General features: G+C 41.8%; 2 protein-coding genes across 2 annotated transcripts in view; one reads left to right on the top strand and one right to left on the bottom strand.

Annotated features, from left to right (window-relative positions):
• Fgf9 (fibroblast growth factor 9) overlaps window positions 1-2,250 on the bottom strand; it is a 37,908-nt gene extending 35,658 nt beyond the window's left edge. Inside the window, exon 1 of the mRNA XM_027390446.2 lies at window positions 1,974-2,250. Coding sequence (XP_027246247.1) covers window positions 1,974-2,250 — 277 coding nt within the window. The remainder of the gene's footprint in view (window positions 1-1,973) is intronic.
• Window positions 2,251-63,776: 61,526 nt separating this feature from the next.
• On the top strand, window positions 63,777-143,609 carry Micu2 (mitochondrial calcium uptake 2). The gene is made up of 12 exons (XM_027390447.1): window positions 63,777-64,001; window positions 96,972-97,110; window positions 106,546-106,577; window positions 106,673-106,748; window positions 115,820-115,867; window positions 116,551-116,633; window positions 128,879-128,944; window positions 132,381-132,478; window positions 136,174-136,345; window positions 139,667-139,775; window positions 140,155-140,312; window positions 142,133-143,609. The coding sequence occupies exons 1-12, from the start codon at window positions 63,792-63,794 to the stop codon at window positions 142,235-142,237; spliced, it is 1,296 nt and encodes a 431-aa protein (XP_027246248.1). The 5' UTR covers window positions 63,777-63,791; the 3' UTR covers window positions 142,238-143,609.
• Window positions 143,610-144,179: the final 570 nt, after the last annotated feature.

Raw genomic sequence — 144,179 nt, 5'->3', positions numbered from 1 at the left:
CAGTTCCGACCTCTAGTCTGTCCTCAGTCCCCGCCACCAACTCTCCGGCTGCGGTGCGCGCCTCCGGCGGTTCCCATACCGCACACCACCACCTCGCTGCCTCGGGCGGCGGCTGTCAGCGCCACCAGACCCGCACTCACACACAAAGAGAAAGCTAAGGGACTGAACACGGGCAAAAAGGAAAAGTCGAACACCCTTCACGCGGCCTTAAGGGTGTCGGTCCCTGTCCTCCCTCCCTTAGACCCAAGCGGTCCCCGCAGCACCGAGGGGCGCACTGGAGCAGGGTGGAAAGGGAGGTAGAACCCGAGCGCTCTTAGGACCGCGCGGAGCGAAAGCACCGCGGGGCCGGGGGTTGAGCCCGCACCTGCCAGCTCTAAGCGCGGGAGGACCCGACTCCCGCTGCCCCGAGCATCAGGCGGACTGCCCGGCGCCCTGGGACACTCAATCCCCGCCACCACCCGCCTCCTGCTGCCTGTCTTGCTCCAAAAACTGGGCTTGGTAGCTAGACAAGCACTCCAGTAAAGTTTAGTCTTCCCTCTGCGACAGCCAGCAGCGACGTTTACACTTCTAGGGTGGTGAGAAGATAGTTAGGTTTCAAAGGAAAAACCGTGGCGATGAGCTACACTTTCTGCTTTTAAGCAGCGAGGGGACACAAGTCATTTGGAGAAATTGAGTAGGTTCAGTTTTGAGCCCAGTCTCAGTAGTGAGCCAAGGGGAAAACCCTGGGCCTGGAGAATCTGAACTATACCCATCAAGGCCTGAACCCTCATCACCTTGGGACAACATCCACAGTCCACAAAGCTAAGCACGTAGTTTAGAATGAGTCCAACATCTGGCATTAAAGCATGAGGAAGAAAAATCACCACAGGACTTGGTTTTTACGACCTAGTCTAAGTGTCGTCAGGTGGGTTCACTCAGGAGTTAACTCCTTCCAACAGTCTGGTTGCCCAAACTGTCGATTTTTTTTTTTTTTTTTTTTTTGTGAATAAGGGGGGAACCTAGATTCCACACGCCCCGCCCCCTCCCCAGCCCCAGGCACAACTGTGTTCGCTGACTTAGCACTGCACCACTGAAGGTGCCCCGCCAGGCACGTGTGTGAAGGCATGAAAGTGGGCAGAGTCCCCACCTGAGTCTGCAGCCTTCGATGCTGAGTCACAAGTACTCTGCTCCGAGCATGAAATCTTCGGAATGGCCTTTAAAATGAGCCTGCAGCTTTTGCAAGCGCACGCAAACACTCACGCCAGAAAGCCACTCAGGAAACCCACACAAGGCTGCACACTGTGGAAATTAAAGGGCAGCGGTAGAAAGAGCCTGTGGCTGGAAGATCCAGCACCCCTAGTGGGATTCCGGCCCCTTCTCAGGTCACCCCCCCCCCCCAGCGCTCCTGCCCTGGACACTTCAGATCTAAAACCCGACTTCAGTGCTCCCGCACAGAACAGCCAGCAATCTCCGCCGGCATGGCTTTCAGACCAGCCCCAGGAAAAACCAACACGCTTAATTTACAATTCAAGCAGAACAGTTATTAGAGAAAAAGGGAAGAGGAAAAAACTTAATCGGAGTAAGACTCCGACTACCTACAGCAAACTGGGTACATTTTAAAGTTTTTAGTGATTAAAGCTTTAAACTCGTGGAATAGGTCCATTAAAAGAAACTTCTTAAACCTGATCTTCTCGCGTATCTGACGAAAAAAACTTGGGATTGGGTTATATTCATAAGTCACCCCCCCCTCAAAAAGAAAAAGAATAAGAAAGGCCTTTCAGTGTAGACTTGCACCAGTGCCAGCCACGGATCTGCAATTCCGGAGGCTTTTTCCCTCCCTGGGCTGGCAAGACACGCACAGAGACCGGGCGGGGAGGGGGTATGAATATGAGAGCATATCCCTTCCAGCATGACCGCCTAGCCACCGCCTTCCTAGTAGTTAACAATCTGAACAGGTCACCTCATGGACATGGAAGGGTTAAAGGCATACCTACCGAATCGGCTGTGGTCTTTCCTGGTTCCCTGGATAGTACCGTTGGGGAAGATTTCTAAGTGAAATCCAGTCCTGCAGTACAGCTGCCTCCGCCTGAGAATCCCCTTTAAATGGTCCAAGTCCGTGACTGCGGGTCCCCGAGGCAGCCCCCCTGCTTCAGACTGACCCAGGTGGTCACTTAGCAACACCGGACTGTCCACCGGCAACACCGGTACGTTCCCGAACGGTACCGCGTCCTGCACACCGAAATAGCTCCCAACTTCACCTAAGGGAGCCATCAGAGGACTCGGCTTTTAAGCACAAGAATAAACAATAATGATGGTATCAACCAGGAGACACTAGGCGAGGTATATCCAACTCCCCTCCCCTGCTGTAGTTGCAGAGAGAAAGAGGAAAAAAAAGGTTCTTTTCTTCAATCCATCCAATGCATAAATAAAAGTAATCTGCTGTTTTTCTGGCACAGGTTCAAGGTCAAACCACTGATAGTCTAAGAAGCCACCACTTTATACTCACACACTGACACTGATCAACACAGCTATGCATCGCTACATATGGAGCCTCGGCTCTCAGCAGGCAGAAAGGTCTTCACCCCATCCGACCGTAATAAGGGAAAAAAATCCGTAGTTTCTCCATTTGCTTAGAGATCAGAATGACCATAGCAACGTAAGTGCTTGAGCGATATTACAGGGATTTTTAAGATGCTCGGGCTACGTCAGAATTTACGGATCCTGACTCCAGAAAGGCATGCGCTGTTTTTACTCTCTAACCGACTCTGCAGACATCAGCATGAATCCTTCAAGGGGGAGAGAGGGAAAAAAATCTCACGTTGGCGGCGGCGACAATTCTCTCCTCCCAGTCCCTCCTCCAAAAAAAAAAAAAAAAAAAAAAAAAAAAAAAAAAAAAAATTAAGGATAATATAACAAAAAGAAGAAAAAACTTTCCGCGTCCAAAGCTAGTATCCAGAACGCTGCAGAGGCTCTGCGGAGGTCCAGCGGCTTGCTAGGAGGCGAGCGGCAAGCGGCGGGCGAGGACCGCGTCCCGGAGCTCGCGTGCTGCCCGGGCTGCCGCGAACAGGTGTCGCCGCGCGGGCCGCGCAGCGCCGTGGCCGCGGAGCGCTCCTCCTGCGCAGCCCCCGCCGGCGCGCAGAGTGGCGCAGGCGGCGGCATTGGGCCGGGTTTAAGGTAGCGCGGCGGCCGCCCCGCTCCGCCCGGTCCTAGCGCCCGCCCTGACGCCCGAGCCGCTCTGCCGCAGGCCGGGCACTGGCGGGCAGAGCGCGGGACTTCTCCGGGCGGACGACCTACGAAACCCGGCTTTCGAGACGAGAAAGCCGGAGACGCGGTGCCAGAGGAGGGAAGCAGCAGCCGGGACATGTTCGGTTACATGAAATCTAGCTCGCTAGAGACGCAGAGGGCAGAGAGAAACTGGGAAAGCAGTTTTCGCGTGGACTCTGTAACCTTGAGTCGCCTTATAAAATAGACTTGGAGTGAAGGGTTGGTGGAGGGAGCTTGGTTGGACAGGGCAGTTTCTCTTTCATTCTTCAGGCAGACTCAGAGAAGCGCAAACTATATTGCAGGTAAGACAGTTGGGTGTGGAGTCAGATTCTCTCTCTCTCTCTCTCTCTCTCTCTCTCTCTCTCTCTCTCTCTCTCTCACACACACACACACACACACACACACACACACACACACACTGGTGGACCACACACTCGGGTTTGTTCGGGGCGTTCAGACTGGCATTTCGGGTTGTTTAGGTTCTGCCTGTACCTCCCAAGTTCCCGCGGCTAAGAGCAAAGGGCTCTCGGGGCTCCTCTGTCCTTGAGTTCGACTCACGCCCCAGATCTGAGTGTGCGTCTTCGGGGAGAAGGGTCCACTGAGTTCCCTCTCGCCCCCAAGCCAAGCAACTCAGGATGGTCTTTGCCAGCCTTAGCTCTACTTTGCCTGGGAGAAGCGAAAGGCACGAGTTCCAGGGTTTCCCTCCGAAGCTCTCCGCATAGCCTGAGAGCAGGGCGGGAGCCGCCGGCTGGGTACCCGCGCTGCTCGCTGCTCAGTGCTCGCCCTCTGCGGCCGGTGTACTTGGAAGCCGGAGCTCTGGTTCCAGGCCAGAGCTTTTGCTCCTGGCCAGCGGCCTTCGAGCCCAGCCCCAGGCAGGGACAAAGAAACGCACTGCCCGGGGCGGCCAGGGGCAGGGCCCGCCGGTGGCGCTGTCCGCGTCCTGCCACCCACCAGCGCCCGGGTCCGCGAGCGCGGCGTCCCCAACACAAGCACTGCCCCCGCAGCCCGCCCAAAGGCCGGGTCTCTTCTCCCCCTGCTCCTCTTTGTTCACATTGTCTTAGACTCTCGGGTCAAGATGGTGAAAGTTGCTAAGACTTAAGAGCAGCTCCTGAAGGCGTGCGAGAGAAAAGCAAAGTCCAAAGACCGGAACCCTGCGGTAGGGAAGCAAATAAAAGGGATTTTCTGTGAGAGAAGTCAGCCTAAGGCAGCGAAGCCCTGGGGCTGGCCCTACTGGGACCAGAGTGTTTCGCCCCAAAGACGAAGGAAGCAATGAATTTGCAGATTTCGCGGATGCTGGAGGCGCTCGTCTCTAAAGCGACCTTCCCCTGCCCCCAGGGCTAGAAGGCGTGCTCCGCAGGGCCCCCAAGGGAGAAAAGAGGGGGGCCAGGTGACCCTCCCCTCTGTCCATTCCCACACCTCTTTGCCGCAGTCCGGGGTCATCCGGAGTCCCCACACTGGCTTCGTGCATCTGGCTTACAAGTTTCCACTGCAGAAGAAGCCTGCCGTGTGGTATTTACAACAGTCTCATCCCGGGTGTTAGAGAGCTGACTGTAACGTTAACTGCTCGGTGGCAGATAGAAGAAGCTGGGAGGAAGTGACACTTCCCATAAACCATTAGAGTAGCTTGCGTTAAACACTCCAGGTTGCCAACAGCCTTGGGCTAAACAGGGACGCTTCTAGACCCCTTGGGTACAAGTGCCAAGTTGATTAAAAATTAAAAAAATAAAAATAAAAATAAAAACTGCTAGAAGAACTCGAGAGAATGAAATTCAGGGAGGTTCTGCGTAAAGGGCTGGAGAACAGGCGCAGACGTTTCCAAAGAACTGGACTGGGGCTGTTTTCCACCAGCTGTCTCCAACCACGTTCTTTAGGTCTGAATTTAGCCTGCTGGCCTATGAGCAAAGACCATTTCCGCCTCTGGATCCTGGAGCATCCTGTCCCTTTAAAAGTGATGCAGCAGTGAGAAAGAGTAAAGTAGCTGACACAGCACTTTTGCAGGTAGAAGCAGCAGTATGCTCTTCCTTCTCCTTCCCACTGCAGTCAGTTTAGTTCCCCTTTCATCTGCATCCCTGGCTGCAAGTCCCCTTCTTGACTCTGCCTCTTCAGGTTTCTCTGCTGCTTACATTTGGTACTTTTCCTGCATAGTAAGAGAAACAATGACCTTGATATCTCCCTGACCTTACCACGTTTTTCCAGGCACTCACCCCCTCCTGTGGCTAACCTCTTCAAGGTTGCTGCAGAGTTACACCATAACTACAAACTCCTATACCCAGGTTCTATAATGTTTTACCAGTACTCCAACCATTACAAAAAGATGGTGGTGGCTTTGCTTTCTAGGCACACATGTTATAACTAACTGGCTTAATAACACCTGCTTGGGTGACTGACCTGACCTGAGAGAACTCACATAAAGCAGGCACAGACAATAGATACTCAAGACAGATGCCCTCATGATACTCCTCATATAGCCCTCCATGCATTTCTGCACATGAGGCATTCAGTAAATTCTAGTTAGTCCTAATTCCCAAACTCTCTGATGCACTCTCTCCTCCAACTGCCACAATCCCTCTTGTCTGTGCCTTTTCCCCCTTACCTGTATATTCTATCAGGTTTAGCATTTGTCTTTCCTGCTACCACTGTCGTGCATGGGCTCAGAATGGAATAAGTGATGAGAAGTCAAGAGAACTATGACAAGGAATGAACATCCCAAGAACCCACAGATCTGTAACATGGCATCCAACATTCTACCTACTCTCACTGTTGCTGTGCACCCTGGTTTAGATACATGCATGTAAGCATGGCCTATATGCTATTAACATATGTAACATATATTAACATTTATAACACACATTTGAAGGGACTATTTGTTCTCCTCACCTGCTCTTGTTTTGTTCATTAATTTGTAAGTCCTTTGTTTTGTGCACACACACACACAGAGAGAGAGAGAGAGAGAGAGAGAGAGAGAGAGAGAGAGAGAGAGAGAGCACTGAATCCTTCCATTCCCTTCCAGTAACAATGACAGCATAAGCAGGCTACAACCCTTCACTTTCTATTTCCACCATTCTCCCATCCCCAGCCTACAACCCTGCAATCTACTCATGGCATGGGGTGAAAGGCAGGTGGTTTGGGTTCCCAGACTGACCTCATGGAAAAGTTTGTACTTGGTAGGGCCACCATTGCAACAAGCACTGGCTTGCTTCCAGTGTGGCAAACACTCCAAGTGCTTTTGTGCTTTAGCCATTTAGCTCTCAAAACTGACTTTGTGAGTGAATATTATTTTGTCACTTTTTGGGGGGATTGGTTCTTTTTAGACAGGGTTTTTCTGTGAAACAGTCCTAGCTGTTCTAAAACCCTAGCTATTGTAGACCAGGCTAGCCTAAAATTCACAAAAATCTGCCTGCCTCTGCTTCCCAGGAGCTAGGATTAAAGACGTATTCCACCATGCCCAGCTTTGCTGAATTTTTTTCTAAGGAAGAGATTGTAGTTCATGAAGATTAAATAACACATCTCTCACCCCATTGTTAAAAAATGGTAAAGCCAAATTCAGACATCTCAGAGCCCATGCACAACAATACCATGAATCATAAGAGAGATGACTTACTGGGCATAATGGTGCATACCTATAATTCCAGCACTCAGGAGGCTGAGACTAGAGCATTGTGAGTTCAAAGCCATCCTGTACTATCTGGCAAAACCTGTCTCAAAAATAAACCTTGTGAGTATGTTTTAACAAAATAAATATACATGTATAAATAATGAGTATATGTACTTAACAACCTGTTATTCTGAGTGGACGTAACACACTTAGATAAAATATAAAGAACCCAGTTTGTGAGAATGAAGCCAGTGTGGTGGCATTCACCTTTAATCCCAGCACCCAAGAGGCAGAGGCAGGAGGATCTCTGTGAATTCCAGGGCTACACAGAGGGGAAAAAAAGTTACAACAGGAGGGAAAGGATAAGGTAGAGAAGCGGCCCAGAAACAACTTTTAAAAAAAAAGTGCAGGAACCATTTGAAGAAATGTTTTTAAATCTCCCTATGGATACAAAATACTTGAACAAATAAAAAGGCATGTGGTATTTCTAAGCAGAAAAAAAATCTCAATTTTGAAAATATATAATCCTTCCTAGGTTAAACTAAAAGCTTACTATGATCATAATAAAAGTACCAACAAATTGTTTTATTAACCACATTAATGTCAAAAATTTCGACAAGAAAAAAAATGAGAGGTTAACTAGCCATACAATAATTTCAAGTATTTCTAAATTACAGTAAACAAAATGCAGTATTATCATACAAACAACTGGATAGAGCAGTAATAGTGAATAAATTACTTAAATATCTGAGTACATATTAGAATTTAATATAAGATAATTAATGAAGAAAATAAACTAGTTAGTAACTGGTCTAAAAGAACTGAAGCGGCAACAGGGAGAAAGAGAGTTTTCCTTCACACTGGAAATGAGGTTAGAGCTCGGGAGCAAAGCTTAAGTGTGAATTTAAATTGTAACAAGTGCTAAAAGAAACAATGGAGAAATTCCTTTACACTCTTGAGGGGTAAAAGCCTTTCTAATTGGATTGCAGAATTCAAATGCCTGATAAAGAATGTTGAAAAATGCAACCACACACAAAATATAGCTGCACAGGAGGGAACCAAATTCAGTAGTTAAAAGGTAGAGTATAACAAACTGTGCATGTCAAGTTGAAGGACTAACTTTTCTGTCTATGAACAACCTATAAATGATGAAGAAGTATACAGCCTCTGCTGGGCACAGTGGCTCATGTCTGGAATCCCAGCACTCCTGAGGTGGATGTAGGTGGATCAGGAGTTCAAGACTGGACATAGCCAGTTCAAGACCAGCTGGCCGGATGAGACCCTTTCTTTAAAAGCCAAACTAATAATAGTAGCAGTGATGACAGTGGTGTTGGTAATGTAACAATAGCAATAATGGTCTGGTGTCTGGCCTGATATGTGAGTCTGGAAGTCATCACTCCCATTCACAGAGAAAAATGATGAACAGACTGAAAAATCAGGAATTCATCTTAAATCCTCAGAGAACTGAGGTCATGAGACAAAGTGCTGGGGAACCAGGCAGACATGAAGTCACTGCTTCCAAAGCGGAAGAGAGGGGAAGCAGCCTACACCTGGAGCCAAGGTAAGTATAGTTACTTCAAACTGTAATTCCCTAAGGCTCAGGATGAATAAGCATGAGAGTTAAAAGGTCCAAGGGGCCATAGTCTCAGAGGGCCCTCCCCCTTCCTTATTTCCAGACTCTCTCGGGTTCCCACTGTGAAGATCTGAAAAAGAACCCTTCCTTCTGGCCTTGGAGGAGAGAGGGCCCGCTTTGGAATACACTCATTTTCCTGACCCTGGGAAAACTGTTTTACCCCAGCATACCTCAAATGGGAAGGGAGACACCCAACTCTAACATCCCCTGCCCTCAAAAATCCCCATGTCAAGCTCATTAGCAGACAGGCCTCACCATAGTAATGTTGAACACATCCCTCCAATACCTGTGATGGTTAGTTTTAACTATCAGTTTGACACAATCTAGAATAGATTGGCCAGCCTGCCAGGATTGTCTTGATTACATTAATCGATGTGGGAAACTCCAACCTAAAAGTGGAAGACCATTCCCTGTGTTTCCGTGGGTTCCCAGCCGTATAAAAAAAAGAGAAAGCAAGCTGAGTACTGTCATGCATGCACCCCCTCTCTGCTAAGCACTGTAATGCATGCACCCCCTCTCTGCTCCTGACTCTGCAAGTAAGTAATTGCTTCAAATGCCATCAGCCTTGGCTGTCCTGCTGTGAAGAGACTGGAACCTGGAACTGGAGCTAAAAAAGCCTTTCTCCCCTAAGTAGCCTTTGTCAGAGTGTTCAAAGGCAGCAAGAGAAATGAAACTAGGACAGTGCTTTTCCACCTCATCGACGAGTACTGGAGCAGAAATACTGCAAGATTCAGATCCTACACTAAGTGATTTCTAGAGAATATGTATAATAACTTTGAAGACATAAAAAGAAACCTGCAGTCTTCACAGTGCAGTTACTTCACTAAAACCCAGCAAACACTGAGCAGTATTTGAAAACAACTGTGGAGCCCTCTGTCTGAAAGTTAAGCAACTCGTTAGAATAATAGATTTTTTTTTTCCATTCCAATGGCTTTCTTCCAGTAGCTGCCCTTCTCAAAGAATATTCCTCTTCCCTGTTTCCTGCATTCTCACTCTTCCCCAACTGAACATTAATCTCCTCTCAGGCCCCACTGATGTATTTAATAGTATTTTCTTCATTTGTTTCCAATTCTGAGTGTTGTTAGCACTGTTAATGAAGTCCCAAGTTTAATGACACTTCAGTCTGAATCTGAAATGTCCCCTCTACACAGGGATGTGTTTCCCAGCTGGAAGTGCTGTTGTGGGGAAGCCATGAGATGTTAAAGAGGCAGGATCTGGGCAGGAGAAGCATGATGGCAGGGGCAGTCTTTGAAGGTCCTATGTTGGTCCTATGTATGTCTTGGCTTTCTGATCCTCGACTTTGTGATGAAGGGACCAGAGCCTCACCCAGCCCCCTGCTTTAGCAGCCATGACAGGCTGCAGAAAAGACCTAGCAAGACAAAGGCCCCTGACTCAGTTTAGTTTCTGGCCTTCTCGCCTTGCTGGACCTGCCCCAGTCACTAGGAGGTCAGATACCCTCCATGTGGCAAGGAACCAATCAGAAGTTAGCTGACAGGGTCTGGGCATGCTTACAGTAAAAGTGACATAACGGTGACTTGCAGAGCGTAGCAACTGCCCTATAGGCCATAATAACCAGTTGACCAATCAACACAGCACAGGTCACCCAAGCCCGGAAGTGAACCAATCCTGAGTCTGTTGCCTACCCCTAAACACTCCCCTTGCTCTGCCCAATAAATCCCCTGCCTTGCAGCCCCTTGGGGGTCCTTCTCACACCACCTGCTGTGATGAACTGACAAAGGGCCTGGAGTTAAAATAACTCGTTAAACAATAAAAGACTCTTTGCTTTTGCATTGGAATGGATCTCTTGGTGATTTGGGGGTTCAGAATTTGGACACAACAATGAACACAAGCACAGTCACAGCCCAGCGTCACCCCCACATTTCTGTATATTAAGACCTTACAAAGTTCTTGAAACTAGGAGGTATAACTTTATGGTAGAGGGCTTCCCCAGCATGCACATGGCCCTCAGTTCTATCACCAGAATGATGACAAAAAGTCTTTCTTGTAGCTTTTCCAAATGTGTTGTGTACTGTTGTCCTCATAGCCAGCCTACTCCGCCATTTTACATGGGATTTAAAGGGCTTGCACTTTTTTCTCTTTGAATCTGTTCCATGCCCTGCAAGTGGTTTGGGTGAACTGGGGCACCTGAATCGGCAGAGACTCCCTGACACCACATCATCTGAACATGATGCGCTCTGAGAGCAGGGAGGGCCCTTCTGAGTTCTCCCAGGGCCTGATGTGTCTCTATGCTCCCCTAGTTTAAAGACAGAAAAATAAGTAGGAAATTACTCATCAGGCCAGATAACACAGGCTTTAGCACACTTGCACTCACTGGCCTTAAAGTAGAGAAACGCATGAATGTGGATCCACGTTGAGACTGAAAGTTACAGTGGGATAACCACTTTAGATTGTGACAAATTCACAACACCTCAAGCACCATTTTGTACTGGGTGACTGCTTAGAGAAAGCATATAATCGAAATGAGCATTTCAAATTTTGTAGGACTAACTTCTGCAGGTTTCAAATATTACAATAGCCAATGGCCAAGCCAAAGCCCCAAACTCCATGACCTTTTCCTCATCAAAAATTGTCATCTGAAATAATGTAAAGATGTACCTAAGGAGGAAAAAATAAAAAGACATGCTTCACTGTGCTGAGCTGAAGAAAAACACTAACGAAAGATCCTGTAGCTGAGAATGGTGGAGCACACCTGTAACTCTAACCCTTTTGAGGCTGAAGCAGAAGACCAGCCTAGGCTTTATAGTGAAATCAGGTCTCAAAAGAAAACAAACAACAGAATGATTGAGGAAAAAGAGGAGAAAGAGAAGGAAGAGGGAGAACAGAGGAAGATAAAGGAAGGAAGGGAGGTAAATAAGTAAAAAGAGGACAGCAACTAGATCACATTCTTCAGAGCCTCCCATCAGACAGCCTGGGCTAGCTCCATAGGAATGGGAACCAAGCCTAGGGTAGAGACATGATCAAAGCCTGAGCTTCATCCCCAGCACTGCAAAAATGTAAACAAATGGAAACAGTCCCTCCTGTATAATGGGTTGTTTCCAGGATTAAAAATAAATAAATAAAATGTATAGCCCCAATTTTTTCCAAAAAAAGAGCTTTGTGAAGATACAATATATCATTAGGCATACATTAATTTTACCAAAATAATAAACTATTTTTAATAGAAAAAGATAAGGAATGGCATTTATGAAGATGAAATAATAACGGGAAAGAAAATAGAGAAGTAGTTTAAATACAGCATAAATAATCCAAATTCCCCTGAAGCCTGGAGTACATACAGTTCAGGAGATAAACCCAAAGGAGACATCAAAATGCAGACACGAGGATTATGAATTAATTGATGAATTTGTCCCCTATCTCCTAGATTCTCAATAGGGCAATAACAAGTTTTCAGAAACTAAAAGGTGCCTTTTTCATAATAATTTACCCACTTCCTAGCAGAAAAATACTGTTTCATATCCTCTAGAGCTGTTTGTAATGACCACAAACAATGATTTTATTCAACTCATCATTTATCGAGAGCCATGTGCCAGCCTCCAGAAGGAAAACAAAATAAATGAGAGGGTCCTGCCCTCATTATGTCCTGTGACAATAACAGTGGTGGACATGCTCCCATTGTAAGCCCCTTTGAATATTTAGGGTGACAGTATCAGGACTTCTACCAGGGTAGCAGGGATGGGGCAAGGGAGGGGCAAGTGGGAGAGATCTGCTCAAGGAAGGCCTGGCTAGGTAAATCTGATATTCAGAGGGTCAGCCTGCTGGTTGGCAACTGGAGACAGGAGCCTATCCTGCCATCCACAGGCAGAAATTCTCCTTCCTCAGAAAATCTTCCATTCTTGTTTGAACACAGACTGTCCCCCAACCATTTATCAATTAAAGGCTTGCTCCTCAGCTGGTGACACTATTACAGGTGATGAAAGTTGTTATTTGTTGCTTTTCTATTACTATTGTAAAATACCATGACCAAGACAACTTATAACCAGGGAGTCATAGAAAAAGGAGTCTATTTTCAGTGTAAGTGCCCAGAGGGCCAAGAGTCCATCATGAAGGAAAGCATGGCAGCAAGCAGGAGACATAACAACCAGAGCAGGATGCCTGGAGTTCACAGCTCAACCAAGGGTGGTAACAGAAAGAACTGAAAGTTGTCCCCAGGTTTTAACTCTCAAAGCCCACCCCTAGTGACATAACTCTTGCAGCAAGGCCACATCACCTACACCTCCCCAAACAGCACCAAAAACTGGGGACCATGTGTTCAAAATATGTCAGCCTGTGGGGGACATTCTTATTAAACACCATAGAAGTCTAATTGAAAGACCACTGAAGGCATGCCCTTGAAAGGGAATAGCGGGCTATCAGGATTCCAGCCCACCCTTCCCTGGCCCTAAGATAACCAGCTTTGTTTGAGTGTTTGCTCTCTGCTGCTATGTTCTGCCTCACCATAGGCTCAGAAACAAGTTAGCCCAATGACCATGAACAGAAAACTCTGAAGCCATGAGCCAGAAATAAATATTTCTTACTTGAAGCTGTTCATCTTAGATATTTTGTGTCCATGAAGGAAAGCTAAGCAGAATATTTGTCAACTGAGTGGATATACCCAAAAGATTATCTAGAACAATGACTCTCAACCTGTAGATGGCAACAACCCCTTTAGGGAGGGATCAAATGACCCTTTCCCAAGGGTCATCTAAGACCACCAGAAAAACAGATATTTATATTACCATTCATAACAGTAGCAAAATTATAGTTTTAAGGCAGCAATGAAAATAATTTTATGGTTGGAGGTCACCACAACATGAAGAACTGTATTAAAGAGTCGAAGCATTAGGAATTTTGGGAACCACTGACCAGCATAATCTACCTTACTAAAAGCCAACTGGTTATCTGTGTTGATCGCACACACCTAAGCATGAGTTTGATTGGATTACTGGGGCTCTCATTTTGCTGGGAGACACATCAAATAGAACCTCATAGTCACTCAAGGTCTCGCCAATCCTATTTCCTGGTTTATCTAAAGTCAGAAATGGTAGCATAAACCTTCAAGCCTAGTACTCATGAGGCTGAGGCAAGTGTATGGTGAATTGGGGTCAGCCAGGGTTACATAGCAAGACTCAAAAGGTCATAAAACATCAATGGAAGCCACTGATGGCTCACCTCATTTCTGACCCCACTGAATACAGTCCTCTCAGGAAATATGCCATGCTTACCCATGCTTTTCTTCCTCCCCAAGGTCAGCCTGACACAATGCTCTATCATTAAAAAACAACAAAACCTCTGTTGACAGAGAGCACCTTAAAGAGGACAGTATTCCTTATTGGAGCAGGCTTTTGCTTTAATCCTGGTTCTACAAAGACAGACTCCATGATAAAAAGATGCTGGAAAAGATGACAATGAGGACAAACTTTGCATCTTGTTGACTGTAACCTCAAAAGGGAGGAGGTAAATGTGGAGAGTGACCTTGATTTTTCACACTGTGGATTCCAAATCCATTGTGATTGACGCCCTTTGTCAACCCTTGTTTTCATTGATCAATCTCTTGTTTAAAGTTATTTTATCTACAGCCCCTCCTAATTTACATAACTGACCTCATTTGTGCCATAGGCTGTTTGCCAGTGTTCTTAACCAAGGCTATTTTACCCTCGAGGAAGTCCAGCCACTGTCCAGAAGGCACATTGTGTCATCAGAACTGGGGGCATCATGAGGCTAGAGGCCAGGGGTGACACCAAACATCCTCCAGTATACAGGACAAGCCACTGTTCTCTAAAATGTCTGTAGTGCTGATCCTGAGGCACTCTGATGAAGATCATACTACTGCGACATCTGTCACAAATTTTAATCTACTTTCTTAAAATCTAGATCTATGAAGGAAATAATAAAAAAGAAAGGCTGGAAATATAATCAACATCATGGGTTTTTTTTTACCTATTACTCATTGAATTTTTACATGAATAGAATCAATAAGATATATATCTAATATATATCTTATAAGATATATATATGCAATATAAGATACATATTATATATGCAAAACTATGAAGAGGGAGAGATTTACTACAAGGAACAGGCCTACAATCACAGAAGTTGATAAATCTAAGATCGACAGATCAGGGTCCCAGTTCAAGGCTTAGGCAAGAAGCAATTGTAGAGCCAGGGAGAGTCTGAGTCCCACTCCAAAGGTCACAAGGCAGGAAAATTTGCTCCTACCTCAGGTCAGTCTTTTATTGCCATATTTTTAGGAAAGACAATGGTTGGGTCCTGTAAAATAGGCTTTCCTTCTCTTCAGTTGATTGGCTAAAACTCACATTCAAGAAAACAATCTGAAGTTCTCAGTCTGTAGCTTAAATTTTAATTTCAACCAAAAATTCTCTCAGAAATACCCAGAGTAATATTTGACCAAATATCTGGGCACCTCATGAAACAGTCAAGTTGAACATAAAATTAAGCACCACACACCTGAGGACAGTAGGAAATATCAGAAAGGTAAGGAGTTTATGTTTAATCCAGGAATGGTGGCAAATGCCCATAATCCTAGCACTTCAGAGACAAAGTTTAAGGCCTGCCTGAGCTACATAGCAAGTGCCAGGTCAACCAGGGCTGTATAGCATGACCCTGCCTCAATTCTTTTAAATGTTTAATAACGAAGCAATACAAAGACTGATATACCCTAACATTATTATTTTATCATGGAAGGTCAATGAGCACTACAGGAAGGTTTCTGGCCAAGATTCTGGAATCACATGCATGAATTCTCTCAGAACCTTGAACTACAACACACCTCACATCAGAATGCAGAATCACTTAGGGCTCTCCAACCCTTCCTTGGCAGAGCCATGAAGCCGAATCATGTGTTTGGAAGTAACCTTCGTGACTGTAACAACTAAAGACCCTAAGAATGAAAACTTAGACAGGGCTGGGGATGGAGCTCAGTGGTAGAATATTTATTTGCCTAGCATGCATGAGCCCATGGGTTTGAGCTCCATCACTAGGGGGAAAATCAACTTGCGAAATTCACCATTGCAAACTGTATATCCTCTGGGAAAAAATATGACAATGATCTATATTTTTCTGAAATTATTGAAGAAACCTTCATTGTATTTAGACAATCAAAATACTGAGCAATTAAACAGAAAACTAGGATTTCACATTAAGCACTAAAAGAAATGGAGAAAGTCCAAACCTATGGCAGTAAAATGATGTTCTGCTTCTGCTGAACTTGACTGAAAGTCAAGTGCCTGGGAAAGACTGATCCATTGACATCTCATTGTCACTGTCAAATGGAACCCTGGGAAGAAGGGTTGGTCCTGGCTGGACTTCAGGATTATACATAGACTGACATAATAAGAGAGAGAGAGAGAGAGAGAGAGAGAGAGAGAGAGAGAGAGAGAGAGAGATCCTGCCCCACTCCACCTTCCGGTCATGTAGGTTCCTGAAGCCACCCCCAAAGGGTTGTGGCCGCTAACACAAATACACTGGCAAGGCTAGATGCCACTACACCCTGGTTCAATTTCCAGCACCTACATGGCGGCTAACAACCATCTGCAACTTCAGTTCTGGGGAACCCAACACCCTCTTCTGGCCTCTGTGGGTACCAGGCACACACATGGGGCACAGACATATATGCAGGCAAAAATACCCATACACATAATATTGAAATAAACAATAATGTCAAAAATTATATAGTTTATAAAGAACTAGAAGAGTGTGAAGGTCCCTGACACAAATGATGTACGAGGCAACATTTTACAATTATGCCATTATTTCACTGTCTGATCAGGGGTTATCTTCTCTTCTTAACCTAGGGGGTTTTAAATTTTCCTGGGCTTGACTTATCTGGTAACCAGACCCTATTCTCAAAGATACTGTGTAGACTGGTTCAGGGTCAACCTACCTTCCCAGGGGACCACTGGTTTAAGTCAGCTTTAGTGTCCTCCTGTCCACTCCACTACCTCACTACCACCTTTGGAACCCATGCCAGAATTCCAACTTCAGAGGATAATGAGGTCATAGAGATTAAGAACTTTAGTGCTAAGCAGAAAAAAGTCCTTCTGAACTAAAGCCTCTTTATCCTGGACTAGATCACAGGGAAGCTCTTTGGGAAAACTATCCTTACTCCCTTTGCTGGTTTGAATAAAAATGACCCCCATAGGCCCATAGGGGGTGGCAAAATTAGGAGGTGTGGCCTTGTTGGAGTGGGTGTGGCTTTATTGGAGAAGGTGTATCACTAGGGGGTGGTCTCAGAAGCTCAAGTCTGGCAAGTATATCACTGCCACTTCATACAGCCTGAGGATCCAGATATTGAACTCCCAGCTGCCTCTCCAGCACCATATCTGCCTACATGCTGCCATGTTTCCTAACATGACAATCATGGACTAACCCTCTGAACTGTAAGCCAGTCCCAATTAAATGTTTTCCTTTATAAGAGTTGTCATGGTCTTGACATCTATTCACAGCAATAGAAACCCTAACTTAGATGCTCCCCGAAAGAATAATTCAAGCTGGATGCAATGAAGGGCTTTCAGTCACAGAACATGTGTTTTTCCCACTAAGGAGGGGCTGGCTGACTCATAAGAAATGCTTTGCTTTAGTAAGCCAACACTACATAAATAGAAAATAAATTCATAGCCTCTAAATATGTAATAAATGTACTTGTTACTTTTCTTTGGGTGTGACAAAGTGCCTTCAAGGAAGGGTTTGTTTGGGCTGGCTGTTTAGGAGTGAGTGCAATCCATCCTGGGAAGGAAGACAGGGAGACAGAAGTGTAAGGTGGCCTGTCACATTGTAGCTGCATTCAAGAAGCAGAAAGTGGACAGGAAGGAGCTCCGGGCTGTAGGAAACAAGTGCTTAAACACATTCTACTCCTGGCCCCCAGAAGGTCACAGCCCCCTTACAATGCAAAATGTATTCATTCCAACTTCAAAAGTTCCCATGTTTTTTTATCAGTTCCAACACCGTTTAGAAGTCCAAAGTCTTTTCTGAAGATCAAGGCAACATCTCAGTCATGAATCCCTGATAAAGTAAAAAACACAAATAAAAAGAGCAAGACACAGTTATAAGTTTGCAATATACAATGCTGAATAGTAAACATTTCTATTCCAAAAGGGAAGACTGAAGGTATAGCAAGGAATCATTAAGCTAAAGCAAGACTAGAACACAGCAGGGCAAATACCTGTTGCAATTGTTTTCTCTTGTCCTACCAGGTCCCACCACCCCCTCTTTTTCAGCCCCAAATAAACACACCAACACTATATTAATTATTAAACTGTTGGCCGATGGCTAGGTCTTCTTATTGGCTAGTTCTGTCTTAATTATTAACCAATAACTACTAATCCATGTATTTCTACATGGTCTTATCTTACCAGAGAATGTCTGGTGCGTCCTATCTTCCCAGTCCCTGCATGGCACCTCTCTGCCTACCTTTCCCAGAATTCTCCTTGTCTCTTAGCCCCACCTATCTTCCTGCCTCTATCAGCCAAAGAGTGTTTTATTCATCAACAAATAAGAGAAACATATATAGAAGGACATCCGCCATCAAATACCAACTTCTATAGCTCTGTGTCCAGCATCTGAAACACATGGCGAAACTTCTGGGCTTGGATGGTACCACTCTGCTTTTTTCCAGTTGCAACATAAGTAGACTTTCTCTTGGGATATCTCTACAGTTTTCTTCAGTCTGCAGTTTTCTTCAGTAAATGCCTAGTGGTCCAGGCATTGCCAACAGTCCAGGGCCTACATTACAACTTAAGCTTCACCTTCCCATTTTAATGCAATAACCTATCAAGGCCTTCTTTCAGAAAATCCAGCCTTGCCACACATTGCCTGTCCTCCAGAGCTCCACACACCATGATCCATTCACCCTTGTATCTTTCATGACTGAAAAACCAGCACCCCATAGACAATATTGAAAAGTTCTCCTGAGTGCTTGAAATGTCACCTGAGCCCTGTGGAACAGCTGCAAGGGCCCTGTGTGCTTTTGAGTTTGATCCTAGGGAAATATTTCTCTAGGTGTTTTCTCAAAGAGGATCTATCCCCTTTGTCAGCATTCTCAGTTCAGGCTCTCTTTCCTTCCAGTGAATATGCATTTTTACAAGCAGAATTTTTCAAGGGTGGGACCTTACCCTCAAAGAACCTTTTCCATTGTTTCAATCAGATCAAGATATTTATTTTTAAAAGTGGTAGTCTGTAACAATTGCAGGTCTTTTAAACACGTTCATGTTTCTTTCTTCACCAAGATACTATTTTCCCTATGTTTCTGCTCTAGTTGTTAGTACTTCTCATTGGATAAGAGCAGGAAATAGTAATCATGCCACAGAATTAATACTATCCTATATTGAAATCTCCTTTGCCAAACAAATTAGTCTATTACTTTTAGTTTGTCTTCAAGCAAGTTCTCAGGACACAAGCAGAATGAAATTAGGCTTCCAGTCAGAATATAACATAAATAACCTCCAAACCAGTTCCCAAAAGAGTTCTTGATCCTTTCTGAAACTACTATCCATGTTTCACTGAGTATTATAGTCTTCCAAACTCCCACCGGAATGACACTCTAGGCTCTACTGATGTCATTCTAGAATTTCTCAAGCTTGCAGCCCCAGACTATTCTGCCAAATTCCTCTGCCAAAAGGAGTCAAAAGTCCATGAACCACACATGGCCAGGCTCATTACAGCTCCACTCTTCAGGGCTGACTGTGTTACTTTTCTTTTGCTGTGACCAAATATCTGCCAAGAAGCAATATAAAGACGAAGGGTCTATTTCTGTTGACACTTTGAGGGGCTATGGGTCATCATCGGAAGGAAAGGCTTAGGAGCAGATGGCAGGAGTGTGCAACTGGTCCTCTTAACCTTCTAACACCTTGGTAGATCAGAAAGCAGGAAGCACAAATATGTGATGAATCCAAGGTGTTTCAGTGAGTGATCACCTGTGCATGCAAATTTGATTTCATCTTTACTAAGTAGTAAAGTTGTATGATTGTCAAAAAAAAGTGACACACTGGAAAACAAATGTCACACAATTTCAATTTTATGTATAACTTAGAAATGATGAACTTATGGGAGCAGAGAGCAGAATTGTGGCTATTAGGCTTCAATGTGGGTCTTTTAACAATGGGAAAATGATTGGTTTAAGGATATAAAACTGCAGTTGGACAAGAGGCATGGACTCTGTGATGTCTTGAGGTCTACTGAGAGCATGATAAATATGGTTGAAAACAATATGCTATATTTTAAAAGTTGTGAGATAGTATACTTTAAGTGTTCTCAAAATAAAAATGATGAATATGTGTGATATAACATGTTAATTGGTTTAATTTAGCCATGCCATTGTGAACATACTGTATTATGTATCATGATTGTGCATGACTTTATTTATGAGCTAAATAAATGAATGGAAAAAAAAGAAAGCAGGAAGCAGACAGGAAGTAGGGCTACTCTATAACACCTTATTGCCTGTTTGCAGTGGCCTATTTCCTCCATCATGGCTCCACCTCCAAAAGGTTCCATAACCTTCCAAAACAGTACAAATGGCTGGAGCCCAAGTGTTCAAACATATGGGCCTATGCAGTATATTTAATATTTAAACTACATGAATGTTTGAGATTCTCTTTTCTTTATATTGACCATTACCAAATGCTCAGGTGACATTTCAAGCACTCAGGAGAACTTTTCAATATTGTCTATGGGGTGCTGGTTTTTCAGTCATGAAAGATACAAGGGTGAATGGATCATGGTGTGTGGAGCTCTGGAGGACAGGCAATGTGTGGCAAGGCTGGATTTTCTGAAAGAAGGCCTTGATAGGTTATTGCATTAAAATGGGAATATATTGACCATTTTACTTGAACCGGAACAGTTCTTATAATGAAAAGGAACTACTCTTTTTTAAATTAACACACACACACACACACACACATATACACACACACATGCACGCATGCGCACACACGCGCGCAAAATATTTTTGAAAAGCAATGCAAGCTTATTGTACAACACCCCAAAATCAGAAAAGTAAGAGCTGCATTTTTAAAAATCAGCACTCCATCCCAGAGACTCTTCTCTGTCCGGGATGCCATGCTTCACTCTTTGTAAGACCACTTTGTGCCTGTAGTACAAATGCACTGCACCATACTTTCTCAAATTTCTCCTCAATTACCAACTGCTTTTCACTGTTCTAAACAATGCCAGGATAAACACCCTTCCACTGAGCTCAGTCCCCTCCCCTAGTCAGTACCCTTTGCACAACTGCAGGTCGCAGAGCACAGGGATGAAAGGTCGAGAGCGGGTAGGTTGTCATACTTTTTGTGGAGCTGTGGCTCCCACCATTTGTGTTAGTTATTGTCCCAGATTCTGACTTGGTGATCAAAGACCTAGAAAAACAACTTAAGAAAGGAAGGGTTTGTTTGGGTTCACAGTCTGAGTGTGGTCCATTGTGGCAGAGAAGGCATAACAGGCAGCTGGTCACATTGAGACCAATTTCAGGAAACAAAGTGACAAATACTGTTACTGATGATGATTTCTATGTAGATTTCACATTCTCCTTGTTATGCATTCTGGGACCCATACTATGAAATGGTGATGCTCACATTCAAGGAAGGTCTTGACTACCCAACTGGACCTTTCCAGAAAACCTCCCATAGGCACACCCAGAAGTATATGTCTGTGATGATTCTAAATCAGCCACCTTGACAATGAAGGCTGGTCACAACATCATTCTGCATAAGGAGACATTTCTTACCTGCTTATAATACTCAGTTCAGACAAAAAAGGTAAACCCACAGATGAGGTTTCTATTCAGTGCTCAGCCAGAGGGACTCAATGCTGCCTGTACAGTCACTGCCCTCAGCTTGCTCACGCTAACATTATATGGCAGGGATCAACCATCACTAAAAGTGAAAAGTGTGGCTTCAGGGGGTGGAATGCCTCTCCAAGCCCTGCAGTGGGCCTATGCTTCCACTTTCACCAGCTTTGTTCCTAACCAACATGGCTGTTCTCTCAATACCTGCCTAACTTTTAAAAGATAAAATAACTCTAAGATATTCAAGAGCAGTTCTTCTGGGAAAATGCATTGGCTATATATCTGGAAAGTACTGTAATTATACACATACGTGTGTGTGTGTGTGTGTGTGTGTGTGTGTGTGTGTGTGTGTGTGTGTGTGTGTGTGTGTGTGCTAAATCAATTAACATCAGACAACAAGAAAATTCCTTCCATATACCCCCCATTGACCTGCAAGTCAGATAAATGCATTTGTTTCCTAGATACCCAAGGGTATGGGCTATTCTACATGTATCTCACTAAGACGATGGCTTACTATTTACTTATGGTAAATACACTTATGGCTGCCTCAAGTTTTAAAGATACTCTCCATAACTATGATGATGATTTCTATGTAGTAAGTTGACTGAGCAGTGAAGTGCCTAGATATTTGGTCAGACACTGTTCCTACGTATGTTTTAAGGGTGTTTTTGGATAAGATTGACATTTTAATTGGTGTTCAGAAGAAAACAGATTGCCCTCCCTAACGTGGGTGGGCTTCATCTATTGAAGGAAGGCCTAGACAGAACAAAAAGCTGAGAAAGAAAGAATTCCCTCTGGCTGACTGACTACCAGGCTTTGAGTTGGCGTTGCTCTCCTGCCTGGGAACTCAGATGTGAGAATCAGTCCTCCTGGTCCTCAGGGCTGTGGCTCATGCTGGAACCGTGACACCAGCTCCCTCAAACCACTACCCCACATGCAAGTGTTCAGACTGCTCCAGCTGCATAATCATACAAGCCAATGGTATACAGCAAAGCATATGTTGTAAAGGGTGGGGAAGTAAGCATTCCTCATCTGAAAACCTAAAATCCAAGGTGTCCCAAAATCTGAAATGTTCTGACCCCAAAACGGTGCCCAGTTAGAAATCCTACACTGTGAAACCTTATTTTCTGCATAAAATTGTTTTAATACTGTTTTTAGATGACCTTCAAGATATTTGTACAAGATATTTATGAAACATAGATGAATTTAGTGTTTATACTTGGGTACAACCTCCAAGATATATAGACAGGTATTCTATACATATTAAATACATACTATACATAATATATAAATACTATATTATGTGAATATATATTTACACTTATGTATGAATATATTAAAGTACTATATATAAAAAATATCTAGCCAGGCGTTGGTGGTGCACGCCTTTAATCCCAGCACTCGGGAGGCAGAGGCAGGCAGATCTCTGTGAGTTCGAGTCCAGCCTGGTCTCCAGAGCAAGTGCCAGGATAGGCTCCAAAGCTACACAGAGAAACCCTGTCTCAAAAAACCAAAATAAAATAAAATATCTATACTATATTAACATATATACGATGTATTATATATACTACATATGAAACATTTCATATATATATGAAACATAAACTATATACCATATAAGTTATATATATATGTTATATATATATAAGTTTTGTATATATATATATATATATATGTGTATATATATATATTACAAAATCTATAACATTTCTGCCCCCCAAATTTCAGGTATAGGGAACACTGACATTATTGACTGTCAGCTTGACAGGATTTCATATCAAGAAGAAGGCAAGCTTCTGGGGATGCCAGTGAAGGATGTTCTAGGTCCAGTTAACTGAGGTGGGAAGACCCATTCTAGGTGTAGACCATATGCAGGAGAAAGCAACTGAGCACAGGTATCCATTGCTCTCTGTGTGACCACATGGTCACCTGGTACCGTGACTGCCCTGCCATGGTGGGCAGTACCCTTTAAGTATGAGCCCAAATAAGCCCTTCTTCTCTGAGGCTGCATTTGTCAAGCGTTCTGTCCTGGCAGTGAGAAGAGTAACCGACATAAGCACTAACCCTGCACTTCAGTTGTCTGGGGAAGACAGCCCTCTGCCATTTTCAAGCAAGACAATAATTTGTCTGCTTTTTCCCCAATCAGCATTGCATTCTAGTTCCCATAGGTACCCTGCCACCTATTTCAACTTAGATTCTTCCCCTCATCCCAACCCTTATTTGGCTTGGTTTATTTTATACTTTCCTCAAGTGGATAAGAACTCTTCAAACACTTGAGGGTCATCAATGAGTCTCATTTCAACTGTCTCCCCAAGCAGAGTGACATAGATCTCCTTGTTTCAGCTTCATTTTCTTCACCTTTCAACCTTAACCATCTTGCAGATTTCCTGTGACGTTACATGTACTCCTCAACAAGACTGAAATGTTAGTGCTGCCAGGACCAAGCTTTTCCTGCTCACTGATGCGTCCAAGTCTCTAGAGAGGATCCGCTCCTGTTAAGCTCTCAGTGAGGATTTATCGATAGACTAAATGAATGTCCTCTTACCGCCCTTTGATGTTTCAAATCAGATTACCTAACAAGTGTACCAATTAAGGTGAACAGCCAGAAAATGAATCACAATTTCAATGGCTATCAGGATGTGTGACTGTACCTCATAGTTTTCTGTTGAAGTACAAGGAGAAAAACTTCAAGTTCTATAAAACAATTTGCGTGGCTACTTTCCAAATTTTTCTCACTCTCAAGACATTTTATATTCATGAGCCTTGATGTTATGGCAATAACTCTGCCTTCAACCACATTTCATTTCTGGTTTCTAAAAAGCTAGGCACTGCTTTTTGTGCCAAGTCCCAGCTGGGCTATTATTGATGAGTAAGCGTACTATTTGGCTTCATAGGTCAATGACTATTAAGTCTTGGATCAGAGACCAATTTTTGAACTAAAGGCTAAGCTAACGTTTTTATTTTTCATTGTGAGTGGTTATCTTCTGCTCAGCTTTGTTATACAGCACTGCGATCTCTAGAAGAATGTCCTTGGCTTGGAGACACTAGCATAGATTGACTCTCAGATAAGATAAATGTCACCTCTTCCATTTTCTCTGGATTCTGGGTAGGTTTGCCATTGTTCTTTAAATTATGCAAAAATGAGAGAAACCTAAAAGAGAAATCTGAACAACTATGAAGGCTCCATTAGACTTTGGCAGAGGCCCAAAGAGACCACCAAGCTTGCTCATAAATGTGTGATGTCTAATAAAAATGTGATGGTTATTATTATTATACATTTATTGAGTAGCAAAAATGCACTAAATTAAAAAATGTATACTCTCTGGTTTTCATATCTCCTGGTGGGGGTATAGAAACTCTGGCTATTTGTTTGTCCCAGGAACTGGCACAATGTTCTCATAGATGGAGACTGCCAGGAGTCACTATCCAATTCAAATGCTGAAGCTTCCAATGGACCATGGTCCACACTTCCCTGAATCATTTCACATAGGTGCCATTAAATTACAGATCAGTCCTATTCTCTGAGTGGAGGTGGGTTAGGAATTTTTACCAAATCCACTGAGTTTTCCTGTATTTTTTCCAAAAGAGAGGTTTCCATTTAAGGTTTCAAAGTAAGCAATCTGCTTCATTTTAAGAATATTTATTTTTATTTATGTTTATGCATATGAGTGTTTTGCACGAGGTATGTGCAACTGGTCTTTGGAGGCCAGAAGAGGACTTCAGATTCCTTAGAACTGAGTTACAGACAGCTGTAAGTTGTCATGTGGATGCTGGGAACCATACCCAGGTTCCCTGAAAGAGCAGCCAGTGTTCTTATCCACTGAGCCATCTCTGAAGTCCCACATTTGCTTTTTGTTGTTGCTGTTATTTGGGGGGTTTTGTTTGTTTTTGGAGACAGGGTTTCTCATTAGCTATAGAATCAGTCCTAGAACTCACTCTGTAGACCAGGCTGGCCTCAAACTCACAGAGATCCGCCTACCTCTGCCTCCTGAGTGCTGGGATTAGAGGCGTGTGCCACAATTTGCTTCTTGACCTAGAAATCACGCAAAAGGACAGCCTTGGCTCCCTTCATCTACTTGTGATTGATGTATTACCAAAGGCATCCTCAAGCATCTTAAGAAAATGCTCATTCAAGTTGAGAAAGAAACAAAAAAATTAGTTACACACACACACACACACACACACACACACACACACACACACACACACACACACACACACACACAATTAACTCCCTAAACAAGCATTTCCCAACTCTTAGGCAATGGGTCTTAAAAACACACACAGCACATGAGCAGGAAATTAGAACCCACATGTGACACCTGGAGTGGTTACCTCAGGAACTGCTTGCTGTCTCTAAATGAAGCCACAAGAGTAACACACCATCAGGGGAGAGCTCTTCCTAGAAATAAGGTGAGGCTGTTGTTGTCCTTTCCTCCTCTTAGAGCTCCACACTGAGTGAGGGCAGCCAAAGCAGAGGGCAAATGCGACAGGAGCCAACTTGACTGGGCACTGTTAGCCCAGCATACCTAAGGCAGCTGCTGAGAAGGGAGACTCCCTTTTTACACCTGCAATTATTTCCATGCACTAATAATATACATTAAATTGGTCATTTGTGAGCTGGATTCAGCCCTGGCTCCTCATTTTGACCGAATAAGGGATCATTTTCTAGGGAAATTATATTTTACAAGCAATTTCTATGTCTGCATACCTTAGCTGAGAGAAATGCTTTATGCAACAAATGACAGCAAAAGCTTTCTTTAACACACCGGACAGGAGGATCAAGACTGAAGCCAGGCATCAAGGACATACAAAGCCTGAGGATGGACCCTTGCACTTGGACAAGCAAAGCAAATCAAGGACATTAAATGCATTGGATTCCTCCCCTTCCATTTTTAATCTTTACTCTCCTAAGACCATAAAACAACACCAATCATACAAATATAGAATCTAAACAGATTTGCTTGTTTCCTCTGCCAATACCACATCACCCGAGTCAACCAATTATTCTCAAAGAAAAGCACTATCATGATGAACAAGACTTAGTTTACCCTCATCAAAGAAGCTCCTCTCCGCCACAGAGGTTCTCACGGAGATTCACAACTGCTGGAAACGAAGAAAATAAATGGCCATGGGGTTCCCAGCTCCACCTGGTACATCTGCACGGCAACCCCAACATCTAAGGCTCTGAGAGCATCACAGAGGGAGTCGAAAGATTGGAAGAACCAGAGGGATGCCTGTGGTATTAAGAGTCTTCTGTATACAGCAGGAATGCTACACCTATGAAAGCTTCACAATACGGTTACGTCGACGTGCCGGCATAGATTCAGGGAAATTTCACACAAATCCCCACCCCTAGATGACAAGCCACAGGCAATCAGTTGGTGCAGAGAGAAAGAGAATCCGTCCTCTCCTGGGATGAGCCCCTGATAAACTGTCCATTCCCAATTGGTCAGCCCTAAACACATGTGCATACAAGTAACACTAAGTTATCTCAGTAGGTGCGCTATAATAATAATTACAGAAGAAGAGATAATGGAAGAATTTGGAAGTGAGCTGGGGAAGACACAGGAGGAGTTGAAGACGGGAGAATGAGGACTGGAAATGATGTAAATACAGTATGAAGTTGTCAAAACTAAAAACAATAAAATAAAGGCAGCTTATATTTGATTCCATCTAATTGTTTTTGTTGTTGTTGTTGCTGTTTGTTTTTTGTTTTTGTTTTTTTTTTTTTTTTTTTTTTTTGAGCAGGGTTTCTCTGTGTAGCTTTTTAGATCAGGCTGGCCTCGAACTCACAGAAATCTGTCTGTCTCTGCCTCCTGAGTGCTGGGATTAAAGGCATGCATCACCACCGCCTGGCTCCCTCTAATTTTCTTAACAGTTTTACACTCAGAAATATTTCCGATGCAGTTTTACACTCAGAAATATTTTGCATGCCTGGGTGCTCAGTCGTAGGACACTTGTTGGCATTCAGAAGACCCTTGGATCTGGCACACAGGAAGAAAAAAAATACACACATACACACATTCACACAGATAAATATGCTAGAATGTTTTGCAACTCATTCATCACCTCTATCTTTCCACACAGAAGACAGCTATGAGTCCATATTATGCCAAATTTAGTAGTGTATTAAATTCAGTGAAAAGTAATTTAAATACATCATTAAGGAAATGATTCTGGTGGAAAGATAATGCAAGATTATTCTCAGTGTCAAGACTAGGATGAGGTAAGTGAAGTGTCAAGGTGAAAAATCTAAGAGTTCCCCTCCCAGAGACTCCCCATGTGCATATACCCCCCTAAGAGACTCCCCATGTGCATATACCCCCCTAAGAGAGCCCCACACACTTTGCACGTGAATTGCCTCTCCAGTCACCTGAGTCATGCCTTCTGAGGTCCAGTCACTGTTGCCTTCATGAACAGGGCTAATCATTCTAACACATGAAATAAAATCAAGTCATACAGCTTGGGTCACCAGGAGCTCCCCTGTGCCTTTAAAGTAAGAAGACTTCCTAGGCAAGGGCTAACCACACCCACATTGTTAAAAGTGTGCTGAAACCCATGGTGATAAACTGGTTATTATTTTTCAAATATTTTTATTTTTAATTGGTTCCTAATAATTGTGCATAGTCATAAGATACAGTATGACATTTCAATGCACGAATACAATGTATAAGGATCAGATCAAGGTAATTGGCCTATCCATCACTTCCTCAAGATATCTTTAATCTCATTTTATTTTTATAGTACTGGGAATAGAATCTGGGGCATTGGGCATGCTGGCAAACACTCTAACACTGAGATACACCTCCAGACCCAAGAATTGTGTTTAAATCTTACTCACCAACTTTCCATGGGTTCTCAACTCTCCGATGTTATGTCCTTTGTCCCCTTGTGTTTCCTCCTCACATCTTTGCAGATTGTAAATGGGAAGTCAGAAGCCCCAGAGGACATGGCTGTCCTGGGCTGTCTGCTGTCATTCACTTGCCATCCCAAACTTGCTTTCTGCAGCCAGGCCCAGCAGCCCATCTCCCTCTGCATCTTTCTGCTTCCACGAGATGTACAAACTACATGCAGCCAGCCACGCTGAGGGGCTGGTCACTCAATGGACATTACTGGGAGACCGGTCGTTGCTCAAATGAGATTAGTCCCTAACTGATGCACACGGGTCTCACTGAAAGGGCCATTCTGTAATTGTTGCCATTAGTGCAGTGACCATGAGGTGGTCACAGAACCTTCCTGGAGGGACTGGGAAGCTCCAGAGGCCAGGTCACTCATGTAGAACAGCAGGCACTGTGCTAATTTCCAAGCTCCCGGCCATTAGGGAACAGAAGCAGCTCGTTAGAGGTCCTACCCTCTCAACGCCAATTACCCCGGGATAATGACCCAACGTGGAGCGCCCTGGGAACTCTTGGGACTTCACACATCCCTCTCATTCATGATCTCTGCCAATGACAGCTACAGACATAAATAAACCAGGCCCTCACATCTTCTCACAGCCAGGTTGGGTGACACAGTCGGTCATGTGAACATGGGGTCATGTTAATTTAAAGACTGAGCATTTTGAGTTACCTGTGTCTTAGAGAAAATGCTTACACTTCACATAAGAGGGGAGCCTAGAACTCTGTTCTGGTGTGCTTTTCCACTACCCAATTCTTATTCCTCTGATGAGGAAAGTGATTTTGCAGCAAGGCAAGGCAAAAATTATTAGTGTTTGAAGTGCTAATGTCCCGAATCTTCCTTTCTTTGTGTGTATGTGTATGTGTGTATATGGACACGTTCAAACATGCATTTGCATGTGTGCTCATGTGTGTGCGTTTAGAACCCAGAATTCTTCACTTTGCTTTTCCAGACAGGATACCTCACTGAACCTGGAGTTCACTGGTTCTGCCAGATTGGCTAGCCAGAGAACTGCAGAAATCTCCCAGTCTCTGCACTGGGATTTCAGGCATGTACTGCTGTGCCTGGATTTTCTTGTGCATACTGAAAGTCAGAACTTGCCTCCTCACACGTATGTCCTCGTGCCTTACCAACTGAGCCATCCTCTCAGAACCTAGTATCTCTGATCTTTACAGGAAACTATACAGAACTGGGAAACTAACCTGGATACCCCCTCAGGCCATGACATATTTATTTGAGAGAAAAGGTTGTGGTGGGTGAGAGTTTGATAGTAAAAAATGGAATTTTCTAGAAAGGCAGAGAATGAAAAACAAAACAAAACAAAAACGGTTGCTTTGTGCACCAGTTTTCCTTCACCATCAAGCATCACAGAGCCCTGACCTCAGGGCCTGACTTTTGGTAACTTTAATCCAACGTCATTAAAGTTTCTCCTCTTTTTGCTCTCTTCTGCCTAGTCCATTATTTATTTTGCAATTTTTCGACAAACCCAGAAGCCACAGTTTTGGGGAGTTTCCACTTACTCCTTCCACTCTTACCTGTTGCATACCCACCCGAACCCCACGTGGGCCCTCCTTTCGGACAGACAGCACCTTTCTTACTCCCAAGTGACATCTGAAAAAAGGAGCCAAGTTCCTCAGGTCCCAGCTTGTTGCCTGCGAGGTCTCCAAAGTGCTGTAATAAGAAAACGCCCCACACAATTGTTTCACGACTTTAAATGAATCAACGGGCTGTTTTCTGTGTTATGTAAATATTCTTTCAAATATGCAGAGGCATATTTTGGAGACGATTTCACTGACAGATCTTTTTCGTAGGCACTAATGAAGAAGATGTTTCTGCAGATAATCCAAATAGCATCAGGCTCATAAAAGGAGGCTGTTAGCAGGAACACCGCCCATGTTTTTGTAGTGTCTTAAGCTGGCATCCCAAAATCCCAAAGGAAAAAGATGTAACTGTTTGGAACGTTGTAGAACTATCAAAACTACATGAAATAAACCCTGAAATGATAAAACAGAAGTCACACATGTTTAATTTGTGGCAGGATAAAAACACAAATTGTGTTCTCAGACAGAAAACATAAACGAGGATCTAGGCTCCCTCGTGTGGAGGGAGCCGGCACTACCTATCCTAAATTGCCATCTTTCTGTGAACTGGTGTCCCAAATCCTGTGAATATGTTTAATGTCGTTATTGCTCAAGCAAGTCTATGTCCTTCTAGATAATAGCGTAATAATTTCTTTCAGCCTACAGTCAGAGGTCGTTTCTCCAAATTTCAAGTTCTTGGGTTAGCTAGGCAGACCCATCTGCAGGTTACCGCTGTAGAAACTTCCTATCTCGGAACTATCGTGGGTTATAGAGATGCCAAGTCAGCTCCCTTTGGGACCTGCCCCTTTGGAAAGACACTAAAGTCATCATTGCTTATTCATCCACGTCTAATGAATTATTTCTTCCCCTTTTCAACACTACATGAATGTTAGCTTACGGGAAAGTAAGTCTGTGACCATGGTGATCCTTCGAGCAGCCATACTGCTGTTCTTAAGTCTTGAGGCGTGCCAGGGCAAGAACTCCACGCAATCAGTGCGATGCTTTTGATTGCTTTTCCTCATCTGAGCCTTCTTCCACTCTCAGTGCTATGAGGCTGGGGACCGACCTTTCACTTGTGGCATCTTGCAGTTTCTGACACAAAAGGCAGGCTTCATAACAAGGGGTTGCATACATGTTAGCTCTACCCACACATATGACTTGCCAGAAGTAACAACCGTGATAGACATACAAGTATTAACATGTATATTGGAGCAGCAAGTGGCAAAATTGTGGCTATGGTGGTAAAAGCAGCTCCCTTTTGCCATCTGGGTGATAGCAGAGGACAAAGAGAGGGAAGGTCAGGGCAACCAAACCTCTTAGGCACAGAATGGCCATTTGCCAAATACAGCTTCACCCAATCTTCAGGAGGTAACAGACTTACCAGGGGTACTGTTAAACGCTGGTTTATGGGATCTACTGTGGAGACTCTGAACGAGTGGCTCTGTAGCCTTGGACAGGCACCTCTCCCGTGCCACCAAGCAATGTTGAGGCTGTTGGTCTGAGGATCACACTTTAGATGCAGTTGATGTAAATCGAGGGTTTAGTCAGATCTGGTGGCACCAACTTGCAATTCCAGCTGCTAGGGAGGCTGAGGAAAGAGAATTCAAGGCCAGCCTGGGCTACAGAGTGAGTGCAAAAACAGCCTGGGTAACTTAGCAAATCCCTGTTTCAAAATAAAAAGTAAAAAGAAACAGTTAGTGAGATAGCTCAGTGGATTATAGTGTTTGCCGGGTAACCCTGCCAACCTGAGCTGGACCCTGGACGGAAGGATGAAAGGAAAGACTCCCAAAAGTTATCATCTGACCTCCATCCTGCATCACTGCACTGTGGTACATGTACACTCATACATACATGCATCATCGTCATCATCATCATAATTAATAATAATAATAATAATAATAATAATTTAAATAAAGGCACTTTTTAAAGTAAAATGAGAGTAGGGACTATAGTTTAGTGATAGAGTACTTGAATACCAAGTGTGAGGCCTTCAGTTCCACTCTTAGAACTACAAAGGAAGAGATGGGGGTGGGTTGACAGGGGCCAATAGCAAGTGCAGGGAGAGGAAACAGCCAGAAAGATGTCTTAGTGGTTAAGAGCACTTGCTGCTCTTTCAAGGGACCTGAGTTCAATTTCCAGCACCTACTTGGAGGCCCACAACCACTTGTAACTCCAATTTCAGGAGATCCAACATTCTCATCCAGTCTCCACAGGCACATGGTACACAGACTTACATGAAGGCAAAACATACATACATGTAAAAAATTAATAAAATAAAAGATTTTAAAAATAAAATCTTGGGCTGGAGAAATGGCTCAGAGGATAAGAGCACTGCCTGCTATTCCAGAGATCTGAGTTCAATTCCCAGTAACCACATGGTGGCTCACAACCATCTATAATGAGATCTGGTGCCCTCTCTGGCCTTCAGGAGGTATACATGTAGGCAGAACACTGTATACATAATAAATCAATCAATCAATCTTTTAAAAATAAATAAATAAATAAAATCTTTAGCCGGGCTTTGGTGGCGCACACCTTTAATCCCAGCACTCGGGAGGCAGAGGCAGACGGATCTCTGTGAGTTAGAGGCCAGCCTGGTCTCCAGAGCGAGTGCAAGGATAGGCTCCAAAGCTACACAGAGAAACCCAGTCTCGAAAGAACAAAAAAAATTAAAATAAAATAAAATCTTTAGAAGAAAATACTTCACTCAGTTCTCCTGCTGGATTCAACACAAGTCTCTAAATTTGTTTTATTTCCTTCTTAAAATCAGAGTTAGTAAATAACTTTAATGATTTCTCCAGACCTACAATCATAAAGATTTTTTTTTTCTGGAAAGAAACTGAGCTGAAAAAGAAATTACAAATTGTGTACCTTATCCCACTGAAAATTCATTAGTTGGGTTTGGGGGTCTGGCTTTATTTATTTATTTATTTATTTTATTATTTGGTTTTTCGAGGCAAGGTTTCTCTGTATGTAGCCCTGGCTATCCTGGAACTCACTCCATAGATCTGGCTGGCCACAAACTCACAGAGATCCACCTGTCTCTGCCTCCCAAGTGCTGGGATTAAAGGCGTGCACCACCACTGCCCAACTGGAGTCTGGCTTTTTAACAGAGACATAGACTAAAATATGACTGTGACTCTCTCTCCCTGAGAAGCAACAACACTGTGATCAAAAACTGGGGCTGGGATTCGAGTCCATGGAAGAGTGGCTAGCTAGTATAAATGATGCCCTGATTTCCACCCTCACCCCCCAGCAACACACACACACACACACACACTTGTGTATACGTAAGCAAGCATGAGCACACACAGCAACATACACGTGTGTATCATTGGAATACCATTTACAAAACTTTTCTGAACCCCTGTAATTAAACAAGATGACTTCCTGGCTCCGATGTTGAGGAGACTGAATGAGCCCTGTGCATTGCACACTGTAAGTACCAGTGCTGGGCATGTGTGTGGCATCCCTTAAGTTAGCTCTTCTATTTTTGTAACATAGTTAAGTGCTAAGGGGAAAAAGAAACTTTTTCTTTTTCTTGGTCAGTATTTCAGAACTTTGCAGGATACCATGCCAAAATTTATCACTGAAAATGTATTTTAAAATTCTGAGGTCAACTAAATAGTCATTTAAAAATAAAACGAACTTCTACAGAAGGCAAAGATTGCTACTGAGGCACAAGATAGGCAAACAGCCTTTCTTACTTGCTTGTTACTATTGCAAGTGTTAGAATAACAATGGCAATCCTCTACTCAGGTAACACTGCTCCAAACGGTTTGGTTGTATTTTCTTTTCAGAGCTATTTTCTTTAACTATCTTGGCTAGAGGAAATAATCCCAGTTAAAATAAGTTGTGTTTTGTAGGAAATAATAATTATGATGTTTTTTTTTACAGCCTGAAACTTCATTGAGGGGAAAAGAATGATATACACTCTGTCATCTTCAATATTATTTTTAAAAGTATCACATTTTAGAACAGGCTTTCTTATTAATTATTATTATTAACAATAATAACACTAATTATAGCCATCAACCACTGGCAGCTGCTCAGACAGGGGAATGAGAGGCTCAGGAAGCCTCTTCAAGTTCAAGGTTTTCATGCAACATATAATTTTAAAATCCTGAAAATAGATTTAAACACAAGTAATTCTATATTTGTTTCCTTAATAGTGTTGTGACGTAAAAGATTCCTTCCTATTGAACCTGTTCCTTCCAGCTGCATAGGTAACAGCTGTTCACACCCCTGTAACTCACATTCAACAGAGACAGAAACCATGATAAACTTCACTGGGGTATAGAGTAAAACAACTGATGACTTTTTTTTTTTTTTTGGTTTTTTGAGACAGGGTTTCTCTGTGGCTTTGGAAGCTGTCCTGGAACTAGCTCTTGTAGACCAGACTGGTCTCGAACTCACAGAGATCCACCTGCCTCTCTGATGACTTTCTTAATCTTGAGCTGGCAAGGTGACTGGGTAAATGTGCTTGCTGCCAAGCCTGGAAACTGAGTTTGATCCCCAGGACTCACACAGTGTAAGGAGAGAACTGACTCCCCTAAGTTTTCCTCTGACCGCCACAAGTGCACTATTACAAGTGTGAGTGTTAACAAACAATAAGTAAATGTAACTGGAATTTCAAAACCAATAAAACAAGTAAAAAAAAGAAAGAAAGAAAGAAAGAAAGAAAGAAAGAAAGAAAGAAAGAAAGAAAGAAAGAAAGAAAAAACCAAAACACCTGTTTTAGTCAGAACTTAGGAGAGCTAATGCCACTGCTGTTATACATCCTAAATTATCCAGAGGTAATAGCGCCATCTGAGCATCACCATGGATATTTATCAGAAAAGAACCTGAGGAAGTTCAGCTACTTGGAAGGACAAGTGGTGAGTGACAATGGGTATGTTTATGAAATTTCCCTAGCACTGTTCCCGCTCGTCCCCAATCTCATCTGACCCCATTGCTCTCAAACAGCTTCCCTTGTGTCTATGTGCACTGCGGTGTGCTGTGTCTACTCATATCCACTCTATTCTAGTTCATTAAACTTCAAGAAAGTAAAAACCCTTACGTATTATCTCCTTACTCCCAGGAGAGCATAAAAATTAGTAGCTTGAGTTTTTAAGGACCTAGAGCAGCATGAGTGATAATTATTGTGTCTCAAATCCCGGTGTAATATTGGGAAGTTATCTGGAATCTTCTGGTGCAGCACTGGAACTGGGCTTTCGGTAGTTAGCTATGTTGGGCATTAATTACTAGGACTCACCAAAACCAGCTTCTCCTCTCCTTCCTGAGAATACAGAATACTGAACGTCCCAGCTATCCCTCAACTGCAGAGGTCCAGAGTACTTCTGACCAGTGAGTACAGGATGACAAGGATCATGCTTGTGTGGTGAGGGTAAGGACTGTATGTGCATTCCACCACTCTAGTAAAAATTGACATACTAGAAGCTTAACCGTAGATGGACTGCTGCATCGTGTAGGTGCTGTGGCCTATAGCAAGGCCTTGTTCAGATTGAGATTCCAACACACTATTTTAAACCACTTAGACTAAAATCGTGGGACTTAGCCTATTCTAATTGGTTCATGATGGAAACCTACGAGGAGGAAAAATAAGCAGTGAGCTATAAGTGTAGGTGAGGAGGGGAGGCATCGCTCTGGAGATAAATGCTAATTAATTTCAGTCTTGCCATGACTGAGGAATAGGTGGTAAGCTAAGAAGCAATAACTTCACCATTGTATAACTTTACTTTCTTTGTCAAAAATCAGGTGTTCGTAGGTGTGTGGGTTAATATCAGGGTCTTCAATTCGATTCCATTGGTCTACCTGTCTACTTTTGTGCCAATAACAAGCTGTTTTCAGGACTATGACTTTATAATAGAGCTTGAAGTCAGGGATTGTGATGCCTCCAGAAGTTCCTTTATTGTACAGGGTTGTTTTGGCTATCCTGGGCTTTTTGTTTTTCCATATAAAGTTGAGTATTGTTCTTTCAAGGTCTGTGAAGAATTGTGCTGGGATTTTGATGGGGATTGCATTGAATCTGTAGATTGCTTTTGGCAAGATTGCCATTTGTACCTATCCAAGAGCATGGGAGATCTTTCCATTTTCTGGTATCTTCTTTAATTTCTTTAAAGACTCAAAGTTCTTACTATACAGATCTTTCACTTGTTTGGTTAGAGTTACCCCAAGATATTTTATGGTCTTTGTGACTATTTTAAAGGGTGATGTTTCCCTGATTTCTTTCTCAGCCCATTTATCATCTGTATATAGTGGGGATACTTTTTTTTTAGTTAATTCTGTATCCTGCCACTTTGCTGAAGGTGTTTATCAGCTGTAGGAGTTCCCTGGTAGAGTTTTTTGGGTCACTTATGTAAACTATCATATCATCTGCAAATAGTGAAAGTTTGACTTCTTTCTTTCCAATTTGTATCCCCTTGATCTCCTTTTGTTGTCTTATTGCTCTAGCTAGGACTTCGAGTACAATATTGAATAAATATGGAGAGAGTGGAGAGCCTTGTCTTGTTCCTGATTTTAGAGGAATCACATTGAGCTTCTCTCCATTTAGTTCGATGTTGGCTGTTGGTTTGCTGTATATTGTTTTTATTATGTTAGGTATGTTCCTTGTATCCCTGATCTCTCTAAGACCTTTATCATGAAGGGGTGCTGGATTTTGTCAAAGGCTTTTTCAGCATCTAGTGAGATGATCGTGTGGTTTTTCTTTTGCAGTCTGTTTATACGGTGGATTACATTGCTAGATATTCGTATGATGAACCATCCCTGCATCCCTGGGATGAAGCCTACTTGATCACAGTGGATGATTTTTCCGATGTGTTCTTGGATTCGATTTGCCAGTATTTTGTTGAGTATTTTTGCATCAATGTTCATGAGGGATAATGGTCTGTAGTTTTCTTTCTTAGTTGTGTCTTTGTGTGGCTTGGGTACCAAGGTAATTGTAGCCTCGTAAAAAGAGTTTGGCAATGTCCTTCTGCTTCTATTGTGTGGAACAATTTGGGGAGTATTGGTATTAGCTTTTCTTTGAATTTCTGGTAGAATTCTGCACTGAAACCATCTGGCCCTGGGCTTTTGTTGGTTGGAAGACTTTTGATGACTGCTTCTATTTCATTAGGGGTTATAGGTCTATTTAAGTTACTTATCTGTTCTTGACTTAATTTTGGTAAGTGATATCTATCCAGAAAATTGTCCATTTCCTTTGGATTTTCGAATTTTGTGAAGTACAGGTTTTCAAAGTATGAACTGATGATTCTCTGGATTTCCTATGATGGTCTCCCACAGAAGGCCTCACTATCCCTGGGAAGTGTGTGAGGGGTGGTTTGGGGGATCGGTAGGGAGCATGGGGGAATGAGAGGGCAAGGGAACGGGAGGATTAATATGTAAATAAGAATGTTTCTAAAATTAAAAAAATATTTTAAAAAAAGAATTTCACCAAAGACTACAAAATTTCAGTGAAAGCTACAGCTTCCTACATCAGCAAATATCTGTAGTTTAATAGTTCTCCAAATTTTTCAGACATTAAGATCAACCAAATATATGGTTCCAATCATATACAAAATCGAACTTACAAAATCGAAAAAGAAAACTCACTGTGAGCAAGAGTCAACAGAAACAAATAAAACTGGACACAAATTTTTTCAGATACCTAAATTTCTGCCTACAGACTACAAAATACTAGCATATAATGTATAAACTGAATCACAAAAATTAGCAATCAACAGGAAATTATCAAAAGTGAAACACTCATAGTCTACAAATGAAAAGTAGTAATTGTTAAATTAAAAGTCAAAGATTAAAATCAGAAAACAGAGATTAAAATTAAAATCAGCAAATTGGAGGCCTGGTCTGAGGAAATTATTTAATATTCAGAAGAAAGGGACAAGAAGTGAAAACTGAAAGGGACAAGAAAAGAGTAACTGATAAATACAATACAGTGGAAAGTACAACTCCTAATAATAGGCCAAGTGCTTTAATCCCATCACTCAACAGTAGAGAGGAAATTAAAAGGAATGCCTTTAAAACAGTAAGATAGTTATAATTCAAGGTGTTTGCAATTCTTTAAACATAAAACAATAGAGGGATATTTTGAATATTCTACCTTTTACATTTTTGTAAACAAGGTGAAGGAGACTCAGTGATATTAAATTAATTCATTAATTGAGATTTTCCCTTTTTGTCCATCTATGGGCATATGCCTGTGCATGCAAGAACACATGGGTATGCAAACAGAGGTCAGAGGACAATGCTGGGTCCTGGTGCTTGCTCTCTGTCTGTTTGAGACAGGGTTTCCAGTTGCTTTCCGGTGTGCAGTAGACTAGCCTGCCAGCACACTCTAGGGTACTCTCTTGTCTCCACCTCCTGTCTCCCAGTTGGAACACCTCGGTTACAGGTGTACTCAGCTTTATGCGGGTCCTATCTGAACTCAGTTCCTGTTGCTTACACAGCAAATGCTTTACCCACTGAGCCATTTCTTCAGCCTTCTGCTCTTGTAGTAAAGATTTCTAGTTTAAAGAGAACACTTAACAGCAATTAGGTTTTTATATGGTGGTATAAAATTAAACTTGGCTTGTTTAGAAAGAAGTCTTTGTTTGATCATAATTGGCACCAATCTGGGGACAAACACGCACTTTGCAATGCTCCCTAAATAGAATTTAATGAGAGTCACTTTCCACCTGTGCAAGCTTTGCAGACTCGGAGCTGTGAGTGAGGACCGGTGTCATATGGTACTGCCTGCCATCCGTTCTAACTCTTTATGGGTGCTGTTCTCCCCAGAGGTGAACACCCCACCTTTTACACTTCTTAGAAAGAAATGAGCAGGAAGTGTCAGGCACCTTTTCCTGATGTTTCAAATGTCCAAGACATTCAATTATTATCCTAACCCCCATCCTATTCCTTCCCCACACTTCCACATCGCCTTCTGCCAGGGGATTGCGGTGGACTTCACAGGCACAATCTAGCATTCTTTTACTGTTAACTGCAACAAGCTATGTTGTGTACCTTAGTAGTGTGAGTACATGGATTGAAGTGTCTTCTTGCCCCCAAACAACCTCATGTCACATAGCTCCCCAACACACCTATGCATCAGAACAAATTCCCTGAGTTCAAGCCCCCTGAGTCTCTGACACCTCCCTGCCCCCTGGGAGCAACTGCTGATGGATCCAGAGGTATGAGATGCTGTGTGCTAGCTCCACCTGTTGTCGAAAAGCTGACATGACTATGACTTGAGGCTACATATTGGACTGGAGTTGGCTTTAAGACTATAAAATGTCATTTTAGGGGAAGGGCATTTAGGTTATCCTCTCCGTCATTGCCTAGATTGTCAGTTCGTGTCATCCTTGTAGGTCTCTGGAAATCTCCCTAGTGCCAGATCTCTCCTCGGACCTGTAATGGCTCCCTCTAATATGGTATCTCTCATCCTGCTCTCCTCTACTCTTCCCCCAACTCAACATTTCTGCTCCTCCATTTCCTCCTCTCCTTTCCTCTTCTCCTCCTCTCATTGGGGCAGCTCCCTCTCCCCTACCCTCATGCTCCCAATTAGCTCAAGAGTTCCTGCCCCTTCCCATTCCTGGGATCCATGCATTTTTCCCTTAGAGTCCTTCTTGTTTCCTAGTCTCTTTGGTGAAGGGGATTGTAGGCTGGTAATCCTTTGCTCTATGTCTAAAATTCATATATGAGTGAGTACATACCATGTTTGTCTTTTTGTGACTGGGTTACCTCACTCAGGATAGTTCCATCCATTTGCCTGCGAATTTCAAGATTCCATTGCTTTTTTCTGCTGAGTAGTACTCCATTCCAGACCCCTGAACATGGATGTCAATGAGGAGGCCTCCACGCTCTAGGGGGCCCCTGGTAGTGGATTAGTATTTTTCCCTGGTGTAAGAAGGGACTTTGAGAGCAAAGGGCCTAAGCCTGGCACAGGATGATGTGGTGGACTTTGGAGAGCCCCTGAGGAGGGCCCTACCCTGCCTGAGGAGTGGAGGGTGGGTGGGGTGGGAGCAGGTCAGGAGTGGGGGAGGAGGGGTAGGGATGAGGGGAAGGAGAGGGAGAAGGGATTGATATGTGAAACAAGCTTGTTCCTAATTTGAATTAATAAAAAATAGTATTCAAAAAAAGACTATAAAATGATGGAACTCCCACTTTGTTTTAATCTATGGCAGAAGCACCAGGGCTTTAAAAGCATGCCAAGCGGTTGTACTTTTCCTTCAATTTCATTTTTGATTTACACAAAGACTATTTTCACTTTTGTGCTATTCCACTGGACAAATTTTATGGGGGGTGAGCATAAAGACATATTCCAAACACATAAAGAGACTGACATTCAAATATTAAAGGGACGTTAAATAATGAATTGTATCAAAATATACACAAAATTGTCAGTTTTGTCATTTAAAAAATTTAGGATATAAAGTTGAGTGTGGTCATGCACACCTGCAATCCCAGCCCTTGGGTGGTGGAGGCAGAAGGATCAAGAGTTCAAGGTCACCCTCAGCTACACAATAAGTTAAAGAAGAGCCTGGACAATAAGAGCCCCTATCTCAAAGCACACACAAAATGAGGATGCATATGTATACATATGGAAGCATTACACGGTACCCGTTGATATGTGCATGTTTGGTGCTTTTATGATTCGGTTGAAAATAAACTTTTAAATTATTGTATTTTATATACCTAGTCTTCAACTATGGTAACATAAACATAGTTTAAGAAGTTTGTCATTGCAAATAAAAATTTAAAGGTCTAATTTCTAAGTAAAACTCTCCACAATTCACTTCAAAATTCAAACATTATATCCATTTTTTTATTTCCCCCACCCAAAAGCTAGAAATGTTATGTTTGGAAAATTAGAATCAGGGGGAAAGATGAGCATCACTGAGGTTTCTCACCATCTCCCATAATCCTTTAGACCTTGAGTTCTCAGAGAGCTGACTACAGGATGACCCTGAGAACTAGAGGACCATAATGATCCTCAGCACAAAGTACTGCAAGGTCTCGTCTCTGTGAGGAATCCAAAAGAGCCAAGCTCCCAGAATCAGTCAGAATGGTGGGAGATGAGAGAAATGGAAAGATGTTGGTCAAAGAGTATAAAGTTTAATTATGATGAATAACTTATACCAGTGGTTCTCGACCTTCCTAATGCTGGGACCCTTTAAAATAGTTCCTCATGTTGTGGGGACCCCCAGTAATAAAATTATTTTTGTTGCTACTTCATAACTGTAATTTTGCTACTGTTAGGAATCATAAATATCTGTGTTCCCATGATCTTAGATGACGCCCCCCAAGGGGTCACAACTCAAAGGTTGAGAACCTGATTCCAATATTGATCATTAATAATTTTTGTATTGTGTGTGTATACACGTGTGTGTACACATGGAGGTCAGAAGACAACTTGATGGAGTCTGTTTCATCCTTCCACATGTTTGTGAGCTCTAGGGATAGAACTCAGGTTGTCAGTCTTTGTGGGCAGGCACTTGACCTGTCTGCCCTGTTGTTGGTCATTTATAACTGCTGTGAAAATCATCTTCAATTTTTAAAAAGGATTTAATTTTTGGTGTGTAGGGGCCTACAGAAGCCAAAAGGGCACTGGATCTCCTGAAGCTGGAGTTACAGGCACTTGTGAACAGCAGATATAGGTGCTAGGACCAAACTTCAGTTCTCTAGAAGAGCAGAAGGCTCCCCTAACTGCTGAGCCATCTCTACAGCCTTGTCAAACATCAAACAAACATAGCTGTCCCTCTGTATCCACAATGGATTGCTTCCAAGACACACACATCTCCCAATCCTTGGATTCTAAAACCTCTGGATACTCCAGTTCCCTCAGGTACCTTTAAATGACAGAATACCTAATATAGTGTAAATGCTATGTAGGCAGCTATCTGTATTGCTGGGAATCATGACAGGGTGAGCCTGTGAGCTTTCAGTTCTGACACAGTAATTTTCAAGCAGTTTTGATTCACTAATGGGGAGTCCACTGATATAGAAAGCAGTGCAACTTTAAATCAGCTCTAAGGGAGACATGTTCTCCTCTTCCTAGAATACTTAAGCCTTTTCTTAACCTACTGTTCTTTCTGTTTATACACAGTTACATTTAGAAAATGATGCTTTTGTGTCTAGTCAGTCATGGTGCATTTACTTTAATAGTGGACAATATATTGTTTCTATTACATGGAAAGGGGTGAGTGTCCTTTTCTCTCTTGAATTCACACTGTGGTTAATAATCTTCACCTCTAAGTTCTGAGCTCAATAACCTAGGCCTGCCTATTCTCCAGTTCTATACATGTTTCTCTACTTTCTGCTGGACTGTAGAGACCACAAACCCCATTCTGCCCTCCATCTCCCCTCCCTGCATGAATCTCCTCCTTGGTCTGCCCTGCCCTTTCCATGATGATGTCAAGATTTTAGTTGCTCCCTGCTCAGCATCAGCAGCAATCTCTCATTTGCCAGATTCTTTTGAATATACCTTTATTTGAACTTCAGACCCCCTGTCTCTCTGCTTTTTTATTCTGTTTCCTAAGTCTTGGGCCATTTCAAGAGCTTTTGAACTAGCCTTCTGCTGGTCCTACTGATGACTCTCCCATTAAATACAAGAGGAAGATCAAACATTCCACCTAGAATCTGAAGTGAACCCCATTATTCTTAGGTTCATAAGCTTTTCAGCCTCATTTTTCACCATATTCCCCATGTCCTGCCCACGTGGGTGTTCTTCCCAAATGTGCCCCACTGTATCAAATGACAATATATTTATTTGTTCAAGTACCTGAACGGTGGTGAGTCCTTCACAGGAAAGCTGCTAGTGAGTATAGTTTCCATTCCTGAATTTCCAGAACTGGTCTACCTTTTTAAACAACACTCCCATCACGACTCCTCCTCCACTAAACACAGTAAACCTCTTATGGGGCATTTGTATCATATATCATAGTTACTTGTATACAGTCTTTCTCCCCCTGAATTATAAACTTCTCAAAAGCAAGGACTATGAGTCTGAATCATTTCCACATATTCTAGCAAGACCCTTCATTCCCAGTGGGCACTTTATAAATATCTGCAATAGAAATGACCAAATGCTTCCTTGAAATCAGAGTAGGTTACCCCATGGTGTGAGAAAACTCTTTAGGATCCTGAGATCAGTCCTGCTCTCCTCATTTGCTTTTTGTCTCTTGCTGACAAAAACATGTTGGACATTCTACTATGTGCTATGGAGATGAATGCGACAGGGTGGAAGGATCTGAGGACATTGAACAGAAGGGACACTTTGCAGACCCTGCTCCTCGGCTAGTGCTCAGAGTGCTGCATGGATGTTGTCCTGATCGTGAACAATAACATTTCATAAAGTGCTGATAACCTAATGGGGACACGCCAATGTCCTTTGGAAGTCCTTTGATCACATTAATATATTTCTTCCTTGCTTGGGACTCAGAGAATGAGGATGACAGAGAAGAAGCAAGTGGCAGAAAAGAGTGGTTCACAAAAAATGAAAGGTCTAAGGAGCAAGTTAAAAGGGCCAGCGGTGATTGATAACCTTCTGGGTATCTGACTGGCACCTCACTCTGTCCGTGGCCCCTGCTGGTCTTTGATCTTCCTCTCAGCTCATCCCATCTGCCTCCTGGTTGGAAGGACCAAGAGCAGGGATGCTGCTACTTCTTCCTTGGCTGAACTACAGGCTCCATCTGCAGTTTTGCTTCCTTGCAGCCTGAGTGGACATACACATATATCTAGATTTGAAGGGACTCAGCTAGGGCTATTGTTCAATGGCAGAGCACTTGCCTAGCATGAACAAAGGCCCCTGGCTCTAGACTATATTGGACTGGCATTATCATGGGTCAAATTATGTTACCCCAAATTATATGTTTGAATAATGGCCCCCAGATACCAATAAATGTGGCCCTATATGAAAATGGGTCAGATATCCTTGAGTTTGCATAAGTGAACATAAGGGCATACTGAATTAAACAGGACCCGATCCCACAGTACCTTTAAAAGGAAAGGGAGATGATTACAGCATAAAACACACACGTGTGCGCGCGCACATGCATGCACACATGCACCCACGTGCCAACAGCAGCTATGAATAGAAACAGGGACCAGAACAATGCAGCTCTAAGCCATGGAACAGGGACATCAGTCCCCACCAGGAACAAGAGAAGGTGAGGAGGGATTCTCCCCAGGGCCTTCACAATAGGCAGAGCTCTGCTGGTGCTTTCAAGACTTCACACCTGTGAGAGAACGCACTTCCAGTCTGTGGGCATGTGCACAACACCCCTATGAAACTGATACAGGGACTAAGGATATTTAGTAATCTGAGACCTAAGAAGACAGCTATGAAAGTTCTCCCCTCCCAAGGCAAAAGCTAAGCCATTGTCACTAAACAATGTGGTCCACACTACTTAGACAATATTCTGTAGCATTAAGTTCTGGCAGGGCAATTTCACTTTAGTAAGGTTTGAAATCTCATCTGGAACAAAGAAGCTGCCTCTGAAGAGAAGAAAACATGGGAGTCAGGCGATTCTTGGCATCCAGTAGCTGTTTAATAAATACTTGCTGAATTAATACATGGAAATGGGACCATCAGAAAATACCATAGAACATAAAAGTAGAACTTCTAATCTTGAGCCCCAGAAGATGGAACTCTCATGGTCTGAGCTGAGAAACTCAAGAGCCACAGGAGAGCCCCAAAATTCAAGAGTGAGCCTGTCATAAAATGTGTACAAAGCAATATGCTAAAGCATTGCAGAAAGAGCTGTACAATCAGGCAAACAGAACGGATGGATTCTAGGATGGATCTGAGAGGTAATGGAGCATGTACTCATGGCTCATAAAACATGTAGTGAGGTGAAATAATTGGTCATGATGCAAGAAAAGAATGCTTCATCTTCCTTTGTTAGCAGTTTCCTCCTCAGCATCTACTTATTGTCTATTGCAGAAAATAGGAACAGTTGTCAAAGGGCTCTATGTGAGATACTGGGCACATTCCCCCTCCCTAACAGTCCATGGGAATCTCTCCTTCCCCAGAACCCAAAGACCCATACCACCCCAGCTGCATGTGAATCCTGCATCCCTTTTCCTTCACCTTAAATGCAGTCCTCAGAGCAATGGCTCCATCTGGAAGACTTCCAGACATCCCAGGAATCAAGCTTTCATTTGCTCTGTGTTCTTTGAGTGGCACTGCCCAAATGAATTTCTGAAATGGTGAAGTAGTCTAGCTGCCCAGACATCTACTTACGTCAACTGTAGTGGCTGTAACTGGCTTTGAACTTTTGACTTAATTTAAATTTAAACAGTTGTTCATGATTGGTACCTACTATACTGACAAGCCAGCATTACACAGTTTTTAAGGAAACTAACCATTTTCATTGCATCTCTCTTCTTCTGCCTCGTAAGCCCTGACTCTAAGTGACAAGAGCCAACTCATGAGCATCCTGCCCCTCTTCTGCTTGTGGTGTAACAAAAATTTAGGGAACTGGTGAAGTTGCAAAGAACCCCATCATCCAGCCATTTGGATTATCCATCACTGAAAGGAATTTTATCACAAGAATGAATTAACCTAGCTCCACTTGGATTTTCATCTAATAGGTAAGTGACATATACATCAGTCATTCAGCATTTCTTAACAACCATTGTGTACAGAGTAACTTTCTAGATTGCTACAAGTAAAACTGTAACAAGTGACTTTCCAGACTGACAAGTCAGATTGTAACAAGTGACTTTATTATAGACTGTCACAAGTAAGACTGTAACAAGTGACTTTCTAAACTGTCATAGTAAGACTGTAACAAGTGACTTTCTAGACTGTAACACTGCTCAGGCGGGGCTTCCCTCTGACTGGGGCAAGCTCATCATGCATAATGAAATAAAATCATATTAAAATTAGATGTTTAGGAAATATATGTCTGTTGTCTAACTTTTGCTTATGTATTTCATGTCCTGATGCAAAGTGGATGGTTTTTTTTTTTGAAAGATTCCTTTTTTTTATTTTGTATATTTGAATGTTTTGCCCACCCTTGGAGACCAAAGGATGATCTGCCATGAGGGTACTAGAAACTGAACCCCAATCCTCTGCAAAAACAAGTGTTCTTAACAACTAAGCCATCTTTCCAGCCTCAAACTCTAGGCTTCTTACAGGAAGACACTGTGCCTTTTCTAGGGCACAAAGACTCTTCGATCTCAGTCTGAACTCTAGCTACTTAATGTGGTTCTCACTGAATTACATCAGGGACTCTGGAAATCTTAGAAACAGCCCCACCTAGTTCCTACCAAACGTGAACTTGCCTTTGAACAAGCTTTCTGGGACGGGTGTTTACATGCTCATAGTGTTGAAAAGCACTAATCTAAACAGTTGTCCATACTGACTTCAGTGACAGATATAATAGACTGATCTTGGATATTATATTTTATGGGATATTTAGATTATTTACAGAAAGCTCACCAATCATTAACTGTTAGAGTATGCAAGAAGCAAAGGAATTAGAAGTATTGTGAGAGGAGTCTACTCAAATCTTTCATATGCTAACATTTCAGGAAGCCTTCTTCAAATTGCTTATCACTGCTTGGTGAGATTATGAGCCAGGAGAGCAGTTTGCAGCCCTAAACTGGCCACAAATCTAAAGGGTAAACTTATAACAGTAAATACAATTATCTATGTTTTCCTGGTCCAAAGCTAACAAAAAGTAAGCTCGCAGTATTGTGATAATAATGTCCATCTTGGGTTTGGAAGCCACACAAAACAGGGAGACTACAAAGTTAAAAACCATCAGACATTAACAGAGTTAGTTCTTTTTTTTTTTTTTCCCTCAGTTGGCCCAAGGAGACAAAGGACAGGCTTGTGCCCAGGCTCATATCATCCCAAGCAAAATGCAATTTTCACTCCAGCTTTAATAAAAACTTTAATAGACAGATTCCACTAGCCTAGTTTTTTGTTTGTTTGTTGCAGGTTTGCCCACCTTTCCCCTTTCTCAAGGAGAGGAATCCATGATGTTAGGCTGCCTCCTTAGAGGACCAGTGACTTTCCAGTTCTCCAGTGGTTTAAATTTAAGAAATTCTTTAGTATTGTAGAAAGACATTGAAGATATATATATGCATTTTCTACTATTTCAACCTGATACTACTGATAAAACTTTGGGCAACCCATTGATTTTGGTTTGGGACTGTTTTGTTTTTATTTTTCATATTGCTATTCATTTAAATATCTCAAATGAGGGATTTCCACCAGTTTCTCCCAAACTGGAGCTCTTTAAAATCTCACAAAAAGACCTGGGTGGTAGCATAAGCCTTCAATCCCAGCACTCAGGAGGCAGGCAGGGTTATCTCTGTGAGTTCTAAGCCAGCCTGGTCTATAGCGTGAGTTCCAAGAGTTCAAATAGCCGGGCGTTGGTGGCGCACGCCTTTAATCCCAGCACTCGGGAGGCAGAGGCAGGCGGATCTCTGTGAGTTTGAGACCAGCCTGGTCTACAAGAGCTAGTTCCAGGACAACCTCCAAAGCCACAGAGAAACCCTGTCTCAAAAAAACAAAAGAAAAAAGAAAAAAAAAAAGAGTTCAAATAATTGTTCTATTTCTTTAAGCTTAACATCAGAATTATCCACTTAACCACAAAAATACTACTCAGAATGTTCTCTTCATCGTTGAGGGTTAAACTTTCTCAAGCATGGAGAAAGTCTCTTATAACTTCCAGAATTAACATGGAACCGATATTTAGCCGTCCTGACTGCAAATGAACCTAAATCCTCGGTCTTTAGGCTGTAGTTAGAGCCTAAGTCCTCCTAGTCTGGGGGTTTGGGGGCAGCAAGTCATCCTTTTCTGAAAAGAGATTTGTCTGTAGACTCACTGGAGATTGGCAGGCAAAGTTGCCCCAGGAATGTGCCGGCAGGGGGATGGAGTAGAAGGAAACATAATTTCACAGGTGATCCATCTCTCAGCCTGGAGCCAAAGGCCTTTCTGGTCAGAGGCAGAAAAAGGGTGGCTCCTGGCGTGCATTTCTGTTCAGCTTCTTTCTTTGGGACTGCTCAGAAGATAACGCTTGCCTTCTTTTCAATTCTGGAAACCAAACCCTGGGTCTTAAGCTTGGCCCTGTATCACCCCATCCCCCAGCTTCCTCTTCTATTAGCCTGAGAGACTTCAGACAGTCACTGCTTTGTAAAACTCAAGAGCAGATCTTTCCTTATGAGGGACACCTGAGAATTTTCCAGTCTCTGAACATCCTGGGGACTTAGTAAAGACGATTTAAATGCCACACCATGTCTTAGAGAAAATCTGATTCCTCTTTAAGAGCTTGTCCCACGTCCACCGCTCACACCAAACATACTTTTGGGTATCATGAAAGCTCTACGAGGCATGGAAGCAGACCTGGCTGCAATTAGCCCAGGAGACAATCTGTACAAGAAAATGGGGTCTTTGGTTAATGCGCAAATATGAAATCCATCAAAGAAAATGACAAGATACAATTTGCGTTAGCACTTACTGATTTCTGTTTTAACCATGAACTTACTGTATTTTAATACACTTTTGGTGTTACAAATGGCAACTCCAGCGAAGCCTGTAAAAATGACTTGAAATCCCCATGGCAAGTGGAGCTTGAAGATTTGGTTTCATTTTCAAAACTGCTCCTTGGAGACATAGGCCCTACAAAGCAATCTCATTTTACTCCATTATAACTCCAACAGCTGTGGGATGAATTATAAAATGTATTTAACGCAATCTGAAATTTAGAATTTTGATCTCTGAAGAAAGCATTTGGAAAGTATAATATTTTGGAAGAATCTCACACCTGCTTAAAAGGGATGGGGGGATTTAAAACTTTGATAAAACTTCAACAAACAAGAAACATGCCGACATTTTAACAAAGGCCTACCTCCCACAAGAATGCTTTAGATCTACAGTGTGCAATCTACTTTGCATATCTATATGGATTAGTAGCATTTTCTTCCTACATCCTCCCAGGCACATCATATTACCACAGACAAAACGAAACCTTATACAGACTTGGTTTTTCACGTATAAGGAAATATTACACAAATCTATATACTTGGTTATATAAATTTCTGTTTTGTGACTATCCGCCCATAATAGCCAGGTTTTGTAAACTCGGTGTGTCTTTCTTAAGTAACATCCACCCCTTTGATGTATTAGCTAACCAGGACCCAGTGCCACAGTGATTTTTAAAAGTCCATTCCATCACAAGTATCCAAAGGAATATGCAAATAGTCCATTCTGTGGGGCTGCATGTCTGTACTGATAGCCCATGTGATCAAAGAAGAGCTAATACCAATACTCCTCAAATTGTTCCACACAATAGAAACAGAAGGAACATTGCCAAACTCTTTTTAAGAGGCTACAGTTACCCTGATATCCAAACCACACAAAAATTCATATACAAAAGAGAATTACAGACTAATGTCTTTCTTGAACATTGATGGAAAAATACTCAATAAAATATTGGGGAATTGAATCCAAGAACACATCAGGAAAATCATCCACCATGATCAATTAGGCCTCATCCTGGAACTGCAGGGCTGGTTCAACATATGAAAACCTATCAATGTAATTTGCCATATAAACAAACTGAAAGAAAAAAAATGAATGAACATCTCATTAGATGCTGAAAAAGCCTTTGACAAAATCCAACACCCCTTCATGATAAAGGTCTTAGAGAGATCAGGGATACAAGGAACATTCTTAAACATAACAAAGGCAATATATAGCAAGCCAACATCCAATATCAAACTAAATGGAGAGAATTCAAAGTGATTCCATTAAAATCAGGAACAAGACAAGGCTGTCCACTCTCTCCATATCTATTCAATATAGTACTCAAAGTTCTAGTTAGAGTAATAAGACCACAAAAAGAGATGACGGGGATACAAATTGGAAAGGAAGAAGTCAATCTTTCACTATTTGCTGATGATATGATAGTATACATAAGTGACCCAAAAAATTCTACCAGGGAACTCCTACAGCTGATAAACACCTTCAGCAAAGTGGCAGGATACAAGATTAACTCAAAAAAAAAAATCAGTAGTCCTCATATATACAGATGATAAATGGGCTGAGAAAGAAATCAGAGACACAACACTCTTCACAATAGACACAAACAACATAAAATATCTTGGGATAACTCTAACCAAACAAGTGAAAGACTTGTATGACAAGAACTTAAGTCTTTGAAGAACAAAATTGAAGAGTATATCAGAAAATGGAAAGATCTCCCATACTCTTGGATAGGTAGGATTAACATAGTAAAAATGGCAATCTTACCAAAAGCAATCTATAGCTTCAATGCAATCCCCATCAAAAATCCCAGCGTAATTTTTCACAGATATCAAAAGAATAATACTCAACTACATATGGAAAAACAAGAGGCCCAGGATAGCCAAAACAACCCTGTACAATAATGGAACTACTGTAGGCATCACCATTCCTGACTTCAAGCTCTATTATAGAGCTACAGCAGTGAAAACAGTTCGGTATTGTCATAAAAACTGACAGGGAGGCCAATGGAATCGAATTGAAGACCCTGATATTAATCCACACACCTATAACACCTAATTTTTGACAAAAAAGTTAAAATTATACAATGGGAAAAAGAAAGCATCTTCAACAAATGGTGCTGGTATAACTGTAAGCCGACATGTAGAAGAATGCAAATAGATCCATATCTGTCACCATTCACAAAACTCAAGTCCAAATGGATCAAAGACCGCAACATAAAGCCAACCACACTGAACCTCACAGAAGAGAAAGTGGGAAGTAGCCTTGAATGAATTGGCACAGGAGACCACTTTCTAAATATAACATGGGTAGTTCAGACACTGAGATTGACAATTAATAAATGGGACCTCCTGAAACTGAGAAACTTTTGTAAGGCAAAGGACACAGTCAATAAGACAAAACAGCAGCCCACAGAATGGGAAAAGATATTTACCAACCCCACATCTGACAGAGGGTTGATCTCCAAAATATACAAAGAACTCAAGAAACTAGACACAAAAATACCAAATAGTCCAATTTTAAAAATGGGCACAGATCTCAAAAAGAGTTTTCAACAGAAGAAACTCAAATGGCTGAAAGGCATTTAATGAATTACTCAACATCCTTAGCCACAAAAGGAAATGCAAATAAAAACAACTCTGAGATACCACCTTACACCTGTCAGAAATGGCTAAGATCAAAAACACTGATGACAGCTTATGCTGGAGAGGATGTGGAGTAAGGGGAACACTCCTCCATTGCTGGTTGGAGTACAATCTAGTAGGGTTGTTTTGGAAATCAGTATGGAGGTTTCTCAGAAAATTAGGAATCAATCTACCTCAAGATATTATTTTGGGGCATATACCCAAAAGATACACACTCATACCACAAAGACATTTGCTCAACTATGTTCATAGCAGCATTATTCATAATAGCCAGAACATGGAAACAAACTAGATGCCCCTCAACTGAAAAATGGATAATGAAAATGTGGCACACTTACACAATGGAGTACTACTCAGCAATATAAACAATGACATCTTGAAATTTGCAGGCAAATGGATGAAACTAGAAAAAAAAAGAAACATCCTGAGTAACCCAGACCCAGAAAGAAAAATATGGTATGTACTCACTCATAAGTGATATTAGATATAATGCAAATTATAACCAACTTACAATCTACAACTACAAAGAAGTTAGGTAACAAAGAAGTGTCTAAGAGAGACACACATGGATCTGCCTACAAATGGAAAATAGACAATGTCTCTTTATCAAATTGAGAGCATGGGAGAGAGGGGGGTAGAAGGGAAGAGAAGAGGAGGGAAAGGGAATGGGGGGAGAACAAGAGGGAACAAGATGGTCAGGTTGGAGGAGGGACAGAGAGGGAGAGTAAGGAAAGAACCATCTTGATAGAAGGAGCTATTGTGGGATTATCAAGAAACCTGGCACTAGGGAAATTCTCAGGAATACACAAGGAAGACCCCAGATGCAACTCTAAGCAATAATGGAGAGGGTGCCTGAACTGGCCTTCCCCTATAGTCAGATTGAGGACTTCTGTAATTGTCATCATAGAACCTTCATCCAGTAACTGATGGAAGCAGAGATCCACAACTGGGCCAACCTTCTGGAGTCCATTTAAAGAGAGAGAGGAGCAATAACATGAGCAAAGGGGTCAAGGCCATGATGGAAAAACCCATAGAAACAGGTGGCCTGAGCTAGTTCGAGCTCACTGACTATGGACTGACAGCTAGGGAACCTGCATAGGTCCAAAGTAGGACCCCTGAATGCAGGTGGCAGTAAATGACTTGAGCAGGTTGTGGGTCCACTGGTGGTGGGACCAAGATCTATCCCTAGTGCATGAACTGGCTTTTTGGAGCCCATTTCCTATGGAAAGATACCTTGCTCTGCCTAGACACAGCGGGCAGGGCCTTGGTCCTACCTCAACATGGGAATGAGACAGACTTTACTGACTCCCCATGAGAGGCCTTACCCTCTCTGAGAAGCATTGGGAGGTGGAATGGGTGGAAGATAGAGGGAGCAGGAGAAGGGGAGGGTGGGGGTACTGGGATTGGTATGTAATAAAAAAAGAAACACAAAAGAGCCAGGTGGTGGTGGTACACGCCTTTTATCCATGCCACCATTCAAACATTGAGGCAAATTAAACCATTCCTTAAGTTGCTTTTGTAGGGTATTTTGTTGCAGCAACAAGACTAATAATGAATACAGTGAGTCTGACAATTATGTAAGTATAATCTAATCCAAGCAAACGAAGAGGGCAAAACAACATTGATGATTGGTTGACAATTGAGGAAGGTGAACCAGGTGTATTATACACCAACACTCCATATTTTATTATCTCTAATTTTGTTCATATTTAGATTCTATTCCATTATAAGAGACTGAAAAGACACAATATTATGATTTTACTACTTTAGCTAACAATAGTCACCCCTTCCTTTTGAATTAATATATCTCTGTGTGATATTATCTTGAACTATGACAATGATTCAGAAGTAATGTCTAAATTAACTGAACATTGTACCAGACTTTGTGTCTTTATCAAGGATGACTTAAACCAAAAAATTCCTAAGCTGGGCTGGAAGGATGGCTCAGTTTTAAAGAACTTGCTGAACAAATATGAAGACCCAAGTTCAGATCCCCCCAAAGCTATGTAAAGCAGGACACAATCCCATGTGTCTGTAACTCCAGCACTCCAGTGAGGTGGGGGACAGAGACAAGAGAATCCTTAAAAAGTTCCTAATCAGCTAGCATTGTGTCTTACTTTTCTATTGTGTGACAAACTGCCCATGACCAAGACAACTTATCAAAGAAAACATTTAATTGGGCGCATGGTTTCAAAAGGTTAGGGTCCATGATGGCAGAGCAAACACACAGCAACAAGAGCAGCTGAGAGCTCACATCCTGATCCACAAGCAGAAGGCAGAGAGAGAGAGAGAGAGAGAGAGAGAAGAGAGAGAGAGAGAGAGAGAGAGAGAGAGAGAGAGAGAGAGCACTGGGAATGGCACAAGTCTTTTGAGACCTAAAATCTTGCCTTCAATGACACACCTCCTCCAACAAGGTCACACCTTCTAATCCATCCCAAATAGTTCCACAAACTGGGGACCAAGTATTCAAAGATATGACCCTCTGAGAGCCATTTTTATTCAAATCACCACACTTACCATAAACAATGTAAAAGTCAAGGACCTGAAGTTTTCCTCTGACCTCCAGCATACATGTACTGTGGCATGAATGCACCTGCACTCACACACATGAACATGAACATACACTACACACACACACACACACACACACACACACACACACACACACACACACACTAAAATATCCCCAAGCCAATTTCATGTCACTAAATAGTATTAGCATTTTTAGAGAAAACAAACTTTTGTTATACCTCTGAATAAAATTTAAATTTTATTTTGTAAAAATTATTTCATCTTTCTGCCAAAGTAAAAATTTTTAATCTTTTAATGTATGTGATATATGTGAGTGTGAGCATGAACACATGTATGTATGTGTGCTCATGAATGTGGAGGCTAATGGTTGGCACTGGGTGTCTTCCTCAGTCCCTCTGTACCTTACCCTTTGAGACAGTTGTTGCACAAAATTTGTACGCTGTGTGAAGATGTGTTGCTGTGATTGGTGCAAGAAAAAGCTGAATGGCCAATAGCTAAGCAGGAGAGATAGGCAGGACTTCTGGGCAGAGAATGGAAGATTGAGATGCTGAATGAGTCAGACACACAAAATGGGAAAGAGGTAAGAGCAATGTAGTAGAACATAAATTAATAAAAAAATAATAAAAATGTGGGTTAATTTAAGTTATAAGAGTTATAGTGAGACAAGCCTAAGTTAATGGCCAAGCTTTCATAATTAATAAGCTTCTGTATTGTTATTTGTGAGCTGGGTGCTGACAACAAAGCTTGCTACATATGGTATCCAATGTGGAGGCTTGAATATCCAAACATAGGGTTTGTGAAAGTTAAGAAAAGTTCTGAACAAGGAACTGAATGAAGCCTTTGAGTCCCACATTCTCTCAAGCAGGCTGATGCTCACTGCATACAAAGGCATGGCTTCCAGCCACTGCTTGTGGGCATAAGGCTCAACTCTCCTGAACTGAGGATGGGGGTGGAAGGCATAGCCAACCATGAGAGCAGCTTGGCAGAGGGCCTAGCTACCACCTAACACTTCAAGGATTGTCGAATGCCATCAAAGAATGTTGCAGGCACTTAGTAAAACCAAGTTCAGACACAGAAAACCTCTTAAAAAAACAAAAAAAAAAAGGTACCATGTGCTTTAAAAGGTGCTTAGGTGCTGAAGAAAGAAAAGAAAATGGATACAGACATGGAAAATGGCTTAAAATAATAAAGTCTTTAAAAAAGAACAAAGTAATATAAAAATAGTAAGCCCTGTAAGGATGAGAAATACACAGGGAATCTGGATGCGGCATGATGTTTTATTAGCTTTGAATTTTTTAAATGTTGATGAGTGAATGGCAGCTGCTGAGAGACACTGAATTGTGGAAGGGACTGCTAAATTAAACCATCCTAGATACTTTAGGGATGTCTTGCTTCAGAATGGAAGTTGGGAAGTGTGTTGCATTGGGAGAGAGGTTGTGCTTTGTTTCCACAGAAAACGAGAAGCTAAGGATTCCTTCAAAGTTAAGCGAGATCAGATTTGACCAGGGGAGACCTCCTGAGGATCTTGGCTACAGACATGAGGGGAAAAGCCAGCAAGATTACAGGACAAGTGATGTATATGCTGATCTCCCAACATGGGAACAGCTCTGAGACTTGATGATACATGATAAATCTTGTTGGCTACAGAATCCTCATGACTTATTATTACAAGCCATCCTTTCATATAGCATGAATAGAGGTTTGGTTATATAGTCCAAACAGACTTATAGTTGAAAGACGCTTTTGACCCACTCAAACATAAAAAAACATCTTTGGCCGGGCGGTGGTGGCACACACCTTTAATCCTAGCACTCAGGAGGCAGAGGCAGGTGGATCTCTGAGAGTTCAAGACCAGCCTGGTCTACAAGAGCTAGTTCCAGGATAACCTCCAAAGCCACAGAGAAACCCTGTCTCAAAAAACAAAACAAAACAAAAATCTTTGGCTGACTTACACACCCTGCACATATCATACTTGTGTTAATGAAGATATATATTTAAAAGTTTGTGTGTTAAGACCCAGCAATACCACTTTTGGTCATATACCCAAAGGATGCACACTCATACCACAAGGACATTTGCTCAACTATGTTCATAGCAGCATTATTCAGAATAGCCAGAACCTGGAAACAACCTAGATGCCCCTCAATTGAAGAATTGATAAAGAAAATGTGGTATATTTACCCAATGGAGTACTATTCAGTGGCTAAAAAAAATCAACATCTTGAGATTTGCAGGCAAATGGACAGAACTAGGAAAAAACAAAAAAAACAAAAAAACAGCCTGAGTGAGGTAACCCAGACCCAGAAAGACAAACACAGGATCTACTCAGCCATAAGTGGATATTAGACTTAAGTGGATATAGCAAAGGATAACCACCATGCAGTCCACAGCCCCAGGGAACCTAGGTAACAAAGAGGACCCTAAAAGAAGCATACATGGATCCAGAGAAAAAAAGAGAAGATCTCCTGAGCAAATTGGGAGTGTGGGGACCATGGGAAGGGTGGAATGGGAGAGGGGAGGAGGGGAGGGAAATAGGGAAAAATATATAGCTCAATAAAAACAAGGTCAAAAAAATAAGTACAAAAAAGAAAGAATAACATAATATCAAAAATAAAGAAAAAAAACATTTAAAAAGTTTGTGTGTTATCAGAAAAGGACCAGACACCAATGAAGACAAGTAGCCTGGGTGATATAGCCTCTCAGAATGCCTCTGTTGAAGTTTCCTCAAAATTCTGCATCCAGAACAACTTCAAAGCTGCTAGCTGAGATGTGTCCAGTCTCACAGACTGTTCTAGCCAGGACTTTGGATAAGCCCTGCAACTTTCCCATTACATAGAGCCTGGACAACAAATAAATGTTACAGCTAGTTTTCCCAGGACTTGACCATTATCTCAATTTTCTCAGAGTTTGCTAAGGATACCATTGCCCCCAGACAACAGGAAGTAATTTTAAGAACACAATGCCCACATTCCCAAGAGGTGGGGTAGGTGGGTTTTGGTCATTTGGTGGATCATGAATGTTTTATCATCATTTAGGTGGTTTGGTTGCAAGTTGTCAGGGAGGAAACTAAGCAAAAAAAAAAAAAAAAAAAAAAAAAAAAAGATTAGATTCAGGGATCTAGTTCTGAAAAGAGAAAGGGGGATATAGGAATGATAGAATAAAAGATTATTGAATCTACTTTTAAAATAAAAAATACTAGTAGTCTTAAATATTTTATATTGCCATGGATTCTTCTAATGATACAAAATTTAAGGTGATTTTGTTATACTGTATATGTTTCCAATCTTGTTTAAGGTATTTTTATATACTGATACAAATTTGAGGTTATTTTTGTTTTAACATACTATATATGTGTGTGTTTCTACTCTTGTGTAAGGTATTGTACCTATGCAGCTCATTTTTAAAATGTAATGTAAAGTTGTAGTCCTTAAAGGCTATAATTACAAACTGTTTAAGATAATTAAGAAATTTGTTAGTAGTTTGTCATCTATAACAATCAAACAATCATTTGTGACCATGTTAGGTATATTTTGCAGGTCAAACAGATATATATTAGATAGACAGATGGTCTTCAAACACTTCAGAGACCTCAGAATATGGCATTTGAGATGTTTTCATAACGTAAGGCTTTTCATGACAGTGAGACACATCTGCTCCTGGCAGCACCAATTTACTTCAAAAAAGGATGGCGGCATAGGAGAACCTCCATATGGGGTTTGCTTTCATTGTGGCAAAGTTAGTCACTGGGCAAGAAACTGTCTTTGCCTCAACTGCTGACAGTAGGTTGTCCAAACTGGACAAGCAGGACACAAAAGAAAGCAACCACCGAAATTTGCCAAGATAAAGTAAGATGGTCCTTCAAAATTCTTGATTCACATAAAAGTCTGTCAGATAGTCTAGGCCTGTAGGTCAAAGATAGATGCCCCAGTGTTTCAGAGAAAACTTGGATGAGTGTCCGGTGAGCCACATGTCTCTGTTGTTTCTATAGTTTTGGAGGTTGTTTTGCTCTGTACTTCCTGTTTACTCAGGCAATATTATAACATTCTCAGGTCTCTGATGGAGTTGAAGATGAGATAGTTATAGTTACAGTTTTCCTTGTTACCAAATTCAGAAAAGAAACTCACAAAAGAGGAATGAAGTGTATAAGGTTGAGAGACATTAAAGCTTAAATTGTTTAAGAAAATGCTTTGAGGTCTAAAAAAGAGGTTTGGGTTGGTAATACAGGTTAGGATAGAAAGTGAATTAGGTATAAAAACTTTGGACTCACTCACCAAGATAAGACACATAATTGAATATTTTCTCTGAATTTGCAAAATGCAAATGAATTGGACATTGTGAATGTAATTCTTACCTGATAATCGTTCTTATTGTATATAGTTGTATTGTGTTAGAGTTAAAACTTTCCCTTTTTACTTAGACAAAAAGGGGGAAATGTGTGATATTGTGATCGTGTTCTGACACTCCCAAGACCGACAATAAAGCTTACTTCCAATCAAAGGGCAGAGCTAGCCACTAGCTGACCAAAATTGGCCATAGAGATTTTGGAGGACCCAGGACATATTGAGAGACTCAGGAAGTAGTAGGGTGGGCCTTAGACTCTTGGCCCTTTTTGGATCAAGAAAAGAGAGAGAGGGGAGGTCCCTGGTCATTTCTTTTCTGTTTCTCTGATCATTCAGGTTCTTACCCCAATATCTGACTTCCAAGTTTTTATTGATAAAGAATAATTAGATAAACACTTCATACAGTATGTCTCACTGGACCTAGAGGTCACTGGTTGGCCAGACTGGCTGGCCAATAAGCTCCAGGGATCTGCCCCCTAAAGTCTGTTGTGTTGGTACAGTTGCATGTCACAGTAAAAATACAGGTTCTGGGTATTTTTACTCAACTCCTCATTCTTGTTTAGCAGGTACTTTTCCAATTCAGTCTTTTCCCTCAGCACCCAAGTTTAAATTTTTAGGATGTATTTTAAACTTTTAGTTATAAATGTATAGTGTTAAGAAATCAATAAAGGCACATAGGTGGGGATCACATGTTTATAAGTATTAAGCACAGAAGGCATGGCCCACTGTAAGAGGCCTGGGCACCACACAGTGAATGCAATCTTAATTCTCTTTTCACCCCCAGGGCATGGTACCATGCCTGGCACATATTTCACACTCCATACAGCTTGTCAGATGAAAAACAAATACCACTTTGGAGTAGCACAGAACACAAATTTTAGAACTGGAAAAATAAACTGAAACCCATCTTCTCATTTTCTGACAAGGAGATGGAGGCCTAGGAGGTTAAAGCACACAGTTAATGGATGCATGCTGAAAGAAATGTTTTAGGAAGATTGAGCTGACATCCAGCTATGGAATGCCGGGGAGGAGAAAAAGACTGGAAGCAAAGGCATGCGTTAAGAGACGCTTGCAATCATCACAGTGCGGGGTAATGAGAGTGTAAGCTGGGATGATGGGAATGGAATGAGAACCAGGGGAGGACCTGAAAGACACAGAAAAGGCTCTTCTTGGCAGGGCTGTCTTGCTGTCAGTGAGATTTCATCTTGACCTATTTCTACACATGCTGGTATCAATCATGATCCCCAGATATTTTTACCCATGCCCCAAACTGCACAGAAAGACATAATTAGCAATCCTTTTGACTCATCTAGGGCCTCTGAGAGTGAATCATACCCTCTGCCACCCAATTATCTACCATAAACATAGTTCAACCTCCAACTATTCTAAGCAGTGGTTCTTTATAACGTCCGTTCAAGGGCTGGTTTCTCCATTAACATTGGACTAAGCCCAACCTCTTTAACTTATCTTTTAAGAATCCCCCGTATTTTCCCCTCCACCAAAGATAATCAGTCTTAATGCACATTCTCCTATAATGTAACAGTAAACAGCCTTGCAGAATCAGATCACAATCTTTATTTATCCCACGCATGCTAAGATCAAAGTAGCATTTGACTTCATAGCATCTTTTAAGATGTTACAGAAGTACAATGTCCTCCTCAGTTAGAAGAACTGGTTGGTTTCTTTGTTCAAGACCAGCAATTCATAGGGAATTACATTACTGGATGCCAGGAGTTAGAAAGGTAATTTACAGAAAGCCATTGGTGAGAAAAGTCAAAGTGGTCTGAGCAGGCAAAAGAAGGCATGGGGTAGAAAGTATGAGCTGCAGGGGTCAGCTTCAGGGCAGGTGAGAATGCAGGAGGAGAGACATGAAGCCACAGGCCAATGTGTGGATGGTCAAGGGGGCTGACGACTGTTCCCTATACAGCCATGTGCAGTATGGGGACTTTGTAGACAGTAGCAGGCCACATATACAGCCATGATCCTACAAACTTATAATGACATTGAGCATGCTAGCACAAGTTTATAATCCCAGTATCCTGAAGGCTAAGGCAGTTGGATTACCTTTTGGGATGGTCAGACTTTTTGTTTTTATGTTTCTGGGTGTTTGGCCTGTATGTTTGTCTGTGTACCACATGTGTACACGGTACCTGCCAAGGCCAGAAGAGGGAATCAGATACCTTGGGATTGGCATTATAGAAAGGTGTGAATCATCATGAAGGTGTTGCAAATCGAACCCGTTCCTTTGCAAGAGCATCCAGGGCTCTTAATCACTGAGCTATCTCTCCAGTCCCCGGATGTGTCAGTATTTTAAGCAGCACTTGAATACACGAATCACGGAAATTATTGTATTCTCCCACCCCACCCCAGCCACTAAGACACTCAAGGTCAACTCCAGCTCAGCATTTCTGCTCCAAGCCTCAGAAACACATATTGTATGTAGTCATCTCTACATTCTACCCTGGCCCTTCCTCTGCATGCTTCTCTTCCCTGTATGCTTTTCAGCCACCACTCCAGCCCACTACATCCTTCCCCTTCCCAATGGTGACAGTACACTTGGCACTGTTCCTGAATCTAGCCTCATCTTGCCACTGGTGGGAGAAAAGGCCCACTGTGGTTGCTTTTCTACCATATCACTCTGTCCCTCCTCTAGATAAAGAGCCCTAAGTAAGTGAATTAAGAACAATATTTTGAAACCATCCGTGGTACCATTCTGTTTCTCTCCAATTACCATTTAAAACAGACTGGGTATTACAGCTGAAGAAGCAGAAGTTCCTTATTTGGGGACTGGTTTATAAACTGCATGCTTGAAAATACATCCCAGCTCCGGGCTTTTTCTATAGCTGGGGATGAAGAAATGAACAAAGCCAGGGCCCCAAAAAACCAATATAGTCAGCACCTGCCAGGGACAATTTCATACTTAGCATGGTTAGCTGGCTAGAGATTGTTTCTATTAAAAGACTTTGTTTCCTCTGCAAAAGAAAAGTTTGAATACATTAATTCTTAACTGGGAGCTAGAGGGGGCCAGACATGTAACATGAAAACAAGCTAAATACAAAGCAGTTTTCCTAGCAAGGTCAAATATTTCCACCTTTAAAAAACTTTGCAAATCTAACATGAGGCGTCTGTTTTGAAAAACAATTGTAGCAAAGGAGAAATACACTTCTGCTAGTCCGTCATACCAGACATGGCATCAGTGCCATGTATTCATTCACTTATTCATATGTCTGTTAATTGAATGTCTAGTCTGTGCTGGGCACTACTTGCTAGGTGCTGGGAAAACAGAGACATTCTCACCCATTAGGATCTCAAAATGTGGGGAAACAGTGTTTTAAATACATTGAGTGATGTAGTGAGATTCTGCACCTCTCTTGGGCATGGGACCATGACTGAGTAGTGGATGTTGACTACACTAATAAAGTGATGGAGCCATGCAAATTAGACAGCTTGAAGAAGATAAAGAAGTGGTTTCTGGAAACTGAGGATAAGCTACAAGAAAAGATACCCATTAAGTCTTAGCATGTCCTAGAAATCCACTGAATCACCAAGAGTCAGGAACAAGCCATGCATCCAGAACAACGGATGCATGTCAAGAACTAGGAAATCTAGCAGAGATGTAAATAAACCTGAGGACGCACATCAGGAGAGATATGAAAAGGCAGGAAGTCCCGGTTAATGTGGGTTAGTGACCTGAAATCATGGACATCTAGTCAAGCTCATTTGTGATGACAGCGGGAGTCAGTCAGATCTTAAGACAAACTTCCATCTGTCGTGAGTGCACCATGTGCCAGGCATTTGGCTAATCACTTCCTATAAATTATCCCATTTCATTTACCATATGAAACTGTGAGAGGGCTGGAGAGATGAGAAAATGGGGACTTGGTACCCTTAATCACATGAAGAGGAAGTCTACTTACTTACTAGGAGGGCATGTTGAAAGGGTTTCAGCGCCTGGGAGGAAGTGAGGAAACTCTGACTGCAGTTCAGAACACACTGGCTACGATGAAGGGTATGAAGATTAGGGATGGATAATAACTCAAGTGGGCTCCCGTTAACTTTCAAAATAGATTTGGGAATGGTAGTTTTTGTTATTGTCTTTATTATCTGGTAGCACTTGAAAAATGGCAGTTATACATCTGGCACCTTTGACTTGGGCATCACACCCTTGCTACATCACACTTGCTATACACTCAAATGAAGACTCTAATGACTGAGGCCATTTCAGAAGTTCAACAAGAACATAATTAAGTTTACTCAGCAGTGGTGAATAGAGGATCACAGGCTACAAAGTGAAGCCAAATCTTCTGCAAGGATGAAACCCTTTCTACCACCAAACAACAACCAGAACATGGCGAGGTCCTCGTCTACATCTGCCCAAGCGGGGCCCTGGCGACAGGGGCATGGAGTAGATGTGCACTAATTGCTGTTAGTCTCAGGTAGGATCACAGCTTTCATTCAATGCTTTTTAAGAACAAAATTCAAACAGAACATTCAGTAAATAGCAATTGTTTAAAATACAATGGCTTTGTCTGGGAGTCCTGAAGAAAAATATTATCAGAAATCTGGATCAGATACTGTTTTATAGAAACAAAAAGGCCAGGAGCTCAGAGGACTGGATAGCCAGCTTTGCAAGATGAAAAAAAAAATTCTGGAGATGGATGATTTTTTTTTTATAACAACATGTTTAGGACTTAATGCCACTGACCTTTAAAGTATAAAGTACTAGCATCGTGGACATTGAACTGCAATTAAAAAACGAATTTTAGGGGCGGAGGACATAGATCATAGTTAAGAGTGCTTGCTGCTCTTCTAGGGAACATAGTATATTCCCAGCACCAACATCAGGTTGATCACAACTGCCTCGACCTTCAGTTACAGGGGATCCAACACCCTCTTCTGCACTCTGGAGGCACTAGCCCATATGTGGCATACATACACACGTGCATATACATAAATAAAAAGACTTAAAAATAAAATTTAAACTTTGCTTAGCTGCAAAAATGGAGATCTGTAAGAGTGAGCATGTTCACACATTATTTTCTTTTGACACGGGGTTTCACTATGTTGTTAGTCATGGGTACCTGGAACTCACTGCGTAGACCAGGAAGTCAGAAAACAACTTGTGGGAGTCTGTTGTCTACTCCCACCATGTGTGTCCTGAGGGCCCAACTCAGGTAATCAGGCTTGGCAAGATGTGCCTTTACCCACTGAACCAGCCTTCTGGCTCAAGTAACTCTTAATGTACCCAGGCACGTGGCACTTAGGGAGAATATGGTGTTGTTGAAAATGCAGAACTTTGTAGCCCAGAACCCCAGCCACTTTGAGGATGGGATGCTACTTTTGCGATCGTGTTCACAGTGATGACTATTTGCGCTCTTTCCCGCTTATTGTTACAAGTGTTTCCCTCTCCAGATCCAAAAGTGCCCACTTAACACTAGCATCCACTTTCCAGAGAAGTCTGACGAATGAAAAGTCATGCTAAAACTAATTTGACTCCGTATTTATCATCAAACACCCTTCTGACTTACTTTTTATTTTCTCCCTTTAAAAAAAAAATCTAGCTTGTCTGATAGATACGTAGTCACAGCCTTCCACCCACTATCTACTTCCCTTTGTTCTAATTTTAATTTTATTTTTATTGGGAGTGTTAGAGGCCAGAAGAGGGCGCTGGGTCCCCTGGAGCTGGAGTCACAGTAGCTTTAAGTCTCAGGAATCGAACCGTGGTCCTCAGGAAGGGCAGCAAGCCCTCTTACCTCTCACCCACCCCTCTAGCCCTTTCTTGGACTACGGTGGTGCAATTTGTTTGTGCAATTTTCCAGTTGACTCATGTCCTCTGCCTTGGAACCTGTCACCAGAGCCGAGGGACACCTCCAACCGCTCTCTGACGTCGAGGAGGCAGCCACACCTAGCTCACACGCGGAGAGCCTGGGGGGGAGGGGGGGAGAGAGAGAGACAAGCCGCTGAGATCTCGCGAGAGCCAAGCCACTCGTGAATTCTCAGGCAACCAGAGGGTGGGGGCGGAGCGCGACGCTCAGGCGCTTCCGCAAAGATGGCGGCGGCTGCGGGGAGAAGCGCTCGGCTGGCGGCTTGGGGCGGAAGGCTGCGGCGCGGGCTCGCGGCCGGCCGACGAGCCGTACCGAGTCCCGGCCCTGTGGCAGCCGTTGTGGCCGGCGTGGCGCTGGCAGGGGCAGGAGCGGCGTGGCAGCACGGCCGCGTGAAAGCAGCTGCGCGCGAGGGCAGCCTTAAGGTGTTGGCGCAGGTACGGGACGAGCTCCGCACAGCTCCGCCCTCAGACGCCCCTGGGAGGGAGGCACGGGAGACCCCAGACCTCCGGCGCGCGCGTGCCCGGAGAGCCCCCGGAGGAGGGCGCCGGAGGCCCCGCTGGGGAGCGTGTGGGCGTGGCCGGGGCAGCCGCTCCTCGGCTCTGCCCACCTGGTGGAGAAGGGGCGTTGCGATCTTGGGGTGCTGGGCGTCCCCTGCCTGGCCAGGAGGTACCTTCGTTAACCTTTATTGCTAGGTTTCCCTCCTGATGGCTTCTTTGTATGGACCATGTGACTTCCTCCAGTCACGAAAATATCAGCTATAAAAGTTACATCAGTTGGTAGTCGTCGGTTTTATATGTTCTAGTGACTACTGTTACATGAGTCTTGAGCCTTAATGTTTTAGTGGACCCCCCCCCACACACACACACCTACTTGTTTAAGAAACAAGTTTTCTTAAAACCTGGGGCAGTTGGGGTGCAAATGTGAAGTACCCTACTTCAAGATAAATGTTTGCTGTGTAAAAACATTGGGAAGTTGGAAAAATAGAGACATTTCAGAGTTTTGTTTGTTTTGATTTTGTTAGAATTAAAGGTAGTGTTTTGTTTTCTTTATTTGTTAGGTTTCTGTAGTCTAGCTCTAACGAATAGCTCAAGAAACATTAAAATGCAACAAAGAGAAAAGCAGACCTTACAGATTAAGAGGTTGGTAAATGTTATTAGTATGAAGGCAAAATATAGCTTATGCATGCATTGATTCCAGCCTCACACCACATCTGATTAGAGGAGGAGAAAACTTCTCATGCAATATAGCCTTTTTGTTAAGTTTTTTTTTTTTTTAAGATTTTTGTTTTATGTGTAGGAGTATTTTTCCTGCGTGGATGTATATACACGGCATGCCACCTGGTGCCCAGTTGCCAAAAGAGGACGTTGGGCACCTGGAACTGGAGTTACATGAGATTGTAAACCACCACAAGTGCTGGGAACTGGAACTGGTCCTCTAGGAGAGCAGCAAGTGCTCTCAACTACTGAGTCATCTCTCCAGCCCCAACATTTTCGATAATCTTATGTCAAATTTATTTTTCACTGTTTTTCTGCTTGCATATTCAGTTCCATCCTACTCAGAACCTTAGGTTAATTTCCTACATGGTAGTTTTTTAACTTAGAAACCACTAGTGCATTGAATAACAAATTCACTTTCTTCTCCCTGTTGCTGAGTTTCCCATAAGCTACGCAAGTGCTCTACTACTGAACTACATCCCCAGCCCTCCACATTTTAAAATTTTGTAATTCAGAGCCTTTGAATTCACATTCCCCGACCTGTTATTAACTCAAAAAACTTCCAGCCAGTGACTCACTCACTCACTGTCTAGGAACCAAGTTTAATTCCCACCCACAAGCCCTCAACAATTTGTGAAATGATTTCACTTCACCTCCTTTGAATTTTAAGTGTTTTTTTGTTTTTTTTTCTGATTGTTTTCTGGCTCCCTTCTAGCCCATCTCCACTTTAAATACTAACTTCACCTTATAGTTTACACCAATGTAGTATTTTGGATTCTCTCTCCAATTCTTAGTCTCCTCATTCTCTGCAACTGTGTACCCTTCTGCCTAACTAAAGTAACTCAAAGTCTTCTCAGTTGCTTTATAAGGTCTGTTAACACAGTTGACTTGGTCTACTCTTTGGATGAATTGAAAATCCTTTCTCCTTTTCACATTATAATAGACTAAGACACTAGAGAAATACTATTAATGTTATTCTTTTGTTGAAGACTATGTACAACAGTAGCACTAAGTTATTACATGAGCCAGTAGCTTGCTAAACTTCATCTTATGAAAAACAATAATTTCTTGATCAGTGAAATCTTCTCAATCTTGTGTGCTTATAGTTTGTGAATAGCTGTATGTATTCATGCATTTTTTTTTATTTTGGTTACACTACTCCTACCAAACATTGCATTCCCTTCCCTACTAATCTGTTTGCAGATGTTTCCTTCTTGAGCTTATATGATGTACAACCACTCCCTACCTCCCCCACCCCGTGTATCCTTGGAGCTTCTTCACTATTTTAGTTGCTCTTAGCCCTCAATTTAAAAAACAAGAATGATTTGAAATTTCCTGGGGTAGGCCTCAAAGGGGATGGGGGTAAAGAGAGGCAGATCACCATTTCCTATTTAGATTTGTATTTTTCTTGTGAATCAACTACCCATTATTAATATTTACTGTTTATTACCTGATTCAATTTTACTTCAAGGATACTATGAGTTTATCAGTATGTCTTACTGGCTAAACTGAGTGTCACCTATTTACTTTGTTAAAAATAATAAATGATAAGGATTATTATAATAAAGCAAAAAAAAAAAGAAAAAGAAAATGGGTTTTTATACTTTGACTGCCACAATGGACATTCCTTCCTCAACAATTGCTGAAAACTGGTGCATTCTGTATAGCTGTGGCTTGAAAACTCTCCCTCGAAGGCAGTGGTTTGAATGTATTTTCTTAATACCTGTTAATCCTCCTCCATCATTTGGGGCACATGTGTGCATACAGTTTTATTCTATGTTCATTTTACTCAGTGTCACATTTGGATCTAGATTAATAATGAGGCTAGCCTTCGTTTTCATTCATGACACTAAAATGGAGTATTGTGTTAATGGCATCCTACTCTTTTCTATTTTCCATTGTGATCAACAGCTTGTAGTTTGTGCAGGGTCAACAGGAGTAAGTGTAGATGTCCAGGTCATGAAGCAACAGACAGCTTGGAGCCCTTCTTTCTTTCCTTTCATAATTATAGAAATATTTTGTACCAAGACTGTGTGCAAGGTTCAGGTTAGAAAGACAGTCTACCTACTTGAAGTATGACAGCAAAGGGCAGTTTTAATGCAGTGTTGTAAATGCTGGCTGCCCTTGGATATACTAGAAGAGCACCCAGCACATTCCTAGTTTTCTGAAGAGATGATAACTAAATGGTCATCCTGGAGTTGCTTGGCAGTTCATTTGGCAGAAAGTGGTGTAAGTAAAGGGAATACTGCTCAGAGATTACAAGAAAGTTTGACTCAGCAGAAGCTGAGCTATGAGATGGGTGTGTTCAGTGGCCTGGAATGTCATTAAGTTACCTAAGCCATGTGGTAGAACTTCTTATCTTAAGGACTGTAGGAAGCCATTGCAGTTCCACAGTCTCATGGGTACACACCCCACCATACCCCCACAGAAAGCATCTTAGGTAGAAGAGATTACTTTGTTTTCAGTGGCCTGTGATTTAAACTTGTGTAATTAGAAATGCAAACAAAGCACACTTGACAAGCTACTTAACTGTGGGTATCACCCTCATACAGGCTTGCATATGTGGCCCCAGCTGGACAAGGGATTGTTTTATAAAAACAAACAAGCAACAACAAATCTCTGCCAAGAATAAAAGGTTTCTAAGCACCCATGACCACCCCCCACCCCCACAAAAAATCAAACATGAATGCCAGGTGTTTCTAGCAGTGCTTGCCGATGTTACATGTAACTTCACTGAAGTCTTGTTCTAAACACACAACTTTGGCTCAGATTGCAGAGTATTGTATGTTATGGATTGCAGTATTTTTACTCTATGTACAAAGTTATCTACTCTTACAGAAACATAGTAGTTTAATAACAGAAAAGAGACATTCTGTATGTTTCTACTGTCATTCCTCAGTGTGTATCGATTACTTTATCTGTAATTGTATTGTGTTTAAATATTTGATTTGAAAAATATAGGTAATTGATTTTAAAAAGTCATTACATGAATTTTCATTTGGGTTTAAGACATAACTTCCAACAGTTTCTGAAGTGCTCCTAAATGCTTGTGTGTCTTTATGCATATTGTGTGTTTGCATTGATAACTAGAAAAGCAAAGTGTCAGTCAAGTCCAAAAAGTCAAACACAACATTAAAAATGTTCCATGTCCTGTAGTGTCAGATCTCCAGCCAGGATTTAAGAAGCACATCTATCTTATTAAATACTTTTTAATTTTTTTATTAAATTTATTTGTGTTTACATGTGTAGGTTCAAGTGCTATGCATGTGTGGAGGTCAGAGGCAACTTAACTATTAGAGCCTGTTCTCTCCTTCACCATGTGGCTCTTAGTGATGACACTTGGGGCTTTAGTCTGAATAGCAAGGTCCTTTACCCAAGGAGTCACCTCAAAGACCCGTGGTTTGGGTTTTTTAAATTTTTGTTTTTCACTTGTATGTGTATGGAGTGTGTGCTGTGTGTAAACCTGTATGGGTACAAGTGGAGGTCTGAGGTGAATACAGGAGTCTTCCTAAAGCTTGCAGATTCTGGTTGGTCTTGCTACTCATATTGAGAAACCCTTGTCTGCCTTCCTAACTGGAATTATGGGCAGGCCACCACACCAAACTGACCTGGCATTTATGACATTTGCATGGGCTCCAGAATCTGAACTGTGGTACTCTAGCTTGCTGCAAGTATTTAACAGCTGAGCCATCTTCCCATCTCCCCAAAATTTGCTTTCCTCTTTAATAAATGGTAAAAATATAGGTATAAAAAAACAGTGGTTGTAAGCTTGATAATTTATTGTCATTAGCTGGTTTGTACAACTATTTCACATAACTCTATACCTAGGGTCTTAATTTAAAAAAAAAAAAAAGAAGTTCAGTAAAAAAGGAATCAGAACTGGAAAAGTTTAAGAAGCCTAACACTATCATTTTACAGCATCCAACTCTGTCTTGAATAGAAATTATTCCTATTATAATTGTTACAGCATCTCAGTATTATTTGCAGTCCCTGTTAAGCCCACCATCTTATCAAGCTATATAATATTTGTTTTGCTCTGTGGGAAAATTATCAAGGCCTTGGAAAAATTCGTGAATTAAAAACAAGTTACAGATTTGTAACAGTAATTGGGAAATGATGGCACCTTAATCTGGAGACTGGTTTACAAGATAAGCTGTACAGAGTCCAAATTGTGCATGTCTTGTGTAAATGTGATTATGCTGTTTCAGAATGTATAATGAGTAGAACAGGGTAACACAATACTGCGTCTTGCCAGAAGTTCATAGTAGAACTTGCTTTAGGGTTCATCAATAAGCGAGTTGCTACTAAATTTTGTCAAGTTATATAGAATATTGGATTCCAGCAGTTTCCCTGGCTTCAGTGGTTTTCTGTTTTGTTTTGTTTTGTTTTGCACTTTTGATAGATCTGTCTTCTACTATTTAACTATCAAAATTATTTGATAGAGTGGACATTACTGCATTTCTGTATTCCAAGTAAAAGTGAGGAGTTAGTCCACATTCCTTAGTATATAAATTCATTGGTGTTTTGTTCCCCTTAGGAGGCTTAGTTGCATTTGTATTTATGACTTCTTACAAATTTCTGCTCCACTGATCAGGTTCTTCTTTTCTTCCCTTTTGGAATTATTTTATATACTTATTTTACCTTCTGGTGGAATGACCGTTTGTGTGTCTGTTTCATCACTGCATTTTGGTGCAGAGAACAGTGATGGAATGAATTAAACTGCACTACTTAATAATGTGGCTTTGGTTTAGCTGGCACTTATAGAAAGGTTAGACAGCAGCATAGAGCAATTCCCCATTGTCCCTAATAAACTCAGTTACACTCTTGGCACCCTAGAGACATGTCATGCCATGTTCCCAGTAGAAAAAGGTAAAGATGAGACTGTAGTCTTTCTTCTGTGTTCAACAAGTGTATTATGACTAGCATATAAATGCAATAAATACATAACTAAATGAGTAAATAAATTGATATAGCCTTATTATAATATTAATTATGTAATAATTTTCTCAAAGGTATAAAACTTCATCTCTTTTACTTATCCATATGAAATTGAGATTTTAATATTACTAGCATTTATACATATATACAAAAGATTTTGTCTTTTGCTCTCACATTTAATAAAGCAAATAACAATTTTAGATTTTATGTAAAATCAATGATTTTACTCCATCTAAATTGAGAAGCTTCTGCTAGTAAACCTCAAACCAATTAGGTTATTTTTTTAAATAGTCCTGGCATATGGCAAAACCCAGATGAATAGTATATTTTGGTGTTTTAATGGTTAGATGCTGGGGATTGAAATGGCTCTGTGGGTAAAGGAGCATTTGCCAAACCTGACAACCTGAGTTGAGTCCCTAGACCTACATGGTAAAACTAATTCCTGTAAGTTACTTTCTAACCTCCACAAACATGTGCATGTGTATGCACACAACATGAATCAGCAAATAAATGTTTTAAATTTTTGTTAAATACATGCATTTGTGTAATACTGTTCACCTCAACTAAAGGTTATAGAATAATGTCCGTATATTTGCATTGCCCTCAAAACTTCTTAGGAAAAAGAAACCCAGAAAAGTAGCAGGGCCAAAAAATAACTACCTACCCCTAGACAAGGAAGAATGGACACTGAAGGAAGTAAGGTATTGTGATGCAGAAAGATGAATGTTGGCCCCTTTGAAGCAGGCATTGCTAGGTTCCATAGCAATATAAAGCCTCTTCTACTGGTGAAGAAACCTACCAACAGGAGTCTGTCATTGTGGGAAGGAGTGAATGGGCTGAATCTGGTCTGTTCAGTCATTCAGCTCCGAGGCATTGCATAATCAGTACATGCTGGACTGTTTGAGACTTAAGGCCCCTCTGGAATTGCCATGAAAGCTGCTCGGTAGACCTGCTTGGAAAAGCCCTAGTGTGAAGGATGTTTTCTGAAGGTGCAGCCAAAACCATTGTACCTCCCAGTCAGAGGTGGCCTTGACTTTTGATGTGGGCCTTTGGACTCCATTTCTGAATAAATAAGACAGACTGGGACATAAGAACAAATAAATGCCTTTCTATTTCTGGTGTCTTGAGTATCAGTCCACTGTCCTCTATAGTTAAGCTAAAGTTGTTCCAGCTGGCAAAGGAGAAGAAGTAACAAATTCCAGCCCCAGTGTCACAGAGCAGTTCTAAAAAGAGTGGCTGAAGAGTTGAGAAACAATGCAGGAATAACTGGTATAGAGTGAAGACAGTTCCACCAGATTTCAAGGGACAAGGAAACTCTTAGTTGACTACTGATAGCAAAGGGTTTGATATGTGAACTTCTGGAGAGTTGTGAACAAGTGCCTACTTACCCTAGATAGAGCACTGACTGACCAAAGAAAGAGTTCATCCAGTTCAACCTAGTGAACTAGTACGTTTGTTTTGCTTAGTTGCAGTAGGATGGGTGATGACAAAACAGCCATGTCACTGAAAAGTCCTACCTTGGCATGGCGTCAGCCTCCCAAAAACTGCATAGATGGAGTCTCCCACTTAATTAACTTCCTGCCTCCTACATATACTCCAGCACCTCCCAAAGCCAGGTACAGCTGGGACCAAATCACACACAGCTGAGAGTGTGGGGTTTAGGTGGGAGGGGAGTGGCTGGAGTCTTAGGGGAGGGTTTGGTGCTTTTCTTTCCTGTGAGAGAACTCAACAGACCCAATCTTATAAGGGCCTCTGGCAGGTGGTCATAGCTGTTCTGCTTAAGATGGCAGTGGCTGAACTGTCGAGCCTATACTGGAGTTTAGTTGATAGACCAGGTGTCAAGTTAGGTCTTAGTTAGGTTTTCTGTTGCTGTGAAGAGACACCATGACCATGGCAACTGTTAAAAAGGAAAACATTTAACTGGGTGACTGAAAGTTTAGAGATTCAGTCAATTATCATCATGGTGGGACATGGCAGCATGCAGGTAGACATGGTGTTGGAAAAGGAGCTTCGAGTTCTAAATCTTGCATAGGTAACAGGAAGTGAACTGTGATACTGGGCAGTATCTTGAGCATAGGAGACCCTCAAAGCCCACCTCCACAGTGACCATCCAACAAAGCATACGTACTCCAACAAAGCCACACCTCTGACAATGCCATTGTCTATGCGCTTATGGAAGCCAATTACATTCAAACTACCACACACACCATTAAAGAAAACTGACAGTTGCCAGGTGGTGGTGGCACACACCTTTAATCCTAGCACTCAGCAGGCAGAGGCAGGCGGTCTCTGTGAGTTCTGGAACAGGATGTTATTACATAGTGAGTTGCAGGATAGCCAGGGCTATGTTAGGCTGACCTTGTGCCAAGACAGACCCCACTCCTAAGACTAATTGGGCAATGCAAACTGGCCTTGATAGGGAAAGAAAAACTATAGCCACACCTCCAATAACCTACTACCTCTACAAAGGCTCCACTTCCTAATAGCACAGTCTGCTATGAACTCATCAGTGGATTCACTCAGTCACCTCTCAGAGCCCATCAGCTGACAGCCAAGCCTTCAAAACATTTGAAGTACTTTATAGCCACACCACAACAGTGTTTACATATAGCTGCCTCACTTCCGTTCCTCATTTTACTAACTTAGAAGAGACTTAGACAATACTTAGAAGACACCCTGATTGATATTAGGTACTCAGTAAATACTTGTTAAATAGTTGTGTTGAATGAATGAGTAGACAGCGTGCTCAGCTTGCATTATACATACAATTGTTAAACTTTTAAGCTTGGTGGTGCACACCTTTAATCCTACCCAGCACTGGGGATGCAGAGGCAGGTAGATCTCGAGTTTGAGGCTAGCCTGGCCTACAAAGGGAGTTCCAGGACACCCAGGGCTACACAGAGAAACCCTATCTAAGAAAGGGGATGGGGAGAAAGAAAAAAAACAAACAAAACGCTGCTTAGTTCACAATGAGTGGACCTTTGCTCTAAGGTTCAGTCCATCTCCATTCTTAAAGCATTTCTCCTGTCACTGAGTGGTGCTTTGTAGACTATCCCAAATAGAATTGGTTTCCCTGTGGTTTATGTACTTTTGTCAGGAATACTACTAAACCACACTGTGTCCTTATAGTGCATTAGATCAGCAGAAGGTAAGATACAGGACATAGTTTTCTCCTGGTAATATTTTATCATATAGTGAGGGAGTATTTGTCAGGTTTCTTCATTGTAGAGTTAAAAAGTATTATGTACTCACCAGATAATAAAAGCTCTGTGGGGATGCTCTCTTGACCTGGACACATGGGTAGGGCCTAGGCCTGGCCCAGGATGATGTGGTAGACTTTGGGGAGCCCCTTTTGAGGGCCTTACCCTGCCTGGGGAGTGGAGGGGGATGGCTAGGGGCAGGTGGGATACTAGGGGGGGAGGGGAGGAAGAGGGAGAAGGGATTGACATCTGAAGCAAGCTTGTTCCTAATTTGAACTAATAAAATAAAATTAAATTAAAAAAAAAAGCTCTGTGGGGAGCTACTTCAAGGCTTCATTGGGCATTAAAATAAGAGAAAGTCCAGTTTCTTTTTGTCATCAATATAAGATCCCAGGGTAGCCAGGAAGACGAAAGTAAGCCTCACCCCACTGGTGCTGCTGCCGCCCATTCCTTCTAAGTTCAGATGTCTGTTTATGCTGACTTGATACTGGGAAGGTCTATGGTGACTTAGAACAGTGCTGTTGCTGGATACAGGCTTCTAATAGAGAGGGAATGGTAACAGAAGTAACACAGGCCATGAAGGCTAAGATGCTGTGAGATCCTGCATTGTGCTTCAAGTAAGTCGTACATTTGATTTAAAGTCAGCAAGGTTGGGGGGAAGCAGGCCCGTTACATGCTTCATGTAGATGCATAACAGATCCTGTGACTGAAATAGAGTTTCCTGGAGTTTACTGTCAGATCCCTATAGTAAATACAGCAAAGTCCTCTGTGTGGCCGTTTCCCATCTCCTAAAGCAGAATACTTGTCTAACCAGAAAGCATTGGGTAAATGGCTGCAGACATGTCCACATCAGCAAAGCCACAGGACAGCGTCAAGAGTGAGAGAGGGCTTATGTTTGTGCTCTGTGTTTTGGGGCAAAGGAGTAAAAAGATGGTAAGATATTAACAGCAAGTAAAACAGACTTGCTGGCCTGTGCTGGAGTCTGTTTGTGTTCATTTAAGTTGATATGCCCCAGGTAATAAGTTTTACAGCAGCATATAGAAGTCTGATAACCATGAAACACTATAAGACCAAGGCATATGTAAAACTTTCTTACAAGAATGCAGAGAAGGTTGGGGCATTTTTTGTTTCGTTTACTTTTAATCTTACTGCCTCAGGTCAAAATGCCTGAAAACAGATAAATGCTGACCAACTTTGATGTTAATAAACCAAAATGGAAGTCAAGAAAATCAAAGTGTATAAATGGCTAGATTATGAAAAGAAAGATGACATAGCTATCCCCTGTAATTTGAGGTAATTTCTGATTTGGCATAACTATTTGTAGGGTATGAATAAAAGCCTGTCTTCCCTTCCTCGTAATAGAACCTTACTTTGTCTGTCTTACTGTACATCTGTGGAGGGAATTTCCTGCAGGGCCAAGGAGGAAAGAAAAACAAATGACAGTGATAAAAGCAGAAAATATTTCATCTTTCCTTTTGCAGCTCTATTCATTTCACTGAGCCCAAGTAAGAAGTTGCTCCTGCCTGCGCCACAATGGGGTTCATAGACTGTATGTTGCTTGGCACTTTTAACATTTGGAGAACAACACCAGTGCATAAACATATCCTGCACCACTCTTGATAGCAGTGTATGAGCTTAAAGATCATGTGTGTGGTATAATAGGAGTAACATCTGTAATAACCTAATTCCACAAATAACATTAGTATTGAATGTTTCTGGATTTCAATACAACTTAAATCTAAAGTAATATTTCATGAATCATATTTTTAGCACATCTGGTGATAAAAAAATATTTCCATCCATGAAAGTTCCATGAATATATGGTACGTAGAATAAAAGTTGTGATTACTATAAATAAGACCTTATTGGCTCTTACCTTTACCCACATTCAGGGCTCCATGTGTCATAAGAACCTCAGACCTTATGATCCTAGGTATCTTGGTCCTCCGTCCCTTAGCTGCTTTGCACCTGGGAAGTGAACAACACTTTTTAAGCTGGGTAGAATGAAATTTAAGTTGAAAGCACAGGCATATGTCAACAAAGTGTTCCAGGTGTGCCAGGCTTGTAAAGGGCTTAGCTGTATGTACAAGAAACTGTACATGGTTTGCTTTCTGTGGTTTGTGTGTGCAATATAGATGTCAGAAGAGTAAATCACATCCTTATATTTTAAAACAGTCTTTTTGGTTTCATTTAGCCATAATCACCCAATTAAGAAACCAGTTTAAATCAAAAGCAGACCCCTAGGAAGGCTTCTTTGCCTGTTTAAACCCATAGTCCCGGCATTCATGGGATTCGAGGAATTGCTCCAGTACTGAAGTCCAGGCCAGGGCACCACTCTGGTGGTATGGCAGCACTCCTTTGTCTGTATGTGGCTTAGTAGGTACCCCAGTGGTGGAGCTGTGACTGCCATACTGCCAAGAGAAAGCAGTAACCAGCTGAGTGCCTGAAGGCTCCTCTGATCATCATATGGTTAGCATTACATGGTTAGCTAAGCCAGCATCCTACCTATGTGGAAAGTCTTGCTTAGCCCTTCTAGTAGTTCTCACTCAGATGAGAACTAAGTATAAAAGATAGTTGTTTAGTGGCAACCAGAAAAATAAGAAGAAAGCCATTTGACCCAAACCACTGAGATGAAGAGAGAATAGTCAAGAGGCTAGAGAGATGGTTCAGCTGTTAAGAGCACTCACTACTCTTACAGAGGTGCTGGGCTTGGTCTCCAGCACCCACATGGCAGCTCACAGCTCCAGTAACTCCAGTTCCAGTGCAGGCTTCCCTCTTGGCCTCCAAGGGCATCAGGCATACACAGGCGGGCATACATCCATGCAGGCACCCATAAAATAAACAACATGGGACTGGAGATGACAAGAACAATCACTTTCTCAAAAACTCCTAACGAGTAACCATGTCTTAGCAGTGATTTAAATCTGTATATTTAACACTCCAGCTTTTCTTTTCTTTTTAAATTAGAACATCATGTTTCACCAGTAGATTTGACCATCAGCAGTGATTAGGTACATTTATGTTACAGCCATGATAATTATTTCATGAAACACTAAAATAATATATAATTACTGAAATTCCTTGAAATACCTTAGGAAAAGATGGGGAGATCTTGGTTTGTTTGTTTCTTGGGTTCTTTTTCTTAGAAATTATTTATATTTACTCTTTTTGTTTGCTGGTGTTTTGAGACAGAGTTTCTCTGTGTAACAGCCCTCAATGTCCTGGAACTCACTCTGTAGACCAGGCTGGCCTTAACTCACAGAGATGTACCTGCCTCTGCCTCTGCCTCCGAAATGCTGGGATTAAAAGAGGGCACCACCACCACCTGACTCATATTTCCTCTTCTTATTGAACTATGTATATGTTATAAAAAATTTGGGATGGGGGTAAAAAAAGAAATGTAAAAAAAAATCTGCCTTCTGGCATAACTTGAAAAAACTAGTTACTCTTAAACTTTGGGAGCTATACCTTAAGTAGAAAGGATTCCTTAAACTTACTTAAAACTTACTTACAAGACTTTAAGAACCAGGAGGGGACAAGGATATGTCCTAAAGCTTCAGAGCAGAGACCTTTAACCTCGAGTAGTGACTGCATACCACAGACTGCTCCATGTTCTAAGTTCACAAAACCATATAGGAAGTTATGTGCCTTTTTTCAGACTTAACAAATAGTAGAAAGATTAAGAAAATTGACAGTTAATGAGTTAATTGCCCATTCATATTATAGAAGCCAGGCATGGTGGTGCAGCCCTGTGCTCCCAGGTTATGAAATGCACTAATAATTCAAGGTCATTCTTTATTACATACCAAGTTCAAGGCCAACTCAAGCAACATGTAGCTAGCACACACACACACACACACACACACACACACACACACACACACCAGTCAGTCTGTTATAAAAATAAACCTTTTAGCTCTGAAGGTAATGATTATGGTGGCTCTTCTGGAAAAGCACCTTCCCTGTGCCCTGACCCTCCTGACTCTTACCGGAATTTCCCTTCAGTGCATCCTGGTAAAAGTGTATTTATTTTGCTTATTCTGACATCTGCTTGTGTGTAGAGCACTGAGGAAGGCATCCACGTGGCTTTGTTACAGTGTCAAGGAAACACCTGAGTGAAAACAAAGTCAGAATTGTGCAGATGCCCATGTGAGAGCGCTTCAAGCAGCCAGCTTTGGTTGGGTCTGTCTTTCTTGGAGCCATCCCTGAAAACATACACATTTCCCATTAGGTTTCAGGGAGGAGAGCTCTGGGTGTAGAGGAAAGGGCCTGTGCTTTCAGTCTTTAGGATCTGTCTTTGTGCCTTCCTGGTTCTTAACATTTGAAAGTCTTCACAGTGTGTCTCCAGTGTCTGCAAGAGAGAATGGCTTCTCTGCTCCGAGAGCCCAGGTGGGGTTGCCATGAGGTCGTGTGCTTTATGGCCTCTCCTCGGGTCCCTCACCACTCGGTTCTTTTAGCTGTTTATCCCTGTTCCAGTGTGTTCTGTGAGCCCTGCTTTACTATCTTATCCCTTTACAACTGGAAACAGACACCTTTGTCTGTTGTTCATTATCCATGGGAACTTGAAGATTATTCTGTTCCCTCTGTAGCCTGTTGACTGAGTTGGGTCATTCAACTTCTCACAGCCTAATGGGTCTACTTATAAATGTATAGGTACATTATTAATACTAGTAAAATATATAAATCAGAGATTACTCTTTGCTACTTCACTAGCAAGGCAGGAACAGCTTGAGTTTGGGCACATCTGGTGCCTGAACCATTTCAGAGCTTCAGGCTCTGTGTACTCAAAATTGCAAATGTGTGTTTCACTCTCCCCCCAAGCCTAGCGTTATTCTATTAATTATCACAAGTATAGGAGTAGATTTGCCAGGCACATTTTAAAAGAGAGAGATTGGGCCAGCAAGAACTACCAGAGTTCAGACCCTGGAACACAGACTATGGCAGAAAAGACATGACGCTTGAAAATTGACCTTTGACCTCTATATACATGCTATTGCATGTAAGGATGTGCATTCACACTCTCTCACTGAAACACAAGTATAAATAATAAATAAATGAGAAAAAAAACTAAGTGAAAGATGATCCAAATGCTGGCTCTGGCCCCTTCCACATTCTGCCCTTAAACTTACAAAATTGCATATTTTTTCTGATTTTGTTTCTTTCTGGTGGTGGTGGTGGTGATAGTGGTATTTTGAGACAAGGTCTGTGTGTCTGTCTGTCTGTCGGAGTTTATGTGCACCACAAGCATTCAGGTGTCTGTGGAGACCAGAAGAGGGTGCCTGATCCTCTGGAGCTGGAATAACAGGTAGTTGTGAGACTCCCAATGTGGTGCCGGGAACTAAACCCACGTCCTCTGGAAAAACAGTAAGAGCTCTTAATCATTGAGCCATCTGTCCAACCCCACTAGTTTTGTTTCTTTCATAAGATTTTTAGGGGGGATGGAGAGATGGCTCAGTGGTTAAGAGCACTGCCTGCTCTTCCAGAGGTCCTGACTTCAATTCCCAGCAACCACATGGTGGCTCACAGCCATCTGTAATGAGATCTGGTGCCCTCTTCTGACCTGCAGGGATACATGCAAGCAGAACACCATATACCCATATACATATTAAATAAATAAATCTTAAATAAAAAAAGTTAAAAAAAAAGATTTTTAGGGGTATTCAAGTTACATATACCTCACACACCCACACAGATAGATACACAAATGCATACATGTAATTAAAAATAAATTGTAAGAAAAGAATAGGTTTCTTAAAAAATAATTTTAATTTCTGGGGTTTGATTTTTATTTTTTGTTTGTTTGTTTGTTTGCTTTGCATACCTCTGAAGAGCTTCATTTGGTACAGGCTGCCTGACTGCATGTTACCATCTCTCCAGACTTAACTCACTAGCAGGTTTTTTTGTTTTGTTAGTTTTTCCATGTGTGCATGCACGTGCGTGCGTGCGTGCGTGCGTGCGTGCGTGCGTGTGTGTGTGTTTGGGGTTGGTTTGGTTTAGTTGTTTGAAACAGGGTCTCTCTAGACCTGCTTGGTTGGTCTGGAATTCATGGCTGACCTGCTGCCTCAGTATTCCAAGTACTAGAACCTCAGGTGTGAGCAAGCACGCCCACCTGGCTTCTCGGCAAGTTTTACACTGCTGCTTTCTTGTACTTTCGAGTAAGGTAAAGAATTCACATTTCCCCATTGATCCCACTTGCAATAAAAGCAACAGAAACTGAAAAGAGGTAACTCTGGATACTAGTAGTGGTAGCACCTGTTACCTGTTCACTTCCTTAACACTTGTTTTATTTTTATTTTGCTTAAAGCTAAAATTTTTTTTTGTTTTTTTTTTTTCAGGAATCGCACAGCAAATTCCAGTACAGAGTTTTTTGTTTTTTAAATCATTATCAAAGTATCTTCAAATATGTATGTATGTATGTAGAGAGAGAGAGAGAGAGAGAGAGAGAGAGAGCGCACTCTGTTGAAAAGAGTGATATAAAAGTGGAAAGAAAGTATTGGTAAATTTTAGATGATTTTACTACACTTTTGCACAGCAGATCCTGAGCAGTCTTTGCTTGAAAAAGAAATTAACTTGCCAAAGTACTATAAAATCCTGTGTTTGCTCTTTGTATTGCACATTGATAGCCTGTGGTTCATGTATCCCTTTGAGTTGCTGGTGACTTGGTTATGAGCCTGCAGAATGTGGGCAGTGTCTCCGGTGCCCTCACTGGTGGTCTCGGTGCCCTCACTGGTGCTCCTGCCTGTTCGTTGGCTTTCTGCTCATTTCCTGTAGATGAATTGTAATAGCAGGGCTGCTTCAGAAATACAGTATTTCAGGCTGTCAATGGACTCAAAGATGAAGCACCGGGGAAAATCCATTAAGATGTAAACCAACCATGGTAGAAGGCCTGAAATCCATCGGGTCATTCATTGAGATTTATAGGAGTGTGGGACAGCTGGTGTAATCCCGGTTCAGAGCATCCTGTTTCTGAGAGATTCCATGGCTTCTGTGCTGGGTAGAACCAAGGCAGCACCCCCCTTCTGGTGTAGTTAACACAGCCGCCACCTGTCAATGGCTTCATTTCCTCTTTTCCCTTTATGAAAGCATTTGAAGATCTACAGTAATAAGGATGCGTAATTTGTGTTTGTAATAAAATGAGTACAAAGGACTTTTGTTTCTGTTCGTGTATGTAGTTCTTTAGTGAAATTGTAGCACACACCAAGGTATCTAAAACTTTTAATACGTTATTAAGGCCTTGAGATATATGCATAAGACAGATTTTTGTATATTGATTCTAAAACTAAACTCTTTCTTTAAAGTTATTTATAATAGCACACCTTAAATTTATCTGGTCCCAATTCACAAAGATCTGTTTGTTGGTTCATGTACATATCTTCAAAGCACTAGCAGTGTTAGCAGTGTGCTGGACCCTGGGGTACATTTCCTGTTCTTGAGTACCCCAGTGAGGGGCAGACAGTCTTAATAGCACATTGGAGCAGTGATAAATTGTTCTCACTGGAAGGACACATAACCCAGATGGCTACTCCAGGAAGGACTCTTGGAGAAGGTAGATTAACTCTTAACAGATAAGTTGCCCAGAGAGGAAGAGGAGGATGAGAAACAACTTGACTGTATTGTATACTTAGCATTGTCATTCATTGCAGTCAGAAGCAAACAAGTGGTCAGTCTGTCTTCTGGAAAGGTTCAGCAAAGCTGGCCAAAGGCAGCAGAATGAATGGTAAAGCAAAGGACACCCACCACAGTGCTTCAGATCTGTCATAAACAGTCCTGACAGCGACAATCAGAACTATGAGTGACAGTTTAAATTAATAGGTTTGCTTCTTGCAGAGGCCATTCATTAAAGAACAGTACTATCAATAAAAATACAGTTTTTGATTTTGACAAGAAATTGCAAATCTGTCCCATTTTTCTTCATTTCTGTTTATGTGTGTACTTTCTAGTGACCGAATACATTTAAGCTTTCATAATCTTGCCATTTACCTAAAATTTTTTTAAAAACTTTGTTTTGGATAAACCCTCATTTATATGCAGTCAGCACACATGTCAGGTGTTTATTTTTTTAATAATTTCATGTTTTTATAGAATTAATGTGGGGACTGAGAGACTGCTGTCACTAATCAGCAGTGAGCTTTGGAAAGCTGCCTCACTGTTTTCCTCTTCAACTGAGGGAGCAAGTGAAGCCAACAGCCATCAGCCAAGGGTCAGGGTGTGGGGTGTGAGGGGTACTGCAAATGTGGGAGCATGGGGAAAGTGTGGCAACATAATTTCAGGGTGACTCACCCTCCTTCCTCGGCCACAGATTGCAGCTGTTCTCAGGACGGGGTGGGAGGAGGAGGGAACCCTTTAATCCAGCCCTTCCTTGCTCCATACTGTGTCACATGCTGCAAGACACACTACCCTGGATGTTGTGGTCCCTGCCAGCCACCTCTGTTCATGACTCAGCCCCCATAGTGTCCCAGGCTTCTCTGAAGCTCTAGTGCCCAAGCACGTTTTGCATGGGCGCCTTTGGTTCCTCTATTAGATCAAAGTGTCTGCCACACAAGACCCCTAACTGCTCAGCATCTCCTGAACTGCCTAGGTTGGAGGGCTCACATCCCAAATGAATGATCTGATACCAAACCTGTTACTAGTTTATGAATAAATTTAATTACAAAATCATTAAAGCTCCTAGTCTGGTGTATATCTCATTGTAAAAAATAGAAATCTGCCATGTAGCTTTAATCCCAGCACTTGGGAGGCAGAAGCAGGCGGATCTCTTGAGTTCGAGGCCAGCCTGGTCTACAGAGTGAGTTCCATGACAGCCAGAGCTACACAGAGAAACCCTGTCTTGGAAAAAGAATCCTTAAAAAATAGAAAACTGAACTACCATGATTTATAACCTGCAAAAATAATGGTTGGGACTTAACTGTCACTCTTCTGAAACACACACTGACTTAACTGCTGCTCACTTCTGTCCTGGCACCATCTTCTGTAACTCCCCTCCACTAGGAAGCAAATAGCCTTTTATCTCCGCTTGGTGCCTTGTCATAGGAGGTGTGTACTGTTTGTTGAATAGGTTGATGTTAATAATTGTAGAAAAAGACCACACAGTGGTAGTTTACCTTGTACTATATAGGGAATAAGCCAAAGGAATTCAACTGTTTCTTAAGAAAAATATTACTTAATTAAATTGGAGTGAATGACACTCGTAAGACCCTAGAGTGTGTATGCGATCACTTGAGTTGTAAGTTAAATTTTTGTTTTCTATCACAGAAGTTATGATGTGGCTCTTAGAAGGAGTAGTGGAGAAGGAAAAATGAATATTGTGCTAAGTTACCTAGTTAGGAAGAAAAAGCAATAAGAGGAGCTGTGTGTTTCACCTGGCTGCCTTTCTGCCCGAGACACAAGTTGTTTGGTGGGTGGAGGTGAAGTGCACAAGGGTGTGTGTGTGTTATATAGCAATAAAACGTAACAGCAGTGTGTATAACACACACATGCCATTTCCTCTTGCTGTGCTCATCTAAGCAAAGCCCCTTCACTCCCCTAGCTTCAAAAGACTACCATCACTAGATAAACAGCCCTAAAACGCCAGGGAGGCATTCCCAGGGCCCGGGTTTTCTGGGAATAGCTTTTGTCTACTTGGCTAAGGCTCTCTGTCATTCTGTAGAACTTATTATGAGACATTGCTTACCCAGTGAAGATTTCTAATTTAGTCTGGGGTGTTTTGTTTCATATACAATAAAATCTCCTTCATCCGGAACAAAGTAGAAAATTTGTAATGAGTGAAAATTTCCAATCGTAAAGTTTTCTTTAAGAGAAAACATTCAGTCACGGCACAGAATGTTCAGAAGCAAAGCAATTTTATTTCCTCCAGATTATTACCAATTCCAAAATAAAGGCCCCAAATGAATAGGTCTTACTTACTATATTTTGTCTAATGCAATGAGTGTGTACTGGACATTCTGAAAGCTGTAATGCTGTAAGAAAGGCCCTTTCTGTTCCCACTTTATTCTTGAGAAATGCGAAGACCAAAGAATGTTCAACAAAGAACAGAGAACTTACTTTTTGTAATTTGTCACTTCATGGATAAAAAGTAGAGACAGAAGGGTGAAGCACCTGTTGCTTTAAAGGCAATAAATGAGTGAAATGTTTTAACAGAAGTCATCAGCTTTCAAAGATCTCTTTTATCCAGTTCCCATCACTCACTGCACTTAATTCCTTTGTCACATTTGTTACTGCATTACAAGTAATCCTTGAAATCCATGGAGCGTTTTAGATATAACTAGAACCATGTGGATGGTTCTCACATGTTCATATAGCCCCAAATCCCAGCAATTTTTTTCTGTTCCTCCTTTCCCACATATTTAGTCTTAGACGCAGGTTTGAGAAGCAGTGTTGGGGGTAACGGGAGGAATTCCACCCCACTCCCTCCTCACTCACCAGCTTCAGTCCCCCAGGGTTAGGGTAACAGAGCCTCATCAGGCCTGAGCCTTTGATCTCAGCCCTGCATTCTGTCCCTCCCTCTTCCCCTGGAGCTGGCTCGAAGGCAGCTGCTTTGCAATAGAGCCCTCGTTATTTATATGTAACAGTATACACTGGCCAACAGAGGCGATTTGCAGAAGCACCTTATGAAGTCTCATTCAGATAAAGAGTAAGATTAGTAGTGTTTATCCCATTCCTTCTGGAATAGTTCTGTTGATAACAAACAGGTTAGAGTAAGAAGGGACCAAAAAATTCTAATCTCCCAGGTTAATTAAGTTCAGTGCTGATACATGAGTGGTGTGCGGATGGACTGACGGACTGACGAACCGACAGCCCACACCTGCTGCTACCTTCATCTCTCTACATTACAGTACAAAGACAATGTGGATCTGGCTTGGTTTTTTTTTTTTTTTTGGGGGGGGGTGCATTTTTTTTAACATTTTGTTTTGTGGTGCTTGAGAATGACATACTCTCATGGAAGCCAGAGGGCAGTTAGTGGTTGTCAGCTTTCTCCCTTTGCCATGTGTGTTCTGCAGATTTAATTCAGGTTATAGAGTTGGCAGCAAGCACTTTTGCCTGCTGAACCATCTTGGTGGCCATTTTAAGAATCATCTTAGAGCTAATTCTAACACCAGACTGTAGCTTTTTGAAGGTGTGTGTGTGAGTTTGTGTGTGTGTGTAAACAAGTTTTAAGAGATTGAATCCAGCAATAAAGATACCGTATTTAAAAGCCTATTTTAGAAGACGGAAATTGATCAGTCTTCCCTGAGTATTGTAAAATTACCAAAACATAGAATACACACATACAGGGCAATGAAAAAAGGTGGTGTCTTTTTTCATTCATATTGGCCTTTTTCCTGTGTTTTTCCTTAGCTTGACCGGGTCCCTTTTCAGGTGTTACTGTATCTCACCTGTGCTCTCCTGACAGTCTGTTGCCTTGCTGATTTCATGGTCTTCCCATTCTCTCTCAGAATATGGTGCCGTTGCCTCCTGCTGCTCTTGCCTTAGTTTTTCCCACAGAATTTTGCATAGATACTACCTTAGATTTTTAAGCAGACTTCTAGTCAATTCCGCCATTTGCCAAAAATGATGTGAATTTATTTTTCCTGATCCTCTCCATCTCGATCTAAAGCTCTTTTATCTTTGCATTAAAATATCTGCTGAAGATAACAGCAGTGCTAGTAATACCTGCTATACAATAATTGGGCAGTGGAGAGTTTGAGAAGTGCTAGGGACATATCAAGTTGGAAGTTATCACATGGAGTGGGGGTGTGCCTTTCCGTTTCCTTCGTTCTCTCATTTGGGGACACCTGCCAATTTAGCTTCATAATTCCTAAATCAGAGGTTATTCTGGCCACAATTAGAGTATGTTTCTCTCCCAACAAAGTCATAACTTTATGATGCTGGTCCTCCCCTGGATAGGACATGGGAGGAAAGGCTGGCATTGGGCCTTCACTGGGCTCAGAGTGATGGGGACATGAAGTAGGAGGGTCTGCTCTTTTCTTGGCTTTGCCCAGCCCTGACAACACTGGCTCTGGCCCATGGAGACCTTTGTACAAACCAGAAGTAGACACCCCTTAGTCTGCCCCACAAGCCTAAGCTTTAGTAAGGATGCCCCTCTGAGTCCTGAGGTTAGTGGCCTATGCCTGGCAGCCCCAACCTTGAAGATGGCTCAGGACTTCATTGGTGCAGAAACACTGCATTGTTCTCCCTGGAAGAAGATACTGGTTCTGCATGGGTTATCCTGGAGTTTCAGACACATTTTTACAGTCTGGAAGTCCTTCAAGTCAAGTTTAAAATTTGAATTTTAATGTAGCTGTTTACTTTGGGGTTTTGTATTTTGGTAGTTGGGAACAGTCAAGAACTTACTGATCTCCTCCAGGCAATTGTGGTGCACGCCTTTAATCCAGCACTCGGGAGGCAGAGGCAGGAGGATCTCTGTGAGTTCGAGGCCAGCCTGGTCTTCAGAGCTAGTTCCAGGACAGCCAGGGTTGTTACACAGAAAAACCTTGTCTCTGAAAACAAGGAAGGAAGGAAGGAAGGAAGGAAGGAAGGAAGGAAGGAAGGAAGGAAGGGAGGGAAAGAAACGGAAGAACTTACTGATCTCATTAATTTGTAATTTTTAAATGACCTTTGCTTTTTTGTGTGTGTGATAGAATGAATCTTTGTAATTGCTCACAATCTTTGTAATTGTTCACGACCTTTGCTTTAAGTAAGAGTTTCTTCAGGAAGATACATTGTGCTGTTTTTTTTGTTGTTGTTGTTTTGTTCCGGTCTTCAACTAGCATATAAATTGATGGCCCCGGGTTTTATTTCCTGGATTCTTTATAAAATGAGAGTAAGTGGATCTTCCTATCCAAAGTGGATAGGAAGAGGAGCCAGTAACACCTGGAGCTTCCAGCTCCCTTCAAATGCTCGTCAGGGTCCAGTAGCCCTGAAGCAGCCCTGGTGCTTACAAGGATTTTAGGCATTAGCAGTAACATTGACACTAAAGTTTATATACCAAGTACAGTGCTTAAAGTTAAGAGTTTGCTTTATGATACTTACTATTTTTGTAAGCAATTGGTTTAATCCTAAAATATAATTTCAGTCATATTTTTCTTGGTTTCCTGAAATCCCAAATCTGTGTGTCAGCACACTGAGTTTTTGCTCACAAAGGTTCTTTTCCTGGTGCCTCGTTATGACAAAGAATGAACTAATAGTGAGCTCTTAAAAAGTGTGTGTTGACATTATTGGGAAGATGAAAGCATGCGTGCCTTGTGATTTAGTTTTATTTGACGTGTAACAGTTATTCATGACAATGTAGAACTCTGTCTACTTGTACTTTTCCAAAAGACATTCTGTTTTCACTCATAGCTCTAATCATTTGCAGTTTATATAAGCAAAGCCCTGGCTTGTCTATATCGTGCAGTCTACAAGGTACTGCGGCTGTCTAGCAGGTCAGCCAGTGATGCTGACGTCATACATACAGCACAGTGGAGTGCAAGGTCTGTCATTGGTGAATCTTCCAGAGAATTCCAGCTCATTTGTTAGAAGGTACTTTTCTCATAAAAGATTTACATTAAATGCTTTTAAGCTATTCTTCTCATCTCATTTTCTGTGTGTAAGTGGCTTCTGAAGGTTATTCCTGTGTGTGTGTGTTGGGGGGGGTCATTGGTTTGCTATGTAGCCTTGGCTGGCCCAAACCTTTGCAGCCATGTGTTTTTTTATTCTTCCCTGCCTCACTAGCCTCCCTGCAGTGTTTAGTTTAGTGTACTAGACTCCAGCATTTACATAGTTTTTCAGTGTGAAATGCATAGTTTATTATTTAAAGAAACAAACATTTGGGATGATCCATTCAAAGATGCATTGTGCCATTGTGCTCAGTAAAAATGAACAGTATGATGCAGACAATGCAGGCTGTGACCCAGGGAATATCTGTGTGGCATTTACACATACATAGTTTAGTCTTTGGAACTGGTTAATTTTGATGTGCATTAGTTTTTATTTGCAATGTTTTTATAATAAAGGTTAAAAATAATTACAGCAAAATAAAAATCTACAGAAGTTTAAAATGGAGTATGTGTTAGAAAACATTAAGAAAAAATGCTTTTTAAGTATTCCACACCTTTAGCTTGGATTCAGAAGTTCAAAAAGATTTATAACCATGTCTTACCCTTATCAAAATAAAAGTGTGGGTGTGGTGCTGGACTTTGTATAAAGCCTGAACAATTAAGAATTTCCACTGGTTCCTTATCTACTACAGATATGATGCACCATAACTCTGGATTAATCCATTCTTTTGTTTGTAAAATTAACAGTGTCTCAATATCACTTTGCCTTTTATCTTCCCAGATCCCCACTTCTGACAACTTCATAAAGACTGAATATTTGTCCAGGAATTATATATAGAGAGAGAGAAGAACTACCTGAATTCAGAATAGCACAAAACTAGAAATTTGGGGCAGTTTCAATTGATTAATACAGACTTAATGGTGAGAATTTACTTCTTTCCATTACTACACACACACACACACACACACACACACACACACACACACACACACACACACATATATACACACCGTCTAACTGAGTTAGTGGCCAAAAAGCAAACAGGCAGATGGAATACCAACTGTTTATCACTAATTTTGCCTACCACATTAGAAAATCATTTCGGAGAACTTCATGTGGCTCAGAAACTATGGGCTTGTTACCCCATGGGGTGTGTGTGTGTGTGTGTGTGTGTGTGTGTGTGTGTGTGTGTGTGTGTGTGTGTGTGTCTGTCTGTGTGTGTCTGTCTGTGTGTGTCTGTCTGTGTGTGTCTGTCTGTGTGTGTCTGTGCATGTGCATAATTGAATTCACTGTACATGAACATTCCTGATAAGTATATATACACAGTTGCAAGCATTCATCTTCCTGATGGCTTCTTATCCATGGTTTCTGAGACAGAATTCATAGCCTGTCTCAGCCTTCCTACAGCTAGGATTGCAGGCGTATGCCACCATACCTTGTTTGAGACAGACTTTTTAAGACAGTCCAACAAGACCTCAAGATACTCTATAGCTCAGCTGATCAAGAGGCAAAAGGAAGAAATCATGACTGTTTACAAATTTGTTGGTTTGGGTTTTGATGGTTCTTGTTTTTGCAGCTAGCCTTTCTATCTTGAGAACGAACTTCTTATGAGATCCTGGCCCCAAGAATTATTGACAGGACACTTAAAACATTTGTCCTATCTCCTCTTTCCCTCAGAGAACCCCCCAACCCCGCAGTGGGAGGGTTTGGACAGAGAAAAGGGAAGGGAGAAATGTAATTATATCATAATCAAAGATAAAATAAGAGAATAGTAGTATTGCTTCCTTTGCATAAAGAATAAAAAAACAGAATTGCTATTTCTTTAAGGCACGTGTAAGTTTCTCTACCTTGTCCTTCACTAGTGATGGGCTTGCTAGACTTGGTTCAGCTCTCATGGCATATTCCAGTTCCCATGAGTCTGTGGATTTTAATGTTTATGTGGAACTCAGTATAAAACAAGCACTTATAATAAAATGTTTGCAGTAATGTAGGTTAAGTATAAGTGCTGAGTCATGGTATGAAACATCCTATTTCTGCATTTCTTTACAAGCCCTCATATCTATGTGTGATGGCTATTGCATACATTAAAGGTAAAAGTTAAAAATCTATGATCTTTGGTACTGGAGAGATAGCTCGGGTGCTAAGCTGCATAAGAATAGACTGGGGTCAATTCCCAGAAGCTGGGCATGATAGCGTGTTCTTATAATCCCAACAATGGGGAGGCAGAAACTGGATGATCCCTGGGGCTTCCTGGACAATCTAGTCAAATTAGTGATCCCCAACCATTAATTCACCCTATCTCAAAAAATAACCAAGGTAGAACAGCTCCTGAGGAACAGTGTCTAAAGTTTCCTGACGTCCACACACATGCACACACAATCGTGCTTATACATATCCACACAAAGGGAGAAGATGTGATCTTTACAGAATGCTACTGTTATCTTCTATACATTTTTGTCACATGCCACACAACAGTACATTCAGCAGCCTCTGAAACACCTACTTGAGCATGGATTCGTGAACATTTCTGTCTAGTATATAACAGTACTACACTAGGCACCTGTTTTTCTCAGGTGCAGTTTGATGTCTTGAAATCTGTTACACCACCCCTTTTCCATCCAAACTGAGCTGACTCTGCTTACTGAATTTGCAAGCCGCTTCCTTTGCCTCACACATTTATGAAATCCAGCCTGCTGCAAATGTATGCCATCAGTGAGAGAGAAGACAGAGATGAAAGAGAGGAAAGCAGTACCTAAAACAATATGGTTAGTTTATGGTATTGAAAACAACAAAAGAGCCACCTTGTATATATGAGGAAGAGGAACAAAATCCCTGTGCACATGGGATCAGCCAAATTCAGATGAGAGGAAGGAGGAAGGGAAGGAGTGAAGAAACAAAAGAACCTGACAGGGAAGAGTGTGGGTTACCACCAGAGCCTTCTGCAAACTGTTCAAGGCCCTAGAACACGATTCAGCATCTGGTCCTGTGCCATACCCTGTATAGCCAAACATGGCCTGGAACTCAGAAGCTGTGATGCTGCTATTTGCACAGAGCTAGAACTAATTGCACCCTACGTCCTTTTAACTCTTAAAATTCTGGGTTATAATGTTGCTGAAGACAACATATCTTTCCTGCAAGCTAGAACTGGGCCAGAAACTTCCTCCCTGTTGCCAGAAGGAGCTATGCACTCTACTGGAGGTGAAAAGGCATCCATCAATTGTCTGTGAACCCTACAAGGTACAGTACCCACAAGTATTAACAACACAAACATTACAGTGATAACCATTTGTTCTCTGACTGTATCTGAGGCCTGCTTCACAAGGGGGACCTTATTCCTGGTACTATAACACAGTCAAAATCCTATGACTACAAGTTCCTAGAGAACTTAACTACAGTTGCTAACATAAATTGGAATGGCATCCACTGCCTTAAAAATATTTTATTTATAACGATAGATGAATACTACACTCAACCTTAGTCAGAGAAGCTTCTCTTTGCAAAGGACTGTGGTGAATGCAAAGACTCATGGCTGTCCAAGGTCCATAGAATAAGTTAAGACTCAACTTTCCAGCTTTAACAGAGCATCTATACCACCACCTCCGCAGCTCAGAGAACAAGAAAGAAAGTTTCTGAAAATAGAAGAAGAGCTGCAAAACCTTCTGGGCATGACACAGCTATTGCAAATATGATCCCATAACTTCAGAGATTAAGCCAGGTGGTAGTGGTACATGCTCTTAATGCCAGCACTCAGAGGCAGAGGCAGAGGCAGGTGGCTCTCTGAGTTCAAGGCCAGACTGGTCTACAGAGTAAGTTCCAGGACAGCCAGAGCTCCAGAGAGAAACTGTGTCTAGAAAATAATAACAATAATATATTTAAAAAAAAAAAACAACAGATTTTGGCTACTAGTAAATTCTGTGGAAGGGGAGGCATTGTCTTCAATTGTGTGCCCACAGGTGAACCCCACCAGGCTAAAATGGATCATTTGAAAACTCTGGTCACACAGATGGCCCTGGTTAAACTCAGTACATAGCAAGAGAGAGAGAGAGAAGGAAAAAAAGGAAGGAAGGAAGGAAGGAAGAGAAAGAAAGAAAAAGAAAGAAAGAAAGAAAGAACTTAGTGTGAGAGAGACTTGTAGGGAGGAGAGGGGTTGCTGGGGGTGGGAGGGAAAATAAAGTGGGAGTAACCATAACACTCATGTATGAAACTATAAAAGAACAAGTTTTTAAAAATTTATAAAGAAATCTGGGGGCTGGATGGCTCAGAAGTTGAAAGCCCTGGCTGCTCTTCCATAGGAACCAGGTTCAACTCCCAGCACCCACATGTCAGCTCACAACTGTCTGTAACTACACTTCTAGGGGATCCAAAACCCTTACACAGACACACATGCAGACAAAACACCAGTGCACCTAAAATAAAAATAAATAAAAATTATTTTAAAAACGTCTGGGTTGTAAATGACAACTGTACTTCTAATGTGTGCTGCTCTGCATTAGAGTGAGATAAGCTGAAGCATGACTTCCAGGCTTGGCGGGCTTCTTGAAAAGTAAGCACATATCTTAGCATTCTTTGTGCCTCTGTTTCCATCTCTAAGCATTGAGCTGACAAGTGTGTCATGGTGCCCCAGTTCTTGGTTTGTTGGGTCCCTCTGCTTTTGATTAATTGGAATTTTGTGTCTAAAGTTAAGTTCATTGACAATGCCAGCCTTGGGGCTGCTTGCCAGTTTGCAGATGTTCAGAGCCCACCACTGCAGTGGGAAGGAGCACCTTGGTAAGCTGGTCTGGTGGGTTTTCTTCACTAGGGCAGACATTTAGACACCTGGCACTACAGAGGTCTCTGTGGGTGTTCCTGGCTGTGCTAAACTCAGAATGAATTATGTCTTTTTGGATTTCTATGATGTTGCTGTAATATGTATATTAATGCATTTTCCCTTTTCCAATGTGAGGTTTGCTAGGGAGGGAAAGGCCCATCTCACTTTTCTTACGGTTTATAAATTATTAAATGGATATTTAATTCTGGGGGAAAAAAAGAAAAAGTAAGCACACAGGATTTGGGTGTTATAATAGCACATCCTTAGAAAATCACACAGTAAAGTATCTTTCTCTTAGTAATATCATTACTGAGTGTTGGCTTTATTGACCATTGAGACCATCTAGTAAGTTTGAGATTTGAACAAAGTAGTTATGAATGTGAAATAAAAGAAGATAAAGCCTAACAGATAAAAGACTAAAGCAACAAAAGTGGCATTGGTAAGTCAACCCAAATTATATATAATAGCCATAAAAGTACACTACCTGCACTTGTGAGCCATCAAAATCTACTTTGAAAATTTGAACTGGTTGATAAAATAATAATATTAACCAAAGCAAAACTGCATTGGTACATTAATTTGGAAAGTGATAATTTCACAAAGTCTCCCGCCCCTGCTTAAATTGTGTGATAGCAAACAAATCTATTCAGGACATTCTACTCAAATTTTATATAATCAGGGAAGTAATGCATACTAGTTAGGAAATGGGCAACATTTAGCCTGGGACTTAAAGAATGGCTAGTTCTAGTCCTTTGTTAGTCTCTAGACTCTAGCTTATATCTTCCACTTACATGAAATCTTACTACACCGCATCTTCTCTCACCGGAGGGTGCTACTATGGAAATTTGTGGGAGACTGAGGTTGGTGCCATATAGCCTGTGCATCAGTTACCTACTGTGTTAATCTAGGCAAGCAGGCTGACCTTAGCAAGCCTACACCCCTTCTTTTATAAACAGGGTGATAAAAGGAAAAAAACACTTTGGTTGTAACTGGGTATTTTGAGGATTAGAGAGAACACGCTTGTAGAGATGCTCCCCACCTGCCTTGCACATCCTGTTTGCTTAATTGCTTATTTCATTGCTGCAGACATTTTCTGCTATACAATTATCCCCTGGTTCATTTGCATTCTGACTTATAGTGTTTTCCTGAAGTTAGTAGATGTTCAATTAAATGTTTAACCCGGAGAGAGTAAAGCTGTGATAAAGAAAGGGAAAATTGGTAGTGAGATGTGAGTTGGAAGCATCCACTGTTTACTTCATAAAGGAAATAGAAGGGCACTGTTGACTAGTGGTAGCAAAGTGCTCAACCTCAGTGAGAGAGGCTTGGAGAGTGCCATTGGTAGGGACTGAAAGGCTTTGGGCTAGTAGAGTGGTTTGTTTATACTGGAGAGTAACAGGAATTCAGGAAGCTACCATACCAAATTAAATTGGAAGGGTGTTGATAGAGGGTATTGATGGGTTTCAACCATCTGCTGGAGGACAGAGACATGGTTGTAGGTCACATTTGAAAGTTATTTGTGTGGACATGACCTACAGTTCTATGCAAACTTCAAGCTCAGAAATTAACTAGCAAAGAAATCCCTATTTCCTCTATCTTTTATCATTCACTAGAAACTATATTTGGCCAAAATGTAAATGGATACAAGCAGCCCAGTCAGCTAACCAGCTCTATAAAATGGCACTTCCTAGAGGGTTGGCTCTTGAGAACTGTGATTCTGTGTGCGTGGAGGTTCACAGAGACACATGGACAATGATGACCAGGCTTAGGAGCACTGGCTGCTCTTGGAGAGGACTGGAGCCCCAGCACCCACATTAAGCTGCCCGGTCTTGAGGGGCTCTGACACCATCTTCTGGCCTCTGGACCCACACATGTAGCATATGCACACATTCACATTGTTCTTTTTTTTCCCACATTGTTCTTAATTAAATAATTACAAAATGATAACCACCAGGTGGAGAAACTTTTAGACAGAGAGTTGAATAAGGGATTGGATTGCATAATTGGTTGAGGTGTGAAAAGAATTTAAACAAAAAAGAAATGCCAAAAAAGGACATTTTAGCATTCCGCCAACCGACCCAGGAACTAGGTGACCTGTTGTGCACAGATAACAAGAGTTTTCAGGAACTGAGGTAAGTATCCTGGAAACAATAGGGGAGGGTTTTTGTCTCTCCTGGGGTTTCTTTGTGGCCAAACAGTTTCTTGGAACTAAGTATCCTAGAGGCTAGAGGGTCTGGAGTTTGTGTCCAGTTTTGGCCCTAGGCCTGTTGTATACAACACAGTCTCCAGGAACTAAGTCTCCTGGAGGCTAGGGGTAAGGGTTTGGTCTGGAGTTTTGGCCCTTCAGGTCTAGAATTCATGAGTTTCCATGAGCTTGTTTCAGTTGTCTTTGTGGATTTCCCCATCAGGATTTTGACCTCCCTTGCTCATATATTCCCTCCTCCCTCTGACTGGACTCCATGATCTCAGCATCTAGTTCCATCAATTACTAGATGTGGGCTCTATGATGATAGTTAGGGTATTCACCAATCTGATTACAGGGGTAGGCCTGTTTGGGCATTCTCTTCACTATTGCTAGGAGTCTTAGCTGGGGTCCTCCTTGTGGATTCTTGGGAATTACCCTAGCACCAGGTTTCGCCCTAACCCCATCGTGGCTCTCTTTTTCATTGTTCTTCCACTGTATCCCTCCCTGCCTCAACCATTCCACGTCCTTACCCCCACCCCAATTTATCCCTTAAATCTCATCTAATTTCTATTCCCAAGACCATCCATGTGTCCCTTAGGGCCCTCCTCGTTACCTAGCTTCTCTGGAGCAATGGATTGTAGTCTGGTTATCCTTTGCTTTACATCTAATATCCACTTATGACTGAATTCATACAGTGTTTGTCTTTCTGAGACTGGGTTACCTCACTCAGGATGGTTTTGTTCTACTTCCATCCATTTTTTTTTTTTAAACTGGAAATTTGAGACAGGGTTTCTCTGTGTAGTTCTGACTGTCCTGGAACTCGATCTGTTAGACCAGGCTGGCCTTGAACTCACAGAAATGCTTCTGCTTCTCTCAGTGCTGGGATTAAAGGGGTGCAACATTGCCATCTGGGAACTAACTGGAACTTTTAAAAATCAGGTGGATGGGTGTTTTGCCTGCATATACATCTGAATACAACATGTGTGCCTGGTGCCCACAGAGGTCAGAAGAGGGTTGTTGTGGAATAATCTTTTTGTACACTGTGAAGATGTGTCTTTGCCAAGGAACCTTCTGATTGGTTTAATAAAGAGCTGAATAGCCAATAGCCAGGCAGGAAGAGGTTAGGCAGAACTTCCAAACAGATACAACAGAGGACATGGAAGGAAACAGGAGGTGCAAGATGGAAGAGAGGTGAAAAGCCACTAGGCAAAACATTAATTTAAGTTATAGGAGCTAGTGAAACAAGCCTAAGCTATAGGAGCAGCTTTAATAAGTCTGTTTTTTGAGCTGGAGGCCCAAAGAAGTTACATAGGGTGCTGTATCCCCTGGAACTGGAGTTGCAGACTACTGTAAACTGTTGTGTGGGTGCTGTTATTTAAACCTGGATTCACTGGAAGAGCAGTCAGTACATTTAATGGCTAAGCTCCAGAACCCTGGAGTTCTTTCAAAGTATAATCTGTAAGGCTAGAAATAACCCGATTTCCAGTGGAGACAAGTGCTTGATCCCTTGAACAGCTTTCTGAATGCAGACCTGTGCCCATGAGATCCACCTAGGAGAATGAGGAACCTGCCTGACTCCATTTTGATGGCACAAGCCACTGTGTTGTATATTTAAAAGTAAGTTTCAGGGCTGGAGAGATGGCTCAGTGGCTAAGAACACTAGCTGGTCTTCCAGAGGTCCTGAGTTCAATTCCCAGCAACCACATGGTGGCTCACAACCATCTGTAATGAGATCTGGTGCCCTCTTCTGATGTGCAAGCATACATGCAGATAATTGTGTACATAATAATAAATAAAATCTTCTTTTAAAAAAAAAGGACATTTTAACAACTTTGATGCAGAAATTAGAAAAACACCAGTAATGTTTCAGGATTTAAAGATGTACTTTTTCTCTTGTAATTATTAATTTTGCTATTTTCTTAATAGACAGTAAGTTAACATTAGTTACAATGCATTTCAAATTCTTCGTGATCGTGACGTGCTCATGTTTGGCCTTTTTCTTGCAAATACAGGTAGGTTCCTGGTTTTGCTCCAATCCATCCTCCCTTTCCTGGCTGTACACATTTTATAAATTCTCTGTCAAAGCACGTAGGACTTCCTCAGAAATTAGTGTTTGTCTGACTTGCCATTGCTTTTTCTTTTGTTAAGAAAAGATCCAAGATCCAAGTGGATCTCTGTGAATTCGAGACCAGCTTGGTCTACAAGAGCTAGTTCCAGGACAGCCTCCAAAGCCACAGAGAAACGCTGTCTGGGGGGGGGGGACATACAACGGTGTGTCTATTGCTATGTATAAATGCTGATGTTTTACTATATATATACTGCTTCAAATATAACATTCAGAAAGTATTACTGTGGTTCATTTTCTGGTTGCTAGGATGAGTGTGATACATGTAATTAAAACTTGCCCCTGGACTGGGGTTATAGGTCAGGGTAGTGCTTTCCCAGCTTGTGCAAGGTACTGAGTTCCCTCCCCACCTCTTGAGTCCTTTTCAGAGTCATAGTTTACGGGCAAAGAGCTGAAAGAACAGAGACTGTAGCATTGGTGTGCATTGTGTGTGCTGTTAGTACTCTGTAGGCACTGAATAGAATGCAGAAGGAGGGAAGCTGGATGTTCAGCAAGCCTGTTGCCTACTTCAGGGAGGAGAATTAGTTAGGGACTCACATCAACCGGAAGAAGCCTCTGGTGGCCTTGAATGTGAAGAGGTGTGAGCAGCCAGAATTCGTGTTTCTTCCTGTTTGTTTTGAGTCAGCAGTCACCTTGCATCACCTGTTCATCAGGGTGCATCTGGGATTGGTGCTGTCTAGGGTGAGAGCCCCACAATCTCACCTCGAGGCTCCACACTGGTTACACTGTTGTCACCTGTGTGCCACAGTCTGTGCAGCACAAGGCCCATACTGTGGGAGCTGGAGGCTGAATGCCTTGAGTGGAACAGAAGAAAGCTTAGGCTATTTCAGCACTGTCCTCCACTGTTGAAGGCTCAGCCCTGGGGCCTAGGAGATTTCAGCACCAGCAGCAGTGTTTGAGCCCTGTGTATCCTCTGCACTTTGCTATTCATAGTTGAGCCCCTCGTGCTAGCACATCTGTCTGGTGTGACTTCCACCACTCTCTTCCTGTCACCAAGGTGACCGTGACCTTCTGCTCCTCCTTAAGACATCAGGCTTGTTCCTCCTAACAACAGGACTCACTATAACCCTTTGTGTGGCCTCTGTAAGCGTCATTGCTTCAAAAGACTGCCTTGTCTTACCTAAGAGACTTGTCACCACTGTCTCCCATTTGTGTTCAGTGTCACTTCCCGCCATCTCAGTGACTTTATACACTCATTTGAGAATGTCATTCTCCCACTTGGAGGTAACTTCCCTCCAATTAGTCTTAATTGGTATTTTAACTTCAGTGCCTAAAAACGTAGGGACTTAGTTGATATTTATTAATGGCTAAAGGTGAACTTTGGGGACTATGAGACCTAACTTACTCTTTAAAGGTATTCTAGAGGTAGCTGAGTTTGGAAGTCATACTGAAAAATTTTTAATTATTATTTCTTTTCTTTTAGAAAAATGACTTGGGACCAGTGGAAAAACTTTCTCTGCGTAAACAGCGGTTCATGCAGTTTTCATCCCTGGAGCATGAGGGAGAATATTACATGACACCCCGGGACTTCCTCTTTTCAGTAATGTTTGAGCAAGTGGAGCGTGAGTGCTTGTTTTTTGTTTGTTTGTTTGTTTGTTTGTTTTTTAAGCTTAAACATGAGCATTGAAAAACCTGTTTTCAAAATTAGTGAAAGCTTTTTTGCATCTGGATTATCACCATTCCTTGTAGTCTCCATTTTATTATTATGATGTGACAGTTGTAAACTTTCATATTTTCTGTCTTAGAAGTAGTTGTTTTATGTGCATTTTTCTAAATGAAAAAAAAAGTGAGTTTTTAAAATTCCACTAAAGAGATTACTTAATAATTTGACTGGATATTAGTTTTTGGTAGAATTGAAGTTTTTAAATTGAAGGGAAGAAATAAACTAGATTAATTATTAAGGAGAGCCATTTATCAGAGTTATTATGCTATTATGCTGTAAGTAGAAAAATCCTGAAGAAAAAAAAACCAAAAATTAAAATAACAAAGTACAGTGACTTGCAGTTATCCCATGATGGCAGAGGTGTAGCACCTGAACCAACCCCTCTCACTGCACCGGGCTGTGTGTGCCCCCTGTGCCGTAAAGCTCCTCATGCTGACACGTAACCAAATGCTGGGTTCTCTGAAAGTCAGCTTATGGACAGGCAGCAGGATGGGGTGCACTGGGAAAGACCAAGCCGGGCAAAGGCAGAGTGGACATAATGGAGCGTTCTGGGGACAGGAAGTCCACCAGTCACTGGAGACAAAGAGCCTGGGGTAGTTCTTGGAGATAACCTTGAAGAACAAATAAGGGCTAGATTGTACAAAAGATCTCAGTGACGGCTCACCCACCCAAGGAATGTGTACTTGGCAGGACTGTGTGGACTTCATCTTGAGGGAACAATGAAGGTTTGGAAATTAGAAAATAAAGTAATAAAAATGTGTTTAGATTATTTTAATAAAGCCCCATGGATGGAAATTTAGCAGTATGTATCAAAACTTTAAGAATGTTGACCTACATTGATACAGTAAGATACTAAGCAAAGATTTAAAAAGTGGTTTGGGCCAGATGTGGTGGCACACACCTTTAATCCCAGCACTCAGGCAGAGGCAGATGGATCTCTGTGAAGTCAAGGTTTGTCTGGTCTACAGAGTGAGTTCCAGGACAGCTAGGGCTACATAGTTGAGACACTGTCTCAAAAATACATACATATATATATACATACATACATACATACATACATACATACATACATACTGAAGTAGTTTAACCTCTGACATGAACAGAACTTGGACATTATCAATCCTGTTCTCACAGCAGAAAATGAAAAAAAGTTGAAAAATGTAAAATCATTAACTGAGGTCCATCAAGGGTCACAACAGAATTGTGGTCATAGGGCACCCTGACCTAAAAACTGGAGACAGGTAGATCCAGAGGGTCTGTCAGGACTTGCTCAGATCAGAGGCCACCTGGAATCTACCAGGACTTTATGCCCGAGATACTTAAAGAATAATTGATTAGCTGCTAGAATCTTGAGTATGGACCAACTTGAGAGATTAAAACTCCTGAAGAGGAGCAGGTAAGAGCACTCAGTTCTTCAACCCTTCGAAGCCAAGCCACATGGTGGAGAAGGAGAACCAACTCACAAATTTGTCCCCTGACCCTCACATGTGTGTCATGGTATGTACAGGTAGATATATAATAATATTTTTAAGTGTGGGGATGTGCACCAGAGGGCAGATTCCTAAAGGCCAGAAGCCTCAGATTCTTGGAGCAAGAGTCACAGGTGGTTGTAAGCTGTCAGCATAGGTACAAGGAACTGAACTCGGGGTTGAAAAAATGGCTCAGCAGTTAAGAGCTCTTGTTGTGCTTTTAGAAGACCCAGGTTCAGTTTCCCAGCACCCACATGGTGGCTCACAACTATCCATAATTCCTATTTCAGGGGATCCAGTACCCTCTTCTGACCTCCACAGGAACCAAGCACACATGCGATATACATTACAGGCAGAACACTCACACCTTACATAAAATAAATACTTCTAAAAACAAGACCTACCCTCCCTGCCAATCCCAGTTCTATGTTACAGAAACTCATTCTAGACTGTTACAGCCAAACAGAGTTTGCTCTCACAAAAGATGAATATCTTATGAGAGTCAATAGATTTCACTGAGAGTGCTATTCTGCTCAGCTGCACCCTGCTTGGCTACCTGTCAGTGACTAATATGTGTGTTTGAGTCTCCAGTGATTAACATTACTTCATTTCTCCTTTGAACAGTGTGTGTGTCTCCCTGAGATAGAGAAGCATTTCCTAAACAAGACAGTACTAGCCAAAAGAACAAGATTCAGCCATATTAAAATAGAACTTTGTTCACCAAAAGTTGCCCTAAAGAAATTAAAACAACAGGCTAAAAATTTGCAGAATTATTTAAAACACACAAAATGGACAAGAGTTAATATTTACATATGAAGCTACAATTTTAAAAAAGGATATGTACATGGAAGAGTGAAGGTCAGGTCATCTCAGGGTATGCCAAGTGACATGGTAATTACTTCAGAGTGACATCACTGGAGAAACTGTCACCACAGAAAGGGCCATTTGGCCTGTCTTTTCCCACATGCAACAAGCCATAAAGATTCTTTTGAGAGGGACATCCTTCACAAAGCACAGCCAGAAAAACAGCCTTGATCACCGGACTGGTGACTGCAGTAATTCATCACAGCCCCAGTTAACAAGTTCTTTGAAGTAACCTTTAGCTTCCATTAGCTTCTACCCTCCCCACCCCCATATCTCTTACTGATGTCCCTAGGATTTACCTTAGTCCAGAGATCCATTTGTCCTGTCTGTTTTTCCTAAATTGATTGTTGTCTAAATATCAAAGCACCTTGCTTTAGTTGTTTCTCCACATACATGTCAATTTAAAAAAAACAGACTCCTTAATGGACCATTAGATCTGACTGAAGACCCTCCTAAGGGTGAGGGTGCTCACCTAGGATGTGTGAGGCCCTAGCTCCCACCCCTAAAATGACCACAAGACTAAGTGGAAGAATGCTCTCCTCTCTCGATCGTTTTCTCCCCCTCCCGCCTCTGTACAGCTATTAAGACATGAAGGAAATAGATATTCACAGAAGAGGAAACAAGAAAATGAATATAAATTCTTCCCTTGTTTGTAACTGGTGGGATACAATTTTACACCTGTTATATTGACAAGTCTTACAACAAAGGTTGAGGAGACTGTAGATCAGAGGTGGAGAGCTCCAAGGACTTTTACATACTCTAGGTTGGAAATAGGAAACAACTTGGAACTGCCTTGCAAAATTAAACATTACAGAATTTTTTTTACCAACATTCTCACTCCTAGGTATATATACTTTACATCCAATAGGAACACTTGCTGGTGTGTCATAGGCTATAGGCAAGAGTGTTTATAGCAGCACTGGAAAATGTCCACATGTCCACTGGTAAGAGACTGGATAAAGCAGGCTTTGTTCACCCTGGGAATTTGCTTCAGTAAGAGTGAGTAAACTTAGTATCTGTTATGGCAGCATAAGGAACCATAGACCCATTGCTCACTGAAACTCATAGAAAAATGAAGAACTACATTTAAAGTCACTGGAAATGAGTCTGAGATTTTATAGGAAATTTAGAAATACCTATTCAAGTTAAGCTGCTAAAATTGATAAGAAAATGTTCAACAAGTTGGTCTGGGCACTCTATGGGGCCACTGGTAGTGGATCAGTATTTAGCCCTAGTACACAAATGGACTTTGGGAGCCCTCTCCACATAGAGAGATTTTCTCTCAGCCTAGACACACTGGGGAGGGCCTAGGCCCTGATCCAAATGATATAACAGACTTTGAAGATTCCCCCCATGGAAGGTCTCACCCTGGGGAGCAGAAAGGGGTTGGGATAGGGGTTCAGTGAGAAGGCAGGGGAGGAGGGGAGGGAGAGGGAACTGAGATTGACATGTAAAAGAAGCTTGTTTCTAATTTAAAGGGAAAAATAAAGAAAAAGGAAAATGTTCAAGTCTAGAGTACCCCCCACCCAGCTCATTCTAGACTGCAGTAGCAGGAGCACTGCTCTGAGGACTGTTAGGAGGAGTGGTACTTTAGACCTTTACTCCTGCCCTGCTCCTGGAGGTGGAGTACTGTGGAGCAGCTAAGGGTAGACACACCCTCTCCCACCCAGTCCTTATTTGTGAGGGGAGGCTCTGCCTTGCACGATCTTCCATTGGGAACACTGGACACCTTGATTGATGATCTTGTTCTAGCTGGAAAGGCAGAGAAAGTATCCAGAAAAGGAGATGAGGATCTGGGGTCCACTTGCCAGACTGGGCATTACTCAGAAAGAGCAGCAGAACTCTGGGCTGAGTGATAGAAATAGGTAGCTTCCCAGTCTCCAAATTTTTAACATAAAATGGAGACAGGTAGAGGTCAGCTGGGCACACTAACACATGCCTATAATTGAAACACTCTGGAAGTTGAGGCTGGAGGATCACTAATGTAAGGCTAGCTGAACTCCACAGCAAGCAAAATCCTGTTTCCAAAAAATAAACAAATAGGTGCAGGTTGTGAAAAGAGGTAGTTGAGTGGTCAGGGATAGATTTAGTGAAGATAACAGGCCAACCTATGTGCTGGCTGCTTTGCATAAGAACACATAGGAAGGAGACAAAACAGGCTTTCCAGGGGTCATAACAAATCTTAATCACTCACAATGGGAATTACTCCTTCATGGGAGCCTAAATTCAAAAGATGATCTCTAGAGCAGTGTGTGTCTAGGGTTCTCATTAAGTCAGCAGGGCCAAATTGTCTGGACTCAGCACCCTAGTGAGATCAGGAAGGAACTCAAGAACTCCAAAACTCCAAAGGAGCTCAACTCCAAATCCATCCCATGCCTCACTGGGGCATTCCCTCTAGTGCTCAGCACGGTTAGAAGGTATGGTGAGACACAGTCTTTACTAAAAACTGTCTGGCCAGACACCGCACTTTCACAAGCAGTGAGTGAGCCACAGGGAAGGAGCTGGTACCCAGATTCCCCACAGTGTGTCATCAGAAAAGTCAGGGCCCAACAGCAAAAGCACAAAACTACAAAGAATCTAGAACATGTAGCATCACTGGACAAAATCGGGCAACAATCAGATAACAGATTCACAGAAAAAGACATCAAAATAGCCCCTAAAATATGTTCAAAGAACTACAGTAAACTATGATTAAAGACTGTGACATTTCTACTTTTATTATTCATTGGAATGCAGTTAAACCATCATAAGGCACTGAGCCAAATCAAGACTTTGCAGGCCAAATAATACATCCTTTATGCATATGATGTTTCATCTTCATTTTTCATCGTGGATAAGATAATCTTGGTTACATTCCTACGGATCACGATGAACAGCAAAACAAAGAAAAACTGAGCCAAACCGCTGACCCGTGGTCTCTGAGTAAATGAAATGATGCAAAGCAATCTAAGATTTATTAGATTTTAAACTCATTTACCTGGTATTTATCTTTTTGGCCTTTTGTTAATAATACGCTTTATTAATACAATTGATGAGGCTTATGTAAGCACTCCCAGACACTGGGTTCCTGCAGGCTTGGATCTCTGCTGTTTACTCTCCTAGCAGCACAGGTTATCCAGCCAGAACACCACCTCCCCTTCTTAAATCCTCTCCTGCTGCACTTCTTTCCAGTGACGTTTGTCTTCACCGTTCATATCCCATGCATTGCATCTCTGGCAACAACTAATTAATTATCGTCCGCTTCACCTGCTACCCAGTATGTCTATCCGCTGACCTCACTGCTCTATCATTCCAAGGTCTCCTTCTCCTCTTTCCCTGCAGCCACAGGTTTGTGACTTTGTCACTCTGACAACTACTTGATACTATCGCTTTTCTCCCTTTTATTTAAACTGCTGGGAAGTCACAGATTGGAGCCACTAAATTCAGCCTCACCGAGATGCTCCATGTCATTTGTGTCCTATGCCAGTTTGCTTTCTTCAGCTTCCCTCACCAGCTCTCCCCAGTTGTCACATCCTTTCTCTCTCTCTCTCTCTCTCTCTCTCTCTCTCTCTCTCTCTCTCTCTCTCTCTCTCTGTTTTTCGAGACAGGGTTTCTCTATGTAGGTTTGTAGACCAGGCTGGCCTTGAACTCACAGAGATCCGACTGCCTCTGCCTCCCACATGCTGGGATTACAGGCATGTGCCACTACCACCCAGCCTTGTAATTTTTTTTTTTTTGCAGAGATATAAATCACATGCCATAAGGTTTACCTTTTAAAACATACCCTTTTACTTACAAATTGTCTACTGTGTGCTTTCCAACCTAACATTTTCTGTTTAATGCATAATGTGTAGTGTCCCTTTGTCGGTGTTGTTTGAAAATTTTTTGATTGTTTCATTAGTGTGCTATAATTTAATTGGTTCCCTTATATTGGAGCATTTAAATTTCCTTCAGTTATATGTCTTTGCTTAACTGATTCTAAAATAATTTTCTGAACTTGTAATCATTAAATACAAACACCAAGACTTAAGAGTATTATCAAATTGTCTGGTAAAACAAAGAATCTTAATGATTTCTGTTTCCTGCCTAACTGGAAATTTTCTTATCAGCTTTTCAATAGTAAATTGTTTTATTTCATTACACTTATCAAGAAGCACTAGTTTTAGATTTCAAGAGCAAAATGTTACCCTAGAGTAATAAAGATGGACGGAGAGCATCTATCCCTTTCTGAATAGCACACTCAGTGTACAGAGCAGGGAATTACAGATGGCATTTCCGTATCTGCCTGTTGGGGAGCTTGATCATGTTTGCCTCCCATCCTTCTCTCTCCTTCCCCACACCATCCTCTTCCTTTCTTTTAATCATGTCTCACTATTTCTGCAAATGAAAGAAAATGTGCTTGTCTTTCTGAGCCTGCTCTGATTCACCTAATATGATGATCCCCAGTTCCTCCCATTTTCCTGCAAATGGCACCATTTCTTTATGACTGAATAAAGTGCCATTGCGCTTCCTTTTCCCTTTATCTGGTGCGGACCCCTAAGCTGGTTCTGTACTGGGATGCAGTGTTGAACATGAAAATTCCTAAGTTTTCAAAGCATAGGAGGATGCTAAAGTCACTGTTGAAATCTGTCAGCTGCAAAGACTCCCAAGGACTCTAGGAGTCATGTACTCCCTTACTCCTGCTGAACAGAAAATCAGTATTCTCAGGGCCCTTGAGGATAGTACAAGAGCAGCCAGTTTCACAGTCACTTGACATATGACATTTTCACTCAGCGCTTTTTGAAAACACACGAGCACACGCACACACCCTTGAAATGGAGCCCAACAAGGATATTCTTAGTTGTCACCCTGCAGGGTGGCAATAACTTAAAACTTACTTGTCCCCCTGATGCATCATGGTCCCATCCCCAACTGGGGACTGGCTGCACTTCCTACTTGAAGAACAGGTGTCCTTCGTAATCTTTGGGACAGACTGCACCTCCCTAAGATGTAAGACTGTTACCATCCTTCTCTCCTAAGTTCTGCAGGCATTTCTTCTGCTCATCGATGTACTCATTGTTGCACCTACTGGTGCCTCTCAGACTGCAAGAAAAGCTATCAGACACACATGATGTCTGTTTTACTTTTGTGTTTATTTCAGTGGGAAACTGAAAGGAGTTTTACTGTTCAACTTTTAAAGCTCATTCCTCAACATCAGTTTGTACTGTTTCGGAATATGACAACAAAGAAGTGTTAGCCCAGAAGACTTACTTGGTGCCCAGAATATGCTAACAGTTTTGACAGTTGAAGCATTTCATTCAGTTCCCACATTAATCCTATTGTGTTTATAAAGCAGAGGCTGGTACCAGGTCCTGCCTCTGTGCTGAGTGATGTGGTAGACATAGGCACCTTCCTGCTTAGGTGGAAGCTCTGCCTCAGCCCCTCCTCCTCTCCAAACCCCACCCCTTAGAAAGCCCAATAAGAGGCAGCTCATCCTGTGAGAGAGAGGCTCAAGGCCATGCCTACAGGGTATTTAAGGTCCAGCCTCTAGACCTGCCATGTAATCTAGCCTCCTGTTTCTGGGAGTCACCCAGAAGTGCTTTGCTTTGCTTTGCTCTGTTTATTAAATCTGGTCTTATTAATATGGCTGGATTTAAGCCGGGCGTTGGTGGCGCACGCCTTTAATCCCAGCACTCGGGAGGCAGAGGCAGGCAGATCTCTGAGTTCAAGACCAGCCTGATCTACAAGAGCTAGTTCCAGGATAGGCTCCAAAGCCACAGAGAAACCCTGTCTCGAAAAACCAAAAAAAAAAAAAAAAAAAAAAAAAAAATGTGGCTGTGTTTGGCTTATTGCATGGGCAGAGGAAATCCACTATGGGGATTATTTTCCAAATGCTCACACACAAACTCATGAAATAAGGCAGAAGGATGGCTTTGTACCTGTAGCACAAAGCATGTTCCACGGCAGTCAAAAACAAAGAGTTAAAATATATTTATTGCACCATTTTCTAGAGCAAGTAAGTAATCAGCGTTCTATTACTACATTTTATACACACTTTACAGACACTTAGAGTTGTAGATTATATAGTAACTTACCTAGCTGGCGAGATGCAGTGATAACACCTGACAATCAAGAACTTTCACTCACAGGCACATAATGCTCAGCAGAAAAAAAAAAATGTACAGGGTAGTAACATGTAACCTCACAGATATGATGACAGATGTTTCTGCAACTGTACAGTAATATTCATCACTAATTTTGAGGTAGATACTATTTATTGTTTCTAGTTTTTTCCCTCTTGTTGACATTTATTATCTTTTCTGAATTTGGGGAACCCACCTAAGGAGTCGAATGCAATGGCACACATCTGTCATCCCAGCACTTCAACAGTGAGATGAGAGGTGGAAATTGGAGAGCCTCCAGCTAGCCTGGAGTACACACCTTAGCAAAAGCATGAGAGACCTGCCTGCCTCCTAAGTAAGGTGGAGAAAGGGGACTCTTGAAAGTTGTCCTCTGATATACCCTACACATGCTGTGACATACACACGCCAACACACACAAAATAATAATAATGTTTTTAAGAAAGTGTGAAAACCTGAAAGAACTACACATCTCTAGTCCAATAAGACATTATGAAGAGCAACTGGGACAGTCTTGGTCGCCTCTCCAACTGGGCTGGAAAATGGTACACTTGAGAGAGCGTCCTAGGATCCAGAACAGGGTAGCTTTCCAAAACTACCCTATTGCTCCTTTGAATCAGTGAAACCAAAAGGCTGCTCTTAAAAGACAAAGAAAGAAAGGACGAGTGTGGCACAGATCAATGCACTGTAGCATTTCACATGTGTGAGACTGAAAATTGATCTTCATGTTCAGATTCAGAATTCTTTGGCTCCTGATTTTACATTAGAGGTATTGACTAAAAACGCCAGCTTTGTTTCTTACCTGGGTTGTGTTGTTCATTTTAGAAATTACTTTCTTCCTTAATGCAGTCTGATTTTGGGGAAGAAAGGTGAGTGCTAAGCCATGGTTCTTCTTTGTTGTAGGTAAAACACTAGTCAAGAAGCTGGCGAGAAAGGTAAGCAGTGCTGGGTTTTTATTGGTTTGTTTGGGGTGACCTGGAAAATGAACTTGTATACCTTAAATTGGAATTTTTAATTTGTGTATTCAAAGGATATCGAGGATGTACTGTCAGGAATCCAAAAAGCACACTGTGGATCAACTTTTTTTAGAGACCTGGGTGATAAAGGTAATTTCAATCATTGTTAAACTTCTATGTATATATTTTATTTAACTACATAGTGTTAGATAATTAAACTGGGATATTTATGCCATGTGATTTAACCAGTGTTTCATGGCACAATAAATGGTTAAGAGATAACTTTCTCAAGTTTTTTTTAAGAAATTAAAAATAAATGATTAGGCCAGCGGTGGTGGCGCACACCTGTAATCCCAGCACTTGGGAGAAAAAGGCAGGTGGATCTCTATGAGTTTAAGGCCAGCCTAGTCTACAGAGTGTGTTCCAGGACAGCCAGAGTGCCAGAGCTGTAAAACAGAGAAACCCTGTCTCAAAAAATCAAAACAAGCAAACAAACAAACAAAAAGATAAATGACTAGAACATCGGTAAGTCCTAGAGAAGGAATGAGGGAAAGTAGAGAGTAAGGAGATGAGGCCTGTGTGGAAATAAAGAGATGACAAGGCCTCAAAGAACCCCCAGGAGGACTGTGCAGAGAAGTAGATGAGATGAAGGTCCAAAAAGGCCAGGCAGAGTGACCAGAGGCAAACCATGAGAATGTTTCAAGAGGCTGAAAGAACTTAGGCCAGGCATGCAGGTGCTCCCCTGGAGTCCTGGCCTTTGGAGGGCTGTACCCTGTTGCCTAAGTTTGTCCAAAGATTTTCCTGCACTGAATGAAATGATGATGTGATTTCAGTCCTTAAGTCTGTAACATATCTCTTGATTTACATATATATTGAACCATCCTTGTATCCCTGGAATACAACCAACATGGTCATAATGTTTGTGCTCCTTAATGTGTTCTTAAAGGGTTTTGTGTTTTGTTTTTTGCTTGTTTTTGTTGTTTGTCTTTTGAGACAGGGTTTCTCTGTGTAACAACCCTAGCTGTCCTGGAACTCGCTCTGTATAGACCAGGCTGGCTTTGAACTCACAGAGATCCACCTGCCTCTGCCTCCCGAGTGCCGGGATTAAAGGTGTGGACTATCACCACCCAGCACATTCTTAAATTTAATTTGCAAATTATTGAGAATTTTTGTATGCTTATCAGGAAAATCGGTCTGCCGTGTTCTGTTGCTGCGGTGCTTATGTAGTTCTGGTGTCAGGATTAATACCAGCTTCTCACAATGAGTTTTGCAGTTCTTTACCTTTACACTTCTTGGAGTAGTTTGAAGAGTGTTAGTGTTGTCTCTTCCAGGGTAGGTTTGGTAGAATGAAGGAAGGAATCTGGTCTTGGTGGTGCTGTTGTGAGAACTACTTCAGTATCATTGCTTGTTGTTGATCCTTCTAAACTAATTATATTTTTCTTGATTTAACTTTGGGAGGGGGTACCTGTGTCTGTGAGTTCGCTACTTTTAGTATCTTTGGAATATGGATTTTTAAGGTAGACCTTCAAATGCTCTTTGGATTCCATTGGTTTCTGTTGTGATGTCACTGACTTCATGTATGATTTGATTGATGCAGCCTCCCTCTCTTTTAATTTGACCAGCAGTTTCTCTGTCTTATTTTCCTAAAAACTTACTTCGTTTCATTAAGACTTTGTATTGTTCTTTTAGTGTTCAGCTCATTAACTTCTGCTCTCATATTTCTTGCTATCTACTGCTTTGGGGTTTGTCTTGCTGTTGTTTTTCTATCACTAGATTAGATGCACCTTTAAGTGAGAGCACTGTTTTTCAGTGTATGTGCAGGAGTTTATGCAAGAATTGTTCATGGAGACCTGAAGATAACTTATGATGTCATCCTCAAGAACTCTGTCTACCTCTTTGAGACAGGATTTCTCATTGGCCTGGAGCTCACCAATTAGTCCAGACTAGCCAGCCAACCCAGGAGGTCCTCTTGTCACCTCCTCCTTAGTGCTGCAATTACAGCATGCTCCTCTACCCTGGGTTTTTATGTGTGTGGATAGAAGTTTCTGTCCTGCCTGGTCCCACAGCCGTTTATTATCAAATAAAAACACAGAGGCTTATATTAATTATACACTGTTTGGTCGGTGGCTCTGTCTTCTTATTGGCTAGCTCCCTCTTAATAATTAACCCATTTCTATTAATCTGTGTATCTCCATGTGGTCTTGGCTTACTGGAGAATGCCTAGGCGTCCCTCTCTTCCCAGTAGTTACATGGTGATCTCTCTTATCCTGCCTCCTACCTTTCTCTATCCCTGTTTTCATTTCCTGCCTGGCTAAATCCTTCCTGTTCACTGGCCAAAACAGCTTTCTTCATCAAACAATAGGAGAAACATACATTCACAGCATACAGAAGGACATCTCCTATCATATGTGGTTGCTGGTAGTTGAACCCAGGTCCCTGTGCTTGCAAAGGAGGTGCTTTACTAACTGAACATTCCCAGCCCCACTGGGGCTTCCTAACACAGCAGTCATAGTTAGAAACTCTGCAAATGTCTTACCTGTATCCCAAAGATTCTGATAGTTTTTTTGTTGGTGGTGGTTTTTTTGTTGTTGGTGGTGGTTTTTTTGTTTGGTTGTTTTGATTCAAGGAAGTTGGCGCTTTCCTCCCTGGTTTCTTCAGTGACCCAGTAATTTGTAATCCAGAGTACATTGTGCAGTATAGAAATGCTTGTATAGTTTCAGTAGGTTTCCTCCCTGGTTTCTTCAGTGGCGAAGTGATTTGTTACCTTAGAGTACATTCTACAGTATAGAAATGCTTGTGTAGCTTCAATAGGTTCTTTTGCTGTTGATTTCTACCCTTATTGCACAATCATCTGAAGGAATTATTTTACTTCTTACATATTTGTTAAGACTTGCTTTATGGCCTCTGATATGATCTGTTTTAGAGAAGTGTTCAGAAGAATGTTAGAGTACTCTGTAACTATCTTATTCGTCCATTTGATATGATGCTTGAAATTCAGTAAAGAATCTTCAGCTAATTTGCTCTTGCAGGCAACCAGAGTTCAGTTCCCAGCACCCATCCGTATCTCTAGTTCCAGGGGATCCAGTGACCTTTGCTGACATCTGAGGGTCCCAGGAATGCAAGTGGTACACATGCATTCATATATGTAGACAAAACACTCATACACATAAAATTTTCAAAATACTAGAGTAAGACAAAATACTTTTATAAAATAAAAAGAATAGCCTAAACAGAAAAAAGGGAAACAACAACAAAAGATGAAGTGTCAGAGAGGCTCTTTCTAAGTACTCTGGGACTGGGGTCTGCAGTGGATGCATCAGGGGCACTGTCCATTGAACTCTTACAGACTTGTTATCTTGCTGTGATTCACACTGATGTCAGCCTGGACAGGACAAGGAAGGGGTTAGAAGTCAGCCAGGGCAGTCTTCACTTGGGTAGCTTCTGTTCTTTGAGTATAGGGGCCCCCTGCTGGCCACGGTTATCACTGCAGACTGCGGGCCTGGCAGGTTTTCCATGTCCTGAGACTTAGCTGTTATCCTGAAGAGCCTCATACTGGTAGGCTAAGGGAAGAAAACACAGCACAGACAGACCTGTCCCTTTCACTCTCAAACCCACAAAGTATTAAGCACCCTGCTGGAGGGCTGCAGCTGGGAACAGGTAGTTCCCCATAGCTTCAGAATCCCTAGTCTTTACAACAGCATCCTTGGGGCAAGTAGATGGCTCTTGAGGTTGACCTTCCCACTGACCTCAAGCTTAGGGCTGTCAGACTCCAGTGTTCTCAGTAGATGAGATCTGAGCAGGACTTCTTCCTGTATTCCTCACTGCCCGACCCCAGCCTCCAGCCACAGAGTCCTTGGTTTGTAATTATCCCTTGTGCTCAGGCCCCAAGGTCTTAAACAACAGGTTCCTGGCGAGGTGGCACCCAGGCACAGCCCTCCAAGTTGTGAGGAATGACAGTGTGGAACCTCTTGCCACTGTGGACCACGCTTTCTCACCAAGACTTACACTGGACTGAGGTTTTTGAGAACTGTGGGCCTGTGCTGTGAGCAATATTGCCAGTCCCTTTACTGTGACCACCTGCATTTCCTTCCAGATGGGCTTCTGCTCCCCACCCCACACACTGGAGCTGTACCGCTGGGACTGTGTGTGGCTGAGTCACCCATGGTATCTCCAAGCAGTCCTGTCACTCCTTTGTGGTCTCTGGTGCCATTCCCCTTCTCCCTCTGGAATCCAGCCTGCTGTGCTTGATCCTGGCCCTTCTCTATCACTCACATAAACCAGCTGCTAGCCCACCATTTTTGTCCTGAGTACTTGATGCTTAGAGTGATACAGATCAGTGAGGGGGGGTGAGTTATGAAGCCATGTGGTAAATTTTTGAGAAATGGGGCCATCATGAGAAAATTAAATGAAACCTAGTTAAGAGACCTGGAGATGAGCAGGGGAGCCAAAAGGAGGAAGCTGGGGGTAATGACAAATAGTTGAGGACATGTGAGTTAGTTATCATAGAGAGATGTGAGCATATTTCTTATGGATGAGAGAGAAGAGGGAGGAGGGTTAAGTGTAACAAAATCCTGGAAAGAAGGAAGAGGAGTCTTTGAAAGCCAAAGGGAAAGGCCATCATGATACTGGCTAGCTTTTATTGCAGCAGGAGAAGAAGTGAATCGGTGATGCCCATCCGATATACTGTGTTGGTAGCAAGTCCTGGGGAGCAGCCTGGACAAAACAGAACAGTAGAGAAAGGGGGCAGGGAGAAGTGTCTATGATAGGGAAAGAGGACTGAACTGATAGAGAAACAAAATAATTGTGAGGGGCTTTAAGCAGAGATGTAGTTCATGAAGAATGGAGCCGCTGGTCAGCTGTGTGATCGTCCTACATCTCACATGGAGCAGTAGGGTGCTGCAGTTGAACTAAGTCAGGCTTATGCTGGACAAGTAGAGGACTGTCCTGGAGGAAAGAATATTGACTACTAGAGAAAGTCTGGCTAATTATCCATGACCCTAAACAGGAGAGTAGAAGAGGAAGTTAGATAGGAAGATGGAGAGAAGAAAGTTAAGCCAATAGAAAGCTGCCAGGGGAGTTGGAACGCATACATGGTGGGGAAAGAGTGGCCGGTTTGAAAATTAAACATTTAGGGGTCTTCAAAATAGCACTGGGGGGTAGAACTCCTGGCTAATGTGCGAGGCCCTGCATTTTATTGACAGACCACAAAATAAATACATGTGTACATGCTACTGTACATTTTAGTAAATATTAATCATTAGCTGCTTGTGTCAATTTCTATTCATACCTCAGTATGTCAGGATACAGTAGACAGCACAGAATGTCATTATATTGTTTATACTAAATTACCCCATCATCTTTATATGGTAGTAATCCCTATTACAGCAGTTCTCAACCTGTGGGTTGTGAAAATGTTACAAACCAGATATTTATATTATGATTCATAAATAGCAAAATTACAGTTATAAAGGAGCAACAAAATAATTTTATGTTTGGGGTCACCACAGCATGAGGAACTGTATTAAAGATGCAGCATTAGGAAGGTTGAGAACCACTGCCTCCCAGTTGGATTCCTCCCAGTCACAGCACCAGAATAAACCTATGTGCAATAGAGGTAATAATGTCCTACAGTTTTCATACTGGGAATTTGTAGGAATGTATGTGTTCTGAAATCAGCAGACTTAGTTTCCTGTATTTGTGACCAGGAAGAAGCAGAGAGATAAACCCTGGCACTCATGCTCTCTTCGTTTTCCATTATCTCAGCGGGGATTCCAGAGTCAGGCGAATTAACTAATAATGAAATCTAGTCATCACAGATAGGAAAAAGCTGAGGGAACATTAACAGGAGTTTTGCTTGCTTGTTTTAATTTTCTGTTGAAATCTATATTTCCAAGGAAGAAGGAAAGATTCACCTGTACTTCCCTGTCAGTGTTAGTAAGACTGCATAGAGAACTATTTAAGATACTTCATTCCCCCATATAAGATCTACCAGAATTTATAACATAACCAACAAAAGGGAGAATGTTCTTAAGATGAAATAGAAATAATTCACTGTGCATTAGAAAGAAAAGTAAATTATAAGTTACGATTATTCTGAATTTTTAAACTGAGCTGGATTCTTGATATTACACTTGCCTCAAGGATGTTCTGACCATAAATTACAAGACACATTGCTGTAAGATATAAATATAACCCCATGCAAGAGATAACCCAGCCTCCTTAGGAAATACAGTTCTTAGAATGCTGTTACTTAATAGACCGTGTTTGAGTGTGGTTCCAGCATTAAAATTTTTCTGGAAGTGTAGGAACTGTTTACTTATCACTCCTAGTGGCCCTTAAAGATTCTTTATCAAATCTTTGAAGGTAAGCTTTTAAAAACATTTCCCTGTTTGTACTGAAGAGATGGCTTGGTGGTTGAGAACACCGATTACTCTTCCAGAGGACCCAGATTCAATTGCTGGCACCCACAGGGCGGCCCACAACTGCCTGTAACTCATGTGTATGGTTCACAGACATACGCAGGCCAAACACCAATACACATAAAATGAAATTGTTTTAAATGTCCCTGTTTATTACCATGCAGCTTTGAAACTGCCATTTAGCAGCATTCAGAGTAAGATATAGGCGCTACGCTGTTTTCCTATGGGTGCCTTCAGATGTGGGTCTCTCCAGAAGCACTTTCTGAGGCAGATGTGGGCACTGGGAGACTCTCTGTTGTTCGTAATGCATCTTGAGCGCAAGCTGCTGCTTTTACACTTTCTCAACCATGTTTATTTAAACCTTCTACTTAAGTCAGTGTTTCAGAGAAAGACACTGGAATTTTCCTTTCAAAAATTGTCTATGCTTAAAGGACATGTACCTGTGTTTAGAGAAAAGAGAGGGCTCCTTTGGCACCAAGCCCAGGACAATCTAGAAATGAGGTTCCCCCCCCCCTTTGCTCTACTCCTTTGAAATATAGAAAAACACTATTTTCTACCTTTTTCCAGGCTGCCAAGGGATGAAATGCTTTGATCCTCAGACTAACAGTAGAGCACTTACTTGTGCCAGGAGCAAGACATGACACACACATAGAATTTATACTCCCTTCATGTAAACACTGAATAGTCTTCAGAAGGAAGTACCTGAGGACTGACTATATGTCCTCACTCTGAGAGCACAACTGCTCCAAAATCAAGTAACTAGAGAGCTGGTGATGGACTAGGAAGTCAGCACCCGGCATCTGAGTATTTACCTGTGAGGCTTTGAAGTGGTATGATATGTAGGAATTGTTTCAAAATAATCTAGTGAGGGGTGGGGATTAAAAGACAAAATAAGACTCACAAGTTGATAATTATTAGGTCTAAGTTTTATTATATCATTATCTAATATAATAATATATAACTAAGTATCATTATTCTGTGTATTTTTATGTTTCGTTGGGCTGGTCATGATAAAGTATGTTCAATTGTAACTTGTGCATTTTGCCAGTATACCAAGCTTCTGATCCAAACAGAGTTTTAACTCCTCCAGCAGCCATTCTTGTTAAGTCAAACTTCTGCACTCACCCTTGATCCTCCCGTTGCAGCAACATAAAACCCATCACCACTCCAACAAGAAAGTTTATTTAGTAATCAAATAAGAACTAACCCCAAAGCTACCTCAGTTTGGAGCTCAGACATACCCAGTACCCATTTTTCAAGTCTCCCAGTTAAATATGGGCTCTCAAACTCTGAATACTGTCTTGTGTCAATTTCAGTCCCTTTGTCCATGGCCTCATAGTCCCAGATAAAACTCTCACCTCATCGAGTCCACACACCATCCTCTCCACAGAACAAGTCAGTGATCCAGCATTCTCAGTAGAAATCATGCAGTACCACTCACAGCAGCTGACCTTCAGTCATGAACTGTCCCTGAACCAGTCCCTAGAGCCACACTCCTGCAGCCTGTTCACCAGCTTGGGCCCAAAGCCACTTGCCCTTCTTAGCTGGCTACTGGTTTGTCAACTTGATACAAGCTAGGGTCATTCAGGAAGAAGCAATCTTAATTGAGAAAATGCCTCTATAGGCAAATCTGTAGGGCATTTTCTTTATTGATGATTGGCATGGGAGGACCCAGCTCACAGTGGGTGGTATAAGAAAACAGGCTGAGCAAGCCACAGGGAGCAAGCCAGTAAGCAGCATTTGTCCATGGCTTCTACTTCAGTTCCTGTCTCCAGGTTCCTGTCTCTACTTCCTGCCCTGACTTCCTTATATGTGGGACTAATATATAGAACTGTAAACAAAAATAAACCCTTTCCTTCCCAAGTTGCTTTTGGTCATGGAGTTTTATCACAGCAATAGAAACCTAATTAAGATACCATCCCTCCTTCAATCTCATGGAAATTGCAGGAAAAGCAAGGCATCCCACCCAAACTGCATGTTTGAGAATGAAAAAGAATTGTTTCTCAAAGAGAAAAGAACTTACTGCAATGAAGATTGAATTGTTACATTTTAACTAATACTATTTGGATTATTGTATATCCAAAGCTGTGTTACTATAATTTTAAATTTCCCTCAACCAAGCAAGGTATTACAAATAGGAAAAACTAAGTCTAAATTACTTAGCCTACAGATGAGATGCTACTGGATTCCTATTACTTGCTAAGCAGCATCTGTCAGTGGTGTCTGATGAAGCAGAACCCACAGGTGACTTGCAGGTTTGTGCAACCTCTGTAAGCTGGAGACCCAAGAGCCAGAGATAGGATTCAGTCTCAGCCCATAGTCCTGAAAACCAGGAGAGCCAGAAATGGAAGTCCCAGGCTCAGGGTAGAGGATGAAATGAGACGCCCTAGCAAATATAGAAAGTGGGGAGGCAGGCCTGGGTTCTTGTCTCCTCAGCATCTTGCTGGACAGACTAGCTGATGCCCACACACTAAGAGGTCAGTCTACTATGCTGTGTCTACCAGCTCATAGGCTGAAGAACCTTCATAGATACACCCAGAAAAATGTCCACTCAAACTGGCACATAAGATTCACTGTCACGACCTCCTTGTTGGAGGTAAAACGTGATGAATCATGGTGTCTTTCTTTTTAGACACTGAGGCTGTGTTTCAACTCATGTTATACAGTGATTTCCACTATACCGAAGAGGTAGAATAAAAACGTTGATTTTTTTTTTAATGGAGGTGAAGTTTCAATATTAGTTATTTCCATAGTGCTCATTGAAAATTTATTCCTGATTTGTTCTTCTTTTTTCTCCTTCAGGGGTAATTTCATATACAGAGTATCTTTTCTTACTTACAATCCTCACAAGTAAGTATACTGCTTCTTTTTGCGTCAGTCATGTAGAGTTCTCATCCTTAGCAACAAGGCTTGAAATTAGATGTTTGTGTCTTTATCACCAAAAACATTAGTAACAGGGATGGTGAGAGGTCTCAGTGGGTTAAAGTACTAGCTATATAAACATGACAACCTGAGTCCAGATCCCAAACATTCAGGAAATACAGGCATGAGGTCATGTACCTGTAGTCCCCATACTGGGGGAGTGGAGCTCGCTGGCTAGCTAATCTAGTAAAAGAGCAGAAAAAGCTCCAGATTCAGTGAGAGCAATAAGGTGGAGAGCTATCCACGTCAGCCTCTGCCTTCCACGTGTACACACACCATTCACACACATACACACACATGAACCTTAATCTCTACATCTACAAAATGATAATGTTCAATTACATGTGCTCTTCTACCCCACACACTGTGGCATCCTGAGACAGAACATTTACTGAACCGAAAAATCATTATTAGTGTTGTCTGTAAAAGAGAGAAAAATCATGGTTACCCTTGAGAGAGGGGGGCAGGGAAAGATGAACATCCCTTTCTCTGTCTAGCTCTTGCTTATATAGTTTTTGGTCATTTATTTTAAATTTGAAAGTTTTTCTAGCTACAAATACTTAGCATTTTGCCAACATCTAAATAACTGTTCATTGATCCCTTCCTTGCAGAACCTCACACTGGGTTCCATGTTGCTTTTAAAATGCTGGATGCAGATGGCAATGAGATGATTGAAAGAAAGGAGTTCGTCAAGGTGAGCAAATGCTTGCATTAGGGTTATCATAACACCTGGTGTTGGTGCAGTAATTGTACATTTCCTAAAATTAAAACAGTGTTCATTGTTTGCACATGAAATATCAAACCGTTTGCATGCGCAGACTAGTTTCTCATGGCTCCGCAGTTCAGAGCACTTGAAGCCCTTGCAGAGGACCTGGTTCCCACTCCCAGCACCCACATGGCAGTTTATGACCTGTAACTCCAGTTCCAGATATGATGCCCACTTCTGACCTCTGCAGGCACCAGACACACACATGGTACACAAATATACTTGCAGGTAAAACACTCATATATATAAAATAAAAATAAATTTTAAAAAACTTTCTGAAATACAATCTTGGGAAAGCTGACAAGTAACTAAAGCATAGGATTCTAAAAGGAGAAATGGACTTTGAGCATCTGTATTTTCAGGACTTCAATACATAGTTATGCAGTAAAAAGGGCTTCATAGACCATATGTGCCTTAAAGAATACGTGTTAAAGATGTATTTTCAAGTATTCTCATATCAAAAACAAATGGTAGAAATGTAAGCCTTCATGAAGAATAATATGCCAAAAATATGCATTAGTGCAAATTTTTAGGAACTGGGTACAGCTAATGTTTGAAAAGCTATAAATACAGCTAAGTGTTCAATAATATTTTTTCTGAGGACATAGTTCTAAACCTACAAACAGTGAATTCCACTCTATTTCCTAAAAGCTTGTGCTGATATGAAAGAAATACCTCAGTGAAAACTTTGGGTGTGCTCTGTAGTTAAATGCAGAGCGGGGAAATGTGTGGAATACATAGTACAAACTTAGTAGATTGTGGACATCATTGATAAACCAATAAGGATATGTGAATGACAAATTATGTGTGTACATAAATGACTGATTTGTGGCAGTTTTTGGTTGGTTGGTTGGTTGGTTGGTTGGTTGGTTGGTTGGTTGGTTGGTTGGTTGGTTGGGTCTGAGGTTTTAGGTTTTGGTGGGTTTTTGTTGTTTGTTTGTTTTTCCAAGATAGGGTGTCTATATATGGCTCTGGCTGTCCTATACTCACTCTGTAGACCAAGCTGGTATTAAAGGTGTGGGCCACTATTCCCAGCTGTGGATGTGTAAAACAAATAGCACTCTCTTTAATATATATATATACATGCATATGTATGTATATGTGTGTATATAATGCTCATAGAAATAATATGATGCTCATGTTGAAATCCAGAATTGCCATCTGCTTTCAAAGTTAAATGCATGCTTAGCATTTAACTTGAGAATTTTATTCCTAGATTTGTAGTCAAAGAAAAGAAAATATATTGGTGGGTATGGTAACAAAAGACTGTAATCCCAATATTTGGGAATTTTAGAAGGATTGCTGTGAGTTCTAGGCCAATTAAGGTTATAGTGTGATTTCTAAGCCTGCCTGGACTACAGAGAGAGACACTGTCTCCAAAACATAAAATAGCTGGCAACTGAATCTCTGTAAGGTGAAGGTCAGTCTAGTCTATATACCAAATTCCAAGCCAGCCAAGGCTACATAGTGAGACCTTGTCTCAATAAATGTATAAAGATAGAAAACATCTGTTCACAGAGGACCTGAATATGAATATGCATAGCAGCCTTAGTCATAATAAACCCAATCTGGTGACAGCCAAAATGTTTGTCAAAAGTGACTAGATAAATAAATGTAATTTATGCAATAGAATTCTACTCAGCAGCAAAAAGGAACAAAGTATTAAGTAATCAACAGTATGGATGAGCTCAAATGAAAGAAAAAGTACAAATTGTATGGTTCTGTGTATATACAGTTCTTCATGTCTGTACTCAAAGCAGACCCTTGGTTATCTGCAGCCAGAAAGGGGGTAAGGATCGATTACCTACAAGAGGAAAGGGAGAGAGAAGAAATGCTGAAAATACTTCAAGTCTTCATCACTGGTGGTTATGTGGCTATGTGAAGTGTATTTTGTTCTATATAAATTGCACCTAGTAAAATTTTTTGACACAGTTCCGTAACATTGCTTTGAAACTGGTTTGTTTTGTATAAGAAACTATTGCAAAGCCTTGAAACAGAGGAAGAGCAGAAAGGCCTAAATAGAGAATGAACAGTAAACCAGTGGAACCCCTCAAAAAGTAGGCTGGCCATTGCCTAACATCTTTAGGAGTGATCCGGAATTGATGTGTTCACATGAGGAAAGGAGGTAGATGATATGGAATCTGAGTAGGCTGTCGTGTGGCAGTGGATCCTCGGGGTTAAAGTGCAGGCACCATTTTCTGAAGTGACCAGGAGTGGTAATTCTGTTCATTTTAAAAGTTTGTTGGGGGGTCACTTTTTAGAAATGAAGGCACTAGGCTAGGAAGGTGGCTTGGTGGCTGAGAATACTTGGTACACGTGAGAGCCTGGATTCAAATCACCAGCGCCCACAAGTGGCCATGCACATCTGTAGCACCAGTGTTGGAGACTTGCTGGCCAGCCAGGCTAACAGAAACCAGTGAGTTTCAGATTCAGTGAGAGACTAGGACATAGAGTGATAGAAAAGGACATCCATCATGGTCCTCTGGCCTCTGCACAAGTACACACACATACCTACAAATATACATGCATATACCACACACCCATGCCACAATAAACCAACACATGGTTAGGTTAAATGTCTGATCAAAAACGAAGCCTCTTTAGTTGGATAGACTAATCTAAATTCCTAGTTATTTTTCTTGCCTAGATATAGATGTAATGTATGTGATCTCTGCAGTTCCCAGTGTCATTTTCTTTGAAGTGCAGCAAGCAGCACTCAGGAGGCTAAGGCAGAAGGATCACGAAGTCCACACCAGCACAGGCTATATGGCAAGACTCTTTCCAGAAAAAAAAAAAAAAAAAAAAAGTTTTACAATAAAGTGCAGCAAATATATAAAAGTACTTGGCAAAGCAGTCTAAAGAAAGACTCCTCATAGATTTTTATGATTTTTTTTCCAACCGTTACATTTCTACCCTTAGTAACTAGGAGCAGATTTATCAGCAGTGTGCATTTATCACACCTCGGAAGCCTTATAGAAATAGTTCTCCTCAGTCTCTTCCCAGATATGGAAGTAGTTGGATTGCCAAGAGCAATAAGCAGAGTCCCGGTGGATCCTGAAAGCCCAAGAGAAAGGCAAGCAAATCTTGGAAAGGACGGAGTAGCAGAGGGAATGTTCGGCACAAAACTTTCTAAAGTGGAGACATCTGAGGTTTTGTAGGTCCAAAGGAATTATTACAGAAACATTTCAAAAGAGAGGTAAATGGACTGGATAGATAATGCAGCACTTGAGAGCATTTTTTGCTCTTGTGGGGGACCCAGGTTCAGCTCCCAGCACCTAATTACAGCTTACAACCAACTGTAACTTCAGTTCCAAAGAATCCTATGCCCTCTTCTGAAATTCACAGGCACTAGGCACACATGGTACACATACATACAGACAGAAGACAGACAAAACATTCATACACATAATAAAATCATTTTAAACATCTTTTGAGGGGAGGATTTTTTGATATAGTGTTTCTCTGTGTAGCTTTGTAGACCAGGTTGGCCTCAAACTCACAGAGATCAACCTGCCTCTGCCTCTCGAGTGCTGGGATTAAAGGCGTGAGCCACCACTGCCTGGCTTAAAATTTTTAAAGAGAAGTAAAGACTAAAGAATAAGTAGGAAATGCAAAATCGTTATCAATAAGTTGAGGGGATTATTTTGAGATTTGTTTATTTGTGTGTGTATGTATACATATGCACATACATGTGTATATATGGACCACACACAGGCCATGGGACATGTGTCATAGGACAGCTTACAGGAGTCAATTCTCTCTTTCCACAGTGGATCTGTAGTTCAAACTCAGGTCATCAAGCTTGCCTTCGATACTCTGAGCCATCTCACCAGCACCCCTTTTGAGATATATATTTAAAAAGGAACTTAAATGTGCTTGCCCACATAGAACCTGAAATACCAGTGCTGTGGTTTATAAGACACCATTGCTGTCTAACTACTTCATCTACCTTAGAGGTAGATGCTGGGTAGATTTATGACTGTCATTTGGGTAGAGAATAGTGTGTATGAAAAGCTCCCAAAGTATAGAATTGATTCTCTCAGGATAATCAAGCTGTTAGAATTTGCACATGTGTAATTTCTCCAAGAGGAAGTCGTGGATAAACTTTGTGTGGTTTTATTCCTGGAAGTCATGAGGTATATGTGTTTGTAGAATTGGAGTTAGAGGTGATTTCCTTTTTGTTTGTTTGTTTGTTTGTTTAGTTGGTTGGTTTTTGTTTGTTGTTTTGTTTTCTCGAGACAGGGTTTCTCTGTGTAGCCTTGCCTGTCCTGGAACTCGCTCTGTAGACCAGGCTGTCTTTGAATTCAGAGATCTGCCTGCCTCTGCCGCCTAAGTGCTGGATTAACGGCGTGCACCACCACTGCCCAGCTTAATTTTCTCAGATACACTGAACAAGACCCCTGCAGGTATCACCATCACAATTCCAAAGCTCAGGGTTATGTTGCACATCAGTAATGTTTGGGAGTAACATGAGACAAAATCACAAAGCCAGTAGTCAGGCATGGAAGCTTGTCTGAAGTCTTGTCAGCCACAGAAGATTGTAAGTACTCAAGATGAGACAGTGACGATTAATGGCAGACTACCAAGGTTGCTCTCTGACCTCCACATGCACACGTACCACACATAAGAAAGAAAACAGAAAATAACTATCAGGACACATCACTGATGGTTTGAAGGTTACGGATATAAAGCCAGCCTTGGATGCCTATACTATAGAAATGGAACTTGATAGCCAAGGGGATTGATGCATGTGTCAGTTTTTAAAGAAAGTATTTCAAGGAAGAAAACTACATTTATATTAATTATTTTAAGTATTTCACTTCCATGGTCCTTATTTTAATAAACCTAAGTATATAGTACCTTTTATATATACATACATACATATTCATATTCTTGTAAAAGCCAAATGTGGTGGTGCAGTGATACGATACATTTCTGTAATGTCTTGTGAAAGTGTCCTGGCATGCAAATTGCCTCAGTTTGTAACTTCGATGCTTGTGAGTGTTGTGCTTTATCAACATCTAGATGGAAACGCTATGTCAGGAAGCATGGCACTTCTTCAGCCTGAGACCTGGCAAAAAAGTCGCCATCTCCATGAGTTGCTCTCTGTCAGGTGTGATAAACAGTGTGGACAGTGATCAAAGCCAGTAATAGCTGATCCATGTAATCTTCACCTTGATAGATGGTGCATCTGCTTGTGGGCCGAGTGCCAGGGTTTTAAGCAGCTTCTCTAGACAACAGTAGATTGATGACCAGTCTGTTTGCCCGGGAAACGGCTCCTTAGGTGGTCCTTTCCTTCTGAGCCGCTTCCAAACTGGTGGAAAGGACTGTGCTTAGCATAGGAGTGTTAGGATACACGTGCTAGAGTTGCTGCTAAACATGTACAAGCCTTTGGGAGAATTTATCCTCCTTAGTTTTGTAATGATTCTCCCATTCCCAAATGTAAACTGTTGTGGAAGCAAAGAGAAATAAAATTGACTCTGCCTAATTCATTTTCAGCCTGAAATTGAAAGTGTTGATCAACAGAGATTCAGAAATCCATTCAACAACACATCCTCGGTCATTCAGAATTTGTATCTAGCAAATGTGCACCTTGAGGGTCTTCCACCGCTTATTTACTCTAATTCTACCTACCTGTTTCTATGGCATGGCACCCCTGTGCCCAAATCCTTGTTCTTCCCTTTGCTTGGATGTCCTTACCACACTCCTTCAGGCACCATCAATCATACAGAAGGTGGCACTAGTGTCATCAAGGAGAACCACCTAGAGGAAGACTCCCACACCCCCAGCAGTTTCTCTCCCAGCACCTGCAATTGCTCTACTTGTCTGTGCTCTTTGGGGATTGCAAGGGAGCGTCCTGTCCCACACTGCTGTCTCCCCAGCACCTCCAGCAGTGCTGTTCTCTTAGAGCAGGCATATACAGCTTGTTACATGAGCCAGGTCCTATGCTACCATGTCAGAGAGTGCCTTAGGGGAAGAGACAGAACTTGTGGCCCAAGTTCATGCTCTCAAATGGAAACGTCAGTACAAAGCTGAAACAAGCACTTTAATCTTTTTAAAAGTTGAATTTAGTCATACACACACACACACACACACACACACACACACACACACACAAACACACACACACTCACACTCGACAGTCAAATGACAACTTGTGAGAGCTGGTTCCCTCTTTTCCCAATGTGGATCTTGGGAATTGAACTCAGGTTCTCAGGCTTGGCAGCAAGCATTTTTACCCTCTGAGTTCTCTCCCGGCCACAAGCACTACAATCTTAAGTGTTCAGAGGCTATCAGAACTCTTCCTGAGTCCAAACTGAAGTGTTTAGGTAAAGCTTGACATGATAAGTTTTATCTAGCACAAAATCCATCAGGACAGGTCCTTGCTATTCTGAGTTTCACACTGTGTTATAATAAGCCTCCTAAGAAATTCTTAGTTCAATTAACAAATCACAATTTTTGGGTTAGTTTGTTTTGTAACTTTTTGAAGAAACACTATATATTTCATAATAAAAGAACAAGTTTTAAACTTTCTAGAAAATTTATAATTAGCCATTTTATTGATTACATTCACTGGCTACTCTTGCAGAGGACCCAAGTCAATTCTCAGAATCCACTGCAGCTCACAACTGTCTGCATTTCTAGTTTTAGGGCATCCAACGCCCTCTTCTGGTCTCTGCAAGTGGCAGCAATGCACGTAGTATCTACTCATACATATGTCCAGGAAAAACGTCCACTGTGGTTTTTTAAAATTTACTTATTTACACAATAACTTTAGAGATCTATTTGTTTTTATATTATGCGGATGGGTGTTTTGTCTGTATATTTTCTGTGCACCACATGCATGCAGTGCCCGTGAAGGCCAGAAGAGGGCATCAGATTTCTTAGAATCTGGTGGGTTCTCAGAACCAAATCCAGATCCTCACAGCAGTTCTCAACTTAGAGGTCACATGTCAGATACCCTGCATATCTGATGTCTACATTACAGCCCATAACAGTAGCAAAATTACAGATATGAAGTAGCTATGAAATAATTTTATGGTTAGGGGTCACCACAACATGAGGAAAGGGTTGCAGCATTAGGAAGGTTGAGAACCACTGCTCTTGTAGCGTCTACAAGAATAGCAAGTGCTCTTAACCCTGAGCCAGCTCCAGTCCCTTGTGTGACAAATTTTCATCAACATTAATAAATAATCTGGAAAGGAAGGATACATTAACAATACTTTGAATCAAAGGAGACAGAAGCACTGATACTACTGATCTATTGATAGCCAAGCGCAGAAATGGAGTGTTGTGGCAAGCCAGTTCATATGTGCTCAGGTTGAAAAGAACAAAAACTAACAAGACATGGTATCTAAATATGAACAGCCTTCTATCAGAATCCTAGAAATCACTGCCCTAAAATCTCCCCACAAAGAGACCCTCAAGTGCAGATGGTATGACGACTCACTGAGATTAAGAAGGAGGTAATTGCCAAACTTCTACAAACCCTCCAGAAACACAGATACCCTGGATACAAATACACAGATACAAAGGAAGGGAAGCCCAGGATGTCCCTGGTAACTAAAACCAAGGAAAGACCTGCTGAGAAGTTATTTCTAGTGCTGTCCTCATGAACCCAAACACAGAAGCACTTACCCAGAAAAGGCAAACCAGTCCCTTTGTAAAGGGCAGAGTGAGGTGAGCTCCTAGACAGAAGTCAGTCGGTGCAGTCAGACTGACATAGTAACAGAGCAGAAGAGGCCATGGATACAGATGCTGTTGTTTCTCTGTTGATCTTTGGCCTTTGGAGACAGCTCTATGTAACACCACGGCTGTCCATGAGCTCCTGATCCTCCTACAGCCACATCCAAGTGCTACAGATCTGCACGCACTATCATGCCCAGCTAATCATGTCAATATACACAAAGCCCTTACCCAAATGAATCATTGTTAAAAGGCCATGAAGTAGGAAAAGTGACTTTGTTCTGATAAAAACAATTGCCAATCTTAGAGAGTCTGGGGTATAGCTGGGCAGCTTACATGCTAAATGGCATCAGACCCTGAGTTCAGTCCCCAGCACCAAGAAACTAACAAGCAAACCCAGCGTGTTGCTTGAGGGGTGGGGTATCTGGGATGCCTTCCCTGAAGCATCAGGACCAAGGCCCAGAGGTTTGTTGTTGGCTCTGGTGTTCAATGCTTTGCTGGACATCCCAGTGGTAACAGGCATTCAAGAAGAAAAAAGTAAATAAAGCACAGGTGAAAAGGTTAGAATGGAATAAGTCAAATCTGGCTTTATCTCCAGCTGACAGGGCTCCACAGAAAATGCCAGGGAAACAACAACAGAAGTACAACCCATTTGAACAAGTGAGTTTAAAATGAGCCCCAGTTAGAGGAGCAGTGTGCAGAAATTAAGTATATCCCCATTGTACAAATGGTTGGAAAGTAAAGCTACAGTCAGTTCCACTTAGGACAGTATGAACAGAAAGTAGTTAACAAAAAATGTGCACTAGAACTTCCAGGTGTTCCTGTTAGGACCTGGAAAGATGACTCGGCATTAAGAGCGCTTGTTGCTTTTGCAGAGGACCCAGGTTCAGCTCCCAGCATTCACATGATGGATCCGGAGGGTCCAACTCCTCCTTCTAACCTCGATGGGCACCAAGCAGCCATGTGATACACACGCATACATGCAGACAAAACACTCAGAAAGTAAATCAATCTTTAGAAAGCAAAGAAAGTGTTGCCCAGTTGCTGATAGGAACACCGGAGGCAGAAATACGTAGAGCTATTGCCTCCCCAAGTTTGTCCAGAGTCAACTTTCCCAAACAAATGAAAAGCAGGTATTTTTATAGACATTGGCAAAGTGATTTTGAAACATATGTGTGGATTACCTAGCATGCACAAAGCTCTGGGTTCTAATCCCCAGGTCTGCAAAAGAAGGTCTAGTTTAAAAAGTTAAAAGTAATTAAGTGTCCATGTCAGAATAGAGGGCTGAAACATGAGAGTCTTGAGAAGCAGCAGCAAAGCTGGCTGAGGTAGCAGTTGACAGACTCAGATGGGGCTCTAGGGCTCTGGTCTCTGTGGTGTTGATGTGGAGGTCAGTCAGTGGAAAATGACAGCCCATCCTTTGCGACCACTTACTTTTCAGTAAAGGTGCCAAGCCAATAAATAGGGAAAGAATTTTTTAACTAACAAATTATGCTAGAATAACTGATATGTATGGAAGGAAAATTAGCCATACACAAAAATAGTTAAACTTCTGGGTTGACAGGACCAGGGCTACGAGTTGGCCCACCCCATCCATGATCTGTGGGAGTATGTGAAGGGACTGGTCCTGCAGACCCAAAGCTGAAGGATCTCCACAACACAGGGTAACAATAGGATATCCAGGAGGAGTCCCAGTGAGGGACCAGCATTGATAGGGTAGCAGAAACCAGAGGCTTAGAACCAGCCCAATGACTCTGCAGTGAGCACTTGCTAGTAAAGATATATGGATCAAAGGGTTTACTTTGTGACTCACTGGGTCACACTACATCTTCTATAACAAGATTTTCCTTTTTTTTTTTCTTTGTTCTTAGATTTTATTTTATTTGGGAGGGGTTGCAAGGGCAGAGGGAAGATACAAAGAGACGGGGAAAGGAATGGGATCTAGATGTATGATGTTAAAGACACAAAGAATAAATAAAAAGAAAGTTTAAAAAAGCTTCTGAGTTGAAAATGTCATCAAGTATCTTTAGAATCTAGGGGAGGCAGGGTAATTTGGTTTGATTCAGTATAGTATGGATCTTGTTTTGGTTTTTTTTTTTTTTTTTCAATTTGGGGAAATGCAGCCCCAAGGTCTCCCACATACTAGGTAAATTCTCTACCACTGAACTCCATCCCCAGCCCAAGGCAGTCTCTTAGGGCACTAAAGGCTGCGTCCACCAAAGACAGCCATTATGACTTGTCTTCACAATGAAAAATTTCTGAAATGTACCATGGGGAAATGGGTGTAGCCGGGCATGAGTACATACCTGTAATACTGATGCTTCTGAGGCAGGAGGATCGAAAGCCCAAGACCAGCTGGACTACATGGTGAGAAGATAGACAGACAGACATGGTAGAGATTGGGATAGAATATATATAATGAAGTTTATAGCTTAGTAATTCTTGTTTTGTTTTGTTTTTCCAGATAGGGTTTCTCTGGGTAAAAAACAGAGAAACCAGGTGCCCCCACCACCTGGCTTTAGTAATTTTCTTTTAATGGAAAGACTATAATAGACATTTTATGAGAAAAAAAAAGTACGTGAATGAGTGATAAACATGTAAAAAAAAAAAAAAAGTGTTCCTTACATTAAGGAAATGAAAGTCGTGGTAGCACATACCACATTCCCAAGAGAATAGCTGAAATTTGAAATTAAAGAGGTCCATGACCACAAATGCTGAGGAGGGAATAAGAACTTCAAAATTCACTGACCTGACCTGGAGACACACACCTTTAATCCCAGCACTCAGGAGGCAGAGACAGGTAGATCTCTGTAAGTTTGAGACCAACCTGGTCTACAAAGAGTTCCAGGGCAGCCAGGGCTGTTACGCAGAGAAATCCTGTCTCAAAAAATAAAAATAGATAGATAAATAAATAGATAAATAAATAAATAAAAAGGAAGAAGAAGAACTTCAATTAATGGCTGACCACGAATGCCTTTAATCCCACACTTGAGAGGCAGAGGCAAGTGGATCTCTGTGAATCAAAGCCTGGTCTACATAGCAAGTTCCAGGACAGCCAAGGCTTCAGTTCACTTTGGAAATGTTTGACAGGTTTTGTTTTGTTTTAAATAAAGATAAACAGTACAGTTACCCTGCTGCATATCCAGTCAAGGAAAAATTAAACCAGCATCCATAAAATTGAACTCTTAAAAAAAAGTTTGATTCATAGTTAGCCAAAGCTGCTGCCATGAATCACCAGGCACAGGAATACGTTGAATAATGTTGTAGTCAGACAGTACGACACAACTCAGCAGTGAATAGAAAGAAGCCACAGGGATCAATCCTGAGACAACCATGCTGAAAGAAAAAAAAAAAAAAAAAAAAAGGCACACCCAAACAATGTGCAGTGTTCAGTTCCACTTGAAAACTAGATGAAGTTAATTTAGGGAAAAAATGGAATTGCCTCCATGGACATTAAGGAAGGACAGACTATGGGGAGAAAAAATTTCAAGTGTGCAAGGCTAGGATCTGGGTTTTAATGGATGTAATTTTTTTTTTTTTTTTCTGAAGCACTGTCCATAGTAACCAAACAGGGAGCACCAGATGAAGCCTGGCTGAGCCAAGCACGAGTGCTGCTCCTCCCAGAGGCTTGCTCCTTACATGGTAGTCTGTTGCTCTTCTCTTTGTTGGATTATGTTTGGTTTTGCATGAAAGAAGTGAAGGTGTTGGGCAAAGGGAGGGACTGTACCATGGGGTTTTCAATGGCAGACACAAAACGTGAAACCTATGTCAAGCTTTCACTTGTTTCCCTGAAGTCAGGAGGGCATCGAGCACAGGGGAGGGAGGTTATCTAACCAAACGTAGAAGGGGTGCCAAGCTTAGATTGACAATTTGTGGTTTAATGTTAGCAGTTTATAAATTACTAACAAGTCACTTTAAAAAAAAATAGTCCTGATGATTTGTTTCCTAATTGATTCAGACCAATCTGAGATTCTGTGTACATCTCATTTCTTTTTAATCCTTTTCTTTTAATTTGCTTTCCATATGAAGACTGGTACAAATTACTCTGAAAGGTAGGTAGGTTACTTAACATATTCATTTTAAGAAACTGTTATAGTTTTGTAATTAATAAAAATATAAGTATTTCAGCATGTTGCAAATGAATAAAATGAACAGCATATATAGAAGAATGGCCTTATATGTGGTGTGTATCTGAAAATGTGGCTGTAAACTATCAGTGGTGTAAGAAACATGCCCGAATAAAAATCACCCAAAAGGAAGGTGAGGTAGAAAGCCTAGCAGACTGCAGAGCTCGCCTGTTGAGGAGCCACAGCTAAGCAGAGAACTGTGGCCTTGGTGGCCTTTCCACCTGCTTCCTCCTGCAGTCTTGTGTGGCCTATAGGCAGCCACAAACAACTAGAAGACCCATAACAACTTAACACCTGTTTGCAGGTTACTTCAAAGCCCCATCAGGCAGACTTGTAAGTGTGTGTCTGTAATCTTTTCAGCTGCAGAAGATCCTAAGTAAGCAAGAGGACTTCAAGACAGTGAAGATTAGTGACACCGAATCCCAGGTATGTGAGGAAACACTTCCAAATACACGGTGTTGGTGATAGCTGCCATCTCCCTAGGCCATTGTGGGATTCGTGAAGAACATGTGTGCAGATGCACAGGACTGTCCTGTCAGTCCGGGTCCCCTGCCTTGGGCTGTGAGTGCTGTTCCTATGTATGTCTAAGGTCTTTTTTTTTTTTATTTCCTTTGAGACAAGGTCTCACTCTGTAACTCAGTCTGACCTTGAACTTCTAGCAATCCTCCATCAGCCTCCCTAGTGCAAGGGTTACAGGTGTGTTTCGGCCACATGCCAAGTTTGATTTTGATTTTTATATAGGCAATAGTATACTGTATATTCCTCCACATTTTCACAGAGTATGTCTAAATACCACATTCTTAATTCGTGTGAGGGCAGTATGTGTGTGCCACAGCACAGGTGTCTGCCCTTGCCTGCCTTGTTTAGAACTCACCTCCCATTCTACATGGGAGCACTGGGATTACAAGCAGGTGCTGTTGCAACTGCCTGTGTGTAGGTTGTGAGGGTCTGAACTTGGGTCCTCACACTCGTGTGGTAAATGCTTTACACACTAAGGTGTCTCCATAGCTCAATATCTCATCTCATTGTGGCCTCAAAGTACATTGTTGTATGTCTGTAATATTTATGCTAACATTCCCCTTTTGGGAAGTATTTAACATGTTAATTTAACATTTAACAGGTCTTTCATAGTTCATAAGGCTTCAAGGAATAATCCCAGGATTACACTGTTTTATAGGCATGTGACTGTATCCTAATTACCTAATTACCTGTATCCTAAATTACCACAAATTCAATTGCTGCATCAAAGAGTGTGACTGTTGATAATGTTAGCAGACTTTGACAAATATTAACCAATATGTCATGTGGGATATTAATTTTCATTTCCACCAATGGTGTATACCAATACATTTCAATCTTCTATTAGCTGTAACTCCATCTTGTGAAACTTTCTTAAACTTCTGAATCACTCCATCTTTAGAACATGTATATTTCAAAATGTGTAAGTTTTTAAAAATCTCAGCCTCTGCCTGGAGCACATTCATATCCCAGCACTTGAGAGACAGAGGCAGACAGATCTCTATGAATTCAAGGCCAGCCTGGGCTACACAATGAGACCCCATCAAAAAAAACAAAACAACCTCCCCTCCACTGACAGCATGTGGTACACTCTGTGTCTAGACAGCACAGCAGGGGAGGATTTAACACCTGATGCCAAAGTTGTCTTTCTAGGAAAAAAACATATTTTAATTAAGTTAGTCCAGGCTGGGAAATTGCAGTTGATAAAACATTTGCATTGGAAGCCCAAGGACATGAACTCAATCCCCAGACCCCAAGAAAAGCTAGATTTGGTAGTGCAGGTTTGTAATCCCAACACTGGGAAGGTGGACAGGAGAATCCTCGGGGTTCCCTGGCAAGCTGATCTAACCTAACCTAGTTGGTGAGCTCTGGACTAGTGAGAGACCTGATCGCCATGTTCCTGAGGATGACACCTAGGGTTGTCCTCTGCCCGCCTGCCCCCTCCGCCTCCCCCCACACACAGTTAAAAATAGCAATAATTAAGAGCTGGGTAAATGGCTGTGTGACTAAAGCACTTGTGTGGAAACATGAGAACTGAACTCATGTACACGCTGGGTGGGTGGAGGGACCACAGTGATCACAGCTTTGCAGACCCAGAGCTTCAGAGTACTCAGGGCCCACTGCCTCAGCTCAGTGAATAGTAATCCAAAGGAACTCCTGCATCAGCCTTGAGCCTCCACACACATGCACCAGCAAATACACCTGTGCCCACATACACATACAAAAAGGCAGATATGTATTGATACATGAATGAGAAACTACTTGAAACAGAAAGGAAAACTTAGAAATATTTGCTTAGAGCAGAGGATGTTTAAATTGTTAAAACAGCGCTGTACTCCTTGAATCTCAGAATCCAGGGCTCTGAGATAGAATTGCAACTTCAAGGCCAAGTTGGGCTATGGTGAGATCCTTACCTCAAAAAAAAACAAAAACGGGGGCCTTGACAGATAGCTCAGTAGTTAAGAGCATTGGCTGCATTTCCAGAAGTCTGAGTTCAATTTCCAGCACCCACACAGCAGCTCACAACTGTCTATAACTCTAGGCCTATAGGATTAATGCCCTTTTCTGGTGTGCAGACATACATGTAGACAGAACACCCATATACATAAATAAATTTTTAAAAGGGGAAATGGGCAAGGCAACTAACAATGTAGCTCAGTGGTGGGGGCTTACAGAGCATGCACAAAATCCTGGGTTCAGACCCTAGCACCACATAAATCAGGCATAGAGGAGCAATCCACATCCAGGAGGTCAAGGTCATCCTTGCTACTGGAAACCCTATCTCAAAAGAACAAAAGTTAAAATAGACTTGTAAAGTAAAATCAGCAACTCATTATCAGGGACTTTAAAGAAGATGTGGTGTGAAACTGTAACTTCATTTAGTTTTATACTCAGAACAAGACTTAAATCTAAATCTAATTAGAAAAACAAAATTACCAGGGAATTAAGAGGAAGAGTTGGTAAATATGATCAAAATACATTGTATGAAATTCTCAAGGAATTAATAAAAATATTTTAGCTACTATAAACTTTTATTCATGCTTTGACATTTGGTCTGATATTTGGTAAATGTCAAAAGTAGAAGCTGTCCTTCTGAAGGGAATATGGAAGTGTAACATTCTGTCTAAATACATAGCTTACAGACTGAAAAATTAATGACCATATTTTTATAAAGTTGAATGTTATTCAGATCACTGGGACAATCATCATAGTCAGCTACTATCAAATAGCCCATCAGTAAATACTATGTAATCTTTTTGGAATAAAACTGGTTTTTTTCTGAACTCAAATTTGGGGACATGTGGCTATTTAATTGATCTGACCTCTCATTCAGATCAACCCTGAGGCAGATACCCTTAGCTTCATTAGATATGCAGGATCTTAGGACTATGGAAATTTGAGTCTAAAAATAAAAATTCCTAGCCAAACTGAGTGGAGGAGAGAATAAAGACACTTTCACATATAATGGTGAAGGACTGTAGGGGTAGAGCTGCAAGAAGCATCGGGTGCTAGACTCCAGGCCAGTGTGGTGTGGGCTGCAGAGCCTTCTGGGTAGCAATGTCAGAAGCTCTTCAAGGAGTGTTAGAAGGCAAGTTAGTTCATTAATTCATGTGTGGTATAATTTCAACTGTAGGTTTGTCCTGTTAGGGTGTGTCCCTTCTGTACCTAGTTTCTGTAGGGCTTTTATCACAAAAGGATGTTAAGTGGAAGGGGGGGGGGGGTCGTCCTGTCAGTCAAGGTAGAAAGAGGAGGGCCTGCCCTCTCCCTTCTTGTCCTGCAGGACACACTTGGGGATATTTCCCCAAGCTCTCACCCACAGGTTCCCTTTTGTTCTTTTTTATAGGAACCAGCAGTGAAAGAGCCTGGAATTAACACGACCCTTCAAGTGCGTTTCTTTGGGAAAAGAGGAGAAAAGAAACTTCATTATAAAGAATTTCGAAGGTAAACATAAAATTGGGAAGATTTATATATAAGAAATAAACTGACCAGACAGCGGGGGCGCATGCCTTTAATCCCAGTACTCAGGGCTTAGTGGCAGGCAGATCTCTCCGAGTTCAAGGCCACCTGATCTACAAAACAAGTTCCCAGGACAATCAGGGCTACACAGAGAAACCCTGTCTCAAAAAGCCAAAAAGAAAAAAGAAAAAAAGAAAGAAAAGAAATGAAGAAATTGAATATACACATTTCCTAGAACTGTGTGTAGACTGTGAAGCAGCAATTTTCAACTTCTAAGTCACAACCTCTTTGGCAAACCTCTATCTCTAAAAATGCTTACATTATGATTCATAGCAATAGTAAAATTACAGTTATGAAGTATTAATGAATAATTCTATTGTTGGGGGTCACAACAACATGAGAAACTGTATTAAAGGAAGGTTGAGAACCTCTGCTCTAGACCTAAATACTATTTATAATTCTTTAAGGTATTTATTACTGAGAACCTATAAAACATAAAGTTACTATTCTCAAAACATTCTAGCCTACTTTAAAAAATAATGTCTGATTTATAAAATGTAATAGTTCTTTTTGGTTTCATGATACTGGCAACTAAGAGACATGCCCCTAGCATCACTTTGGGGGTTTTCGTTTTAACTTAGTGTTTTGGTTTTTTGAGACAGGGTTTCTTTGTGTGGCCCTGGCTGTCACCCTAAAGACCAGACTGGCCTTGAACTCACAGGGATCTGCCTGCCTCTGCCTCCCAAGTGCTGGGATTAATGGCATGGGCCACCACTGACCAGCAGTTTTGTTCTTACAACCAGCCCAACTGAACTTAAAACAAGGCTATGCACTGTGTCCCTGAGTGCAGCTCTGCTGGGGCCAGCACTGGGTGAGCTCAGCTGGAGTTACTGTGCATTGAAACTGTTCTGAGATGTGGGGACTCAGCTCTGGTCTACACAGGCCTCTTCTATAGAGGCCCCGCAGTAACTCTGCACAACCCAACATCCGTATTGTGAGAGCAGCCAGAACCATGCAGTAGGAAGCAGACAGTGCCATGCCTCAGATAAAGCTTCGTGCTAACATTGACTTTAAACTGTTGACTTAACTTCCCTGAACTTGTTTCTTTGTAATATTGGGCCAATAATACTTACAGTGTGTGGTTACTGTAGACATTAACACAGTGGAGCCCTGCTTACCTCCTCCCTGGGCTTCCCTGAAGCTCTCTAAACAGGTACTAGAAAGCAGCAGATAAGAACACCAGAAACATACTGATCTGGAAGGCAGAGGCCCTGCCCCTTACTCAGCTCACTGCATTTCTGCTAAGATTTGCTAAGTGTATATGTACCATGTGCTGTTGTATGTCAGGCTATGTTTCAGACACTAATCCCCTTACAAGCTATGTGGTAACCATGCACAATTGCACTAAGTGCTTCTGTCAGTGAAGAGGTGGTTTTACCCCAGGTGGGAAGTTAGGAGTAGAAAAAAGGGAGACCCAGGTGAAGGTGTGTAGCCCATGAAGTTATACAGGTTCTCATGAACATTTATCAGATGGTTTTCTTTTAAAAGGCCCTTGGCATTGCAAGGAAGCTGTGGTGTGAGAAGAAGCGTGTGTCCTTCCCTCTCATAGCCGACACCAGTGAACAGAAGCTTGCTGTAGCCAGTGTCATTCAGATGAGGCGTCACCTCTGCTTTCTCTCTTGTTCTCTGTCCAGTTTGTCACCAAATACTATTAATTCCTTCCCCATGATCTCGTGGTTCCTCACTTCTCCCCCAGTGCTGCGGCAGCCCAGCACAGTTCTTAGCTTCTTGCTCCGTTTCCTCCTTGCTCTTACCCTCCTTCCTCTTACCCTCCTTCTTCCTAGCTCAGAGGGTGAAAAGCACAGCACAGCTCTGTTATCTCTTTGCTACACACTCAACTTGAGTTTGTTTGCCAGCAGCCATATGAAAAAACAGACATGGCGGCACATGCCTATAACTCCAGTGCTGGAGAGGCAGAAACAGAAGGATCCCTGGAGTTTGCTGGCTAGCCAGAGCCACCAAATCAGCAATGACAGACCCTGTCTCAAAAAACAAGGCAGAAAAGTAATAGAGGAAGACACCAAGCTTCAATCTGTAGCCTTCACAAGCATTGAAACACACACACACACACACACACACACACACACACACACACACACACACTCACACATGCACACTAACACGTACCTGCATATGCATCCATACACAGTCACACATATACCATACACACACACTAAAGCACATGTACACACTAACACCAAAAAGAGAACCATTGAATATTATCATAGTACACAATACAATAAAATCAGTAAAACAAAGTGCAAATATATCATCAGTAAGATATCTCTGTCCATTAGTTCGATCCACAACCCAAAATGCATTCAGTTTTAGACAAAATTTGACCCAGAAAGAAACATAGCATCAATCTGTGCATCTGGTACATTCAGCAAATGTGGTAGGTAACAGGTGCTCATCACAGAGAGATACCTCTGCCCATCTCCCTCCCCCCCCCACACACACACACTTGGAAGTTTACAGGAGAAATGCAAACCCTAAAGTAAGCTATTAACAATGGTGGTTTTCTTCCACTGAACTGAATGTATATTTTTTTGTCCCATGAATATATCTTTTTATATCATGTATATATTCTACCCATTTTATTTTGGGGGGTTCGAGACAATAATTGATTTTTTGACACAGGGTCTTTTTTTCTTTTAAGGTTTTATTTATTGCCAGGCATTGGTAGCGCACGCCTTTAATCCCAGCACTCAGGAGGCAGAGGCAGGTGGATCTCTGTGAGTTCGAGGCCAGCCTGGTCTCTAGAGCGAGTGCCAGGATAGGCTCCAAAGCTATACAGAGAAACCCTGTCTCAAATAACCAAAAAAAAAAAAAAGGTTTTATTTATTTATTATCTATACAACTTTCTGCCTCCATGTATATCTGCATGCCAGAATATTCCACCCATTTTAAACTGTATTATGATACACACAAAACTAAAAATATATTTTAAAGGAGATTGCAATGCATGAAAACAAAGGATGCTGGTAATGGCTTTCACTTTACTCAGGTAATAAACCCTAGTGCAACTTTTCTACATTCTTGTTCAAGAAAGTAAAAGTTTAACCTTGCAGCTATTGGTGTGTCTTTGCTCAAAGTGCAATGCTGATTTTATTTAAAAAAAAAAAAAAAAAAAAAGGCGTGTTGAGTCCCATAGATTCACACTGTTGCCCCAAAAACTGCAGATAATTTCATGTAGAGCTAAGCTTCTGGCTTTTGATACAAAGTCCTTGTTTCTAAGTCGGTGTCCATTATCATTAAGCTAAAAGGAATGTCCTCTCATAAACATTACTTTTCCCACTAACTGATGCTCACACATTGGGAAAATGCTTTCCACCCAATGTTATTTTCTGTGGATCTATTAAAGCAACATTTTGCATTAGCTCTGATGCCTTCATGTTGATCACAGCTTCGGTTGCCAGGTATGATCTGCACAGACATGCTGGACTGTTGGGCTTGGCCAGCTTCTCTGGCTGCTCTCTCCTCGCCCAGACATAGCCCTGATACTTCCTTCAGAGGCCAGCCACTTGATGGGGAGGAAGGAGCTGCCTTGCAGTCCCACTTACAATATTAAGGTGGAGTACTACTAGCTGCTTATACCGATTTTGTGTTTTAATATTTAGATTTATGGAAAATTTACAAACAGAAGTTCAAGAAATGGAATTCCTTCAATTTTCTAAGGGTCTGAATTTCATGAGAAAGGAAGACTTTGCAGAGTGGCTCCTTTTCTTTACTAACACCGAGAATAAAGACATCTACTGGAAAAACGTGAGAGAAAAGTTGTCAGTTGGAGAGGTCAGTATGAACCCCTTTCTCTTTTTCACATGTGTCCATGTATGTGTATGAGTGTGTATATGTGAATTACATGTGTGCAAATACTCTCAGAGGCCAGAAGAAGGTGTCAGATCTTCTGGAACTGGAGTTATAGGAGGTTGCAACACATTCTATATGGATGTTGGGAATGGAATTCTAGTCCTGGGCAAGAGCAGCAGATATTAGTAATTACTAGGCCATCTCTCCAGCCTTTAAAAGCTATTTCTAACAAAAGGGAAAAGATAAAATATGAGTGATCCAGCTAGGCATGGTGGCGCACACCTTTAATCCCAGCACTTGGGAGGCAGAAGCAGGTGGATCTCCATGAGTTCCAGGCCAGTTTGGTCTACAAACTGAGTGTCAGGACAGCCAGGGTTACAGAGAAGCCCTGTCATTTAAAAAAAAAAAAAAAAAGAATTTATATATGAGTGATCCTTTTCCCCCCATCTCAGTGTTGTCCTGTCAGGCCTTGAATTTGTAATTCTCCTGCCTCAACCTCCTGAGTGCCACCAGGCCCAGACAGGCAATACTATTGATAATTGAAATGGAAATAAATAATTACAAATGGATTTAATTCTTAAAATTAAGAAATGTTTACAGTGGTGGTGAATGCTGTCAGTCCCAGTACTCCAGAGTCTGAAGCAGGTGGATCTTGAGTTTGAGGCCAGCCTGATTTACAAGTGAGTTCCAGGACAACCAAGGTTATGAAAAGAAACCCTGTCTCAAAAACAAACAAACAAACAAACAAACAAACAAAAAAACAAGAAAGCCTCCAAAGTCACAGGGAAACCCTGTCTTGAAAAAACAAAAAAAGGAAAGAAATGTTTACAACCCTGATTAGATGCAAAGGAAACATCTAATTTTAGTATTAAATAGGAAACTCAAACGTTTCGAATGTAAATGTTCCTCCTGGGCTGTGTCAGGTTGACAGCTGAAGCTAATTAGCACATAATGGAATCTTTTAAAATCAAAAAAAAAAAAAAACCAAGAAAAAGAAGAAGAGTTATTACTTATAGAAAGATCGTGAACATCCTGTTTGTGCTAGTTTTGCCTTGCCACCCAAGGCCCACAACAGTGATTCTGAGGAGTTCCTGAGGAAAGCTACTGTATGAGAGATCATACACAGCCAAACACACCAGTCCTCCAGAAGAGGCAGCAAGTGAGGTTTCCTGACCTTTGCTGCAGAAGGAGAGCTGTTTTCATTATACTGGCAGTGAGCAAAGTAGTCCTCTGTCTGAGGAAAACACTGTGTATTCAGGGTGCCCTATGGGTGGGGCCACCCCTGGGCTGTGGGCCTGGATTCTGTAAAAAAACAGGCTGAGCAAGCCATGAGGAGGAAGCCAGTAAGCAGCATTCCTCCATAGCCTCTGGTTCAGCTCTTCCCTCCAGGTTCCTACCCTGCTTGAGTTCCTGTCCTGACTTCCTGATGAACAACAACGTAGAAGTGAAAGCCAAATAAACCCTTTCCTCTCCTGGTGTCTCATCACAGCAATGATAACCCTCACCAGTATAGGACATAAAGTCTCAAGAAGAGAAATCACACATGAACAGTGTAAAGCCTCATTTTGAGGATGTACGATTGAGTTCAGGTGGGAATGAGATGCCATTTCCATCTGTAGAGAAGGTCCTGAGTTCACACCTCAGTGGCTGCTCTCCATGCCTATTAGAGAAGTGTTCCTTTTTCCACAACTGTGGTGACAAGTTCACTGTAAAAACCAAACAAATAAAAAGCAGAGTGCAGAAATGCATGAAAAGTTTGTTTCCAAGTCAGACAAGCACTTTGTGTTGTGTGAGATGCACAGCCGAGTTTGTATGAGCTGTGTATTTCTGGAAGCACACAGGTGCTGTCAGTGCCTTCGAAATGAGGTCAGAAGAGGGATTGAGGAGGAAGGAAGGCCTGGTATCCTTCACACTGCTGGCATTTTTTACTTTGGTCATATATTCTTTACAGTTTTTGTGTTGGGACTGGAGAGATGGCTCAGTGGTTAAGAATATTAGCTGCTCTTGTAGAGGACCCAGTTTGATCTTAGCACCCACATGGTGGCTCACAACTGCCAATAATTCCATCCAGAGGATCTGATGCCTTCTTATGACCCCCATGGGCACGAGGCATGCAAGTGGTGCACAGACAACACCCATACACATAACAGAAATAATAATTTTTTTAATTTGTTGTAGTTTTTACAAATGAAACTTGTGCCACAAAGGCCCACAAAGGCTGGAAGCACTGAGACTTGAGTAGACCACATGTGGACAGAGGGCAGGTCCTAAAAGCCTGCAGAGATAAGATCGGAAAGAATTTTCTTCTGATTAAGAGCTTTCACACTGTGACTCTGCTGGTGTGTCCCTGTAACACAGCTACTTTGGAGGTCAGGGCAAGATGGATATTAAGTTTGAGACCAATCCACACAGCATTGATTGAAGGAGGAGGAGAATATTCTGATTTCTTTTTTTTTAATTTAAGATTTATTTACCTCATGTATATGAGAGCTCTATCTGCATTTATGACTTTATGCCAGAAGAGGGCATAGATGGTTCTGAAGAGGGCATAGAAGGCATAGAAGTTGCTGGGAATCTAACTCAGGACCTCTGGAAGAGCAGCCAGTGCTCTTAATGACCCAGCCATCTCTTCTGCCCCCTCTCCAATTTCTTTTTACTGGAAAAGGTAGCAGCTTTTTTTAACTTGGGTTCTGTTTGTGCATAGAAACTGAAATCAGAAAGACCATGGTTCATATCTCAGTTGTTCTACTCCACAGACCTTGGGCAAAAGAACTGAAGAGTTGCCTACCTGAGATTTAGACTAAGATCATAGATGGTGGAACTGAAGTTTCAGCATGGGCTGCCTTGCTCAGTGCCCTGTACACTGGTTAAAAGGGAGTGACCCACTGAACAGGTGTTAGTGTCTTTAGCCGTAGTCACAAAGTATAGAAACCTGTCTTCTCTCTGTTCTGGAAATGTGAAATCTAAGATCAAAGTGCCAGCAAAGCTGAGTTTAAACTGCTTTTTGGTGAAATTCCTCTCAGCTTCCACATAGTGTCCTCTGTGTCCTTGTATGGCTTCAAAATGAGAATAAGAAAGGACTGGTCCAGAAATACCCAGTTCACACAGCCACATGGTAGCCTTTATTCTTGTGGCCCTTCCACAGCTCTAGAATCTAGAATTCCATTCTTATTCTGTGTCGTTAATGCTTTATCACCTTGCTTAGAGAGATCCAAGTTCATAAGCTTCAGGATAGAAGACTTAACATCAATAAGATTTTGATGCATATACAAAATTGTAATAAAAAACCTTTATTTTTATTAGAGCATTAGTTTGGATGAGTTCAAGTCATTTTGCCATTTTACAACACATTTGGAAGACTTTGCTATCGCCATGCAAATGTTTAGCTTAGCTCATCGTCCCGTGAGACTGGGTAAGATATGGGTCATTTAATTTTTATTGTCTGTAAGTAGTTTCACTATTCAGTAGATGATACCCATAAGGGGATGATTAGCAGTAAAATAATGTATCGTGGTTATGCTCTATTCATAGCCCCAGCACACTTACTCAAGAGTTACTTTATTTGCTTTTATTTTCTTATTCTCAAGAAGGCGGGGAAGCAGGATTGAATATGTTACTGGGAGCCTCAATTAATTTGAAATGGCATGCTTTGCTTTTGACGTTTCTCGACCAAATGCATGGTTTGACTTCTCTTGTGATTTGAATACTCTTCTCAGATAATGGGAATATGCATTATATCCACTTAGACTAATTTTCACGATTGATTGGCAGTTTCTTGTTTTGCTCTTCAGCGGAGTTTAAGAGAGCTGTGAAAGTAGCAACTGGACAGGAGCTCTCAAACAATATTCTGGACACTGTCTTCAAGATCTTTGACTTGGATGGCGACGAATGCCTCAGCCACGAGGAGTTTCTCGGAGTATTGAAAAACAGGATGCATCGAGGTTTATGGGTAACACGTTTTTAGTTTGTTTATTTTTTGTTTTTTTTTTAACCTGTGTTTTTACTTGTTAGAGACAATGGTATTAAACCTAGAATTTAGAGTAAATGAAATATGTTAAGTGGAACCTTAATCATTTATACAGAAACTGTTAAACCCCTGGAAAACTCAGGTATCTAGGGTCCCAGGCCACGACTGCGGTCACCCCAATCACCAGGCGGATTCGAGAGCTTGCTGCAAACTGCACGAGGCTTTATTGTAATTTAACGAGCTAACCCCATGTTAGCTCGGGTCTTTCACCCACCCGCCATGGTGGATGGCTAGAAAAAGGCAGCTCCTGGGGCCTCCCAAGAGATCTTATAGGGCAGCGTAAGGGGAGTGTCTAGGGGTACGCACAGGCACACGATTGGTGTGCCTCCAGGCTTGGAGGGCTTGCCCTGTGTTGATTGGTCAACTGGTTGTTATGGCCCATAGGCCCTCCCAGGGTGGTTGCTGTGCTTTGTGTGTCATTTCTGTGAGCTTGTCCGTAAAGCACACCCAGGGTCGTAAGGCATAGCGCCACCAGCTAACTTCTGATTGGTTCCTTGTCACGAGACAGGTATCTGACTTTCTAGTGACTAACTAACTTCTAATGGGTTCCTTGTCACGAGACAGGCATCTGACCTCTAAGTGACCAAAGCAAGGTTATGGCAAGCACATGTTCGGCTGTTATGGCTGCCGAAAGGGGAGCTGGTCCCTTCAAAACTATAAACTACAACCAAACACTGAACTGTCATCTACAAAGAATGATATTTAGCATTTTCTTTGCTTTAAAAAAAACCTGAGTCTGGGGAGGTGGTTCAGTTAGTAAGGACCTGAGTTGGATCCCCATATAAATGCCAGACACAGTGGCATGTACTTATAATCTCACTTCTGGGAAGCAGAAATAGGCGAGTCTCTGTGTTTTGCCAGCTAGCTAGACTAGCCTACTTTTTGAGCTTCAGGCCAGTGAATGACACCCAAGGCTGTCCTTAGACCCCTGTCATTGCATCTGTTTGCACACACAAATGGACATATACTTGGACATACATGCACACACACACACTTGTATGTTTGAATGTACACATACACATTCACACACACAAATCTGAATCTAATAGAAAACCACTGTTCGGAAATCACAGCCTAGGTAGGATCTGACCTTGAGTCTGACTTTGGATCTGACCTTAGATCTCACTTTGGAACTGACCTTGGACTCATGAGACATCTCTAGGTTCAAATCCTGCAATGTCTTGTATTAGGTGATGAATCTTGAAAAGCCACTTAGTTTTTCTGTGCCTCAGATAACCCATCTATATAATTAGGAAAACTAATAGATTTACCAACAATAGCTATACTGGGAACTAAACATAAAGCACGAAGAACTCTCAATTCCTGATGTGACTACTATACTCACATGCTGGGCTCTGACTGGCGTTTGCATTAGTATCTTCTAGAAGTACTCTCATGATACAAATTTACATCAGAATAACTTGGGTCTAAAGCATCTCCACAGACAGTAAGTAGATAGTTAGAAAGAGAGCCAGGAAAAGGTGATAACCAAGAATTGATGCTTGTTTTCATAACGTAAAATTATTTATTTGCAACTTAGAAAAGAGATCCCAATTCCCACAGCACATGTAATCTGGGGAAAAATAATAAATACAGCTTTCATTACATGCATTTGGCAACGTAACTCACCCTCGGTTTGCTTTAGAGATGTGTGGGTGTGGGAAGGCAGTAAACAGGACCATGAGACATGAGACCATGCCTAGCCTGACTCCAGTGACGCTGATCTTTCTCTCTGGTGACAGGTGCCGCAGCAGCAGAGTGTGCAAGAATACTGGAAATGCGTAAAGAAGGAAAGCATTAAGGGAGTCAAGGAGGCCTGGAAACAAGCTGCAAAGGGCCCTTTTTAAGGGAGTCAAGGAGGCCTGGAAACAAGCTGCAAAGGGCCCTTTTTAAGGAAGAGATGCGTAGCGATTACATTGCTTGAGGTGCCAGAATCTGTGACGTTCTTTCAAAGAGTTAACTGTTTTTCTCTAAGTCTTCATTGAGTTGCTTTGTAATGTAAAGATGCCATGTACTCATTTCCTGAGTCAGGAAATGGGGGGGGGGGGGGAAGGTAAGTGTGTGCCACAGTGTGCATGTGGAAGTCAGAGGCCAGCCTGGGGGAGCCAGTTCTCTCCTCCTACCGTGGGAGTCCCAGAGACTGAACTTGGGTCATGAGCTTTGGTGTCAAGTGCCTTTTCTTGACAAGCCATCTCACCAGCTCTGACTCAGTAATTTCTTGGTAAATTTTCATTAAAGAATATAATAAAAAGAACAGGAAGTATTCCTTTACAAAAAACACACACTGCATTATCAGAGGCCTGTATACAAAGTGACACTCTGGTAAGCTGGAGGCCAAGATTGTCACCTAGCTTTTGGACATGAGAATGTGAAATGCTTTCTAGAAGGCTAAGCAAGTGCCACCAGGGAAAGGGAGTTAATTCTCAAGACAGGTCTGGATGCCAGAAGCTGTCTGTGGCTTCCTAGGGAGTAAACGCAGTTAAATACCTGCTCCAGTTTTTCTGCACTGTGTCCTGTCCTATGTGACTGTTCCCTGCCTTGAAAATAACATGTGAATGACAGTGCCTTGTCTGGAAGCAGGATAAAGTATTTACATTGATACAAGAAAAATAGGCTTTCTTTTTAAATTTTTCCTTGCCTTGAGATATAAATACAGTACCCTCTCACAAGCACATAGGTGTGGGGCCTCAGCCTGCATAGGACATAGCTGAGTACCACACTTTCCTAGTACACACACACACACACACACACACACACACACACACACACACACACAAATGATCATAAGATCCTGATCTTGTAGGCAAGATATATTGGGTTGTGGAAAGCATTGGATATGGCACTATAAAGTAGTTGGCAATAAAATAAATATGAAATATGCGCCAGGCAGTGGTGGTGCGTGCCTTTAATCCCAGCACTTGGGAGGCAGAGGCAGGCTAGTCACTGTGAATTTGAGGTCAGCCTGGTATATAGAACAAGTTCCAGGACAGACTCCAAAGCTATATAGAGAAACCCTATCTTGAAAAACCAAAAATAAATAAGTTAATTAATAAGTAATGATGTTATGTTTTGGGGAGATGTACGTACATGTTTATGTTTGTACAGGTGGGCATGTATATGTATGTGGAAGCCCCTACTCCTATAAGTAACCCCTCACTCATGTTCTGACGTAACCCCAGTAAATTCATTAGTTCACCAAGCTAGACTTGGATGATACTATTGCTTTGGTCTGTTGTGTTCTTTTAATATTCCCTTTATTTTAGTGTGCAAGTGTTTTACATACATGATGTGCACCTTATGTGTACCTGTGGATGTTGTGAACCACCATCTGGCTGCTAGGAACCAAAACCCAAGTCGTTTGCAAGAACACAGGTGCTTTAACTTTTTGAGCCATCTCTTCCTGTCCGCTATCTAGTGAACACATTTGTCCGTGTCTCACCAAAAACAGTGTCACCACAAAACAAAAATCACAAAATGTTTGGAGATTTTTGTGGGCTTGTTGTAGTTTGGCACTTGGGTTGTTTTGAGACAGGGTCTTACAGTGTTACCCTTCCTGTCCTAGACCTTGACGTGTAGTCCAGATGTCCCTGAATCCAAAGATCCACCTGCCTCTTCCTCCTTCGTGATGGGACTAAAGGATATGACCATTATGTGTCTCAATACCAAGATTGTACACACCTGCAAGACCAATGGACTAGAGTAGAGCCACCTCACAGACATGATTGGATAATTTCAACAAGGCACCAGAACATTAAAAAAAAGAAAGAAAGGACTTGTTTTTCAACAAAA

This window comes from Cricetulus griseus, assembly GCF_003668045.3.
Source record: "Cricetulus griseus strain 17A/GY chromosome 1 unlocalized genomic scaffold, alternate assembly CriGri-PICRH-1.0 chr1_1, whole genome shotgun sequence".
Taxonomy (NCBI): domain Eukaryota; kingdom Metazoa; phylum Chordata; class Mammalia; order Rodentia; family Cricetidae; genus Cricetulus; species Cricetulus griseus.
This window is presented reverse-complemented; position numbering and strand designations above follow the sequence as displayed.

Bases quoted from the DNA above. Each gene is read 5' to 3' on its own strand.
- Micu2 (XM_027390447.1), top strand. From the start codon at position 63,792: ATGGCGGCGGCTGCGGGGAGAAGCGCTCGGCTGGCGGCTTGGGGCGGA. The intron at 132,479-136,173 runs GTAAACATAAAA...TTTAATATTTAG, and splicing joins CATTATAAAGAATTTCGAAG to ATTTATGGAAAATTTACAAA. The intron at 139,776-140,154 runs GTAAGATATGGG...TTTGCTCTTCAG, and splicing joins TCATCGTCCCGTGAGACTGG to CGGAGTTTAAGAGAGCTGTG.